This window comes from Mya arenaria, chromosome 16 (genome assembly GCF_026914265.1).
Source record: "Mya arenaria isolate MELC-2E11 chromosome 16, ASM2691426v1".
In the NCBI taxonomy this organism is placed as follows: Eukaryota; Metazoa; Mollusca; class Bivalvia; order Myida; family Myidae; genus Mya; species Mya arenaria.
This window is the reverse complement of record NC_069137.1, coordinates 6,792,989-6,937,167: the sequence shown is the minus strand read 5'-3', so window position 1 is coordinate 6,937,167 and position 144,179 is coordinate 6,792,989. Positions and strand designations below refer to the sequence as shown.

The 144,179-nt window shown below is 35.3% G+C and overlaps 1 protein-coding gene across 2 annotated transcripts; it reads right to left on the bottom strand.

The window, feature by feature from the left end:
- Positions 1-55,574: 55,574 nt before the first annotated feature.
- LOC128221831 (uncharacterized) lies at positions 55,575-122,763 on the bottom strand. 2 transcript variants are annotated; one of them, XM_052930433.1, is made up of 16 exons: positions 122,525-122,763; positions 88,498-88,627; positions 87,375-87,528; positions 87,051-87,142; positions 86,478-86,545; positions 85,803-86,063; positions 85,238-85,398; positions 84,170-84,237; positions 83,444-83,479; positions 82,554-82,713; positions 81,283-81,420; positions 76,760-76,886; positions 75,575-76,146; positions 72,593-74,682; positions 63,038-63,588; positions 55,575-61,335 (listed from the first exon to the last, which is right to left on the bottom strand). In XM_052930433.1, exons 3-16 carry the CDS (start codon positions 87,517-87,519, stop codon positions 61,320-61,322), a joined length of 4,485 nt encoding a protein of 1,494 aa, XP_052786393.1. In that variant the 5' UTR covers positions 87,520-87,528; positions 88,498-88,627; positions 122,525-122,763; the 3' UTR covers positions 55,575-61,319. The 2 variants fall into 2 exon arrangements, with proteins under 2 accessions (XP_052786393.1, XP_052786394.1); XM_052930434.1 differs by lacking the exon at positions 55,575-61,335 and having other exon boundaries at positions 63,329-63,485.
- Between the last annotated feature and the right edge of the window lie 21,416 nt (positions 122,764-144,179).

The following is a 144,179-nucleotide window of genomic DNA, read 5'->3' as shown; positions in this document are numbered from 1 at the left end:
TATCCAGGGTCTCACAACGAACTTAACTATGGTAGTTTTGTAATAGTACGACCTTATACATCTGTTAGGCATTCACTCATTAAATATCTTATGTCTCATCGCAAACTAGGCTATGGTAATTTTGTAATGGTATGACATTTTATCTCAGTGTATGTGATTCACTCATTAGCTACCCAGTGTATCACCACGAATTAGCCTAAGGTAGTTTTGTAATGGCATGGCCATATATCCCACTGTTAGTCATTCACTCACTTGCTATCCAGTGTTCCAACAAAAACTTGCCTAAGTTAGTTTGTTATGGTACGACCTTTTAACTCACTGTTAGTCATTCACTCATTAACAAGCCATTTTTCCAAAACATACTTGCCTAAGTTAGTTTTTAATGGTACGACCTTTTATCTCACTGTCAATCTTTCACTAATAAGCTATCCAGTGTCACAACACAAACTAGCCTAAGTTAGTTTGTTATGGTACGACCTTTTATCTCATTGTCAATCATTCACTAATAAGCTATCCAGTGTCCCAACACAAACTAGCCTAAGTTAGTTTGTTATGGTACGACCTTTTATCTCACTGTCAATCTTTCACTAATAAGCTATCCAGTATCCCAACACAAACTAGCCTAAGTTAGTTTGTTATGGTACGACCTTTTATCTCACTGTCAATCTTTCACTAATAAGCTATCCAGTATCCCAACACAAACTAGCCTAAGTTAGTTTGTTATGGTACGACCTTTTATCTCACTGTCAATCTTTCACTAATAAGCTATCCAGTGTCCCAACACAAACTAGCCTAAGTTAGTTTGTTATGGTACGACCATATATCTCACTGTCAATCTTTCACTAATAAGCTATCCAGTGTCCCAACACAAACTAGCCTAAGTTAGTTTGTTATGGTACGACCTTATATCTCATTGTCAATCTTTCACTAATAAGCTATCCAGTGTCCCAACACAAACTAGCCTAAGTTAGTTTTTAATGGTACGACCTTTTATCTCATTGTCAATCTTTCACTAATAAACTATCCAGTATCCCAACACAAACTAGCCTAAGTTAGTTTGTTATGGTACGACCTTTTATCTCATTGTCAATCATTCACTAATAAACTATCCAGTATCCCAACACATACTTGCCTAAGTTAGTTTGTTATGGTACGACCTTTTATCTCACTGTCAATCATTCACTAATAAGCTATCCAGTGTCCCAACACAAACTAGCCTAAGTTAGTTTGTTATGGTACGACCATATATCTCACTGTCAATCATTCACTAATAACCTATCCAGTGTCTCACTATAAGTAGCTCATGTAATGATATGGCGTTTTTATGCCATTGTTAATCACTTATTCATAAGTTATACAGTTGCTTACCACGAACAAGCCTAAGGAGGTTTAGTAGTGATATGGCCATATATGGCACTATATCGTAATTTTGTAATAGTATGTTGTTTGTTCGTACTGTATCTTTATATTTCCGTATCACCTAAATGCAAAGATTCGTGCCTACATAATTCTAGCAAAAAAAAAAAAAAACACACACACAGAAATAAACGTCCTATTGATTATTGTCATATTTTGTGCAATGTTTTTTGTTTATTAACTGAATCAATAAATACACCATTTACCAAATACAGTAAGATATTAAGAGAAAGATAACTAGCGCCGCTTTTAAACAAGATCCCTTCATTTCATATTTGTCACTTAATCCAATATTGATTATTGCAATTTATGAAGCCGCACATACAGTGTGAATGGTCTTCTTTGGTTGTCCTTATATAATTACTAAACTTCAAAATCATAGGCAAAACTAAATATTTTATTTCATTATTTACATAAGCTTCGCGATGCGCCTCTTAAATATACCATTTAACAAAATTTAATAGATTTCTGAATAATTTGTAAACTATTGGTCCCCTTTTCAAATCAATCTTTTGCTTTGTTTCTATTTGCATTTGAACAGTATTCGATCATATAACTATAAATATACTGAAATTAATGTATTCAGGCTGATTGATCATTCTTATTTGAAATCTTAGCGTTTATCAAAATGGCTTTGAGACTGTTGATCAATAACAGACGTTTTACAAATCGAATTTGTTTGATATTATGAAGAAACGTAATAATGACACTCATTGGTCGGCGTTATTTATATTAAAGTAAATACAAGATCTCCCCTTGCTAAAACCTTGCCTCAGATTGTCATTATTGCAAACGACACTCGGCACAAACTTGCATTTGAACTGTTAGAAACTTTAGCGAAATGGCCGGACACGGATAAGTCAATAACACCATTGAAGTCTTACAGTATCTTTCACACACATTTAACACGTAAGTGTTATTACTACCGAAGAGCTGCTTTAATAATTCCGAATGACGCCGCATGTCTTTGAACAAGTTGAAACGACGAATGGACGGACAAAGCAACTAGACAGAGTGATTATTATGGGAGAGCCCCTTAATCAATTTCGAATGACGCTACATGTCTTTGAACATGTTCAAACGACGAATGGACAGACGGAACAACTAGACAGCGTGATTACTATGGGAGAGCCCCTTAACAAGTCCGAACGACGCCGAATGTCTTTAGACATGTGCAAACGAAGAATTGACGGACGGGACGTTTAAAACGGGTAATTACTAACGGAAAGCCACTTTCAAAATACGGGCGGTACAAACTGACCAGGTAATTACTACTGTCGTTTTCAAGTGTCGTTATATCAACGCATGTGTTAAGCAAACGACGGAGAGTCGGAATAAATAAATAAACAGTGTATTAGTATCTTTAATAAGTCCTATAGATGCCGCATTTCTTAAATATATATTCAATGAACAGATATTCGGAAGGGACACAAAACCGGGTAAATTACTATAAGGAAGCCGCTTTCACCAGTGACTATGACGTCGCATGTCATTTTACATGTGCAAATGGCGGATAAACGCTTGTAGCAAATAGGCATGGAAATAGCTACAGGATAGCCGTTTTTTAAAGTCATAATGGAAATGCGTAAGGCGAAGACTCGTATTTATTTGTATATGAATGCAGCCTCATATATTTAGTAGCTATTCACAAAGATTGTTTTATTCTGACCCTGTAGGTTCTTGTATTTTATGCTGGTGTAGTACTCTTAGTATTTGAAAATCTTCTTGACTAAAATCATGAGGCATCTACCATTGATGTTTGATATGTAGTCCCATGTGTAAGGTGTTAGTTACATAAATTATAATGCTCATTGTTTGGAAATATAGTACTATGTGTAGTTTGGTTATCATACGCCAGACATGTAAATTCATTTGCATAAATTTGATTTTACAGCATTGAGAAATTCAAAAGAACTATGATTATTTTATCCTGCAACTTTAACGAGGCTTTAACCATTTTCCGTGCAGCTCGCAAGCTTTTTTTAGTCTCATCCTTAAACAAGCGCATTCGACAGTGCCCCCTTGTGGTATGAGCTTTTAACAATGCTTATAACACAGTTATCAGCATTCCCCTGAGTAAAATCCCAAGCATTACTCAGCTGTTCGATCTTTTATATAATTATTCTTAAAATAAATTGACGCGCACGTTATCGAATATGAGTAATTGTTCATGTATACCAGTGTAGATAAACCAATGACATATCGAAATCACATGTCCCGCTCTTCCGCCATCCTGTCCTGGGCTCCTTCTATTTTTTTCACATTCATGTTATAGAGAAGTGTTGTGCAGATGAACCATTATTTTGTAAATGATAAAAATTGTTCTCATATTTAGAAATATGAACTATAACATACTTGAAATAAGGCATGAACTTTTCTTTGTGAGTTAAGAACATAGTCATTTTTTGATCGAATTACTGTTATGTTAACCGTTGTGGTTTAATAGATCATGTATTGAATATCATGTATAACCATCAGTAGTATTTGTTTAATTAGTGTAAGGAGAGTGAAGGAAAATTTATATAATAATGTTTCTTTTGTACGTTTGAACTGAATACCTCAAGAACATATAGATATTGAAAGAGCACCATTCAAGAAACATACCAGTGAAGTATCATCTAAATTGGACAGGTGTTTCAGGCGGGTATGCCGAAAGTTGTTGACGGAGGACCGACGGACGGGCGACGAACCCCAGACATTGGGCGATAGAAAAAGCTAAGCCTTTTTGTCTTTTTTATGCTTTTATAGACAACATTAAACATTACAAAATCCACAATAAGAAGTTTTTTCTGACATAAATCCATAAATATAAACTCTATGCGTTTTATTTCCCCAAATTCATTTCTTTCTACTTACAGCTAAAACTAATACATGCAAACAAACAATAAATAGATACAATCTAAATCACATACATACCTTAATAAAAAACGATAGCTTAACTCACATATTTGAGATATATATTTCCATAAATGTGAACTTAAACTTCACACAACTTACGTCTTACTTTTCTTATAACAAACACTGTATATTTAGCGTGGCACAGCAGTGTTTACCTGGTATCCAAAGTGTGAATAATAGAATTGCGAACAGAGCGTATTAAGGAAGTGTCAAGTTTCCCTCATATTCAAGATTGTGGTGAAAAGGAAAGAGTGCCTCTTTGATATAAAATGTAAAAAGTCCGAAGATAGATTTTTTGTATAGTACGGAACATACACCGAACATCACCCCGTACGTAACATACACCGAACATCACCTCGTACGTAACATACACCGAACATCACCTCGTACGTAACATACTCCGAACATCACCTCGTACGTAACATACACCGAACATCACCCCGTAAGTAACATACACCGAACACCACCCCGTACGTAACATACACCGAACATCACCTCGTACGTAACATACACTGAACATCACCCCGTACGTAACATACACCGAACATCACCTCGTGCGTAACATACACCGAACATCACCCCGTACGGAACATACACCGAACATCACCCCGTACGTAACATACACCGAACATCACCCCGTACGGAACATACACCGAACATCACCCCGTACGGAACATACACCGAACATCACCCCTTACGTAACATACACCGAACATCACCTCGTACGTAACATACTCCGAACATCACCTCGTACGGAACATACACCGAACATCACCTCGTACGTGACATACACCGAACATCACCTCGTACGTAACATACACCGAACATCAACCCGTACGTAACATACACCGAATATGACCCCGTACGTAACATACACCGAACGTCACCCCGTACGTAACATACTCCGAACATGACCCCGTACGTAACATACTCCGAACATGACCCCGTACGAAACATACTCCAAACATGACTCCGTACGTACTATACACCGAACATCACCCTGTACGTAACAAACACCAAACATCATCCCGTACGTAACATACATAAAACATCATCCTGTACATTACATTTACCGAACCTCAGCGTAATATTACATTTCTCAAACAAATATTGAACACCGTAACATACAGCAACCATCACCACTCGGTAGCATACCCTGGATTTCATTATGTTCGCAACAAACAACATCAACACTTCGTAAAATGTATCGAACATCATCGGTGCCTAACATACCTCGAACATTAACCTAAACGTTGCATACTCCAAATCGCTTTTACGTAACATACATCTAACATCACCGCTACGTACCATTCAGTTAACATCACCGGTACGTAACATACAGCTAACATCATCCTATACGTAAAATGCTCCAAGCATCACCTGTGAGTAGCATTCACCACACAAATAACCTGTACGTAACATACAGCGAACATAACCATAACATATCAATCAGCGAACATGACCGATATGTAGCATTCAGCTAACAATAACGGTTCCTTAAATACAACAAACATCACCATGTACGTAACATGCTTCAAACATCACTTGTTCGTAACATATACCGAAAATCACATGTAAGTATCATACAGCGAGCATAACCGGTGTGTTAAATTTAGCTAACATCACCGGTACTTTACATTTAGAGGATATCACCCTGTACGTAATATACTAATACCATCACCTGTACATAACTAAAAGCAAATATGACATATACATAATATACCGCCAACATCACCATGTACGTAACATACAGCTAACATCACCTGTATGTAACATACAGTTAACATCCCCTTGTATGTAACTATGTTATTAAGGACCACAATGGAAATAAGGGATTATCAATCCCTTTTTGTGTTATCCCTAGATATATAATGTAGTTAACATGGATATATTTTATTCCTGATATTATTTATCATGTGTTTAATTCCATGCTATGTACATTTTATGCTGAAATAAATCTATCTATCTATCTAACATACAGATAACATCACCCTGTATGTAACAAACAGCCAACATTACCCTGTACATGACATACAGCTAACATCACCCTGTACGTAAAATACAGCTAGCATCACCCTGTACGTAACATACAGCTTTCATCACCCTGTACGTAACATACCGTTATCATCACCCTGTACGTTACATACAGTAAACATCACTCTGTAAGTGACATAAAACTTACATCAGCCTGTACGTAACATACAGCTAAAATCTCCCTGTACGTAACGTACAGCTATCATGTTTAACAAGAATTATTGAGTTATTTAGGGTGTTAAGTAAGATAAAGAATCCTCACATGAACAGGTCAGTGGCATATACGTATATCTTTATTATAACAGATGTTCAAGCCAATAATAATACTTTTAAACACTATTGAGGCTAAAGAAATTAAGATATCCTTATGTCATATCTTCAAACACTTATTGTAAACAACTCGTATATGACGATGTATAGACGACATTCCATCGTTACCAGGAGTGTATTGACATTTTGTCAAAAATGTATTTTTCAATCTAACCCTAGAGCCATAGTAGCAAATCTTTATCTTGTGTGAACTGCGCTTAAATAAATCTTCGCTTTATGACAGTCTCGATAAGGTGTTCTTATGCCGTTTCTTCAATATTATTTCTATAGCATGTGCATGTTCATGCTAATTAAAAAATAGTATGGAAATATTTATTAAAATGTGTCAATATTCTTATATTTTGCATATATAATATATAAAATTAGATGTATTTATGAAGTTTTTTTAAGACTTTCCGTTAATGTGTAGAAATTGTAACGTTCCAGTTTCCATGATAAAAAATAATATGTAGCGAATGTTATCAGTTAACACATGGTTCGTTATCTGTAAGTAAAGAAGCGTTTTGTCCCGAGACTATCCGTATTAATCCTGACAAGGGAATTGCGATTTATAAAATATCACAATATTGATAAATTGGCAAAACCTTCTATATTTATCAGTGAATGCACTAAGACAAATCACTTCTGATAGTGAACAAACTTGGTAAAAAGTATACGTGGACGTTTTATATAATCTTTAAATGCATGCCACCGTTTTAAGTCTGATGACTTAAAAGAGATGAACGAGCATTGGTTATTTTTTCACAAGACCATTTTTGGCCCATCAAAACAAGATCCCACCGAGCATGCCAATTTCTTTATTTTATTCTGACTTTTCTATGGTAATTCCATGTTGTATTGCAGTCAATATCATTCAAAAGTTGTTTGATAACACTTGTTACTAAGGTTTTATTATTTGTATAAATTATTATGATTTACGAATTTTATTTCCATCTTCTATTATAGAAGCTGTTTAATTTGGTTCAAACATAAATATATTATTTGATGCGGTGCGTGTCGGATTGTTTTCTATGTTTCTCTTTGTTGAATATATCATATGACGCACGCGTGAAAGTTGAACACACAAATGGGACTAACGTCAAATCGTGTTTCTCCAGTTGTGTTGTTTACTTCAACATATTCGAATTATTTAGCGATGCAATTTTTTTTTAAAAATGTACTAACCATAGTGTACTTAAATCATTAAATCGTTGTTATTGTAAGCGTTTTCTTCAATCAACTGTTTCGGGTATCGGGTTAGACTTTTCCCTATTCTTCAATGAACGTCATGCAGCGATTTTGTTTAGTAATTAGATCATTGCATTTCCACATTACCATAGTAACAGTCGATTTTGTATAAGTGAACGTACATAAAACGGGTATTTCCGACTGGCTTACTTAATAGCGAAGGGTCTCATAACACACTGTGCTCATGTAGTTTATAGCGTGAGGACAAACTCTCTTGTCGCTTGAGTGTTCTACTTTCGAAGATAACACTGCTTTGAGTCTTTAGTTGAATTTCAATAGTTTCATCTACCTACACCAGGATATATGTGCTTATGTTCTACCTTCACCAGACTATAAGTACCTATGTTCTACCAACACCAGACTATATGTGCCTGTGTTCTACCTACTCCAGGCTAAATCTACCTATGTTCTACCTACATCAGAATATATGTACCTATGTTCTACCTACACTGGGATGTAAGTACCTATGTTATACCTACACCAGGCTATATGTACCTATGTTTTACCTACACCAGGCAATATGTTCCTATGTTTACCTACACCAGGCTATATGTACCTATGTTACCTACACAAGGCTATATGTACCTATGTTTACCTACACCAGGCTATATGTTCCTATGTTCTACCTACACAAGGCTATATGAACCTATGTTCTACCTACACAAGGCTATATGTTCCTATGTTTACCTACACAAGGCTATATGAACCTATGTTCTACCTACACAAGGCTATATGAACCTATGTTCTACCTACACAAGGCTATATGAACCTATGTTCTACCTACACAAGGCTATATGTACCTATGTTTACCTACACCAGGCTATATGTTCCTATGTTCTACCTACACAAGGCTATATGAACCTATGTTCTACCTACACAAGGCTATATGTTCCTATGTTTACCTACACAAGGCTATATGAACCTATGTTCTACCTACACAAGGCTATATGAACCTATGTTCTACCTACACAAGGCTATATGAACCTATGTTCTACCTACACCAGGCAATATGTTCCTATGTTTACCTACACCAGGCTATATGTACCTATGTTCTACCTACACCAGGCTATATGTTCCTATGTTTACCTACACCAGGCTATATGTACCTATGTCTACCTACACCAGGCTATATGTTCCTATGTTTACCTACACCAGGCTATATGTACCTATGTCTACCTACACAAGGATATATTTGCCTATGTTCTATCTACACCAGGCTATATTTGCCTATGTTCTATCTACACCAGGCTATATTTGCCTGTGTTCTACCTACACTAGGATATATGTACCTATATTCTACCTACACCAGGCTATATGTTCCTATGTTTACCTACACCAGGCTATATGTACCTATGTCTACCTACACCAGGCTATATGTTCCTATGTTTACCTACACCAGGCTATATGTACCTATGTCTACCTACACAAGGATATATTTGCCTATGTTCTATCTACACCAGGCTATATTTGCCTATGTTCTATCTACACCAGGCTATATTTGCCTGTGTTCTACCTACACTAGGCTATTAGTGCCTATGTTCTACCAACACCCGGCTAAATGTACTTATGTTCTTCCTACACCAAGCTTTATTTACCTATGTTTTACCTACACCAGGCTAAATGTACTTATGTTCTTTCTACACCAGGCTTTATTTACCTATGTTCTACCTACACCCGGCTAAATGTACTTATGTTCTTCCTACACCAGGCTTTATTTACCTATGTTCTTCCTACACCCGGCTAAATGTACTTATGTTCTTCCTACACCAGGCTAAATGTACTTAGGTTCTTCCTACACCAGGCTAATTGTACTTATGTTCTTCCTACACCAGGCTAAATGTACTTATGTTCTTCCTACACCAGGCTTTATTTACCTATGTTTAACCTACACCAGGCTAAGTCTACTTATGTTCTTCCTACACCCGGCTAAATGTACGTATGTTCTTCCTACACCAGGCTATATTTATCAATGTTTTAAATAACGGACTGATGTTTACGATGTTTTTTTGTGAATTTAGTTTTGTACTCAAATACTTTTATAATTACCGGAAAAATACACGCTAGTAAAAATGGCACATAGGAACGCGTCGTAATCAGCCATTTAAAACAAAATATCTGAAAAATATTTAATAAATATTTGACCTTTTTGCAATCTTTCGTGCGAATAATACATGCAATCATTTAAGTTTAACTTTGCAGCTTAAACTTTAAAGATTTGGTTCTGGGCTTAAATTGTATGCGTTTTAATTCAACAGTGATACAATGCTATAGTTGTTTATCTATCAGTGTTGGGTTTTAAAAACGTTTACTCGCAAGGAATATATTAATGTCACTTTATCTACTTCATATGATAAGGGGATTTAAGGATTTGTTTTACCATGTTGACGTACATGGCACGACTTATTGAGGAATTACATGGCACAATAATGCTTGTAAAATATTCTTATAACATACCTGTCAGGTTGGACATATCAACCCTTTTGTAATTAATTTCTCAACGATCTTAACATTAAGCTGCTAGAATAAAACAATATTACTAATGTTTAAATACATAGGCAGATCATTTAAATTAAACTCTTCATCTAACCCAAACTAGAAGAGCCCTGAGTCGTATTTTATTTTTCGACTACAGTAAAACTGCGATCGCTCGAGGTCGCCGGGGACCGAGCCAAAACCTTGAGGGACCCGATGTTTCGAACGACCCGATTTTCAATTCTCCAGTCTGTTATGAAATATATTTCAGTGTATTGAAAATATAAAGTAGTTTGTTTACTAAGACACCGATTATGTGCTGCGTTGTCGCTTATATATTCAAAGGCTGACTTTTACTATATGTTTTCTAAATATTAAATGTAAAAGAATATAAATTCACCAATAAATCGATTTTTTTTTTTACAAAATGGCCATATTGCAGTGCAAAGTGATAAAAAAGAATTATTTTCAGAAATTCTGATCGAAATGGTAGTGTTTATTCATATTTTTATTACTCATGTACATTTCTCAAAATTAACTTCTCATAAGTATCTTCTAAAATGTCTATATTAACTAATATCGGTCATGCGTTAACAGTGTTAAACAGGTTTTCACACCTTATCAAATTGCCTTTCAACTGTCATTGCAATTTTTAAAACTTGCAAAAATTTCAATACCTAGCAATTGTTTATTTATTTTGGAACACGCTTTCGGAAAAAGTGTGAAATTATGACCTTGAGGGAGCCATAAGGTTTTGTGCATGATATGTGTACTTGTGACCGAGAATATTGCTCGACTCCTCGACATAATTAGGTTTCGATGCAGCGTAGGTATATTTTATATGCAAATAGAAGGAAAAAAGTTCGGGACCAAGCTCCGACCTCGAGGGAATTCCGGTTCTCGATCGACCGCAGTTTGACTGTATCTCAATACGTAATATGCGAAATGTCCAGTACATTTCGATAATTCATTTGCATTGTGTTAAATTGCTATTGGTTTGTTTGTTAAAGAAGAGATGAATTGCAAAGATAGGTGCAGGGACATAAAGTCATAAATAGGTTATTCTAAGATCATTTAAAAAGAAAATTATAGTGTATTTAGGAATGTTATAACAAAACATGAAATTTGAAGTTTAACTTTACATAAAATGCACTTGAAAGTTTGACCTACGAATTCGACTGTACTTTTGATTCAACAAGTATCACCAATCAATATGATTGAAGTGGTATGTATGTTTGTTTCCATTGAGTTAGTTTTAAGAACTGTGCTGCATAAATTGTTTTCAAAACGTTAATTTACCAGAATATATTATGACGAAAAGCCAACTTTAAGGTTCGTTTTTGACGTGCGCTGCTCCTGTCAAGTATATTTCAAGTGAGGGAGAAACACTCATTTTAAAGCCAAAATTATTTTATTTGAATTAGTGTTGATTCAAATCGAATTTTCAATTTTGAAATTATATCAAGTGGCTTGAAAGTTTGACGCGCAAATGACAAACATATCCAACAGCATTTTAATAATTGTTCTTACTTCTTCATTTATTTACAGATATTATAAAAAAAACAGGTCGTAAACATATTCTTACAATGATTTTGCATATATCGTTGTTTTAAACAATCAATACACCAAAAGTTCTGTCCGTACATTTCGTAGTATAACTATACTGAAATGAAGCGAGTTTGGTGCGAAATCGGATAAAAATATGTATATAAACGAACACGTCTATGAATTAACATAAATGGTGTTCAATAACGAAAGTTCATTAATCAACCTTTGTATGTCAATGCACCCAAAATAGATACTTAAATCCTATTTTTAAACTTGGAAATTGACAACCTCGATTTACGATCGCAATTTATAATAAGGTTCAACCCAATCCCCTTTTTGTAGATAATTATTTTTGTGTGCACTACCCAAATACTTTATTAAACCCTACTGTGTTTAAAAAAATATTAAATCACTTATGAGTCTGCGTATGAAATAGTTACAACACTGACACGCTTTCAATTAACTTCGCATCAGCCTCTTTAGCCATGAAAAATTCGGCTATTTAAAAAGGTAGTGTTATACCTATTGAATGGCTTATGGAGGGTTAAATCCTTATGAACGTGTACGTGTATCTTTCTTACCATCAAAACAACACTTCAAGTCAAGCACTTATCATGTTAAGACCATAACATATGACTTTTAAAACTATGAGGTTTCTGTCACATATTCAAACCCTGCAAATAACGCTTATTAAATATGCTATTGACGACATCAAATCGTTACCAGTTGTGTTTTGACAATTCACATGAAATAATAGTTCGAAATATTACCTTCCCTGACGAGATATCGAATCTTTATCTTGTTAAAATTGAGTTAGAATAGACCTGCGCTTTATTGCGGTCTTAAAAAAGCGTTAACATATCGGTGAATCAATTAATGTCGTAAAGCAGTCACAAGTTGTTTTGGATTGAAACTAGTGACTTGTTGTTCATGAATCATCAAGTTTTGATATAATTCTTTAAATATAAGTATTTCCCCAAGTTAAAGAGTGAAGAATACATACTTAGTTGTGTTTGCGTTGAACAAATCTTTTATTATTTCACAATAAATACTCCTTCATTTCTGAATTAACTGTATTCTGCGATTGCTCCTAATGTAAGGAATTTTTTTTCGATGCTAGTTATTTTATGTGTAAGTTTACTTCCTGGGTTTGTCATCTAGTGTATTACCAATGTGTAGACAGTGGTTTGATGTCGGATTGAGTTACACTTTATAACTGTCAGATACATTTAATAAGTCAACATTGCTTTATTAGTTGTACAGGTTACTTCCTGAAAAATATATTTATGCTATGCTTACATTATCAGCACAAAACAATTATTTTTCGAGTAACTATTGCTCGTCTTAATTTAGTTCCATTGTGGGATTTTTTTTCAATATTACATGTGCCATCAGTACGTTACATACTTTGAATATCACCGGTTCGTATCAAAAGGCGAACATCAACGGTTCGAAAATACCCCAAACATCACCTGTACAGACATACTACAAAATTATCGTAAAGGGATACACCAAAACATAACTGGTATTTAGCATACAGCGAATCACTGTTTCTCTAATACCACCTTGAACGTAACGTATTCCAAAAGTTATCGAGACATATCAGAAAACTAACATCACAGTTACGTAACATACAACATAAAACACCCTGTACAAAACAAATCCAAACATCACCCTGTAATGATAAAAAACGCCATTACCAACAGTACGTAACACACTCCGAACAATTGTACGTTACATATCCCGTACAACAACTGTACGTAACATACACACAAACATCAACTGAAGCTAACATACTCCGTACATCAACTGAAATCAAAATACCCCGAACATCAACTGTACGTGAAATATCCCGAACATCAACTGTACATAACATACCTGAACATTAACTATACGTAAAATACCCCATTCATCGACTGTATGTATCTTACACGAACATCAACTGTGAGTTACTTAGCCCGAACATTAACTGTTTGTAACATACTCCAAACATCAACTTTACGTAACATACCCCGAACATCAGCTATACGTTATTTACCCCGAACAACAGCTGTACGTAACATACATCGAGCATCAACTGTAAGAAAAATACCCCGAACATCAGCTGTACGTAACATACCACGAACATCAGCTGTACGTAACATACCACGAACATCAGCTGTACGTAAAACACACCGAATATCAACTGTATGTAATACACCCCGAACATAAATTTTACGTTACATACCGCGAACGTCCCAGTCATCAACTGTACGTAACATTCCCCGGACATGAACTCTACGTAATTTTCCCAGAACATTAGCTGTACGCAATATCAATTCTACGTATCAATTTCCGAACATGGCCCTGCACGTAACATTTCGGAAACATCAACTGCACGTAACAAACTCGAACATCAACTGTACGTAATATACCCCGAACATCAAGTGAACGTATCATTCCCCGAACATTAAATGTACGTAACATACCCGGAACATCAACAGTACGTAACATACCCCGAACATCAAGTGGACGTATCATTCCCCGAACATTAACAGTACGTAACATACCCCAAATATTACCCTGAACATACCATACCCTGAACATCAACTGTTCTTTACATACCCGAAAAATAACTGTACGTAATATTGCCCGAACATCAACTGCTCGTAACAAATCCGGACATCAACTTTACGTAATATACGCTGAACATCACTTGAAAGTAAAATTCCCAAAACATCAACTATGCGTAACGTACCCCGAACACCAACTTAACGTATCATACCCCAAACATAAACTTTACGTAAGATACCCCGAACATAAACTGATCGTTATATTCCCCAAACATCAACTGTACGTAAAATCCCCGAACATGACCCTGAACGTAACATAACCCGAACATCAACCATATGTAACATATACTGGATGTCAACTGTACGTTACTTACCCCGACCAAAAACTATACGCAATATACCCCGAACATCAAGTTTACGCAACATACCCCTAACATCAATTGTACTTAACATACACCGAATATCACCCTATACGTAACATACTACGAATCACGTATACGAAACATACAGCTTACAACTACGGTGCGTACTATTCAGCAAGCATCACCCTATACATGACATGCACCGAACACCACCTGTACGTAACATAGACCGAACATCACTTGTACAAATAAACAGGTAACATTACCAGTAAGTTACATTCAGAATATAGCACCATGTACGTAACATGCATCGAAAAACACCTTTACGTAACATACGGCTAACATCATCTGTACTTTGCATTTAGATAATATAACCCTGTAAGTAATATACTACGAACATCACCAGTACATAACATACAGCCAATATCACCATATTCTTACCATACAGCGAATATCACCTTGTACGTAACATACAACGAGCATCACCGTTACATAACATACAAATTACACAACCCTGTACTTATTATACAGCTTACATCACCCTGTACATAACATTTGCCGAAAATTAACGGTACGTACGTAACAAACCCCGAACAATACCCTAAAAATAAAATACAGCTAACATTACCCTACATGTAACATACAGCCTACATTACCCTACATGTAGCATACAGCCAACATCCCCTGTAAATAACATACAGCTAATATCAACCAATATGTAATATACCAAGAACATAACCAGTACGTAACATACAGTGACCATTCCCTGTCAATAACATACAGCTAACATTACATATATGTAACATACGAAGAACATCAACAGTACGTGACATACAGTGACCATCCCTTGTCAATAACATACAACTAACATTATTCTATATGTAACATTCCAAGAACATCACCAGTACGTAACATACAGTGACCATCCCCTGTCAATAACATACAGCTAACATTACCCTATATGTAACACACCAAAAACATCACCGGTAAGTAACATACAGCCAACTTTTTTCCTATTTATAACATCCAGCTAACATTACCCTCTTTGTAACATACCAATAACACCACCAGTACGTAACATACATCCACCATCCTCTGTCAATAACATACTGCTACGATTTCTAACTATTATTTTCCTATATCGTCACCCTTTGGAGTTCTTAATGACCAGTTCAAACAGGAATCATTGAGTTTTTTAGGGTGTTTAGTGAGATAAACAATACTTACATGAACAGGCCCTGTACTGATAGCGGCTTATACGTACATCTTTCTTATATTTATGTGAAAAGCTACAGAAACAAGCTCAGTAGCAAAAAGGTTAAACATGAACCCGGTTTTATGGCACTAATCTCCAAAGACATATAACATAAAAGCCAAAAATAATAATTTTAAAAACACAATTGAGGTTTTAAAAAAATAAGATATTTTCAGTCATGTCTTCAAACATTTATAGTAAACAACTCGTATATGACAAAGTTTTCACGACGTTCCATCGTTACCAGGAGTGTTTTGAAATTCAACATGAAAAAGTATTCATTAATCTGACCTTATAACCCATGATAACGAATTCTTATCTTGGGTGAACTGCGTTTTAATAAATCTTGGCTTTATGGCAGTATCGATAAGGCGTTCTTATACCCTTTCTTTAATATTAGTATTATAGCATGCACATGTTCATGCTAATAATTTATTTTTATTGAAATAATTATTCGGATGTGTCAATATTCTGATAACCTTTGAAATCAAAGAAGACGGTAAAGTGCTGTCATCTTCGGTTTTATTGTAAAGTAAAACATTCAATTAAACATAGTTCAATATTTACAGTCACAGAATCTACGAAACTACAGAAACAAGCTCAGTAGCCAAAAGTTTTTAACATAAACCCCGTTGAATGGCACAGTGCAGACGCCAAAGAGATATTATAGAAAAACAAAACTCACAAACAAGAAACATTGAACAACAGCACTAAACTCCTCAAACAACACAGTGCTTATATACTATATACAACTAGATGTGTTTATCAAGGTCTTTTCAATACTTTTTGTTAAAGTAAATCAATTGAAACGTACCTGTTTTCATGATAAAGAATATTTTTGTAGCAAATGTTTTAACTCAGTTTGCACCTATTTCTTTATTAGCCAGTAAAGAAGCGTCGTGTCCCGTGAGTATCCGTGTTTATTCTGATGAGAGTGATTTATAAGATATACGTAACAATATTGTTTAATAGGCCAAATCTGTTATATCTATCGGTGAATGCACCATGGCAAATCACTTCTGATAGTGAAAATACGTGATAAAAAGTATACGTGCACGTATTATATAATCTAATATAAGTCCCAGTTTTAAGGCTGTTGACTACAAAGTGATGAACTAGCGATGATTATCTTTTCACAATATTTATGCAAAAAGCTACAGAAACAAGCTCAGTTGCAAAACATTTAAACAATACTATTTTTGTCACATCAAAACAGGATCCAACCGAGCATGCCAATTATTTTATTTTATTAAGACTTTTATGTAATAATTCAATGTTGTATTGCAGTCAATATAATAAGAAATTTGTTTGAAAACACCTGTCGCAAAGGTTTTATTTATTTTTAAAATTTATTAGGAATTTTCGAATTACATGTCCATCTCTTATGCGCATTATGGATTACACACATTTTGCCTGCTTTGAAAAGAGCGAAAATACTTTACGAAGGGTTGTTAAGAAGAACAAAAAAACGCTAAATGATTTGGCCGGCGTTTGAGGACTTAGTTCAATTGGCAGATTATTCGCCAATAGAAACCCATTGACGAATTGGAATGTGTTATAGTACTGCTAAACTTATGCGATAGGAGCAGTTTAAATATGGCTCAATAATATAAATAAATATAGTATTTGATACGGTGCGTGCCGGGTTATTTTCTATGTTTCTCTTGTACAAGGTATCATATAACGAACGCGTTAATGTTGGACACACAAATGGTACTAACGTAAAATCGTTAATTGTTCTATTTTACTTCAGCATTTTATATTATCAAGCGATATCGTTGTAAATGTAAGCATTTTCTTCAATCAACTGTTGTTTCAGTGTCAGTTTGACCAAACCTGTTTCTTCCATGAGCGTCAGGCAGCGATCTTGTTTAGTATTTAGTTCATTGCCTATCCCACGTTGCCATTGTAAAAGTGGATTTTGTATTAGTAAACGTACTTAAACTTGGGAATTTCCGACTGGCTTATATAGTAGCATAGGATCCCATAACACATTATGCTCTGGTAGTTTGAAGCATGAGGATAAAATCTCATGTCGCTTGAGTGTTCCATTTTCAAAGATTTGGGTCTTTAGTTTAGAGTTATTAATAATTCGATCAGTTCAGAAGAATGTTTTTTGATAAAAAGATGTGCTGTGGTTTTCTTATCTGTTGTGGGCATACATCAAACTCACAAGTGTCATCTATAAATGCCATTGATATCGCTTTATCACGTTTTTGAAAGTTGTAAATGCTAATCAAGTTTTATCAAAATATCAACCGGAATTTCGACAAATAAACGAACGCCTATCAATGAAAAAAGCAAATAACTAAATGCAAGAAAGTTAGTAATCGTAAATTTGAATCAATTAATTTATGCTATTTGGAGAAAAGACTCTATATTTTGTTATTGAAACACTTTCTCATATGTATTTTGATTGTATTGACATTTTTTTTCTTTACGCTATATCATGCTATACATACTTTTGTTTTACTTGTACGAAACCATATGTTTATTTTTTTATCAGAAGCATGCGATATGCATTTATGTTTTACACACATCAGGCTATTATATATATATATATGATTAACCTTATGATGGCTTTATATATACCATGTTATATGTACTTACTAATATTAGGCTATATATACCTATGTTTTACGTGTATCAGGCTTTCAGTACCTCTTTCTACCTAGATCAGGTTATAAATGAACATAATGTTTGTTAGTGTCTCATTTCAGGGCATGCCCGTTTGGCTTTAAACTTTTTAACTTCCATTTCCTGTGTACCTTGCATCTGACTGGAAAGTGATTGGTACCACATCAATTTAACGCATCTATGTTTTACCTACACAAGGCTATATGTACCTATGTTCTACCTACACCAGGCTATTTGTACCTACGTTCTACCTACACAAGGCTATATGTACCTATGTTCAACCTATACCAGGCTATTTGTACCTATGTTTACCAACACCAGGCTGTATGTACCTATGATTACCTACACCAGGCTATATGGATCTATGTTCTACCTACACCAGGCTATATGTACCTGTGTTCTACCTACACCAGGCTATATGCATCTATGTTCTACCTACACCAGGCTATATGTACCTGTGTTCTACCTACACCAGGCTATATATGACTATGTTCTACCTACAACAGGCTATATGTACCTATGTTCTACATACACCAGGCTTTATGTACCTATGTTCTACCTACACCAGGCTAAATGTACCTATGTTCTACCTACACCAGGTTTTATGTACCTATGTTCTACCTACATCAGGCTATATATACCTATATTCTACCTACACCAGGCTATATGTACATATGCTCTACCTACACCAGGATATATGTGCCTATGTTCTACCTACACCAGGGTTTATGTACCTATGTTCTACCTACAACAGGCTATATGCATCTATGTTCTACCTACACCAGGCTATATGTACCTGTGTTCTATCTACACAAGGCTATATGTACTTATGTTCTTATGTACTTATATTCTACCTACACCAGGCTATATGCACCTATGTTCTACCTACACCAGGCTATATGTACCTATGTTCTACCTACACCAGGCTATATATGACTATGTTCTACCTACAACAGGCTATATGTACCTATGTTTTACCTACTCTAGGCTTTATGTACCTATGTTCTACCTACACCAGGCTATATGTACCTATGTTCTACCTACACCAGGCTATATGTACCTATGTTCTACCTACACCAGGCTATATGTACCTATATTCTACCTACACCAGGCTATATGTACCTATGTTCTACCTACATCAGGCTATATGTACCTATATTCCACCTATACCAGGCTATATGTACCTATGTTCTACCTACAACAGGCTATATGTACCTATATTCTACCTACACCAGGCTATATGTACCTATATTCTACCTACACCAGGCTATATGTACCTGTGTTCTACCTACATCAGGCTATATGTACCTATGTTCTACATACACCAGGCTATATGTACCTATGTTCTACCTACACCAGGCTATATGTACCTATGTTCTACCGACACCAGGCTATATGTACCTATGTTCTACCTACACCAGGCTACATGTACCTATGTTCTACCTACACCAGGCTATATGTACCTATATTCTACCTACACCAGGATATATGTACCTATGCTCTACCTACACCAGGCTATATGTACCTATATTCTACCTACACCAGGCTATATGTACCTATATTCTACCTACACCAGGCTATACGTACCTATATTCTACCTACACCAGGTTATATGTACCTATGTTCTACCTACACCAGGCTTTATGTATCTATGTTCTACCTACATCAGGCTATACGTACCTATATTCTACCTACACCAGGCTATACGTACCTATATTCTACCTACACCAGGCTATATGTACATATGTTCTACCTAAATCAGGCTATATGTACCTATATTCTACCTACACCAGGCTATATGTACCTATGTTCTACCTAAATCAGGCTATATGTACCTATATTCTACCTACACCAGGCTATGTGTACCTATATTCTACCTACACCAGGCTATATGTACCTATATTCTACCTACACCAATACATATGTACCTATATTCTACCTATACCAGGCTATATGTACCTATGTTCTACCTACACCAGGCTATATGTACCTATATTCTACCTACACCAGGCTATATGTACCTATATTCTACCTACACCAGGCTATATGTACATATGTTCTACCTAAATCAGGCTATATGTACCTATATTCTACCTACACCAGGCTATGTGTACCTATATTCTACCTACACCAATACATATGTATCTATGTTCTACCTACACCAGGCTATATGTACCTATATTATACCTACACCAGGCTATATGTACCTATATTCTACCTACACCAGGCTATATGTACCTATATTCCACCTATACCAGGCTATATGTACCTATATTCTACCTACACCAGGCTATATGTACCTATATTCTACCTACACCAGGATATATGTACCTATATTCTACCTACACCAGGATATATGTACCTATATTCTACCTACACCAGGATATATGTACCTATATTCTACCTACACCAATACATATGTACCTATATTCTACCTACACCAGGCTATATGTACCTATATTCTACCTACACCAATACATATGTACCTATATTCTACCTACACCAGGCTATATGTACCTATATTCTACCTACACCAGGCTATATGAACCTATATTCTACCTATACCAGGCTATATGTACCTATATTCTACCTACACCAGGCTATATGTACCTATATTCTACCTACACCAATACATATGTACCTATATTCTACCTACACCAGGATATATGTACCTATATTCTACCTACACCAGGATATATGTACCTATATTCTACCTACACCAGGCTATATGTACCTATATTCTACCTACACCAGGCTATATGTACCTATGTTCTACCTACACCAGGCTATATGTACCTATATTCTACCTATACCAGGCTATATGTACCTATGTTCTACCTACACCAGGCTATATGTACCTATATTCTACCTACACCAATACATATGTACCTATATTCTACCTACACCAGGCTATATGTACCTATTTTCTACCTATACCAGGCTATATGTACCTATATTCTACCTACATCAGGCTATATGTACCTATATTCCACCTATACCAGGCTATATGTACCTATATTCTACCTACACCAGGCTATATGTACCTATATTCTACCTACACCAGGATATATGTACCTATATTCTACCTACACCAATACATATGTACCTATATTCTACCTACACCAGGCTATATGTACCTATATTCCACCTATACCAGGCTATATGTACCTATATTCTACCTACACCAGGCTATATGTACCTATATTCTACCTACACCAGGATATATGTACCTATATTCTACCTACACCAGGCTATATGTACCTATATTCTACCTACACCAGGCTATATGTACCTATATTCTACCTACACCAGGCTATATGTACCTATATTCTACCTATACCAGGCTATATGTACCTATATTCTACCTATACCAGGCTATATGTACCTATATTCTACCTACACCAGGATATATGTACCTATATTCTACCTATACCAGGCTATATGTACCTATATTCTACCTAGACCAGGCTATATGTACCTATATTCTACCTATACCAGGCTATATGTACCTATATTCTACCTACACCAGGCTATATGTACCTATATTCTACCTATACCAGGCTATATGTACCTATGTTCTACCTACACCAGGCTATATGTACCTATATTCTACCTATACCAGGCTATATGTACCTATATTCTACCTACACCAGGCTATATGTACCTATATTCTACCTACACCAGGCTATATGTACCTATATTCTACCTAGACCAGGCTATATGTACCTATATTCTACCTATACCAGGCTATATGTACCTATATTCTACCTACACCAGGCTATATGTACCTATATTCTACCTACACCAGGCTATATGTACCTATATTCTACCTACACCAGGCTATATGTACCTATATTCTACCTACACCAGGCTATATGTACCTATATTCTACCTACACCAGGCTATATGTACCTATATTCTACCTACACCAGGCTATATGTACCTATATTCTACCTACACCAGGCTATATGTACCTATGTTCTACCTATACCAGGCTATATGTACCTATATTCTACCTACACCAATACATATGTACCTATATTCTACCTACACCAGGCTATATGTACCTATATTCTACCTATACCAGGCTATATGTACCTATATTCTACCTATACCAGGCTATATGTACCTATATTCTACCTTCACCAGGCTATATGTACCTATATTCTACCTACACCAGGCTATATGTACCTATATTCTACCTACACCAGGCTATATGTACCTATATTCTACCTACACCAGGCTATATGTACCTATATTCTACCTACACCAGGCTATATGTACCTATATTCTACCTACACCAGGCTATATGTACCTATGTTCTACCTATACCAGGCTATATGTACCTATATTCTACCTACACCAGGATATATGTACCTATATTCTACCTACACCAGGCTATATGTACCTATATTCTACCTACACCAGGCTATATGTACCTATGTTCTACCTATACCAGGCTATATGTACCTATATTCTACCTACACCAGGCTATATGTACCTATATTCTACCTACACCAGGCTATATGTACCTATGTTCTACCTATACCAGGCTATATGTACCTATATTCTACCTACACCAGGATATATGTACCTATATTCTACCTACACCAGGCTATATGTACCTATATTCTACCTACACCAGGCTATATGTACCTATGTTCTACCTACACCAGGCTATATGTACCTATATTCTACCTACACCAGGCTATATGTACCTATATTCTACCTACACCAGGCTATATGTACCTATATTCTACCTATACCAGGCTATATGTACCTATATTCTACCTAAACCAGGCTATATGTACCTATATTCTACCTACACCAGGATATATGTACCTATGTTCTACCTACACCAGGCTATATGTACCTATATTCTACCTATACCAGGCTATATGTACCTATATTCTACCTACACCAATACATATGTACCTATATTCTACCTACACCAATACATATGTACCTATATTCTACCTACACCAGGATATATGTACCTATATTCTACCTACACCAGGCTATATGTACCTATATTCTACCTACACCAGGCTATATGTACCTATATTCTACCTACACCAGGCTATATGTACCTATATTCTACCTACATCAGGCTATATGTACCTATATTCTACCTACACCAGGCTATATGTACCTATATTCTGCCTACACCAGGCTATATGTACCTATATTCTACCTACACCAATACATATGTACCTATATTCTACCTACACCAGGCTATATGTACCTATATTCTACCTACACCAGGCTATATGTACCTATATTCTACCTACACCAGGCTATATGTACCTATGTTCTACCTATACCAGGCTATATGAACCTATATTCTACCTATACCAATACATATGTACCTATATTCTACCTACACCAGGCTATATGTACCTATGTTCTACCTACACCAGGCTATATGTACCTATATTCTACCTACACCAGGCTATATGTACCTATATTCTACCTACACCAGGCTATATGTACCTATGTTCTACCTATACCAGGCTATATGAACCTATATTCTACCTATACCAATACATATGTACCTATATTCTACCTACACCAATACATATGTACCTATATTCTACCTACACCAGGATATATGTACCTATATTCTACCTACACCAGGCTATATGTACCTATATTCTACCTACACCAGGCTATATGTACCTATATTCTACCTACACCAGGCTATATGTACCTATATTCTACCTACACCAGGATATATGTACCTATATTCTACCTACACCAAGCTATATGCACCTATATTCTACCTATACCAGGCTATATGTACCTATATTCTACCTATACCAGGCTATATGTACCTATATTCTACCTACACCAGGCTATATGTACCTATATTCTACCTACACCAATACATATGTACCTATATTCTACCTACACCAGGATATATGTACCTATATTCTACCTATACCAGGCTATATGTACCTATATTCTACCTACACCAGGATATATGTACCTATATTCTACCTACACCAGGATATATGTACCTATATTCTACCTACACCAGGATATATGTACCTTTATTCTACCTACACCAGGATATATGTACCTATATTCTACCTACACCAGGATATATGTACCTATATTCTACCTACACCAGGATATATGTACCTATATTCTACCTACACCAGGATATATGTACCTATATTCTACCTACACCAGGATATATGTACCTATATTCTACCTACACCAGGATATATGTACCTATATTCTACCTACACCAGGATATATGTACCTATATTCTACCTACACCAGGATATATGTACCTATATTCTACCTACACCAGGATATATGTACCTATATTCTACCTACACCAGGATATATGTACCTATATTCTACCTACACCAGGATATATGTACCTATGTTCTACCTACACCAATACATATGTACCTATATTCTACCTACACCAGGATATATGTACCTATATTCTACCTATACCAGGATATATGTACCTATATTCTACCTACACCAGGATATATGTACCTATATTCTACCTATACCAGGCTATATGTACCTATATTCTACCTACACCAGGCTATATGTACCTATATTCTACCTACACCAATACATATGTACCTATATTCTACCTACACCAGGATATATGTACCTATATTCTACCTATACCAGGATATATGTACCTATATTCTACCTACACCAGGATATATGTACCTATATTCTACCTATACCAGGCTATATGTACCTATATTCTACCTACACCAATACATATGTACCTATATTCTACCTACACCAGGATATATGTACCTATATTCTACCTACACCAGGATATATGTACCTATATTCTACCTATACCAGGCTATATGTACCTATATTCTACCTACACCAGGATATATGTACCTATATTCTACCTATACCAGGCTATATGTACCTATATTCTACCTACACCAATACATATGTACCTATATTCTACCTACACCAGGATATATGTACCTATATTCTACCTATACCAGGCTATATGTACCTATATTCTACCTACACCAGGATATATGTACCTATATTCTACCTATACCAGGCTATATGTACCTATATTCTACCTACACCAATACATATGTACCTATATTCTACCTACACCAGGATATATGTACCTATATTCTACCTATACCAGGCTATATGTACCTATATTCTACCTATACCAGGCTATATGTACCTATATTCTACCTACACCAGGATATATGTACCTATATTCTACCTACACCAATACATATGTACCTATATTCTACCTACACCAGGCTATATGTACCTATATTCTACCTATACCAGGCTATATGTACCTATATTCTACCTACACCAGGATATATGTACCTATATTCTACCTACACCAGGCTATATGTACCTATATTCTACCTACACCAGGATATATGTACCTATATTCTACCTACACCAGGCTATACGTACCTATGTTCTACCTACACCAGGCTATATGTACCTATATTCTACCTACACCAGGATATATGTACCTATATTCTACCTACACCAGGCTATATGTACCTATATTCTACCTACACCAGGCTATATGTACCTATATTCTACCTACACCAGGCTATATGTACCTATATTCTACCTACACCAGGATATATGTACCTATATTCTACCTACACCAGGCTATATGTACCTATATTCTACCTACACCAGGATATATGTACCTATATTCTACCTACACCAGGATATATGTACCTATGTTCTACCTACACCAGGATATATGTACCTATATTTTACCTACACCAGGCTATATGTACCTATATTCTACCTACACCAGGCTATATGTACCTATATTCTACCTACACCAGGCTATATGTACCTATATTCTACCTACACCAGGATATATGTACCTATATTCTACCTACACCAGGCTATATGTACCTATATTCTACCTACACCAGGATATATGTACCTATATTCTACCTTCACCAGGATATATGTACCTATATTCTACCTACACCAATACATATGTACCTATATTCTACCTACACCAGGCTATATGTACCTATATTCTACCTACACCAGGCTATATGTACCTATATTCTACCTACACCAGGCTATATGTACCTATATTCTACCTACACCAGGATATATGTACCTATATTCTACCTACACCAGGCTATACGTACCTATGTTCTACCTACACCAGGCTATATGTACCTATATTCTACCTACACCAGGATATATGTACCTATATTCTACCTACACCAGGCTATATGTACCTATATTCTACCTACACCAGGCTATATGTACCTATATTCTACCTACACCAGGCTATATGTACCTATATTCTACCTACACCAGGCTATATGTACCTATATTCTACCTACACCAGGATATATGTACCTATATTCTACCTACACCAGGCTATATGTACCTATATTCTACCTACACCAGGCTATATGTACCTATGTTCTACCTACACCAGGATATATGTACCTATATTCTACCTACACCACGCTATATGTACCTATATTCTACCTACACCAGGATATATGTACCTATATTCTACCTACACCAGGCTATATGTACCTATATTCTACCTACACCAGGCTATATGTACCTATATTCTACCTACACCAGGATATATGAACCTATATTCTACCTACAACAGGCTATATGTACCTATATTCTACCTACACCAGGCTATATGTACCTATATTCTACCTACACCAGGCCATATGTACCTATATTTTACCTACACCAGGCTATATGTACCTATATTCTACCTACACCAGGCTATATGTACCTATATTCTACCTACACCAGGCTATATGTACCTATGTTCTACCTACACCAGGCTATATGTACCTATGTTTTACCTACACCAGGCTATATATACCTATGTTCTACCTACACCAGGCTATATGAACCTATGTTCTACCTACACAAGGCTATATGAACCTATGTTCTACCTATACCAGGCTATATGTACCTATATTCTACCTACACCAGGCTATATGAACCTATGTTCTACCTACACAAGGCTATATGTACCTATGTTTACCTACTCCAGGTTATATGTACCTATGTTTACCTACACCAGGCTATATGTACCTATGTTTACCTACACCAGGCTATATGTACCTATGTTCTACCTACACCAGGCTATATGTACCTATGTTCTACCTACACCAGGCTATATGTACCTATGTTCTACCTACACCAGGCTATATGTACCTATGTTCTACCTACACAAGGCTATATGTACCTATGTTCTACCTACACCAGGCTATATGTACCTATGTTCTACCTACACCAGGCTATATGTACCTATGTTCTACCTACACCAGGCTATATGTACCTATGTTCTACCTACACCAGGCTATATGTACCTATATTCTACCTACACCAGGCTATATGTACCTATGTTCTACCTACACAAGGCTATATGTACCTATGTTCTACCTACACCAGGCTATATGTACCTATGTTCTACCTACACCAGGCTATATGTACCTATGTTTACCTACACCAGGCTATATGTACCTATATTCTACCTACACCAGGCTATATGTACCTATATTCTACCTACACCAGGCTATATGTACCTATGTTCTACCTACACAAGGCTATATGTACCTATGTTCTACCTACACCAGGCTATATGTACCTATGTTCTACCTACACCAGGCTATATGAACCTATGTTCTACCTACACCAGGCTATATGTACCTATGTTCTACCTACACCAGGCTATATGTACCTATATTCTACCTACACCAGGCTATATGTACCTATGTTCTACCTACACCAGGCTATATGTACCTATGTTCTACCTACACCAGGCTATATGTACCTATGTTCTACCTACACCAGGCTATATGTACCTATGTTTACCTACACCAGGCTATATGTACCTATATTCTACCTACACCAGGCTATATGTACCTATATTCTACCTACACCAGGCTATATGTACCTATGATCTACCTACACCAGGATATATGTACCTATATTCTACCTACACCAGGCTATACGTACCTATATTCTACCTACACCATGCTATATGTACCTATATTCTACCTACACCAGGCTATATGTACCTATGTTTCCCTACACCAGGCTATACGTACCTATATTCTACCTACACCAGGATATATGTACCTATATTCTACCTACACCAGGCTATATGTACCTATATTCTACCTACACCAGGATATATGTACCTATATTCTACCTACACCAGGCTATATGTACCTATATTCTACCTACACCAGGCTATATGTACCTATATTCTACCTACACCAGGCTATATGTACCTATATTCTACCTACACCAGGATATATGTACCTATATTCTACCTACACCAGGCTATATGTACCTATATTCTACCTATACCAGGCTATATGTACCTATATTCTACCTATACCAAGCTATATGTACCTATATTCTACCTACACCAGGCTATATGTACCTATATTCTACCTACACCAATACATATGTACCTATATTCTACCTACACCAGGATATATGTACCTATATTCTACCTATACCAGGCTATATGTACCTATATTCTACCTACACCAGGATATATGTACCTATATTCTACCTACACCAGGATATATGTACCTATATTCTACCTACACCAGGATATATGTACCTATATTCTACCTACACCAGGATATATGTACCTATATTCTACCTACACCAGGATATATGTACCTATATTCTACCTACACCAGGATATATGTACCTATATTCTACCTACACCAGGATATATGTACCTATATTCTACCTACACCAGGATATATGTACCTATATTCTACCTACACCAGGATATATGTACCTATATTCTACCTACACCAGGATATATGTACCTATATTCTACCTACACCAGGATATATGTACCTATATTCTACCTACACCAGGATATATGTACCTATATTCTACCTACACCAGGCTATATGTACCTATATTCTACCTACACCAGGCTATATGTACCTATATTCTACCTACACCAATACATATGTACCTATATTCTACCTACACCAGGCTATATGTACCTATATTCTACCTACACCAGGCTATATGTACCTATATTCTACCTACACCAGGATATATGTACCTATATTCTACCTACACCAGGCTATACGTACCTATGTTCTACCTACACCAGGCTATATGTACCTATATTCTACCTACACCAGGATATATGTACCTATATTCTACCTACACCAGGCTATATGTACCTATATTCTACCTACACCAGGCTATATGTACCTATATTCTACCTACACCAGGCTATATGTACCTATATTCTACCTAAACCAGGCTATATGTACCTATATTCTACCTACACCAGGATATATGTACCTATATTCTACCTACACCAGGCTATATGTACCTATATTCTACCTACACCAGGCTATATGTACCTATGTTCTACCTACACCAGGATATATGTACCTATATTCTACCTACACCACGCTATATGTACCTATATTCTACCTACACCAGGATATATGTACCTATATTCTACCTACACCAGGCTATATGTACCTATATTCTACCTACACCAGGCTATATGTACCTATATTCTACCTACACCAGGATATATGTACCTATATTCTACCTACACCAGGCTATATGTACCTATATTCTACCTACACCAGGCTATATGTACCTATATTCTACCTACACCAGGCTATATGTACCTATGTTCTACCTACACAAGGCTATATGTACCTATGTTTTACCTACACCAGGCTATATATACCTATGTTCTACCTACACCAGGCTATATGAACCTATGTTCTACCTACACAAGGCTATATGAACCTATGTTCTACCTATACCAGGCTATATGTACCTATATTCTACCTACACCAGGCCATATGTACCTATGTTTACCTACACAAGGCTATATGAACCTATGTTCTACCTACACAAGGCTATATGAACCTATGTTCTACCTACACAAGGCTATATGTACCTATGTTTACCTACTCCAGGTTATATGTACCTATGTTTACCTACACCAGGCTATATGTACCTATGTTTACCTACACCAGGCTATATGTACCTATGTTTACCTACACCAGGCTATATGTACCTATATTCTACCTACACCAGGCTATATGTACCTATATTCTACCTACACCAGGCTATATGTACCTATGTTCTACCTACACAAGGCTATATGTACCTATGTTCTACCTACACCAGGCTATATGTACCTATGTTCTACCTACACCAGGCTATATGAACCTATGTTCTACCTACACCAGGCTATATGTACCTATGTTCTACCTACACCAGGCTATATGTACCTATGTTCTACCTACACCAGGCTATATGTACCTATGTTTACCTACACCAGGCTATATGTACCTATATTCTACCTACACCAGGCTATATGTACCTATATTCTACCTACACCAGGCTATATGTACCTATGATCTACCTACACCAGGATATATGTACCTATATTCTACCTACACCAGGCTATACGTACCTATATTCTACCTACACCAGGCTATATGTACCTATATTCTACCTACACCAGGCTATATGTACCTATGTTTCCCTACACCAGGCTATACGTACCTATATTCTACCTACACCAGGATATATGTACCTATATTCTACCTACACCAGGCTATATGTACCTATATTCTACCTACACCAGGATATATGTACCTATATTCTACCTACACCAGGATATATGTACCTATATTCTACCTACACCAGGATATATGTACCTATATTCTACCTACACCAGGCTATATGTACCTATATTCTATCTACACCAGGCTATATGTACCTATATTCTACCTACACCAGGATATATGTACCTATATTCTACCTACACCAGGATATATGTACCTATATTCTACCTACACCAGGCTATATGTACCTATGATCTACCTACACCAGGCTATATGTACCTATATTCTACCTACACCAGGCTATATGTACCTATGTTTACCTACACCAGTCTATATGTACCTATGTTTACCTACACCAGGCTATATGTACCTATGTTTACCTATATCAGGCTATATGTACCTATGTTTACCTACACCAGTCTATATGTACCTATGTTTACCTACACCAGGCTATATGTACCTATGTTTACCTACATCAGGCTATATGTACCTATGTTCTACCTACACAAGTCTATATGTACCTATATTCTACCTACACCAATACATATGTACCTATATTCTACCTACACCAGGCTATATGTACCTATGTTCTACATACACCAGGCTATATGTACCTATGTTTACCTACACCAGGCTATATGTACCTATGTTTACCTATATCAGGCTATATGTACCTTTGTTTACCTACATCAGGCTATATGTACCTATGTTCTACCTACACCAATACATATGTACCTATATTCTACCTACACCAGGCTATATGTACCTATATTCTACCTACACAAGGCTATATGTACCTATATTCTACCTATACCAGGCTATATGTACCTATATTCTACCTACACCAGGATATATGTACCTATGTTCTACCTACACCAGGCTATATGTACCTATATTCTACCTACACCAGGCTATATGTACCTATATTCTACCTACACCAGGCTATATGTACCTATATTCTACCTACAACAGGCTATATGTACCTATATTCTACCTATACCAGGCTATATGTACCTATATTCTACCTACACCAGGATATATGTACCTATATTCTACCTACACCAGGCTATATGTACCTATATTCTACCTACAACAGGATATATGTACCTATATTCTACCTACAACAGGATATATGTACCTATATTCTACCTATACCAGGCTATATGTACCTATATTCTACCTACACCAGGCTATATGTACCTATATTCTACCTACACCAGGATATATGTACCTATATTCTACCTACACCAGGCTATATGTACCTATATTCTACCTACAACAGGATATATGTACCTATATTCTACCTACATCAGGCTATATGTACCTATATTCTACCTACACCAGGCTATATGTACCTATATTCTACCTACACCAATACATATGTACCTATATTCTACCTACACCAGGCTATATGTACCTATATTCTACCTACACCAATACATATGTACCTATATTCTACCTACACCAGGCTATATGTACCTATATTCTACCTACACCAGGATATATGTACCTATATTCTACCTACACCAATACATATGTACCTATATTCTACCTACATCAGGCTATATGTACCTATATTCTACCTACACCAGGATATATGTACCTATGTTCTACCTACACCAGGCTATATGTACCTATATTCTACCTACACCAGGCTATATGTACCTATATTCTACCTACACCAATACATATGTACCTATATTCTACCTACACCAGGCTATATGTACCTATATTCTACCTACACCAATACATATGTACCTATATTCTACCTACACCAGGCTATATGTACCTATATTCCACCTATACCAGGCTATATGTACCTATATTCTACCTACACCAGGCTATATGTACCTATATTCTACCTACACCAATACATATGTACCTATATTCTACCTACATCAGGATATATGTACCTTTGTTTACCTACATCAGGCTATATGTACCTATATTCTACCTACACCAGGCTATATGTACCTATATTCTACCTACACCAATACATATGTACCTATATTCTACCTACACCAGGCTATATGTACCTATATTCTACCTACACCAGGCTATATGTACCTATATTCTACCTACACCAGGCAATATGTACCTATATTCTACCTACACCAGTCTATATGTACCTATATTCTACCTACACCAGGCTATATGTACCTATATTCTACCTACACCAGGCTATATGTGCCTATATTCTACCTACACCAGGATATATGTGCCTATATTCTACCTATACCAGGCTATATGTACCTATATTCTACCTATACCAGGCTATATGTACCTATATTCTACCTATACCAGGCTATATGTACCTATATTCTACCTACACCAGGCTATATGTACCTATATTCTACCTATACCAGGCTATATGTACCTATATTCTACCTATACCAGGCTATATGTACCTATATTCTACCTACACCAGGCTATATGTACCTATATTTTACCTACACCAGGCTATATGTACCTATATTTTACCTACACCAGGCTATATGTACCTATATTTTACCTACACCAGGCTATATGTACCTATATTCTACCTACACCAGGCTATATGTACCTATATTCTACCTATACCAGGCTATATGTACCTATATTCTACCTACATCAGGCTATATGTACCTATATTCTACCTATACCAGGCTATATGTACCTATATTCTAATTATACCAGGCTATATGTACCTATATTCTACCTACACCAGGCTATATGTACCTATATTCTACCTATACCAGGCTATATGTACCTATATTCTACCTATACCAGGCTATATGTACCTATATTCTACCTACACCAGGCTATATGTACCTATATTCTACCTACACCAGGCCATATGTACCTATATTCTACCTACATCAGGCTATATGTACCTATATTCTACCTACATCAGGCTATATGTACCTATATTCTACCTACACCAGGCTATATGTACCTATATTCTACCTATACCAGGCTATATGTACCTATATTCTACCTATACCAGGCTATATGTACCTATATTCTACCTACATCAGGCTATATGTACCTATATTCTACCTATACCAGGCTATATGTACCTATATTCTACCTACATCAGGCTATATGTACCTATATTCTACCTATACCAGGCTATATGTACCTATATTCTACCTACATCTGGCTATATGTACCTATATTCTACCTACACCAGGCTATATGTACCTATATTCTACCTACACCAGTCTATATGTACCTATATTCTACTTACACCAGGCTATATGTACCTATGTTCTACCTATACCAGGCTATATGTACCTATATTCTACCTATACCAGGCTATATGTACCTATATTCTACCTATACCAGGCTATATGTACCTATATTCTACCTACACCAGTCTATATGTACCTATATTCTACCTACATCAGGCTATATGTACCTATATTCTACCTATACCAGGCTATATGTACCTATATTCTACCTATACCAGGCTATATGTACCTATATTCTACCTATACCAGGCTATATGTACCTATATTCTACCTACATCAGGCTATATGTACCTATATTCTACCTATACCAGGCTATATGTACCTATATTCTACCTACACCAGGCCATATGTACCTATATTCTACCTACACCAGGCTATATGTACCTATATTCTACCTACATCAGGCTATATGTACCTATATTCTACCTACACCAGGCTATATGTACCTATATTCTACCTACACCAGGCTATATGTACCTATATTCCACCTATACCAGGACATATGTACCTATATTCTACCTATACCAGGCTATATGTACCTATGTTCTACCTACACCAGGCTATATGTACCTATATTCTACCTATACCAGGACATATGTACCTATATTCTACCTACACCAGGACATATGCACCTATGTTCTACCTACACCAGGCTATATGTACCTATATTCTACCTACACCAGGCTATATGTACCTATGTTCTACCTATACCAGGCTATATGTACCTATATTCTACCTACATCAGGCTATATGTACCTATATTCTACCTACACCAGGCTATATGTACCTATATTCTACCTACACCAGGCTATATGTACCTATATTCTACCTACATCAGGCTATATGTACCTATATTCTACCTACACCAGGCTATATGTACCTATATTCTACCTACACCAGGCTATATGTACCTATATTCCACCTATACCAGGACATATGTACCTATATTCTACCTATACCAGGCTATATGTACCTATGTTCTACCTACACCAGGCTATATGTACCTATATTCTACCTATACCAGGACATATGTACCTATATTCTACCTACACCAGGACATATGCACCTATGTTCTACCTACACCAGGCTATATGTACCTATATTCTACCTACACCAGGCTATATGTACCTATGTTCTACCTATACCAGGCTATATGTACCTATATTCTACCTACATCAGGCTATATGTACCTATATTCTACCTACACCAGGCTATATGTACCTATATTCTACCTACACCAGGCTATATGTACCTATGTTCTACCTATACCAGGCTATATGTACCTATATTCTACCTACACCAGGCTATATGTACCTATATTCTACCTACACCAGGCTATATGTACCTATATTCTACCTACACCAGGCTATATGTACCTATGTTTACCTACACCAGGCTATATGTACCTATGTTTACCTACACCAGGCTATATGTACCTATGTTCTACCTACACCAGGCTATATGTACCTATGTTCTACCTACACCAGGCTATATGTACCTATATTCTACCTACACCAGGCTATATGTACCTATATTCTACCTACACCAGGCTATATGTACCTATATTCTACCTACACCAGGCTATATGTACCTATATTTTACCTACACCAGGCTATATGTACCTATATTCTACCTACACCAGGCTATATGTACCTATATCTACCTACACCAGGCCATATGTACCTATATTTTACCTACACCAGGCTATATGTACCTATATTCTACCTACACCAGGCTATATGTACCTATATTCTACCTACACCAGGCTATATGTACCTATATTCTACCTACACCAGGCTATATGTACCTATATCTACCTACACCAGGCCATATGTACCTATATTTTACCTACACCAGGCTATATGTACCTATATTCTACCTACACCAATCTATATGTACCTATGTTTACCTACACCAGGCTATATGTACCTATGTTTACCTACACCAGGCTATATGTACCTATGTTTACCTACACAAGGCTATATGTACCTATGTTTACCTACACAAGGCTATATGTACCTATGTTTACCTACACCAGGCTATATGTACCTATGTTTACCTACACCAGGCTATATGTACCTATGTTTACCTACACAAGGCTATATGTACCTATGTTTACCTACACAAGGCTATATGTACCTATGTTTACCTACACCAATCTATATGTACCTATGTTTACCTACACCAGGCTATATGTACCTATGTTTACCTACACAAGGCTATATGTACCTATGTTTACCTACACAAGGCTATATGTACCTATGTTTACCTACACAAGGCTATATGTACCTATGTTTACCTACACCAATCTATATGTACCTATGTTTACCTACACCAGGCTATATGTACCTATGTTTACCTACACAAGGCTATATGTACCTATGTTTACCTACACCAGGCTATATGTACCTATGTTTACCTACATCAGGCTATATGTACCTATATTCTACCTACACCAGGCTATATGTACCTATATTCTACCTACACCAGGCTATATGTACCTATATTCTACCTACACCAGGCTATATGTACCTATATTCTACCTACACCAGGCTATATATACCTATATTCTACCTACACCAGTCTATATGTACGTATGTTCTACCTACACCAGGCTATATGTACCTATATTTTACCTACACCAGGCTATATGTACGTATGTTCTACCTACACCAGGCTATATGTACCTATATTCTAACTACACCAGGCTATATGTACCTATACTCTACATACACCAGGCTATATATACCTATATTCTACCTACACCAGTCTATATGTACGTATGTTCTACCTACACCAGGCTATATGTACCTATATTTTACCTACACCAGGCTATATGTACGTATGTTCTACCTACACCAGGCTATATGTACCTATATTATACCTACACCAGGCTATATGTACCTATATTCTACCTATACCAGGCTATATGTACCTATATTCTACCTACACCAGGCTATATGTACCTATATTCTACCTACACCAGGCTATATGTACCTATGTTCTACCTAAATCAGGCTATATGTACCTATATTCTACCTACACCAGGCTATATGTACCTATATTCTACCTACACCAGGCTATATGTACCTATATTCTACCTACACCAGGCTATATTTACCTATGTTCTACCTAAATCAGGCTATATGTACATATGATCTACCTACACCAGGATATATGTACCTATATTCTACCTACACCAGGCTATATGTACCTATGTTCTACCTACACCAGGCTATATGTACCTATATTCTACCTACACCAGGATATATGTACCTATATTCTACCTACACCAGGCTATATGTACCTATATTCTACCTACACCAGGCTATATTTACCTATGTTCTACCTAAATCAGGATATATGTACATATGATCTACCTACACCAGGCTATATGTACCTATATTCTACCTACACCAGGCTATATGTACCTATGTTCTACCTACACCAGGCTATATGTACCTATGTTCTACCTACACCAGGCTATATGTACCTATATTATACCTAGACCAGGCTATATGTACCTATGTTCTACCTACACCAGGCTATATGTACCTATATTCTACCTACACCAGGCTATATGTACCTATATTCTACCTACACCAGGCTATATGTACCTATATTCTACCTACACCAGGCTATATGTACCTATATTCTACCTACACCAGGCTATATGTACCTATATTCTACCTACACCAGGCTATGTGTACCTATATTCTACCTATACCAGGCTATATGTACCTATATTATACCTACACCAGGCTATATGTACCTATATTCTACCTACACCACGCTCTATGTACCTATGTTCTACCTACACCAGGCTATATGTACTTATATTCTACCTATACCAGGCTATATGTACCTATGTTCAACCTAAATCAGGCTATATGTACCTATATTCTACCTACACCAGGCTATATATACCTATATTCTACCTACACCAGGCTATATGTACCTATGTTCTACCTAAATCAGGCTATATGTACCTATATTCTACCTACACCAGGCTATATGTACCTATGTTCTACCTACACTAGGCTATATGTACCTATGTTCTACCTAAATCAGGATATATGTACCTATATTCTACCTACACCAGGCTATATGTACCTATGTTCTACCTACACCAGGCTATATGTACCTATGTTCTACCTAAATCAGGCTATATGTACCTATATTCTACCTACACCAGGCTATATGTACCTATGTTCTACCTAAATCAGGATATATGTACCTATATTCTACCTATACCAGGCTATATGTACCTATATTCTACCTACACCAGGCTATATGTACCTATATTCTACCTACACCACGCTCTATGTACCTATGTTCTACCTACACCAGGCTATATGTACCTATGTTACATACACCAGGCTATATGTACCTATGTTCTACCTACACCAGGATATATGTACCTATGTTCTACCTACACCAGGCTATATGTACCTATATTCTACCTACACCAGGCTATGTGTACCTATTTTCCACCTACACCAGGCTATGTGTACCTATATTCTACCTATACCAGGCTATATGTACCTATGATCTACCTACACCAGGCTATATGTACCTATATTCTACCTACACCAGGCTATGTGTACCTATATTCCACCTACACCAGGCTATATGTACCTATGTTCTACCTACATCAGGCTAAATGTACCTATATTCCACCTATACCAGGCTATAAGTACCTATGTTCTACCTACACCAGGCTATATGTACCTAGATTCTACCTACACCAGGCTATATGTACCTATGTTCTACCTACACCAGGCTATATGTACCTGTGTTCTACCTACATCAGGCTATATGTACCTATGTTCTACATACACCAGGCTATATGCACCTATGTTCTACCTACACCAGGGTAGATGTACCTATGTTCTACCTACACCAGGATATATGTACCTATGTTTTACCTACACCAGGCTACATGTACCTATGTTCTACCTACACCAGGCTATATGTGCCTATGTTATACCTACACCAGGCTATATGTAGCTATGTTCCACCTATACCAGGCTATATGTACCTATATTCTACCTACACCAGGCTATATGTACCTATATTCTACCTACACCAGGCTATATGTAGCTATATTCTACCTATATCAGGCTATATGTACCTATATTCTACCTACATCAGGCTATATGTACCTATATTCTACCTATACCAGGCTATATGTACCTATATTCTACCTACACCAGGATATATGTACCTATATTCTACCTACACCAGGCTATATGTGCCTATGTTATACCTACACCAGGCTATATGTAGCTATGTTCCACCTATACCAGGCTATATGTACCTATATTCTACCTACACCAGGCTATATGTACCTATATTCTACCTACACCAGGCTATATGTAGCTATATTCTACCTATATCAGGCTATATGTACCTATATTCTACCTACATCAGGCTATATGTACCTATATTCTACCTACACCAGGGTATATGTAGCTATGTTCCACCTATACCAGGCTATATGTACCTATTTTCTACCTACACCAGGCTATATGTACCTATATTCTACCTACACCAGGCTATATGTACCTATATTCTACCTAGACCAGGCTATATGTACCTATATTATACCTACACCAGGCTATATGTACCTATATTCTACCTACACCAGGCTATATGTACCTATATTCTACCTACACCAGGCTATATGTACCTATATTCTACCTACACCAGGCTATATGTACCTATATTCTACCTATACCAGGCTATATGTACCTATATTATACCTACACCAGGCTATATGTACCTATATTCTACCTACACCACGCTCTATGTACCTATGTTCTACCTACACCAGGCTATATGTACTTATATTCTACCTATACCAGGCTATATGTACCTATGTTCAACCTAAATCAGGCTATATGTACCTATATTCTACCTACACCAGGCTATATATACCTATATTCTACCTACACCAGGCTATATGTACCTATGTTCTACCTAAATCAGGCTATATGTACCTATATTCTACCTACACCAGGCTATATGTACCTATGTTACCTACACCAGGCTATATGTACCTATGTTCTACCTACAACAGGCTATATGTACCTATATTCTACCTACACCAGGCTATATGTACCTATGTTACCTACACCAGGCTATATGTACCTATGTTCTACCTACATCAGGCTATATGTACCTATATTCTACCTACACCAGGCTATATGTACCTATGTTCTACCTACACCAGGATATATGTACCTATGTTCTACCTACACCAGGCTATATGTACCTATATTCTACCTACACCAGGCTATATGTACCTATATTCTACCTACACCAGGCTTTATGTATCTATGTTCTACCTACACCAGGCTGTATGTACCTATATTATACCTACACCAGGCTATATGTACCTATATTCTACCTACACCAGGCTATATGTACCTATATTATACCTACACCAGGCTATATGTACCTATATTCTACCTACACCAGGCTATATGTACCTATATTCTACCTACACCAGGATATATGTACCTATGTTCTACCTACACCAGGGTATATGTTCCTAGGTTCTACCTACAACAGGCTATATGTACCTATATTCTACCTACACCAGGCTATATGTACCTATATTATACCTATACCAGGCTATATGTACCTATGTTCTACCTACACCAGGCTATATGTACCTATATTTTACCTACACCAGGCTATATGTACGTATGTTCTACCTACACCAGGCTATATGTACCTATATTTTACCTACACCAGGATATATGTACCTATGTTCTGCCTACACCAGGCTATATGTACCTATATTATACCTACATCAGGCTATATGTACTTTTATTATACCAACACCAGGCTATATGTGCGTATGTTTTACCTACACCACACTATATGTGCCAATGTTTTACCTATATCAGGCTATATGTACCGATGTTCTACATACACCTGGATATATAAACCTATGTTATATCTACACCAGGCTATAGGTACCTATGATCTACATACACCAGGCTATATATAACTATGTTTTACCTACACCAGGCTATATGTGCCTATGTTCTACCTACACCATGATATATGTACCTATTACATTCATACTACCGTGTGTCCTTACAAGTGCAGCCTGTTGTAATTGCACAATATACCTCACAATTTGACTGAGTTGCTTTCATGAAGCATTCATACTACAAAGGTTCTCTACAAAAGCAGCCTGTTCTAATTGCACAGTATACCTCACAATTTGACTGAGTGGTTTCATGTAGCATTCATACTACCAAATGTCCAAATGCAGCCTGTTGTTATTGCACAATATACCTCACAATTTGACTGAGTGGCTTTCATGCAGCATTCATACTACCAAATGTCCAAATGCAGCCTGTTGTTATTGCACAATATACCTCACAATTTGACTGAGTGGTTTCATGTAGCATTCATACTACCAAATGTCCAAATGCAGCCTGTTGTTATTGCACAATATACCTCACAATTTGACTGAGTGGCTTTCATGTAGCATTCATACTACCAAATGTCCAAATGCAGCCTGTTGTTATTGCACAATATACCTCACAATTTGACTGAGTGGCTTTCATGTAGCATTCAAACTACCAAATGTCCAAATGCAGCCTGTTGTTATTGCACAATATACCTCACAATTTGACTGAGTGGCTTTCATGTAGCATTCATACTACCAAATGTCCAAATGCAGCCTGTTGTTATTGCACAATATACCCCACAATTTGACTGAGTGGCTTTCATGCAGCATTCATACTACCAAGTGTCTCACAGATTTTATCTTAATTCATGCAATATTGAAAAACAGCACAACTCGTTTCCGCGAAAACGTTTTAAGTGAATTTATATTAGAAAACAATTCCGGATAAAACGGCTTGTAAATTGCGTGTTTGTTAATGTGTAAGATAACACATGCACAAATAGAATCTAAAGGGCACTGTTTATATCATTATTCAAGCGTTATAGTTTTTACTTTGAACTGGATTGCATTAAATTCAAAACATATATTATGTTGTAAAAGTATGTCGGAGTAAAATGGACCGCGTAGTAAAAAGTGGCATTCCGATCCTACCATACTAGTATAACAGACTGCGTCTGCGGTTGATAAGACTTAGTGTTATATTATTTTATCTTCCAACCCCGATTTCCAGAGAGTGTGAACACATTGGTAGTCGTGCGGATGATGCACTTTTATATTTAGCATTCATATTAATTTCCAAGTATTTCTCGAGTTTATGGTTTCTTTTTAATTTGTTTAAAATATTCTAACTTGGGTTTCAAATTAAATGCTGACCAATGCTGTACAAACTGATCATAAATACGTTGCCTTTAAGATACAATCCAATGTTTATCAATATTGTTGCTATATAGCAAGCTTGGTTGCTTTAGCTATGATAAAACTTTGAGGGACAGAAAGCTGTGTTGGTCAGAGAATGGTTCTGTCTAGGATACAAGATCGAATCCAAGCAATAATTCCCAATGAATAAATATGAATAAATATGAATAAATATGGTGTCAAAGTCAAAAAGAAATCAATGGTGTCGTTTTTACTTATCCAAAAGGTAAACTTACGGAGTTCAACCTAAATTATTAAAAAGGTCTTGCAAAATGTCCAAAAGATACATTTTATGAATTGTATTTCAGCATCTTTTCATTTCTAAACTTTTCTGCTGTATGTATGAAACGTATGACTACATTAAGGGCTTGATATACTCTATTGACTTAAAAATTTAACAGTAAATTCATTCATTTGAGTCGCCAGGATCAAATCTCTTAAACACCCAAAACATTTTTTTTCAGTCAGAAATATAACTGCTAAAACGATTTTATGCCAGACCAATGCTGCAGTTTTTGCAAAATATATAATTAAGCAAAACGTATACTTGATATGAGTCCCTGTAACAATGTTTCGGACATCACAGACGTATAACATATCTGAATTATTTCAGTATCAGCAGTGGTTTTGTACGATTTCAAATGCAAATTTAATAGGCTTTAAACGTTACGTTTCATAGCAAACCAAATTATAAATGACTGATGCTTACAATGTTTTTCCTTGTGTATTTAGTTTTGTACTCATCTATTTTCATAACAACTGGAAAAGTCAACACGCTAGTAAAAATGGCGCATACTTAAAAGGAACGCTTTTTAATTAGCCATTCAAAACAAAATGTCTGAAAGATATTTAATAAATATTTGACCTTTTTGCAATCTTTAGTGTAAAGCATACATGCAGTTCCGTTAACTTTAACTTTAACGATTTGGTTCTTGGCTTTCATTGAATGCGCTTCAATTCAACTGTGATACAAAACAAAATAGTTAGCTGACTCGGGGAAGATACTTAGTTAATAAAGCCCTGATGTCTTCTCCCGGTGTATGCCTAAAGTAGGAAGGTTCTCAAATAAAATTATTTATTTCTTTATCAGTGTTTGGTTTTAAAAACGTACTTCATATGATGAAGGGGAATTTAAGGATTTGTTTTACCACTTTGACGTACATGGGAACAACTTGTTGAAGAATGACATGGCACAATAATACTTGTAGAATATCCTTATTACATACCTATCAGGCTGTACATGACAACCTTATTGTAATTAATACCTGAACGATGGCCATTAAGTTGCTAAAATCAAAAAGTATTACTTATACTTAAATACAAATGCATATTAGACATTTAAATTAAACTCTTTTTCTAACTCAAACTAGAACAGCCCTGAGTCATTTTTTTCATTTTTCGACTATCTCAAGTAACATGCGAAAAGTGCAGTACATTTAGAGAATTAATTTGCATTGTGTTAAACTGCTATTGATTTGTTTGTTAAAAAAAGAGATGCATTGTGAAGATAAGTGCAGGGACATAAAGTCAAAATAAGGTTATTCTAAGATCATTTAAAAAGAAAACTAAAGTGTATTTAGGAACGATACACATTAGTCTTACATGAAATTTGAAATTTGACTTTACATAAAATGCGCTTAGAGGTTTAACCCACAAATCAAACTGTAATACAATTGACTTAAACAAGTATCAACAATCAATAGGGTTGGAGCGGTGTATATGTAGGATGCTTGTTCTATTGATTTAGTTTTAAGAACTGTGCTGCACACATTGTCTACAAAACGTTTATTAATCAAAATATATAATGACAAAAACCCAACAATATTAAGTTTCGTTTATTTCAAGTGAAGGAGAAGCACTCATTTAAAAGCCAAAATAATTTTATTTTAAGAAATGATGATTCGAATCGAATTTTCAATTTTGAAATTATATCAAGTGGTTTGAAAGTTTGACACGCACATGATACCAATATCAAACAGCATTATTACAATTTGTTTTACTTCTTCATATGTTTTCAGATATTATGGAATAAAAAGGTCGTGAACATATTTTTACATTGATTTTGTTTATATCATATTTTTAAACCATGCATACATCAAAAGTCCTGTCCGTTCAACTCGCAGTATAAACTATACGGAAATGAAGCGATTTTGGTGCGAAATCGGTTAAAATATGTATAAAAACGAACACGCCTATGAATTAACATATAGTGTATTCAATAACGAAAATTCATTAATCAACCATTGTAGGTCAATGCACCCAAAATAGATAGTTATAAACCTATTTTAAAACTTGAAAATTGACAACCCCGATTTAAGATCGCGATAAGGTTCAACCCAATCCCGCTTTGTGTAGATAGTTATCTTTGTGTGTTCTACCTAAATACTTTGCTTAACACTACTGTGTTTAAAAAAACTATTAAATCATTTATGAAATAATTCCAACACTGACACGCTTTCTATCAACTTCGCATCAGCCTCTGAAGCCTTGAAATAATAATAATATATAAAATGGTAGAGTTTAACCTATTTAATGGCTTTGAATTAGGTGTTTGATCCTAGTGAACGTGTACGTGTATTTTATTTACCATCAAAACCACACTTCAAACCTAACGTTTATCATTTCAATTACATTGCTCAATTCTTTAAAACTATGAGGTTTTTGTTACATGATCATACACAGCAAATACATATTATTAAATTTCTATTGACGATATCACATCGTTACGAAGAGTGTATTGCCATTCCAAAATGGAATTGTATTTCGAAATCTGGCCCCGTCTGACGTGATAACGAATCTGTATCTTGTGAAAATAGAGTAAGAGTAAACCTGAATTTATTGCAGTCTAAAAAGGCGTTCAAACATAATTAAATATGTATGCTTTATTCTGTACATTTCGATGAACTTCATGTTTTGTTATGGAAATACTTATTAAGGTTTGTCAATATTTAGAGGACAAGACAAATAATGGAGTGAGAACATGTACATAATTATTGTACAGATAAAATTTCACCTATCAGTAAAAAATTCTAAACAGAAATGTCGGTGAAGATACATAAATCGAGCGTATAGAAAATAAATATTACTAACCTATTTCCATTATGAAGTAGATTTCCATGCGAAATATTTAACTCATTTCTTTATCAGCAAATTCAGAAGTGCCTTGCCCTGGGGCTATCCGTTATCGTTCTGATTAAAGTGATCAACAGTATAACTTGATATCGATATTGGGGCCAAATCTTTAATATATTTTGGTGAATGCATGGATATAGTAAAATAGTGGTAGTCAAGTTCCCATGGAGCGCGGAAACTTACGCCATTGTATATGTTTGTTTAATTGATATACTTGTATCTGGTAGTTAATATTAGTGGAAAAGCAATGTAAAATCACCAGCTGTTAAAATTCATTTGTTGTATCATTCAATGTTAATTTTGATTTCCTTGTGTATCTGAATTGCGCAATAGGGTGACTCGATGACGGGCAATGTTTGGGACGTCAGTTTAAGCGGCATGTTTTGCAAATGTTGGACCTTCTCAAAAGGATGAAACTTTATACAGTACTGTAGAACTTATGCAATAGTGCCAACTAAAAAGATTTACAATGAATGCATGATTCGATACGAAGCATGCCGAGTTTCTCTTTTTGTTTAATACATCATATAAAGGACGCGGAAACTTTGAACACACAAAAAGTACCAACTTCACATGGATTTTGATTTTATTACTTGCGATGACACATTTATAGGAAAAAGTCTTATCTTTATGTATTTTTATTGTTTCGTGTGTAAGTTTTTCCTTTAAATGAACTGTTAGAGATGTTTTGGGTGTCACCTTTCCCGATTTCTTGGTAAAACGGCATGTAGCTGCCTTATAAAATAAATATTTGATTGCAAATCTCACGTTGTACCAGTGAGCGTCACTTTCTAGTATGAAAGTACTTAAATCGAGTTTCCGACTGGCTTACTTAATAACATAGGTTTTCATAACACAAGAAGTTTTATTTCCTTTATGTATTTTTATCGTTTCGTGTGTAAGCCTTTCCATAAAAAAACGGTTAGGGCAGTATCGAGCTTCACATTTCCCGTCTGTTTCTTTCGAAAAGCGTCATAAGGCGACTCTTTATATATATAGTACATATTTAACTGCAAATTTCATGTTGCTGGAGTAAAAATCAAGTTGGAATATGTGAAATTAATAAAACGAGGTTTCGACTGGCTTACTTAATAGTGTAGGTTTTTATAACACACTGCCATCACGTAGTGTATAGTGTGAGGTTAAAATCTTGTCAGATGAGTGTTCCTTTTTAAAACCAAGCATATTATATAGCATTCCTTTGATTTTTTGGTTGTTATTTAAATAATTCAATCATCTCGTACGAATTTACCTCCAAATTTTGATGAACGATTTTATTCCTCTTATCTTTTGTGGGTTTACTTCAAATCTCATAAGTGTAATTTATTTAGGACATTGAAATCAATAAAAATAATCACGTTCAAGAACAGTGTATTTACTTAAGTTAAATCAAGTTAAATCCATTAACAATAATAAAAGGAGTTTCGACAGATAAACGATTACATATCATTGACTACAATTAATTAAAAAATCAACATGCAATCAGGTAAGAAAACGTTGATTATTATTGTTTTCTTTATTCTTTGACATACATGTAATATGTTTTACCTGAATCCGACTATGTGCCAAATTGAATTCACAGGCCACGCGTACACTCCACTTCATCAAGTGACCAATACAGTACAAAAAACATGAATGTTTTCATGATCCCAGTGTCTGTTTGACTCTGGTGTTGTTTCCATTCTATAATATAAACGTTTGTTTACATGATATTTGAGAGTACCTTATTGTTAGATGTGGCGACAAACTGGCGACAACAATTATTATTCTGAAACTGAAAATAACGTTTTAAAAAAATTGGTTATCAAAAATAAATATATTGGATTCTAAATAACTGTTGCGTACTGTATTAAATTCAGAGGCGTAGCTTGACCAACATTAATGTATAGGCCCGATTCGCTAGTGGGATTCGGGGCATGTCCCCCCCCCCCCGCAAAAAAAACGTTTTGGCTTACGTTCGTTTTCCACTGTATATGGATATCAAAAACCTACCAACATATCACCATTTAAAGAACGTTTAAAAGAAGGACTACCTATTATAATAAGATTAATAGAAGTGGAGTTAAAGGCGAAGCCAAATATAAGACAAGACACGACCGACCAAGTAGATCAGCTGACGTGATAGGCGTTTATAAGAACCAAAACATAAATTTCAAAACACAGCAGGAACAAGTAGTTCGTTTAGACAAAACAGTCATGTTAGGGTCATACAGATGCAAGTAAGCCGTAGACGTTTGGAGCGGAGAAATAAGATTTAGGAAAAGAATCACACGATGTGATAAGGAAATTTTCATGACAGAGAAAAACTACCATCAAAATACGAAGATTTTGTGATGAATGCATTAGTAAAACGCTCTACAGAAAAAAGAAAAGAATACGTGAATTCTAGAGTAATTAGGATTATAAAAAATCAGATTTTTTATTATCTAATTTCGACTTAACTTCTTATGTTACCATACAATTGTATTGTTATTTACCAGGTTTTATATTAAAGTTTTGTTATTACCACAAGGGAATGAAAGCGGATGGGGGCACCAGGCGGTCCTCCTTTTTTCATCATAGGAGAAGAAAGTGCTAAAAACGCCCTAAATATACCATTTCGGATTGGGAATTGTTACATTTGTCCAAACCCAACTGCTCACATTTTAAACAAAATCAATTTCGGTTCTGAAGAAGAGGCCCACGCTAAAAGGCTACCTTCCCTCGAGTTAACCATTGAATTGGCGAAAACAATAATTTAAAATGTTCAAACAAAACCAAAACATATTTAAATGCATGTTGTTACATTATCGTGAGCATGAAATACGCAATGGCAATTAAAACGTTATTGGGATATTGTGTCGTTAATGAAAAAATAATATTCATATAGACATGATACTAGATACTTTGATTGTGGTAGACATTTTGCCATAAATTGAAGATAAAGTAGCGAGAAGCGAATACGTTACAAACGTTCAACTAAGTCATTACAACGATGGCGATATTACGATTTACATTAAGTCCACTATTGCAAGATGCGTATGCATTTCAAAACTTCAAAAAGTATGGTTTTACGTATTTCGCTATTTATTGTCTTAGCAAATAATGGTTTTATTTTAATCATTAAATTTATAAAGATATAGGCAAAGGTCTGAATCCCTATGGAACAGGTGTGCATTTTAACGAATATTGCCTCATTATTGATTTTTGGCACTCATACTTATTATTAAAGAAATTGGTTCACCTGATGCCACGGCAAAGAAATCAAATATGAAATGACACCTACTGGTATGCACGTGTCCGAGAACTTCTTCACTACTGGCTGACATGTGTCAGAGAACAATAAGCCTTCTGGCGGTCACTTGCCCCAGAACATCTCACCAACTGGTTAACCCGCGTCCGAGAACTATTCGCTTACTGGTAGACAGGTTTCCGAAAGCTACTTGCCTACTGAAATCCACGTGTCCGAGAAATATTCATAAGCTGATAATTATGTGTCCGAGAATTACTCACCTATTGGTAGGCCCGTGTTAAAACAATATCGCCTTCTGAAAGTCACTTGTCGGAGAACTACTAACCTACTAGAAGGCATGTGTCCGAGAACTATTCCCCTACTGGTAGGAACTACTAGCCTACTGGTAGGCACTTATCCAAGAACCACTCACCTACTGGAAGTTACGTGTACGAGAACTATCCGATTACTGGAAACCACGTGTCCAAGAACCACTCACCTACTGGTAGTCACGTGTTCGAGAACTACTAAACTACTGGTAGGCATGTGTCCGAGAACAACTCGCCTATTGAAAGTCACTTGTCTTCAAACTACTTGTCTACTTGTAGTCACGTGTCGGAGAACTACTCATTTATTGATAGGCACGTGTCGGAGAACTGCTTGCCAGATGGTAGTCACGTGTTCGTTAACTACTTGAAACCATTTTATACTTAGAAATAACCAACCTTTTCTTTGAGGAGGACGGTTGGTTTTTGTGAAAGGACAAACGCTTAAATATTTCGCATTGCATATTTTTGAGTCCCATAGAACGCCATATGCATTATATGACCGTATTTAAATTACGTTTCCAAATGTGCACATGTTGATAGAGAGTTTCCTTCTGAATGTATGTTTTAAGTAATATTAAAACATACAATTTGAAGTCAATAAACGTCTTTATATAATCTATAGTTTCTCATCATGCTCAGTTTGTCTTGTCCCTGTCAGAATTCTTCTTAGTTATACCGATGTTAACTACGAATAACATCCTAGTATTACAAAGTAAGTGCCATTGCACTGTTCTCAAAAATGCTTAAAAAATCTTAATGACAATTATAACACAAATGTCGGTCGATTATCTCTTAGAACGAAAAAAAAAAATCAAAACCGTCAGTTCAAAGTTTAAGCTGCATGGAATTTGTAAATAATTGAAATAAATTGAATAATGTATTGTAGCATTTTTCACATATTGCTGGTATTTTATATCACCTATATTTACTAGGAATCATGACACTTCATTAGAAGAGTTTCTGGGTGCAAGTTAATGATTGATGGGCCAGCGAAAGCTTGATCCAATGTAAAAGACAATGGCGCACTTGGTATACTGACTCTATACATGGTAATATACCAAGACAATGGCGCACTTGCTATACTGAATCTATACATGGTAAAATACCAAGACAATGGCGCACTTGGTATACTGAATCTATACATGGTAATATACCAAGACAATGGCGCACTTGCTATACTGACTCTATACATGGTAATATACCAAGACAATGGCGCACTTGGTATACTGACTCTATACATGGTAATATACCAAGACAATGGCGCACTTGGTATACTGAATCTATACATGGTAATATACCAAGACAATGGCGCACTTGGTATACTGAATCTATACATGGTAATATACCAAGACAATGGCGCACTTGGTATACTGAATCTATACATGGTAATATACCAAGACAATGGCGCACTTGGTATACTGACTCTATACATGGTAATATACCAAGACAATGGCGCACTTGCTATACTGAATCTATACATGGTAATATACCAAGACAATGGCGCACTTGGTATACTGACTCTATACATGGTAATATACCAAGACAATGGCGCACTTGGTAGACTGACTCTATGCATGGTAACATACCAAGACAATGGCGCACTTGGTATACTGACTCTATACATGGTAATATACCAAGACAATTGTGCACTTGGTATACTGACTCTATACATGGTAATATACCAAGACAATTGTGCACTTGCTATACTGACTCTATACATGGTAATATACCAAGACAATGGCGCACTTGCTATACTGACTCTATACATGGTAATATACCAAGACAATGGCGCACTTGGTGTACTGACTCTATACATGGTAATATACCAATACAATGGCGCACTTGCTATACTGAATCTATACATGGTAATATACCAAGACAATGGCGCACTTGGTATACTGACTCTATACATGGTAATATACCAAGACAATTGTGCACTTGGTATACTGACTCTATACATGGTAATATACCAATACAATGGCGCACTTGCTATACTGACTCTATACATGGTAATATACCAAGACAATGGCGCACTTGCTATACTGACTCTATACATGGTAATATACCAAGACAATGGCGCACTTGGTATACTGACTCTATACATGGTAATATACCAAGACAATGACGCACTTGGTATACTGACTCTATACATGGTAATATACCAAGACAATGGCGCACTTGGTATACTGACTCTATACATGGTAATATACCAAGACAATGGCGCACTTGCTATACTGACTCTATACATGGTAATATACCAAGACAATGGCGCACTTGGTAGACTGACTCTATACATGGTAATATACCAAGACAATGGCGCACTTGGTATACTGACTCTATACATGGTAATATACCAAGACAATGGCGCACTTGGTATACTGACTCTATACATGGTAATATACCAAGACAATGGCGCACTTGGTATACTGACTCTATACATGGTAATATACCAAGACAATGGCGCACTTGGTATACTGACTCTATACATGGTTATATACCAAGACAATGGCGCACTTGCTATTCTGACTCTATACATGGTAACATACCAAGACAATGGCGCACTTGGTATACTGACTCTATACATGGTAATATACCAAGACAATTGTGAACTTGCTATACTGACTCTATACATGGTAATATACCAATACAATGGCGCACTTGGTATACTGACTCTATACATGGTAAAATACCAAGACAATGGCGCACTTGGTATACTGACTCTATACATGGTAATATACCAAGACAATGGCGCACTTGGTATACTGATTATATACATGGTTATATACCAAGACAATGGCGCACTTGCTATACTGACTCTATACATGGTAATATACCAAGACAATGGCGCACTTGCTATTCTGACTCTATACATGGTAATATACCAAGACAATGGCGCACTTGGTATACTGACTCTATATATGGTAATATACCAAGACAATGGCGCACTTGGTATACTGACTCTATATATGGTAATATACCAAGACAATGGCGCACTTGGTAGACTGACTCTATACATGGTAATATACCAAGACAATGGCGCACTTGGTATACTGACTCTATATATGGTAATATACCAAGACAATGGCGCACTTGCTATACTGACTCTATACATGGTAATATACCAAGACAATGGCGCACTTGGTATACTGACTCTATACATGGTTATATACCAAGACAATGGCGCACTTGCTATACTGACTCTATACATGGTAACATACCAAGACAATGGCGCACTTGCTATACTGAATCTATACATGGTAATATACCAAGACAATGGCGCACTTGGTATACTGACTCTATACATGGTAATATACCAAGACAATGGCGCACTTGCTATACTGACTCTATACATGGTAATATACCAAGACAATGGCGCACTTGCTATACTGACTCTATACATGGTAATATACCAAGACAATGGCGCACTTGCTATACTGACTCTATACATGGTAATATACCAAGACATTGGCGCACTTGCTATACTGACTCTATACATGGTAATATACCAAGACAATGGCGCACTTGGTATACTGACTCTATACATGGTAATATACCAATACAATGGCGCACTTGCTATACTGAATCTATACATGGTAATATACCAAGACAATGGCGCACTTGGTATACTGACTCTATACATGGTAATATACCAAGACAATGGCGCACTTGGTATACTGACTCTATACATGGTAATATACCAATACAATGGCGCACTTGCTATACTGAATCTATACATGGTAATATACCAAGACAATGGCGCACTTGGTATACTGACTCTATACATGGTAATATACCAAGACAATGGCGCACTTGCTATACTGACTCTATACATGGTAATATACCAAGACAATGGCGCACTTGCTATACTGACTCTATACATGGTAATATACCAAGACAATGGCGCACTTGCTATACTGACTCTATACATGGTAATATACCAAGACAATGGCGCACTTGCTATACTGACTCTATACATGGTAATATACCAAGACAATGGCGCACTTGCTATACTGACTCTATACATGGTAATATACCAAGACAATGGCGCACTTGCTATACTGACTCTATACATGGTAATATACCAAGACAATGGCGCACTTGCTATACTGAATCTATACATGGTAATATACCAAGACAATGGCGCACTTGCTATACTGACTCTATACATGGTAATATACCAATACAATGGCGCACTTGCTATACTGACTCTATACATGGTAATATACCAATACAATGGCGCACTTGCTATACTGACTCTATACATGGTAATATACCAAGACAATGGCGCACTTGCTATACTGAATCTATACATGGTAATATACCAAGACAATGGCGCACTTGGTAGACTGAATCTATACATGGTAATATACCAAGACAATGGCGCACTTGGTAGACTGACTCTATACATGGTAATATACCAAGACAATGGCGCACTTGGTGTACTGACTCTATACATGGTAATATACCAATACAATGGCGCACTTGCTATACTGAATCTATACATGGTAATATACCAAGACAATGGCGCACTTGGTATACTGACTCTATACATGGTAATATACCAAGACAATGGCGCACTTGCTATACTGACTCTATACATGGTAATATACCAAGACAATGGCGCACTTGGTATACTGACTCTATACATGGTAATATACCAAGACAATGGCGCACTTGGTATACTGACTCTATACATGGTAATATACCAATACAATGGCGCACTTGCTATACTGACTCTATACATGGTAATATACCAAGACAATGGCGCACTTGCTATACTGACTCTATACATGGTAATATACCAAGACAATGGCGCACTTGGTATACTGACTCTATACATGGTAATATACCAAGACAATGGCGCACTTGCTATACTGACTCTATACATGGTAATATACCAAGACAATGGCGCACTTGCTATACTGAATCTATACATGGTAATATACCAAGCCGTCTTTGATCGGACCTTTTGTTTTATAAACTTAAACAAAAAAGATAGCTTACGTCGTAAGATAAGCAAGTTGTCTAACCATTATAAGCGCATATTTCGTTCATTTTATGAAGTATTGTGTCATTGATGGATACAGTTTTATGTTTTTCATACAACACATTACATCCATAGCGCTAGCTTGGTTCATTTTAACAGAGAATTGTTGCCTCGTAAGATACAGCTTTATGCTTATTTTACAACTATCAACACCATGAAGATGGAGCTGCGCACGCTTGGGTCATTTTAACAGAGAGTTGTTGCCTCGTAAGATACAGCTTTATGCTTATATTACACCTATCAACACAATAAAGATGGAGCTGCGCACGCTTGATTCATTTAAATAGAAATTTGTGGCCTTATTAGGTACAGCTTTATGCTTATATTACAGCTACCAACACCATGAAATTGGAGCTGCGCACACTTGGTTCATTTAGTGTTGTGGCCTTGTAAGAGACAGCTTTATGCTTATATTACAACTTTCAACACCATAAAGATAGATCTGCGCACGCTTGGTTAATTGTAATAGTGTTGTGGCCTTGTAAGATACAGCTTTATACCTTTCAAACACCTTTCAACCCCCTACGGATAGGAGAGCGTTAATTTGGTTCAGTTTAATAAAGAGCTGTGAAATTGCTATAGAGAGCTTTATGCTTATTCTACATTGCATTTACTCCATGCATGATAACATACCAAACCGCCTTTTGCCACTATAACCTGTCCAAATAAAACGTAGTTTGTGTCATAAGATAAGCCGGTTGACCGGCAACCTGACTGCCATATTTTGGAAACCAGCACAACCATGAAGATTTTGCAATTATTTTCTTAAATTCTGTATTGGAGAAAACCAAATGAGTGCCATCTAGAAAGTACTACATAAGGTCAAATGCCCATTAAGTCGCGCTTTATAAGAAATGAGAATTTACAAAACAGATTATTCACAGACATTTATTAAATCTATCATAGCTATGTTTATCAAACACATACATTTACTCAATCTCTAGTAGCAATACACACCACATAAACACATTTGTTCAATCTCTGAAAACAATATATATATATCATACAGACATCTATTCAATAATTGGCTGAAATTTAAATTAAAAAAATAGTTATTTATGAACAAAGCTAGATATGTTCATTTTTACAGTAAAAATACGACTCCACTCTATTGACAAATTAGTACTCCATTAAAAGTTACTACACATGGTCCGTACATATACTTATAACACACAATCCATAGATAGTTACAACACATCGTATGTTATATGCTTATTTCACACACTCCATACATATAGTTCGAATGCATCATCCATACACATAATTCTACACACAATTTATACATATAGTTAATGTTACCTATCTTTACATAGATTTATTACACATAATCCATACATACAGTTATTACACATAATCCATACATACAGTTAATGCACATAATCCATACATAGATTTATTACACATACTCCATACATACAGTTATTACACATAATCCATACATACAGTTATTACACATAATCCATACATACAGTTATTACACATAACCCATACATACAGTTATTACACATAATCCATAAATATGGTGAGAATGCATCATCCATACACACATTTCTTACACACAACCTATACGTAGAGTTATTACACACTATCCAAACATACAGCTGTAACCCAGCACCCACACATACAATTACTACACATCATCCATTTAAAAAGAGTTATTTCACACCATAAAAATATATTTATTAAAAACATTCCATGCAAAGAGTTATAACAAACGGTCCATACGTAGAGTGGTAAAACATAATCCCTTATAAAGAGTTAGGACACACCATCCAAATATATAGTTGTACACACCATGCAAACATAGAGTAATTAATCACCATCTTAAAAAAGAGTTATTATAAACCATCCATACATACAGTTATTACATACCATCCAAAAGATATTATAACACACCGTCTATACACTGGGTAATTAAACACCATCCATACATATAGTTATTACACACCATTCATACATAGAGTTATTACACACCATTCATACATAAAGTCATTACACACCATCCATACATACAGTTATTACACACCATCCATACATAGAGTAATTACACACCGTCTATACATACATTTATTACACACCATTCATATATACAGTTATTACACACCATTCACACATAGAGTTATTACACACCATTCATACATATAGTTATTACACATCATTCATACATAGAGTTATTACACACCATTCATACAAAGAGTTATTACACACCATTCATACATAAAGTTATTACACACCATCCATACATACAGTTATTACACACCATCCATACATAGAGTAATTACACACCGTCTATACATACAGTTATTACACACCATTCATATATACAGTTATTACACACCATTCACACATAGAGTAATTACACACCATTCACACATAGAGTTATAACACACCATTCATACATAGAGTTATTGCACACCATCCATACATACAGTTATTACACACCATCCATATATAAAGTAATTACACACCTTCTATACATACAGTTATTACACACCATTCATACATAGAGTTATTACACACCATCCATTCATAGAGTTATTACACACCATGTATACATATAGTTATAACACACAATCCATACATATAGTAATTAAAATCAATCCATATATAGAGTTATTACACACAATGCATACATAGAGTCACTTCACACCATACACACATAAAGATATTACACGCCATTTAAACACAGAGTTAATACACATCATCACACTAATAGTAAATACACACCATCAATATACAGAATTAAAACTCACTATTCCACTCAATACAAAACGGAATAATTGCACATCGTCCATACATAGACATTAACACAGCATGCTTGCAGCACTTATATTTTACAACATTTCCATCAACAATGAGGGTAATTAAAAGCTGCAAAAGCATGGATATTTAATTCACGCTTGGGAATATTTGACTTTATCCAATAAAATTATATCTTTCTTTATAAACTGTATAAGACTGAATAAAAAAGCACTTACATCATTTTGAAACTTTGAAACGATTTCGGCCTAGACAGTTAAGATTTGGCCATATTTCGAAAAAAAAAACCTTTGCCTTTTTTAAAACACCCTCATGTCGAAACGCAATAATTATGAGAATTAAATAAATACCAGATACAATAAGCTTACGTTAATGTTACGTCTTCGTAGTTAAATAAGTAAACAATATCGTAATGAACTTATAAAAAGTTAAATATTGCATTAAAACACCCTCATGTCGAAACGCAATTATTATAAAAAGTAAATAAATTGCATATACCATAAGCCTACGTTAATATTACGTCTACTTAGTTCAATAGGTGAACAATATCGTAATAAACTGAAAAGTAAATAAATTGCAGACACCATTAACTTACGTTAATGTTCCATCTGCTACGTTCAGTAATTGAACAATAGCGTGATTAACTTATGAACAGTTAATAAGTTGCAGACAACATAAGCCTACCTTAATATAACGTCTTTTTATTTCAATAAGTTAACAATATCGTAATTAATATGCGAATATTTAATAAATTGCAGACACCATTAACTTACGTTATTGTTCCATCTGCTAAGCTTATAAACTTAACAATATAGTAATTAACCATTGAATAGTAAATTAATTGCAGACACCATAAATGGACGTTAATGATATATCTACTAAGTTCAACAAGTTGAACAAAATAGAAATGAACATGGGAAAGTAATTGAATTGCATACATCATTACCTTACGTTTATGTTCCGTCTATTAAGCTCAGTAATTGAAACATACAATAATGACAATTTGGGAAAGCAAATACATATCAGTCACCATATTGTGTCAATCAATATACATTGATGCAACGTCGACTGCGTTCAGTAATTGAACAATATAGTAATTAACTTACGAAATGTAAATGAATTACAGGCATCATTAACCTTCTTTCATTTAACGTTTACTATTTTCAATACATCAACACTATACTCATTACAATGGAAAAGCAAAAAGATTTAACGCACGTTCTTGTACCGTCAACTTCATTTGTTAAGGTGACTTTCCCTTAAACAAAACAATAACTCATCCAATTACTATGTTCAAAACTTGTACAAAGCGAAATATCATACAATGAAAAAAAAAGATTTAACGTACGTTCTTGTACCGTCAACTTCATTTGTTCAGGCGTCTTTCCCTTTAACAAAACAATAACTCATCCAATAACTATGTTCAAAACTTGTACAAAGCAAAAAACAAAACATCATACGTACATGTACCGTCTAATAAGTTGAATATATTAACAATGTACTTATTTACATGGGCATACTACAACTGATATAAATAACCAAGGTTAATGTATATACATAGATATTCTTAATTATTTTAATTTCAATGAAACGTGTTCATATTGATTTCTTTGTGTTTTTCATGAAGTTGTTTTGTTATAAATTCAATTTTTTATCCATAAAACAATGCGTCTTTCCCTTTTAACAAAATAAAAACTCATCCAATAACTATGATCATAAGCTATACAAAGCAAAATACAAAATATCATACAGTGATCATTACGTACATGTACCGTCTAATAAGTTGAAAACATGAACAATGTATTTATTTATATGGGAATACTACAACTGATATGAATAACCAAGGTTAAAAATTATATGCATAAATTTCCATAAATTTCAGGAAACGTTCACATATTGATTTCTTTGTGTTTTTCATGAAGTTTTTTGTTACCTTTCAGAAAACAATAACTCATCCAATAACTGTATATACAAGTTATACAAAGCAAAATACAAAACATCATACAATGTTTAGTACGTATATGTACCGTCTAATCAGTTGAATAAATGAACAATGTACTTATTTAACTACAACTGATATGAATAACGAAGGTTAAGGTATAAACAGAGATATTCTTAGTAAGTAAATTTCAATGAAACGTGTACATTTTGATTTCGTTCAGTTTTTCATAAAGTTTTTCGTCATGAATGAAATTTTGTACCAAAACAAGATTTTCACAGGTTATTCAACGCTAAAATAATAATCATACAATGATATTTCATTTCACTTACCGCTTTCTTATTACTATTATTAACTTACAAGGGAATACTACAATTGATAGAAATTAAACACAAAATGCATCAAAATCTGCACAAAAGTACGAACTAGTTTTCATTCCTTCGTGTTTTTAGTTCAAAATAACTTATTTTCATTCAAAAAACATATTTACAAATTGTACAAAGCAAACATTCAACTACCATTTATCATGATCAGAACTTATGAATAGGAACATAACGACACAATTATTTCTGTCTCAATAGATACTGATTGATAAAGGATATTGAAATAATGTTCATGAATGTATAAATACAAGAAAACAAAAATGAATCATGGAAAAATGTATATAACAAACAGTATGTTATACACTCTTTCGCTTGTTTCTTTTCTTCCAATGATACATACTGTATATGTCATCTAAAAACACACTAACTTTATTCTATGATATCTGAACAAATAGGGGACAAAATAGGAAAAACAACTATTGATAAAGGGGAAAATAATAAATGATAACTCTTGATGTAGGGGACCAAATAGAAAAAACAAGTATTGATAAAGGGGGAGGGGGGTGAAAAAAAATATAAGTCTTGAAAAAGGAAGCCAAATGGACAAGATCATTCCTGATAAAGGATACCAAATAAATTTATTGATTAATTGGTCAAAATAGAAAATATATCTCTTTGCCCAAATTGAAAAGATAATTCTTTATAAAAACGGTTTTATTTAAAAGATAACTCTTGAAAAAGGGGGTTAAATTTAGAGATAACTCTTGATAAAGGGTCCAAATTGAAAAGATAACTCTTTATAAAAAAGGGCTAAATATAAAATATATCTCTTGATAAAGGGGGGCGAATAAAAAAGACAACCTTTGATAAAGGGGCCAAATGGTAAAGATAACAGTTTATAAAGGGGCCAATTGGAAAGGATAACTGTTGATCAAGGGGAACAAAATACACAATATGACTCGAGATAAAGGGGGCTAAATGCAGAAGGTGACTCTTAATAAGGGGGAGGGCAAATGGAAAAAAATAACTATGGTTGTTTTCACCGTATGTACATATGTTGTTATAATATACAACACATAATTGCATCATTCTATCAACAAGAAACTAAGCAATTATCTTTCAAACTTTGTTTTAAAAAACGATACATATTATTCAAGAAAAGGGACATTTCTATACCTTGTGAAAAAAACTATCAAATAACGAGAGTATTTACAGAAATGTATACTAAAATGAATTTGTAATTTAAGTATCTACGAAAGCATTTCCAAATACGTTTAGTCTCACAAATTGTGTACATTGTTTTTCTTACACTTTGCATACGTATCCCAATTGCGGGCACCAATTGTTTCTTTTTTTACACTGCCAAATTAAACTCTAAATATCCAAAATGGCAATTGTGCTCGTTACACTTTGCCTTATTGAACTCTAAGTCTCCAAAATGGCAATTGTGCTCGTTACACTTCGCCTTATTGGACTCTAAGTGTCCATGCAGGCACAAATTGTATAAAACGGTCTAATAACACTTAGCATGTATGAACTGTCCGTGGTGATCTCACGTTGTCAAACATTACGACGTTCGTTCTACATGCGTGTACATTCCGTAACTTCGGGCTTCTCTGCAGTGGACTAAGTGAGTGTAGACCTTAATTTACAGAAACATTTGGGTAAGAATTTGATAAACTGTTTTATTTTTAAAGAATAGTTAATTTGTATTCAAATGAACAAGTTATATCATTATAAGCTTTTTAAGTCATTAAAGATCAGTGTTTGATAAACTATGAAACATCTGGGCTGGTATTCATTATTGTTCTAATTGGATATACGAACGGTGTAGCTAATCGGATTACTTTTTATAAGTTAGTGCCCAAGAGAGTGAATGGATTCAATAATGTATGACCCTTAGATAAACTTATGTTGAATACCACCACAGATGTTAAACTGAGATTCATTCTTAAAATAAAAATTAGTTTTCAACGGCATCATTGTATTGGACTGTTGTTTTAATTTGATTTATTGTTAAATCCGTCTGACGCATTTGTATATTTATAACCAGGGAAATCAGCATAACAGTCAACGATTGCGTAACTATCACAATCATCACTAATGATATCCACTATTTGTTTCCGCACCGGTATGAAATATACGACCTGAGTGCACGCGCTTAAATCGATAATGATGCTTGTCGAAATAAAAATATTATTTTGGTTGCATACCTAAAGTTAATAATTTCGATATTGTATGGCTCGATATACTCGGTGGCTCGATATTGCATGGCTCGATATATTCGTTGGCTCGAACTGGATTAAAAGGACCGTTTTTCTACTCTTTACCGAACGTATGGCTCGATATCGTGAGTGGCGATATGTTTCCTCACTCGATGTCATTTTCGCGGTCCCTGCGTACTCTGTGTTTTGTTTGCGTGGCTCGATGTCATTTTCGCGGTCCTACTGACTCGATGTCATTTTCGCGGTTCCTACGGACTCTGTGTTTTGTTCGCATGGCTCGATGTCATTTTCGCGGTCCCTACGGACTCTGTGTTTTGTTTGCTTGGCTCGATGTCATTTTCGCGGTCCCTACGGACTCTGTGTTTTGTTTGCTTGGCTCGATGTCATTTTCGCGGGCTCATGTAAGAATTTCACACAATTAGCACAATGGCATTATCGATTAGAATTGCTCGATCGAAATCATAATTAGTATCAAACTTAAGTAGGTTAACAGTTTGAGCAAACATGCTATTACTCTAATTTCTGATTTTAATTGGCTCGTGTACAAACCTCAAGTTTTGTCATAACATCTGTAAATCTCAATGCATTTTAATAAGCGTCATTCACATAAAACAATGCTCGAAATGTTTCTCCAAATATTAGAATTCATACCACTGTCAAATGCTGAGCAATCTAGAAAAGGACTCGGTACAACCTATGCTATAAATATTGCGTGTTTATTGTTTAAGCATAGATGTGTTTAAAGTTTAATTTAAAATTAATAAATACAATTGATATTTTCATAGTATCAAACGCGTCACATTGCAAACTATACGATCACTATTTCCAATAAATGCTCTTCTCTTGTGGACATAACGTATCAAATAACAACAAAGGTAAAATACGTTCTTTAACGAACTAAAGAAAAATACACATTCAGTAAGAAATCCCGCATGGCTCGATACACTCGAGGCCCGAAGTATTTTGGCCGATCCCGCGAATATCGAGCCACTGAGTTTCGACAGTATAGACTTTGAGTGGTTATTGCAATCACAAGCGTTACCGTCTTACGTGCTTAAATAAAGAATATAATCGCTATTTCATACATAATTAAAACATATATAACGTAAACTCACTTACTTCTTTGCGTTTACTTTGAAACGAATGTTCCATGTTTGGTCACCCTTATACTTTGTGGGCCACAGCCAATGAGGCGTGTCGTTGTTTGGTTCGAACTCGAATGTCTCAATCTGAATGGCAGGGATAGTCTCCATATTCTCCTTCAATGACCTGATATCCGGAGGAGGCCCTATACTACACTGGTCTAGCACACACTCAACCCAATGTCCAGATACTAACGCTTGACTGACGAGACGCTCAATTACGTCCGTTGATAATGATACGAATCTAAATCTGAGTTGTGCTGTTTGAGCAGGTGAGTGGATAGCAGGCCACTTGGGTAAGTGAAGATCAATGCTTGTTGTACAATCAGATGGTACTACCTGCTGCTCGTACTCATCCTGAAGCTGCGGTACATCATCTTCCGGTTCTATGGAACACCACGACAACACCAATGACGTATCTCCCGCTGTAATGAAAGACAGCGATAGTCGTCTGAACTTCTCCTCTGACATGCGGACATTTTCCAAGGATAAGTCTTTCAGGTGAGAGAAAAGTCCTTCCCGTTCATTCTGTTGAATAATGATTTGTTATCATTATGACATGTATCTTAAAGTAGCATTAACATTAGTATGAGTAGTAGTCATAGTAGGTTGTAATAATAATAATAATAATAATAATAATAATAATAATAATAATAATAATAATAAAAGAAATAATAATAATAATAATAATAATAATAATAATAATAATAATAATAATAATAATAATATTTATAATAATAATAATAATAATGATAATAATAGTAGTAATAAAAATAAACTAGATTAGTCCGTGGTGTTCTGATGTCTGTTTGAGCACTCATTTAAATCTTGTCATTCGAGTTTCAGGAAAAATCAATTTTAATAATACTGAGCTTATGTATGTACCACACATTTCCGCTGTGATACAGCAAGATAATTGTCGTGTTATTTTGGCTATTTGCTGTCATTCAGACCGCTTATTTTAATGTTTCGGCATCCTTTAAATCGGCACAAATCTGTAAGTTATAGCAAAAGCTTAAATTAGTTACCGGGTTGGAACGGTCTACATCAAGCCCTGTTTTCGCTTTAATAAACAACGCAAAGCATTATACTAACTTTTGCCTAAATTCATTATAGTCCAATTATTAAGCGCACACTTATAAGTGCTAATTTTAGAAATGACACATATCGGATAAGAAACAGATGCAACACTCTCCATTCCGATTTTGAGTAACTTTCTAGGTCTATATTCGGTAATAACTATGAAATATGAAAATCTGGATCTTCAAGTGTCATTTATATCGTAATATAATGTTGACACTTTCACAACAAATATATTCTGTGTACGTGCGTATGCGTATGCAAGTATGCGCATTCGAGTCTGTGTGTGTGCGCGCGCACGTGCATCCGTGCGATTATGCGTGTTTGCGTTTGTGTATGCAAGTATGCACGCGTGCGCGAGTTTGTGTATGTGTGCAAGTATCAAGCGCAAGTGTGCGTGTGTGTGTGTGTGTATGTATGTGTGTGTGAAATGCGTACGCGAGTGTGTATACGAGTATGTGTGAGTGTGTGTGTAAGAGACGTATACGAAAAGGCGTGTGTGAAGAAAGCGTTTGTTATTGTAAATGCATGTATTCGTCTGCGCGTCTTTGTAGTGAATGTATGTGCGTGCGTTTGCGAATATGTGTATTCTTGTGTTTGCATAATGCGTATGCGCGTGTATACATTATGTAGTGTGCGTATGTGTTTGTAAATGCGAGTATGCGTGTTTGCATAGGGTGGGTGTGTGCTTGCGATTACGGGTATGGATGTGGGAGTTTGTTCGCACGTTTTAGATTTGTAAACATGTTTTTGTTTTACAGTCAAAAGGTATTTCAATCATGTGTATACGTACTTTAACCTTTTTTGTAATATTGGCCTCGTTTAGAGATCCTTTGTTTTTTAAACGGATATTTATGAGTGTTTTACAATAACCTTTTTTAGACAAGTGCATATTTTCATTAGTGTATAATTGCCAAACTTGTATTCCCATATCTATAAACATTTATTTTGATTCACACAATACCATAACCAGAAGGCCGTATCTAATAATATTATTTAAGTGTGGTATAATTAACTCGTCTATTATTTAATTCCGAAAGTCGACCATAACCTGTACACATGATTATGGTTATTGGTCTGTATACCTGATCGACAGTTATATGCAATAACAATAGTATGACACTGCCTACCTATACACTTAATAAGGGCTGAGTATTGCAAAACAGTTAAGATAATCATTATATACTACTGTCACACAGCGGAATCAACTATCACATAATGCAGTCACTAACGCACACACGCACATACGCCCAGACGCACGCACACATGTACGCACTCACGCAGGCACGTACGCACGCAGGCAAGCACGCAGGTACACAGGCACGCACGCACTCACTCGCGCACGCACTCACGTACGCACGTACACACGCGGACAGCACACACACACACACACACACACGCACACACGCGGACAGCACACACATACGCACGCACGCACGCACGCACACACACACACACACACACACACACACACACACACACACACACACACACTTCATATATCAATCAAGGGCTTTATCCTTTAACGAATTATATTATTGTGTCCCACCCTTGGCATTATTAAATATTATTTAAATCCGAAAGTCGATCAGAATCTGTACATTTGATTGCTCTTATTGATCTGTATACATGATCAACAGTTATATGCAATACAAATATCTACAATTAACACGGGCCGATATTTCAACACAGTTAAGATAAACATGATAAATTACTCTGTCACACAGCAGAATCAACTGTCACATAATGCAGTCACTCACGCACATACGCACGCACGCAGGCACGCCCACATGCACAAAGCTTAGTGTACTTCGTTATGGATAATCTACTTAAGTTCAAATGGTGCTTAAATTATAATCTTCAAGAGTTCAATAAAGAATATTGCTAACATTGGTTTCTTGTCTGTTTTGTTGTATTTTGATCACTGTCATTCCTTTCAAAACTAACAGCTTACAATAAATATATCACAGCTATTCACACCATTTGTTTTGATGCTGTATTTTAATTTCAAAAAACGGATCTGTGACTCCATAAGTAAACAATCAAAGCAAATTCATTTACAGATATAAACAAAATTTAATTTGGCTTATTATCCGCGAAGGTGAAACAGGTAGGTACTTTTTGTTACATTTTACCATCAAAATGCACATGCTTTACCACTCGTCATCAATTTATACAACTTTTCAAAATTCGAAGGAATGCTTGTTTAGGAAATACCGGAGCTCGTTAACATTATTTATAATATAACGACTTAAGAGAGTTTCAGTGTATCATCCTTTATGTTTGTAGTACTTGTATGAAGCTAGGTCTTGTAACCAGTCAGTAGAATCACGCCTTTGAACAACAGTGAAGTTGCATTGCATGTTCAATACACTTTTAACCATCAAATAGTCTATTTACTATTTTGTTATGATATTTTTCCTGTTTTACCTCATCTACAACCGATTTGCATAAATGTATACTCAACCTTTGTGAAAATTGATATAAAAGTATTGTTGTCCGGTGTAATTTAAAAAAAGGAATATTTGAATGTGGTCCGGTTTAATTTAACGAAACATATACAGACCCTGAGGGGGTTTCTGTGTACATGAAAGGTCCCCTCAATGTTATTGCTGATTTTGTTAGAGGATGGGCTCAGGTGGTAGAAAATGAGGGTGATCGTGACGCATCATGGTCATAGCCGATAAATCCAAGATGACGGCCAAGATGGCCGCCGAATTTTGAAGACTCAGCATTAGCGACAATTCAATAATTTACAAACGGTTTTTCTGTACAGGTTAGGTATATTTATCATTTTTCTTCAAGATAGTACATGGGGATAACTATTGAACCACACTTAAAGTGGAAAAAATACATTATTTCCTATTTTTTCCCTTTTTTATCTAAAAATCTGCCTCTAAAATGTAACAATAGCGCCAAAAGTTATAACTTGCTTGCAAGCTATATTCTTAACTAATAGTTATTTTTGTTAATGTGATAAATTTTAATTATGAGGTGAAATTAGGTTAAATTTGATTCAAATATCATGATCAAATGTGTTATTTAAAGCCCAAAAAGTGGGCGAAGAAATTTAACATGAAAATAAGACCAAATTTTAATTGCGTGTAATTAGTGTCATGTCACTATTTTAGGATATGCATTTCTTTAGAAGTGTTTGTTTTGTTATTTTTAACATGATTTGACATCAAATTAATTAATATTCATTCAATTTTAATTAGGAATACATGATCAATTTTACTATTTTATTACACTCCTTGAAGAAAAAAATTGCCCCTAAAATGCTAAACCGTGTTAGGATTACAAATCAACTATATGCATTTTGCAAAATGCATGCAAACACACTCATGCTTTCTTTGTTTATACTTAAAAAACTGAAGCTAATTCGAAATTTCTAAATCGTAAAGAGTGGGTGGGGTGATTAAATTTAAAAATGGCCTTAACAAAATGGCCTAAATTCAACTAACCAGGAATATGTTCCGTTTCGGCATCTAATGAATTCTTATTTCATATAGATTGTGCGTAAAATAGTATATGTATAAAAAGTTTCCAGTACAACTTTCTTGTCATAATTTTACAAATACATTATTTATTAAAATTATTTATAAATCAAATATAACCAAAATCATAGTTAATAAGTTCTTTTTAGATATTATTGTATCAGTTATATTGCCGTGTTTTTTGTGGCCATTTGTAATTTAATAAAAAGTCATGTATAGTCATGTATAGTGGTTCGGAGTTATTTAAGAAATCAATATTATATTGTTGCCAGGTTTAATTTAACAAAACAGTCGTGTATTGTTGCCCGGTGTAGTTTTACAAAACAGTATGTATTTCAGCCCGGAGCAAATTAATTAAACTATCATATAAAGTAGCCCTGTTTATTAGTTTAATCGTTTCATTGAGGTTTCTAGATATTAACGTTACAAAACAACATAGAAAAACTTAAATATGTGATAACATTTGCGCTTTAATTTCTAGAGAAATAATAATAATAATAATAATAATAATAATAATAATAATAATAATAATAATACTAATAATAATACTAATAATAATAATAATAATAATAATAATAATAATAATAAAAATAATAATAATAATAATAATAATAATAATAACTAGAGCTTCCACTGAAGGTTATTAATACCCCAGAACGCCGCCTCTCATTATGATTTATCAATGAATGAAGTTTTATGCTATTCAATCTAGTAGTTTTCAAGTTACTGGCCGGACAAAAGTTTGACAAAAAAAACAGTAAAAAGGCAATAACTCTGTAATTTGCTAAAATAGTGTAGTGATTCATGTACACTGAACTCCTTCTCATTGTGCTGAACCACTATATAAAGTGTTATTACATTCCATCCGGTAGTTTTCAAGTTATACTCCGGACAAGAAAAAAGTAACAAAGGGCAATAACTCTGTAATTGGCTGAAATAGAATTGCGGTTCCTGTACATTACACTTCCTCTCATTATGATCTATCACTGTATGAAGATTTATTAAATTCCATCTAATAATTTTCAAGTTATGCTCCGTAAAAGAACAAAAGTAACAAAGGGCAGTATCTCTGTAATAAGCTGAAATAGATTCATCGTTATTGTGCACTGCACTTCCTCTCATTGTGCTTACCATTGTATAAAGTTTTAATAAATTCCATCTAGTAGTTTTCAAGTTAATATCTGGAAAAAAAATTACAGCAAAAAAAAACAAATAAAGGGCAATAACTCAGTAATAAGCTGAAGTAAAGTAATGATTCTTGAACACTGCACCTCCTTTCATTGTACTTTACTATTGTATGATGTTTCAATGAATTCCATCCAGTACTTTGCAAGTTATACTCCGGACAAAAAAATAACAACAGGCAATAACTCAGTAATAATCAAGAATAGAGTAATGGTTATTGTACACTGCACTTCCCCCATTATGCTCTATCATTGTATGAAGTTTAATCCAATTCCATCAAGTAGTTTTTAAGTTATGCTCCGGACAAGGTAAATTGCAACGGACGGACCGACAAACCGACGAACCGACGGACCGACCGACAGACCGACCACAGGGTGACTCCAATACACCCCCTTCAAACTTCGTTCGTCGAGGGTATAATAATAGAGGTGTTTTACATCATGATGTAAAAGACATCGACAATAGAATAAAGTTGGTTTTACTTTTATCGAAAACAACATAACAAATCTGATTCGCTGGTTATAAGATAATCATACACAACTACTGGGCTTGTCAAAAAACTAAATCTCTAAGGTACAATGGTGATATTACTGCCGTAGAATGATCAATAGAACATGATTACTAGGATTAAAAACTTAGTTGGCCCATCACAGCCATTATTAACTTGTTATTAACAAGAATATAAGTATTACATTATTATGCACTGACAATTATAAGAATCTTAACGATCGGATACATACATTACCTGCAAGCGTATTATCAACTATTAAATTCATGTTTTCTATTAATGCAGAATGCTTCAGCAGAAATTATATGAGAAACGGTTACAAAAATAACCACGCTTATTTCATGCTTTTTGATGAAATATTGAGTTTTATCAGTGAAACAATTACAGTGAAAATATCAAATTCATATTTTTCTGCAAAATAAAGAGTGTACATATCAATATTTTAGAACTTTTAAAATTGATTGCAGTTACTTCAAAACAGAACATATCACTTTGAACAAGAACATGTTGGAAAAAATATATACATTTCAAAAAAACTTACAGTTTATTTGAAAAATGTTTATCCTGATTTTAAAACCTTTACTTTATACCGAATATTCGAACATTTACTTTCGTCCCAAACAAATAACAGGCAAAAAAAATTGTTCAAACATAAATGGAATGTTATATACTTTTTCAAATGTGTTTTGAACTTTTTGTCGTTATAATACGTAATACGAACTTTCCGGAAAATACACACAACACTATACAAATTAACTGATATTTAAAACCTCCCACGCCTCAAAATTTGTCAACAACCATGGTCTGCAATTTTACATGGAAAACGACCTGTCTTCAAGCGAAACAGACTCTTACAGTAAGTTGACTGAATATCCATGTATCATGAAAAACTAAGAAAAATGTTTTATATCCAATGATTATCCACAATTGGTTTGCTAACACATTCGACCTTTTAAATTATCCATCAAGAAATGGCTGCGAAGGAATTTGGTTATGTAATCCTGCCCAGCTTATAATTAAAGTGTTTCCGTTATTCTTTTGAACAAAGGCGCACTTATAAAACTTCACTGATAACTGTTCATAAAATATATGCACTAACAACGAGCGAATAATAAACTTTAGATAATCAGAAAACTTTTTATCAACAAACCGGAAATAGAAAAATATGCAGCTACGTCGCCAGCTATAATTTTGCGTGAGGGGCGTCACACGGGTTGAGATTTAAATAACACCCTTTAAAAATATGGAGTTATTACTAAAATAAATTAAAATACTATGAAACTCGGAAAATTGGCATAAAAGAAACAGAAAATTTGTATTTTTAGTAAAGATCGCATTTAATTACACTCTTGATTATAGAAAAAGTATATTTAACTTAAAAAAATATGATTTCTATGACAATCGTGAAATAAAAATACAATTCCACCTCTATATCTCCCATTTATCTGTTGAATCTTTGTTTTATTAAACATGTTTGGCGAGGTCTGGACCGCAAAAATGTATGACATGGACCACGGACGTCATAGAAATGGATTTCTATCAAAATACAGTGATATACAGACCGATCGACTTTATATATACTAAGAAGGGACTATTTTTTGTAAGGTATGATATAAGTATATAAATCATCCATAAAGGACACACTAAATCAGGACTCAACTTACTTGACATATAATATTCAAACTTGCCTCTGTATTTTCATTGTAAAGTAATACTATGCATTTATGTTTTTATCACCTTAATTCAAATTATACTCTAAAATTAGTTTTGCCATTTAAGTGTTAATTGCCATCTGTAAATGGTTTCTATTTAGCTTTTGTTTGGATAAGTTTGCAACATATATCTGTTTCAACAAACCGTTACTCTAGTAATTATGCTAATAACATGTTATATCCAAAAGTCTGTTAAAACACTGGCAATCTGTAGTATGCTCTTTAAAAATAGATCCGTATTATAAGTATTAACAATTGTGACAATTCAGCCCTTGGATTAAAACAATCTAAAATCCCTTTCCAACATCGAAACGATTATTGGGCGTGTTATTTCAAAGCGTGCTTTTGTTGTGTATCTTTATTTTAATAAAATAATAAAAATGACAACATTTCGTCCTAAAATGTGACTGAAATAGAATATCAAATAAAAAATGCACAAAATCAAAAGCGGTGTAGGGATGGAGTACTTATTAACACAACGTGTCTTTGTGGCATGAATTGAGGGTAGTGTGTTTTTGTAACAGGTGACATTTTTGTGATGTGAGATGGAGAGCGGAGAGGTCTCAAGATTCCATGCCGTAATTTGACAACAGACCGAAGAAGAAAAGATTATGATTATGTTACATCCGTGACGCAATGTAATAGGACAATAGAAGGAAACTGACTTATGGATTCTGGTATGACTTTAAAACATTTTTAGTTTACAAAGGTGAGCGATGGAACAAACACCAGTCTGGCAATGATGTAGCAAATTATTGTGACATTTCATCTTTGTAAAAATAAGTTGAAAACAATATGCAATGAACATACCATCATTAAATTGTCAAAGTGTGTTAGGGAAAGAGCATATTGAAAATGTTCTTTCTACCATATATTTGTAAACAAAGCTTTAAAGCGCCATGTTCGCGCATTTTTGACTAAGAAAATTTTATAAAAAAAGAGGTAGGTCATAACATCTGTGCACATTTTCATTCCATCTAATATAAATGAACAAAAATATCTTTTAAAATATAGTACGCATTCATTTCTGTGCATTGCAATCAAAGACATCTAATTTACACCATGCATTGAAAAAAAAACATATTGTGCAATTATCTAAACTGTCAGTGAAAAACAATCGTTACTACTCGGCAACCTCCGGCAAGGTTTGGAAGACCGACCGACCAACGTATTCACCTTTACATGGTATAATATATTTGCCGAAAAGGTAAACAATTGGTTAGAAAGCATCGTTTGAAAACAGGTCACTATAAAGTATGAACATAAAATTAAACGATTTAGTTATTTGTAGAAATACATACAAATAGCATATATCTCATAAATGTTTTGTGTCATTGGGTATCAATTAAGACTTGATATAAATAAAGTGTATGTTCAAGGCAGACGCATTTGATACCCCTCAGCTAATCATTTAAACAAATAGGCATCTGAATCATTGTTTGTCACTAAAATGTTGTTTAAAACCATTTCGGGTACATACAAACCATCTGATTAATAGATAATATTTGTCAAAATTTATATTATGGGACTATGCTGAACAAAACAGTTACCTTGCATGTTTGATGTGTTATTAACATTGACATAAACTGTGGTGCTTGCTGTAGTTCATTAAATCCTACTTCTAGTCTGTGTAGTCTAAACACTGGTAGATTCACCACATCTGAGTAAGGCAGTCCGTTCAATCCAAGATGTTCAAGGTTTCCAAGGCGTCGTAAATCAAGAACTCCGCTTCGTTCTGAATCTTTATGCAACCAGTGGAAGTCCTTCAGACCTGACAAATCAAGTTTTTTCATTGCTTGCAAGCACTCAATATCATAGTTGTAGAATGTAGATGTAAGATTCGGAGCTTGCTGAGGATGTTCGAAATGTATACTGCATTCTACAAGATTACTCAAATTCAAACCAATGACATCTTTGAAGCTTATCGAGAGTAGTCGTAAATACTTTAAACCCTTGCAATTCTTTAAATCAAGAACTTCGTTGTTGCTACTGTTCGCAAAGTGGAATGGAATGTTTGGCTTGAGTCCGATAAACAATGACACTATGTGTGATTGGTTTGTCTTCACATATTGTTCTAAATCTTTCTCAACTCGTGATGCACCGATGTGATCCTTAAGAAAGATGTGCTTCAGGCACAATTTCCTCCCTGATTTGTCCCTCCTGTCTAGCTCTTTTTGGGCTCGTAGGATTGTATTCTGCAGCATCTCCGATTCCCGATGAGAATAACCAACTCTATCGCAAAAGTCCGTGAACAACTCGTTCATTTCTTTGGAAAGGTCTTCAGCAGCTTTTGTATTCATATTGCAAAGGAAAATTAAAATCTGAGACAAGCTAACTCCGCTTTCTCTTCTGTTCTTTTTGTATGTGTGTTTGATATGTGAACAACCCTCTGCAACGTCTTTTGATATCCACAGCGCCGCTAAGTACTCTTGAACAGTTTTGTGCAAGAAGTAATAACGCGGAGGACCGCGTCTAACTTGGGTACTGGATATGATGCCAGATTCAAGAGATGCTTTTTTATGTTTCTTGAAGGTCACATTTTTCTCCTCATCTATTTCAAATACAATTGTATGATTTTCATCTTCAGCAAATAACTTTTTAAATGCTATTTCGCTCAGGGTGGATATAATTTCCTCGTCTTTTGGTCCAGAAGGTTGGATTTTCTTGTCGCACGATTCAAAACATCGTTCTTTTAGCAACGTATCATATAAATCAGAAAGATTCATACTTGTCGAAAGCTCATCCTTGTACCAAAGCCAAACGACGTGAGCTAACATGATTGGACATTTACTGAAATGCCACAAATCTTTTCCTTTTACTTCCTGAATGCAAAGCTTGTGGTTCAGTGGTGTTCTTGCGCCTTCTGTGTTCTGGGACGGCCCTTTGCCTGGTAAATCATTTAAACTAGATACTATTTTCTCAACGAGATTTTCCGGTCTCGAAACTCCTTTCAACATCACATGTTTGTCAATCTGTGAGGGTTTTTTAATCAGCTCAGCCAGATTGTATGGCCTTGTGGTTATGAGAATGGTACAGTTTTCCCAACTTGTACAATCATGGGGAATTCTTTCGTCCAAAAAGCATCCATTAGGGTGCTGCCATTCGTCTAGACCATCAAGGAGAAGCAGACAAGTGTTGGATTTCAAGATTTCTCCAAGCAATTCTTCTCCCCTTGTTTTGTCTATGCCGATCTCCTTTTTGATGCTAGTTTCGTTTTTGCCAATCTTCTCTACGATATTTGATACTATCATTTTTTTTATGGAACATTCTTCCATTGCCTCGCGGAGAATTATGTAAAACACAAATTCAAATTGACAAGATATTTCGTTCCATTTAGTTTTTGTTCGGGAATGAATTGTCCTCCCTTTAGTTTTACACCATTCATGAACTATCTTCTTACATAGGGATGATTTTCCCGACCCTGGCTCGCCTTCAACAAGTACTGTTTTAGCCAATGTGCCTTTTTCGTTTTGAAAAATGTCAATCAACTCAGTTATGTCGTTCCCTTCGTCTTTGGCATTGTTTTTTAGAGTAAGTTGAGGACTTTCATATATTTTCTCAAGCACCACATCTATGTCAAGCGGAATAGACATTTTGCTTGCAGTTTTGTCGTATAGTTTAAATAGCTCCATTGTAAAGTCTGGAAATAATATTGTTAACTTTACCGCAGTCATCATGTCTAATATGTGTCAATGAGTTATAGATACCAAGAAATAACTGCCATTTACGAAAACATTTTTTTTTGTTTCAAAAATTGATATATGTTATTTAAACGTTGCTATATAAGCATACTCTGTGTAATATAGTATTCATACTTTTGTTCTTAATAGTTTGCACCTATGGCTCAGCCCGGATATTTGCGGAAATTGAACATTGCCAAATGTCTGATTAGAAGTCAGTTAAAATTTGTTTTGTAAACGTTTGGAACAAATACTTATATGGGCTGCGACAAACAGGAATGAATCTTATAGTTTTGTTTGAATTATTAGTTTATTTTGGTATCATATCAAATGTCACATCACAAACTTGGGACCAAAGTTGAATTGTCAGTAGCAAGACACTATAGTGAAAAAAGGTTTTAAAAAATATGTACAGAAAGTCCTACGCATCACAAACTGTGAAACACAGTTATGTTGTCAGTAGCAAAACACTATGATGTCATAAAGCTTTCATAACCAATCTTTCCTACAGACCGTTGACTTGAAATACGCATCAAAAAAGGGAACAACAGATATATTGTCAGTAGCAATGCACTATAACGTCAGATAGTTTTCATAACCCATATTTCCTACAAAACCATGCAATTGTTTACGTTTCATAAACTGAGAACTTTATTCCTATTGTCAATAGCAAGACACTATGACGTTAAATAATTTTCTTAACTTATAGTTACTATATGACACATTTTGCTTGTCGCAGTTCAAGATAATAGTCGATTAATAGAAATGAGCAAAGTCAAGGCTAAGATTCTTTGTCCCTTTCCTAACCATGTCGCAATATCAATTTAGTATAAATACTCAAAATTAAGTTACCTTGCAATGGGCTGCTTTCTAATGATTCTTCCAACGCTTTCAGCCATCCAGGGTCAACCGGTCTAAATGTAAGAATGTGGTCAAGATCTCCATCAGTGTTTGAAAGTTGTGACGTTTCTATCGACGAATTGTAAGGGTGCTTGTTGAAATACTTGTGCATGTCATAATCTCTTATTAAAGGTGTATTTTCGAAACACTTATATTCCCATGGATTTGTCAATACGTTGACAATGTCATTTACAAACAGGCTACCTCTTGGTCTAGAGATAGCTGATTGTTTGCTTGTTACGGCATTAAACTGCAACACCGCTTTTTTGTCCAGAATAAGCTTCTTTGGGTGACAGCAATCTAGAAATGCAATAACTTTCGTCACATGTTTAAGACGATTGAATTCGTCTACAAGCTCACAGTCTTTCAGCGTGTGAGTGTCTAATTGAAATCCTTCATCCCCATGATGACCAGAATAAACTAATACTATGGTGTTGATCTTTGAAATACCAATCTTGCTGAACGCGTTCTTCAATTGTTCACGGTACGTTGTTGTAGATTTCTTCACTGTAACAACATTGTCCCTGGAAAAGATTCATATGTGCGTCAAAGGATTCCAAATTTGGATTATACAAGAAATTAATTTTGGATAATATACTGAATTATGCAAGTAGCTTTATTCCCTATTGCGGCCACTCTTAACATGTTTTACTAACTACAGTAATTCTTCCCTGCGCGTTAATTATCTAACATTCACGTCAAATTATACATTTATGTTTGACGTGATATTTTACATTGTCCCAGGAAAAGAATCTTATGTGTGTCATATGATTATATTTTTGGAGTAATCACCACATTATTTTAGATACAAAGCTAAATTATGCGAGTATGTACTCGTTCTGATCATTACTGTATACCTTGTTGAGATCATTATACACTTGTCTTTACTTATAACCGTTAGTTTCCCCTGCATGTAAGTAATCTAACATTGAGGTCCCATTCAGCTTGTTTTAAAAACGACATGACCATCAACGTTAAATGAAAGTAACAGTTCGAAGAACTTATCATGTAAAACAGTGACAGATGATTACACTCTTGAAACGAGAAAGCGACACCGTGTACACACCTTACATATACTCTTAACTTGAACACCGTTCGATAAAATATAAACCGTACATTGATATCAATGAAACATACCTAACACCCATCAAAGTAACGTTTGTAATAACTTCATTTTCCAGCTTTTTTATATCATCTTCAAAACATTTGGTAATGTCCTCATTCGTATCTGTGCCCGCTATGAGAATGGCACCCCAGCGATCACCTGAAATACCCATTAAATCGCAATGCAAGATTAAGACAATAACATTGACTTCAAAACACAACATATGCTAACAATTTGCGATAAAGGCAGCGAAAAAGTGACCATTATCCAACGGGTGTTCACCATATAAAGCATCTTATGCCAATTTCATCAACACGTTAGAGGAAGATACTTTCAGTCTTAAAGGTAAATTGAATATTATCAACACGTAAGGGGAGGCTACAATACAGTGATAAAGGCAGTGTCAATGAACACGTAAGGAGAGGCTACAATACAGTGATAAAGGCAGTGTCAATGTTATCAACACGTTAGGAGAGGCAACAATACAGTGATCAAGCCAATGTCAATGTTATCAACATCGTAAGGGGAGGCTACAGTACAGTGATAAAGGCGGTGTCAATGTTATCAACACGTAAGGAGAGGCTACAATACAGTGATCAAGGCGGTGTCGATGTTATCAACACGTAAGGGGAGGCTAAAATACAGTGATCAAGGCGGTGTCAATGTTATCAACAGGTAAGGGGCGGCTACTATATAGCGATCAAGGCGGTGTCAATGTTATCAACACGTACAGTAAGGCTATACTACCGTGATCAAGGCAGTGTCAATGTTATACACACGTAAGGAGAGGCTACAATAAAGTGATCAAGGCGGTGTCAATGTTATCAACAGGTAAGGGGCGGCTACTATATAGCGATCAAGGCGGTGTCAATGTTATCAACACGTACAGTAAGGCTATACTACTGTGATCAAGGCAGTGTCAATGTTATACACACGTAAGGAGAGGCTACAATAAAGTGATCAAGGCAGGGTCAATGTTATCAACACGTAAAGGGGAGGCTACATTACAGTGGTCAAGGCGGTGTCAATGTTATCAACACGTAAGGGGAGGCTTCAATACAGTGATCAAGGCGGTGTCAATGTTATCAACACGTAAGGTGAGGCTACAATGCAGTGATCAAGGCGGTGTCAATGTTATCAACAGGTAAGTAGAGGATACAATGCAGTGATTAAGGCGGTGTCAATGTTATCAACACGTAAGGGGAGGCTACTATACAGTGATCAAGACAGTGTCAATGTTATCAACACGTAAGGGGAGGCTACAATACAGTGATCAAGGCGGTGTCAATGTTATCAACACGTAAGGGGAGGCTACTAAACAGTGATCAAGGCAATGTCAATGTTATCAACACGTAAAGGGAGGCTACAATACAGTGATCAAGGCAGTGTCAATGTTATCAACACGTAAGGGGAGGATACTATACAGTGATCAAGGCAGTGTCAATGTTATCAACACGTAAGGGTAGGCAACAATGCAGTGATCAAGGCGGTGTCAATGTTATCAACACGTAAGGAGAGGCAACAATACAGTGATCAAGCCAATGTCAATGTTATTAACACGTAAGGATGGGCTACAATACAGTGATTAAAGCAGTGTCAATGTTATCAACACGTATTCGGAGGCTATAATACAGTGATCAAGGCATTGTCAATGTTATCAACACTTTAGGGGAGGCCAAGTTAGGGGAGTCTACAATACAGTGATCAAGGCAGTGTCAATGTTATCAACACGTAAGGGGAGGCTACAATACAGTGATCAATGCAGTGTCAATGTAATCAACACGTCATGGGGAGCTATTTTTCAGTGATCAAGCCGAAGTAAATATTATCAACACAAAAAGGAAGGTCACTAAACAGTGATCACTGTTAACCCTATGCTATTAACACGTACGGAAAGTATTCAATACAGTGTACAAACCGAAGCAATATTATTAACCCGAACGGGAGGGTCACTATACAGTGATCATTGCTAACCCTATGCTATCAACTCGTATGGAAATGCCAGAATACAGTGATCAAGCCAAAGCCAATGTTATTAACACGTAAGAGAAGGCAAGCAAATACCAATTACATCAACATGTCAGGGTTAGTTATAATACAGTGAGTAAGCCAAAACAAATGTCATCAACACGTAAGGGAAGTTTGCTATAGAGTGGTAAAACAAAAGCCAATATCATAAACATTTAAGGAGTGGCTACTGAACAATTATCATGAACATACCATCGAAACAAACACGTAATTGGAAACTGCTAAATAGTTATTATATTAATGTTATAATAGAGGTTACTATTAGGTGATCAAAGCAATGCCGATGATACCAAGATGTAAAGAGAGGCTACCATACAGTGATCAAGGCAATGCTAATGATACCAAGACGTAAAGGGTGGCTACAATACAGTGATCAAGGCAATGACAATGATACCAAGAAGTAATGCCAATGATACCAAGATGTAAAGAGAGGCTACCATACAGTGATCAAGGCAAAGCCAATGATACCAAGATGTAAAGAGAGGCTACAATACAGTGATCAAGGCAATGCCAATGATACCAAGACGTAAAGGGAGGCTACAATACAGTGGTTAAGGCAATGCCAATCATACCAAGACGTAAAGAGAGGCTACAATACAGTGGTCAAGGCAATGCCAATCATACCAAGACGTAAGGAGAGGCTACAATACAGTGGTCAAGGCAATGCCAATGCTACCAAGACGTAAAGAGGTGCTCCAATACAGTGGTCAAGGCAATGCCAATGCTACCAAGACGTAAAGAGAGGCTACAATACAGTGGTCAAGGCAATGCCAATGATACCAAGACGTAAAGGGAGGCTACAATACAGTGGTCAAGGCAATGTTAATGATACCAAGACGTAAATGGATGCTACAATACAGTGGTCAAGGCAATGCCAATGATACCAAGATGTAAAGGGAGGCTACAATACAGTGGTCAAGGCAATGCCAATGATACCAAGATGGAAAGGGAGGCTACAATACAGTGGTCAAGGCAATGCCAATGATACCAAGATGTAAAGGGAGGCTACAATACAGTGGTCAAGGCAATGCCAATGCTACTAGGACGTAAAGATAGGCTACAATACAGTGGTCAAGGCAATGCCAATGATACAAAGACGTAAAGGGAGGCTACAAAACAGTGGTCAAGGCAATGCCAATGATACCAAGACGTAAATGGATGCTACAATACAGTGGTCAAGGCAATGCCAATGCTACAAGGAAGTAAAGGGAGGCTTCAATACAGTTATCAAGGCAATGTCAATGCTACCAGGACGTAATGGGAGGCTAAAATACAGTGATCAAGGCAATGTCAATGATACCAAGATGTAAAGAGAGGCTACAATACAGTGATCAAGGCAATGCCAATGATACCAAGACGTAAAGGGAGGCTACAATACAGTGATCAAGGCAATGCCAATGATACCAAGACGTAAAGGGAGGCTACAATACAGTGATCAAGGCAATGACAATGATACCAAGACGTAAAGGGAGGCTACAATACAGTTATCAAGGCAATGCCAATGATACCAAGATGTAAAGAGAGGCTACAATACAGTGATCAAGGCAATGACAATGATACCAAGACGTAAAGGGAGGCTACAATACAGTGATCAAGGCAATGCCAATGATACCAAGACGTAAAGGGAGGCTACAATACAGTGATCAAGGCAATGCCAATGATACCAAGATGTAAAGAGAGGCTACAATACAGTGATCAAGGCAATGCCTATGATACCAAGACGTAAAGGGAGGCTACAATACAGTGATCAAGGCAATGCCAATGATACCAAGACGTAAAGGGAGGCTACAATACAGAGATCAGGGCATTGCCAATGCTACCAGGACGTAAAAGGAGGCTTCAATACAGTAATCAAGGCAATGCCAATGATACCATGACGTAAAGGGAGGCAACAATACATTGATCAAGGCAATGCCTATGATACCAAGATGTAAATAGAGGCTACAATACAGTGAACAAGGCAATGCCAATGATACCAAGATGTAAAGGGAGGCTACAATACAGATGTTACGAACACGTAAGCGGGGATTACTATAGACAATCATGACCAAGTGTATGTAATGCACACGTAAGGTATTGTTACAGTGATGATTGCAAATCAAATGTTCCCAAGGTGTAAGTGGTGGCTACTCTACATTGATCAAAATAATATCATTGTTATCAACACGTAAGGGGAGGCCCCTTAAGGGTGATCGTTGCAAAGTGAATTATATCAGGCTTATTATTCAGTTCGCATCTCTATAAAAATATACGTTCAGAATTATGTTTACATCTAAATAGCATAAACACGTATATCTTTAAAACATACTTTATAATATGAAGTCAATCTTACTTTAAGAACCAGGTACAACTTTAACAAAATGCATAACCAGTTTTAACGATTACTGAATGTACTTTTGGTTGATTTCAGCTGTGCCACATTATGTGGTTATATCGTCAGATCGACTGTCAGCAATTGATCAGGTTTTTAAAGTTTACAGTTTGATAAACATGATATAAATGAATATAATCTCCGAATATTGCTCACCGACTGGGGACTGTATTTTCTCTTGATCACACGAGTGGCACTTGACGGGATTGTATTGCCAGTTCCACAGACAACCAACGCATATCTTTATTTTGGAGGGACAACTTTTAGCATGTTGAAGTTTGACGAATGTCATCTCTGAAATCAATATTCTTTATAAATGTAGAACATTTTAAAGTTCCATTTTCCCCGCTTACATGCCATATACGACTGCAGCATTCAATGAAGAAAAAAATGTTTTCATAAAATGTGTACGTAACTATTTGTCCTTTGTATAATTGTACCATAGCAATCCGTACAATACATCTACCGATTGCTTGTTATAATTAAGCAATGTAAAATATGGAACTGTTTTCCTTTGTTTGGTATCAACTGACGATAAATAAAACGTTACTTTCTATCTGTTTGCTTGTTATAAACCACCATAGTGGATTTAACGATACCTTCTTTTTGTTTGCTTGTTAATAACATAACATGCATAATACGTTACTGTTTTGGTTGCTTGTTATTTACCGCCTATGTACATACGTTTATTTTTGGTTTGCTACTGACGATGTATTAAACGTTACTTTCTATCTGTTTGCTTGTTATAAACCACCATTGTTAAAAAGATTCAACGGTGCTTTCTTTTTGCATGCTATTAAAATAACATCGTTTGCGTGTTACTAACCAGCATTGTATCAATTTCAACAATCCGCGCAATAAACGTTATATTTTGTTTAGTAATTATTAATCATTCATATCAAATACGTTACTATTCTTCCCTGGTTTGCCAATACGATACATGTCAATACATTAGAAGAACCCCGCCTTTTAGATACGCGGTAACTAGGAGTTTTGTTAATGTGGTACACCAGATTAAAGTAGATGGTATGCAGTACGCAGAACCTCACAAACTGGCATTTGTGATACGCAGACTTTCAATACAATTTGTATAACTTGACACGAAGTATCTTGAAAAATAAAAAAAGTGTAATTGAGACGCATTGGGAATTGGGCTAGACTCTCTATGTTCCATTCAAAGTTATCATTTAACATTTTAAACTATTTTCCGAGTTGTTTTTGTATAAGCTAATGCATATTTAGCAAAACTCTCTTCAAAGTTTGTTAAGAATGTTTATTTTATCGAAGTATTGCCGCCTGTTTTACTTTTTATTTAATAATGTTTTTGAAAATCTTAAAAGTAGGTCACAAGTCGCAAATGCATGGAAAATGAGGCGTTATTAAAAATAACACTTTTTTCATGAATAAAAAAGATAGCTAAACCATACCAGGCTTATTTACGCAGCAAATCTCACATCTGTCTTTCTTAGTTACACCTGCGTCTTTCTTTTTTCCATCGCCGTCTTTCTTTTTTCCATCGTCGTCTTTCTTTTTTCCATCGTCTTGCGTTGAAGTCCAGTACTTGATATCTTCTTTTCTGAGACCCGACTGGAAATGAAATTATTATTATTATTATTATTATTAATATTATTACTATTATTATTATTATTATTATTATTATTATTATTATTATTATTATTATTATTATTATTATTATTATTATTATTATTATTATTATTATTTTTATTATTATTAGTAGTAGTAGTAGTAGTAGTAGTAGTAGTAGTAGTAGTAGTAGTAGTAGTAGTAGTAGTAGTAGTAGTAGTAGTAGTAGTAGTAGTAGTAGTAGTAGTAGTAGTAGTAGTAGTAGTAGTAGTAGTAGTTTTAATAGTAGTAGTAGTAGTAGTAGTAGTAGTAGTAGTAGTAGTATATAAACCTATCGCAGATTCATCTGTAAATGACATTTAATTTTTGCTGAGAGATAACATTGCTGCAGAAAAGGAATGCTCACAGTTTTTTACAATCACGAAAAGTCGTGGTAATTTGAAATTCACTATTTTTTGCAAACCAGATGCGACAAAGCGTGTTAAAACAAATGACTAAACATTAATGTGTTTTTATCGTTACAACTAGTTATCAAATAGTGATATTTCTTAAATCATTACTACCTATTACAGAGTGTACATGAAGCATGCATGTGTTAAAAATAATCCGCGTGTTGATTAGCTACTGGATCCAACGTTTTCTTTAACCAAGCCCACGGTTCGAATTAATATGAATAAGATGGATATCGAAGCATCATTCAAATTTTTACATGGTTAAAGAACACTAGTCTTACCTCCAATTCTTTTTTTATATCTGTTATCGTAACAGCCTGAAATAAGTCAAAATATTTTTTTTAAATGTGTGGAACCTTGTTTATAATACACATAACCCTGTTTTTTCGTATTTTTCCATTAAAGAAAAGATTACTAGGATTGTCTACCTAGTAAAATTCATCCCTTTTGCGTGATGGCCGTTCAATGATATCACGTGATATTACCAAGTAAGGTGTATAGCTTAGATTTTCCAAGTGCTTAGGTTTAGCGTCGTAGCACAGTGGATACAACATTGGACTGCAATTTTGGCGATACCCCGTCTCCGACACTAGTTTGTGTTTTTTACATTTTGGAATTTGTTTACCATTATGATATCAAAGAGTAAAACTTTTTATTAAATAATCGTCATGAGATCCATTCCAGAAAAAACAAACATTTTTTGGTGCCAATCTGGTGTATAGTCCATTCAAACGTTTCGATTACCGCGCTTGGATGATCAGGTAGTTTGATGTAGTTTTAATCTATTTTCTGAATACTCAAGCTGACACTTGTCCGAACCCTATCAGCAACAACATGAACTATAAGCCTTATCTAAAACCGCCCTCTTGTTACAGCATTTTCTCTTCAATTTCTCGTTTCATGTCCGTTGAATGAATTGAATTAAAAAAATGGTTACGGGTAGAGCTATATTTGTATAATCAATTAATCAAAGAAAATAGGGATGAGTGAAAGGCGTTTATATTTACCTCTTGTATACGTGGAAGAAGGTATGATGCTGCTTTCTTCCCACTTTGTCCAAGGAGGTCATGTGCCACTACACATTAAGCAAAACATATTCAAGAAAGACGAATAAATCATTTCCATGCGATGTCGTAGTAGCAGTCGCGGTTGCAGTATAGTGGCTGCAGTAATGTTGATGTTGTATTTCAAGTAGTTGTCTTAGCTTTAGGAGAAACGTTGTAGAAGAAGCACTAGCAGTAGTAGTAAAAATAGCACACGCAGTAGTGGTAGTAGAAGTAGTAGTAGTAGAAGTAGTAGTAGTAGTAGTAGTAGTAGTAGTAGTAGTAGTAGTAGTAGTAGTAGTAGAAGTAGTAGTAGTAGTAGTAGTAGTAGTAGTAGTAGTAGTAGTACTAGTAGTAGTAGTAGTAGTAGTAGTAGTAGTAGTAGTTGTAGTAGTAGTAGTAGTAGTAGTAGTAGTAGTAGTAGTAGTAGTAGTAGTAGTAGTAGTAGTAGTAGTAGTAGTAGTAGTAGTAGTAGTAGTAGTAGTAGTAGTAGTAGTAGTAGTAGTAGTAGTAGTAGTAGTAGTAATAGTAGTAGTAGTAGTAGTAGTAGTAGTAGTAGTTGCATTAGTAGTAGTATAGTTGTAGTAGTAGTAGTAGTAGTAGTAGTAGTAGTAGTAGCTCATATTAATGATAATAACAAGCAAGGATAATGCAACAATTTATGAACTTGGAAATGGACAACAACTTCTTCACTGATAGATTGGTATTGTTCTCTGCTTTGTGCTTTTCATAAAAACATGAGAACCATGAAATAGTTCCTGAATATTTACATGCTTCTGGAGCGTGAGTAAAGTTAGATAATTTAATGTTTTTAAAAGTTTGCAGGTTTTACCAGTTTTTTGGTCACACTTTTTTAGCGAAAGTAGTTCGGAGATTACACACGGTACTCGCATAATACGAAATCAGAAACCGAGAGTATCATGATACGATTTTTTACATACGGCGTGCTGTATATTCACTGTTGGCATTGAAAAAAAATTTGATAGGCACGTAATAAATTATATCATAGAGATAAAGATAAGCGGACCATACTGTCTGTGAAGGCTTGTACATCTTTGTTTTTGTCCTCTTGAAACTGTTTATCCCCAACTTCTCCTTCGACCGATTTGGGCGATAGAAATAACAATCGGGCATTCTTCTGCTCATCCAATAGAACGTTTTGCATGCAAATGTCGCCATGGGATACAGGTTTTCTAAAACATTAAATATCTTTATGGATGTATTTTGGAGACATTCTCTCAATTCTAAATGAACATGTGATCATGGCAAGTCATTTTAGCGCGCTTACATTCGGCAGTCGGTAAATAATTGTCACAATCTGTTATGACGATTGTCTGCATCTAAACAACTATATGTCACATACAATTATTTAAAACAAAACATGTGGTATTGTTGAATAACCTAGCTTGCATTTTCTTTTCTTGATATAAATACACATCTAAGATAAACAAAGTAAATGAGACGGACTATTGCATGTATGATAAGACAACATTAAGGCAATATCAATCAGTGCATTTTAGTACAGTTCTACTAATGTAATGTATAAACACGGTATTAAAGTTTTAAATAGTGTTAAATGCAACCATGTGTCACTTACCTTTTGCATTCTGGTGGCTGATGAAGATATTCAATGGCCCGGCATATTTGGTAAAGTATTCGCAACTTATCTCTCCATTCTAACGTTTGCGAACTTTCCGCTGTTATTTCCTGTTTTCTCTCAGATGGTCTTTCCGCTTCTATTTCCGGTTTTCTCTTAGACGGTCTTTCCGTTGCAATCTTTGCTGTTTCTTCTCTTTCTCTCTGTATTACTTCATCTAAGGTCCCCCCTCCAAAAAATGGTGCGACGAAGCTAACAGTCCTAACAATAACAAATATATATGTTTAGGTTTAAGTGTCTACCAATCGTAATTTGACAACGCTTGTGTGCTCTGCATTGCTCTACACACACAAAGTTTTGAATAAAACTAAAATATAGGGTGTTATCAACTTATAAATAAGTTGTGTATGTTTTTCAATGTTCCTCTAACGACTTCGGGTTTGACCGTTTTTTAGACAGTTTTCATTCAGGGATCTTCAATATAGCAAATAATATTAATCATTTCTGTAGTAGGCCACTAGGGGAACTATTAAATAAACAAACAACATTACTGCACATTTTCGTAGTAAGCCACTTTGGTAACGATCAACAAGATACAGTCTAGCAAGTGTTACTGCTCCATTCTATAATACGTATCTTTGGGAACGATTACAGATAAAGTAAAGCAAATATTACTGTGCATTTCTGTAGTAGGCCACTTGGGGAACGATTGCATAATGTAGAATTGTCTGCTCCAGGTTTTTCTGAAACACATGTTAGTATTTATGTACATAACAAATGTTTAGTGACAAAACATTTCGATCATTCCAGTTGTAATAATTCGAAAATACATTGCTAGTGTTGGTTAATGTAAGATTTATCAAATTCTAGTTCGAATTTATCTTGAATATAAATACATACATTTGTATCACTAGACCAAGGATAGAGTGAGAAAAATGCAGAACACGATAAATTGCTATCTTTCAATGAGATTTAATTAGTTAATTCAAAATAATTTATGTGTTGTACCCTTTTGTAAATATTTTGACATCCAATATCGAAATCAAATGGTGAATCTCCTAAATACTGTGCGATATACAATGATTGACGAATACCAAACACGGAATCCACTTTAAGCTCGATCAGCGGCTTGCTTAAATCGGACAAACGGACAAATGGCAAACTATATCACTGCATTGTACAAAACCCTTGAAATTAAAATATTGTTAACATTACGCCATGCTTGATGTTAGGTTAAATAGCTGATACCTCTATATCTTCCTCAGAGAGATCACCCGCCCAATGTTTTTCCACCGTGCGTATAACAAGACGCGTGTTGTACAAAGGGACATCACCTTTTGCTGCACGTAAAAATATAGCTATATGCGTGGGTAACATTGTCTATTTAACGCGCGGGTAAATATGTTCATTTAATGCGTGGGTATATTCGTGTTTTTAACACGGAAAACGTTTTTTAGTAAAGAACTATTGCATCTATTTCATCAAATGCACAACAATTCACATGTCCATCTCCCTGATGCTTTACTAATACAAACAGGAACTTGTTCACTAAACTCTACAATGTCTACTTACACACACGCGTTGTGTTATTGCCTTGTGGTGCGTTTCCTTGTTTTGCTTGTTTTGCTTTCTCGGGCCGGCATATTAATTTCAACGTTGTAAAAACACCCTCGTTGAGCTTCCCAGCTTTTCCGTTGAATGCTAGAAGCTCCCTCATTATCACTCACTTCAAAGTGAAATATATTTATTTACTATTCAGTTTTTAATTAAAGCAATGAATGACATCATTACATTTGAATTAAAAGCTGAAATACAAAAATATATGCTGTTCATCAAATAAGAAGATCACTGTCATTTTGAATAAGCTTATCCATACGCGACCGCAAAATTATGCCAACATCTATCAATAAACACTAAATAAAAATATCAGCCTAAACAGAGCCAGCAATTTGAGAATGATAAAGAATAAAGTTAAACAAAGTATAATAAAAACATATTAACCCATTCATTTGTGCACGAAATGCACCGGAAACATTTTTCTTCACTAATATTTATATGCATGATAAAGAATAACATCATAGCATAACAAAAACAGTCGTATTGGTAGACATTAATTCTCAAAAAATAACATGTTTTGTTTCATGAGCATGACAAGTTTTTTTATATATTCTAGAGCACGCATCTTATATATTTTCTTCACGAGTATTTATATGATCAGAATAATATCATAACATAACAAAAACAGTCGTATTGGTAGACATCAATTGACAACAAATAACATGAGCGTGACAAGTTCTTTTTATATTCTAGAGCACGCATCTTATACATGGTTACTAAATATGTAACCTTGCTTTTGTCTTTCTCATTGAAAATTGTTTAGATACATAAATAAAGCAGAAATGAAATAGTACTCTCTCATATGGTTGAAAAAATATTACTTTTTATTTTGAACAGTAATCCGGAAATCCGCTGATGTTTGAACATAAATCCTATATTTCATTTTATATCAATTTGAAATAAAATGTCCCAATATAGCTTAACTTCCGTTTTCTGGTAGCATTAATACGAGTTGTAACCTATTCCTGATATTGCATGCCTACAATCCTGCATTGAAATAATCCAGTGCAATGAATAACTCATATTTATGATATAAATCACCTGTTCTGAAAACAAAGATGACATTGTTGAATCTAACCTTTCATTGATAGGACATCAGAGTGTTCAGCATGTTCTGTTTATCAGGCGGGAACATTTGATTTTCAATTCGGCAATAAGTGTTGGTAATCCGAACTCAACAGAAAACGCCACTAGGAGCTGCAATCCACCTGCAATAAGAGCCACATGTTTAACCCTTCATCAGGATGTGTGGTTTAATTCAAAATACTGAAACTAAATGCCACCGTCTGCTCATCACAAGTTTTAAGCATAGCCGTTTACTGCAATTTAAAGACATGTCCAACCAAATTTCATATAACATAAGCATGTTACGTCTGATATAGATGTAAAGAAAAAACAATGATTTTCTAGCTTAAAAAACGTTTTCAACACATTATAAACTTATACTGACTGTTGTTTGTTACCCTAAGAAGAGCCAACATCAAATAATAATAATAAGAGTTATAAACAGATGTTGGCACAGAAAGGTTTGTATGCAGCTTTTAAGAGCAAACTTTTTAAAACTGAAAACATTTGCGTAAGTGGGCGAAAAATAGTTAAACGTATGAGCAAGAATCGGTTCTTGCCAATTTGAAGGTAAAACAAGCTATAATTAAAGTAGTGCTCACACAATGCACGCAAGACAAACACAAACGGTTGCAAATATTTGTGATGAAGATGCTGGGAAAGTAAACGTAAAGTATGATTTAGACAAGGTAGAAAAGGCAATGGATGAATAAACAGTTGAACCCAGGGCAAACCATTTTTCTGCACAAGATTATATAGAACACAAAATACCTAAACTCGGCTATAACCGACCTTCTGAACGAACATAAAGAGAAGATGATTTATAAAGATAATCATCAAAGGTCCTCAAAGGGTGAACATCATTCTCGAAAACGGATTTACGTTTTTTAAACAGGAACATGTAAACAGCATAAACAGCGTTCATAGTTACTAGATTAATTTTGCAGCTTCAGAACAGATGTGTAATAAACCAATTATCTGCACAAACAAGTTTAACTAAAATCATAGAAAATTGGCATTGATATATTTATCAAAGATTGGTTTTGGAAGGGTTACAGGAACGAAACAAATGATGTTTTAAATAAATATACATTTGAAAGCATTGCATAGGAAGCAAGTATGAACTAGATAACTTTGGCAGAAACATAGGACAATATTATTTACAAATAAGAACAGCATAAGTATGGGTTTAACAGAAATATCATTTCATAACGAAAGCAATGCCATGAATAATGATCACTTGCTCAGAAACAGTATTAAACATTTTCCTGATTCTGATGTTGTTACTGTAAGGTTTCAACTCAAGAACAGTCCGGTACACTGTCTACATTAAACTAGGTAAATTTGATAATTTGTGTGTATGTAGTTAGGTACGACTATTCGTGTTGGCATGAATTCTGTAATGGTAAATATACGGCAATGATTTAGAGAAAATACACAATATGGTTAAAGAATAACATGATCAATTGATCTGATCTGTCTGAATCGGTACACAAGGTAATGGTTATATGTGCAAAGTGTACATTATAGTTAAAAAAATGGACAAACTTTACATTATTAAAGGTAAAATTGTGATTGTATTAGCATTTGAAATATGCTTTACTGTAATACATTCTAGTGTAATTATAGCATTTATTGCAATTAAAATATAATGACGTTATGTATCGTAGTTAAACAAGGGGAAAAGCATATCAATTTTGGAACCAAGACTATTCCGTGAAGTGTTTGTTAAATAACATATGCCTTTTAGCAGCAAAATTGAGTAGTTTTTGGAACTTTGACATTTTGGAAGGTATTTTTGTATAAATGCCCTTTTTTCGTAAACAAGATTTGTTATTCATAATATTAAGATATGTAGAATTCATGCAAAAGTAACACCTTGAAAATTTAAAACCTGTTATTATCTGAGATGAAATTACCTCATTTGCATTTAGCCCCTGTAAGGCGATATCATATTTGCGCACATGGTAACATTAGCCCGTGTACTAAACAGACTTTTACATGGTATTAACCTCACATGAAATTCGATACTTTGACCTAGGATGAAATTATCTCATTTGCATTTAATCACGACGATGTGCTTATCAATGTAATGGATATAATCTATGTTCACGTTCAAGTTCGTTTATTTTTCTAGAAATGTGCATAAATTTGTAAATTAAACATATACTAATTTGCAGGTGACAATCAAAGCTATACATTACATTGTTTTTCAAATATTGAAATTTATAAGAGTAATGGCAATATTTTCAAAAGGTACAGTATCAAAAATCAAAAGTAGCGTCCAATTTTGCCTTAATTAAGTGTGAATTTGATAAAATGTTACTTGTCAATTAACAATATATTTAAAGACATGACGTGTATGTATTTCATACTGTGCTTCATGTTAACATAAGTAACTGACCTGTTCAGTGTTCACGTCAAGGTCTTTTTATTTTAGCATAACATATTCATCTCTATGTTCAGTCACTTTTCAATGAGAGGTTTTAAAATTCTATGAAAACAACCAGCTGCTATCCAATTAACTTTTACCGATGCCAATCGCAACATAAGGCTCTTTCCAAATAGTTTCAATAGTACACATTATTCTCTCTAAAATATTAATTGTTATGAAAAATATGATAACTTCATTATAATGCACCTCATATAAACATGCACAACTAAGTATCACTAAACCAAGCTTTACATCATTTGAATGTAAAAATGCAAATATAACTAATATCGACAGCTTTATTTATCATTTAAAAAAAGGATTACAGTTTGAATAATATTTATCTTTTAATCGTATTAAACGTGATTAATCCAAACAATTCCCTGCTTTACCAATGCAGAGTTAAATAAGCTACGTTTTAATATTTTTTGTTAGTTTCATTTTAGCCCATCTAGCCAGAACTATCACTTTTAAAGTCCATCAAGAGATTTCTTCCCTAACTTTCAAGGAATAAACAACCCCAAAACGTTTTTTTTTTCATTTGACATTTACATCGTCTTTCAATAAACCCACTGAGTGCATGAAAACCCCTTAAGTGCGAACTTCCAAATTGTATTTAGACCCAACAAGTCCCCAGTAACACTTGTAGCCTTTTTATGGAAGCAGTCAAGCCCACGTATCATTGAAGTAAATATACGGGCTCTACACGAATCAAGCAAGATCTCATTCAAACACAGTTTTACCAGACTCTTGTTTGCCAGACAATAACAACTCCTCCCCACTCCATGTATACATTTGAGACCATTTAGATTAAGCCTGTGATGGTTCGTAGGATACCTTTAAGCTTGTGACAATACATCAGATACCTTTAAAGCTGCTATAGTGCATCGGATACCTTAAAGCCTGTGATATATCATCTGATACCTTAAAGCTTGCGATATATCATCGTATACCCTAAACCTTACGATATAACATCAGATTCCTTAAAGCTTGCGACAGTACATCAGATACCTTCAAGCTTGCGACAGTACATCAGATACCTTAAAGCTTGCGACAGTACATCAGATACCTTAAAGCTTGCGACAGTACATCAGATACCTTAAAGCTTGCAACAGTACATCAGATACCGTAAAGCTTGCGACAGTACATAAGATACCTTAAAGCTTGCGATAGTACATCAGATACCTTAAATCTTGCGACAGTACATCAGATACCTTAAAGCTTGCGATAGTACATCAGATACCTTAAAGCTTGCGACAGTACATCGGATACCTAAGCTTGCGACAGTACATCAGATACCTTTAAGCTTGCGACAGTACATCGGATACCTAACCTTGCGACAGTACATCAGATATATTAAAGCTTTCGATAGTACATTGGATACCTTAAAGCTTGCCATGATACATTGGATACCTTGCTTGCGATAGTACATCAGATAACTTAAAGCGTGCGATAGTACATTGGATACCTGAAAGCTTGAGACAGTACATCAGACCTTAAAGCCAGCGATAGTACACCATATACCTTAAACATAGCGATAGTACATCAGATACCTTAAAGCTTATGAGTACATAAGATACCTTAAAGCATGCGTCAGTACATCAGATACCTTCAAGCTTGTGATAGTACATCGAATACCTTAAAGCGTGCGATAGTACATTGGATACCTTAAAGTTTGCGACAGTACATCAGACCTTAAAGCCAGCGATAGTACATCATATACCTTAAAGCCTACGATAGTACATAAGATACCTTAAAGCTTATGAGTACATCAGATACCTTAAAGCTTGCGACAGTACATCAGACACATTCAAGCTTGTGATAGTACATCGGATACCTTAAAGTTTTCGACATTACATAAGATACCTTAAAGCTTGTGATAATACATCGGATACATTATAGCTTGTGATGGTACATCGGATACCTTAACGCTTGCGATAGTACATCAGATACCTTAAGGCGTGTGATAGTACATCAGATACCTTTAAGCTTGCGACAGTACATCAGATACCTTAAAGCTTGTGATATTACATCGGATACCTTCAAGCTTGCGATAGTACATTAGATACCTTAAAGCAAGCGATAGTACATTAGATTCCTTCAACCTTGCGATAGTACATCCGATACCTTTAAGCTTGTGATAGTATATAAGATACCTTAAAGCTTTCGACAGTACACCAGACACCTTAAAGCTTTCGGCAGTACATCAGATACCTTAAAGCGTGTGATAGTACATCAGATACCTTAAATCTTGTGATAGTACATCAGATACCTTAAAGCTTTCGACAGTACACCAGATACCTTAAAGCTTTCGATAGTACATCAGATACCTTAAAGCGTGTGATAATACATCATATACCTTAAAGCGTGTGATAGTACATCAGATACCCTAAAGCGTGTGATAGTACATCAGATACCTTAAAGCTTGTGATAGTACATTAGATACATTAAAGCTTGCGACAGTATATCAGATAACTCTAAGCATGCGACAGTATATCAGATACTTTAAAGCTTACGAAAGTACATTAGATACCTTAGAGCTTGCGACACTACATCAGATACATTAAAGCTAACGATAGTACATTGAAGACCTTAAAGCTTACGTTAGTACATCAGATACCTTAAAGGTTGCGATAGTACATCAGATACCTCAAACCTTGCGATAGTACATCAGATACCTTAAACCTTGTGTCAGTAAATCAGATACCCTAAAGCTTGCGATAAAACATCAGATACATTGAAGCTTACGACAGAACATCAGATACCCTAAAGCTTGCGATAGTACATCAGATACCTTAAACTTTGCTTCAGTAAATCAGATACCCTAAAGCTTGCGATAAAAACATCAGATACATTGAAGCTTACGACAGAACATCAGATATCTTAAAGCATGCGATAGAACATCAGATACATTAAAGCTTACGACAGATCATCAGATACCCTAAAACTTGCGACAGTACATCAGATACCTTAAAGCTTGCGATAGAACATCAGATACATTAAAGTTTACGACAGAACATTAGATACCATGACGCTTGCGATAGAACATCAAATACCTTAAACCGTGCAAGAGTAAATCAGATACTTTAAAGCTTGCGATAGTATATCAGATACCTTAAAGCTTGCGACAGTACATCAGATACCTTAAAGCTTGCAAGAGTACATCAGATAACTTAAAGCTTGCGATAGTACATCAGATACTTTAAAGCTTGCGACAGTACATTAGGTACCTTAAACCTTGCGACAGTACATCAGATACCTTAAAGCTTGCAACAGTACATCAGATAACTTAAAGCTTGCGATAGTACATCAGATACTTTAAAGCTTGCGACAGTACATTAGGTACCTTAAACCTTGCAAGAGTAAATCAGATACCTTAAACCTTGCAAGAGTAAATCAGATACTTTAAAGCTTGCGATAGTATATCAGATACTTTAAAGCTTGCGATAGTATATCAGATACCTTAAAGCTTGCGACAGTACATCAGATACCTTAAAGCTTGCAACAGTACATCAGATAACTTAAAGCTTGCGATAGTACATCAGATACTTTAAAGATTGCGACAGTACATTAGGTACCTTATACCTTGCAAGAGTAAATCAGATACTTTAAAGCTTCCGATAGTATATCAGATACCTTAAAGCTTGCGACAGTACATCAGATACCTTAAAGCTTGCAACAGTACATCAGATAACTTAAAGCTTGCGATAGTACATCAGATACTTTAAAGCTTGCGACAGTACATTAGGTACCTAAAACCTTGCGATAGTAGATCAGATACCTTAAAGCTTGCGACAGTACATCAGATACCTTAAAGCTTGCAACAGTACATCAGATACCTTAAAGCTTGCGACAGTACAGTAGATACCTTAAATCTTGTGACAGTACATCAGATAACTTAAAGCTTATGACAAAACATCAGATACCTTAAACATAGCGATAGTACATCAGATACCTTAAAGCTTGAGATAGTACATTAGATATCCAAAAGCTTGCAACAGTTCATCGGATACCTTAAAGTTTGCGATAGAATAACAGATACCTTAAAGCTTACGAGTATATCATATACCTTAAATCTTGCGACAGTACATCAGATACCTGAAAGCTTGTGATAGTATATCGGGTACCATTAAGTTTTCGACAATACATCATATACCTTAAAGCTTGTGATAGTACATCGGTTCCTTACAGCTTGTGATTGTACATCGGATACCTTAAAGCTTACGACAAAACATCAGATGCCCTAACGCTTGCGATAGAACATTATATACCTTAAACCTTGCAATAGTACATCAGATACCTTAAAGCTTGCGATAGTACATCAGATACCTTAAAGCTAGCGACAGTACATCAGATACCTTAAAGCTTGCAACAGTACATCAGATACTTTAAAGCTTGCGATAGTACAGCAGATACTTTAAAGCTTGCGAGAGTACATCATGTACCTTAAACCTTGCGATAGTAGATCAGATACCTTAAAGCTTGCGACATTACATCAGACACCATAAGCTGGCGATAGTACATCAGATACCTTAAATATTGCAACAGTACACCAGATACTATAAAACTTGCAACTGTACATCAGATACATTGAAGCTTGCAACAGTATATCAAATACCTTAAAGCTTGCGACAGTAAATCAGATACACTAAAGCTTGCTACAGTACATCAGATACCATAAACCTTGCGATAGTTCATCCGAAACCCTAAAATTTGTGACAATAAATCAGATACCCTAAAGCTTGTGACAATAAATCAGATACCCTAAAGCTTGCGACAGTACATCAGATACCTTAAAGCTTGCGACAGTAAATCAATTATCTTAAAGCTTGCGATAGAACATCAGATATCTTAAAACGTGCGATGGTACATCAGATACCTTAAAGCTTGCGATAGTACATCAGATACCTTCAAGCTTGCAATAGTACATCGGATACCTTAAAGCTCGTGAAAGTACATCGGATTCCCTAAAGCCTGCGATAGTACATTGGATACCTTAAAGTTTGCGACAGTACATCAGATACCTTAAAGCGTGTGACAGTTCATCAGATACCTTAAAGCTTTCGATAGTACATCAGATACCTTAAAGCTTTCAACGGTACATGAGATACCTTAAAACTTGTGATAGTATATAGAATACCTTAAAGCTTGTGATAGTACATCGGATACCTTAAAGCTTGTAATAGAACATCGGATACCATAAAGCTTGTGATAGTACACCGGATATCTTAAAGAGGGCGATAGTACATAAGATACCTTAAAGTTTGCGACAGTACATCAGATACCTTAAAGCTTGTGATTGTACATCGGATAGCCTAAATCTTACGATAGAACATCAGATACCTTAAAGCTTGCGACAGTACATCAGATACCTAAAAACCTGCGTAGTACATCAGATACATTGAAGCTTGCAACAGTTCATCAGATACATTGAAGCGTGCGATAGTACATCAGATACCTTAAAGCGTGCGACAGTATATTGGAATCCTTAAAGCTTGCGACAGTACATCAAATGCCTAAAAGCTTGTGATAGTATATCGGATACCATTAAGCTTTCGACAATACATCATATACCTTTAAGCTTGTGATAGTACATCGGTTCCTTACAGCTTGTGATTGTACATCGGATACCTTAAAGCTTGCGATAGTACATCAGATTCTTTAATGCTTGCGACAATACATCAGATACCTTAATGCTTGCAATAGTACATCATATACTTTATAGCTTACGATAATACATTAGACACCTTAAAGCTTACGTTAGTGCATCGGATACCTTAAAGCGAGCGATATTACATTGGATACCTGAAAGATTGCGACAGTACATCAAACCTTAAAGCCAGCGATAGTACATCAAATACCTTAAAGCTTACAATAGTAAATCAGATACCTTAAAGCTTGTGATAGTACATCGGATACCTTAAAGCTTTCGACAATACATCATATACCTTAAAGCTTGTGATAGTACGTTGGATACTTTATAACTTGTGATAGTACATCGGATACCTTAAAGCTTGTGACAGTACATCGGATACCTTCACGAATGTAATAGTACTATAGATACCTTAAAGCTTGCGACAGTACATCAGATACCTTAAAGCTTCGAGGGTATATCAGCTACCTTAAAGCGTACGAAAGCACATTAGATACATTAAAGCTTGCGACAGTACATCAGATACCTTAAAGCTTACGATAGTACATTAGATACCTTAAAGCTTACGTTAGTACATCAGATACCTTAAAGCTTGCGATAGAACATCAGATACCTTAAACCTTGTGTCAATAAATCAGATACCCCAAAGCTTCCAATAGAACATCAAATACATTAAAGCTTACGACAGAACATAAGATACCCTAAAGCTTGCGACAGTACATCAGATACCTAAAAGCTTGCATAGAACATCAGATACATTGAAGCTTACGACAGAACATCAGATGCCCTAACGCTTGCGATAGAACATTATATACCTTAAACCTTGCAATAGTACATCAGATACCTTAAAGCTTGCGATAGTACATCATATACCTTAAAGCTTGCGACAGTACATCAGATACCTTAAAGCTTGCAACAGTACATCAGATACTTTAAAGCTTGCGATAGTACAGCAGATACTTTAAAGCTTGCGAGAGTACATAATGTACCTTAAACCTTGCGATAGTAGATCAGATACCTTAAAGCTTGCGACATTACATCAGACACCATAAGCTGGCGATAGTACATCAGATACCTTAAATATTGCAACAGTACATCAGATACCATAAAACTTGCAACTGTACATCAGATACATTAAAGCTTGCAACAGTATATCAAATACCTTAAAGCTTGCGACAGTACATCAGATACCCTAAAGCTTGCGACAGTACATCAGATACCATAAACCTTGCGATAGTTCATCCGAAACCCTAAAATTTGTGACAATAAATCAGATACCCTAAAGCTTGTGACAATAAATCAGATACCTTAAAGCTTGCGACAGTACATCAGTTATCTTAAAGCTTGCGATAGAACATCAGATATCTTAAATTGTGCGATGGTACATCAGATACCTTAAAGCTTGCGATAGTACATCAGATACCTTCAAGCTTGCAATAGTACATCGGATACCTTAAAGCTCGTGAAAGTACATCGGATACCCTAAAGCCTACGATAGTACATTGGATACCTTAAAGTTTGCGACAGTACATCAGATACCTTAAAGCGTGTGACAGTACATCAGATACCTTAAAGCTTTTGATAGTACATCAGATACCTTAAAGCTTTCAACGGTACATGAGATACCTTAACACTTGCGATAGTATATAGAATACCTTAAAGCTTGTGATAGTACATCGGATACCTTAAAGCTTGTAATAGAACATCGGATACCATAAAGCTTGTGATAGTACACCCGATATTTTAAAGAGGGCGATAGTACATAAGATACCTTAAAGTTTGCGACAGTACATCAGATACCTTAAAGCTTGTGATTGTACATCGGATAGCCTAAATCTTACGATAGAACATCAGATACCTTAAAGCTTGCGACAGTACATCAGATACCTAAAAACCTGCGTAGTACATCAGATACATTGAAGCTTGCAACAGTTCATCAGATACATTGAAGCGTGTGATAGTACATCAGATACCTTAAAGCGTGCGACAGTATATTGGAATCCTTAAAGCTTGCGACAGTACATCAGATACCTTAAAGCTTGCAACAATATATTATATACCTTAAAGCGTGCGATAATACAGCAGATACCTTATAGCTTGCGATGGTACAGCAGATACCTTAAAGCTTGCGATGGTACATCAGATACCTTAAAGCTTGCGATGGTACATCGGACACCTTAAAGATTGGAAGGTACATCAGATACCTTAAAGCTTGCGATGGTACATCGGACACCTTAAAGATTGGATGGTACATCAGATACCTTAAAGCTTGCGATGGTACATAAAACACCTTTAAATGTGGGATGGTACATCAGATGCATTAAAACGTGCCATGGTACATCGGACACCTTAAAGCGTGCGATAGTACATCAGATACCTTAAAGCTTGCGATGGTACATCAGATACCTTAAAGCGTGCGATAGTACATCAGATACCTTAAAGCGTGCGATGGTACATCGGACACCTTAAAGCTTGCGATGGTACGTATAATTCCTGAAAGTCTGAAATAGAACATGTGATACCTTTAAGCTTGCGATATTACATTTGATACCTTAAAGCAAGCGATTTTGTATCGAATACCTTAAATCTTGCGATAGTTCATCTCATACCTTAAATATTGTAATAGTACATCTGATACCTTGATGACTGCGAGGGAACATCTGATATTTCTAAGCCTGCAATAGTGCATCTGACACTTTTAAGCCTGCGATAGTACATCTGACACTTTTAAGCCTGCGATAGTACATCTGACACATTTAAGCCTGCGATAGTTCATCCTATTACTTAAGTATTGCGATAAAACTTCTAATATCTCAAAGCGCAGTAGTTAGCGTACACGCTTCTCACTTAAGAGACTTGAATTCGATTCCTGGCCTGTGCGCATGTGAGTTTGGTTTTTGGTCAAAAAGCCGGACAAGTAGATTTCTCAGGGAACTCCGATTACCCCCACAAGACCATACTTTCGCCTAACATTATTATTAATATGTTGTTAGAACTTGTTTCAAAGTCGTTGTAAACTATAAAAGTTTAAACTAAAAAAAACCTTTACTTAAGCATACATTATTTCAAAAAAAATGCCCTGCAGACGTTGACGTGACTTCTTGCCAATGATTTATTATCTATTGATGGAGGCGTTACCCCGGAAACGCTTTGATACAGTCATTTTGTGAAACAGAACGAACGTGTTTGTGTGATTTGTATATAATAATAAAACGTATACACATTCTGATGTCATAAGTACTGAAAGTGATCACATATGAGTGTTTCTAACCGGTTTAAATAATTTCTTAATCAATTGGATTTTACATATAAAAAAGCATTTAGACAAGTGTGGCTGACGAACGATACGAAAGCAGAATACAACACAACTATTATGAACTATTTAAACAATATAACACGAGAAAGGGGTCGATTTGCTTGAATACACGCAGTTGTTATTGCTAAAATCGTATCGTAGATAACATCTCATATAACATTTGGATAATAATAACTTGAACATGAAGGTAAATATTCCATATTATATTTTGAACCTGGGACATGACAATATATAGCTTTGTATTTCAACCTTTTTTATGCAAATCAGGTGTGCAAAGTCGCTTCTGGTTTCAAACCTTACAAACCTTACAAGGCTAGATTAAATAATAGTTTCAAAAAACGGACAGGGAAATATAAGCAATATCATTTATCGGTCGCGTGTACTTACTTAGTGTTTTTTTTTCCTATTTGAGATATGTTTTCTATCTGTTAACTCCGCATCTTTAATAGTGGAATACGGCGCTAACCTCGGTATCCACAATACAGCCTAAACCATCTCAAAGTCCTGGGAATAATAACGGGAGTGGGGCTACTCACTTGAGGATACGTAATGCATGTATCAATAAATACATTGTCCATCATATTGCACTCGTTATATGTCGAAGATAAGTCAGAATATTAATCTCTTACAGGTTACGTTAATGCGACTTTTTATGCAAATGATTCACAATATTATTAATATTATTCAGTATTTAAACAAATTACACTAACCAATGCAGTGAGGCTGAGGCGTAAAAGAAGGGAAAAGGCAAAGAAGAGAATGGCCTTAACCTCAAAACCTTACAAATACACGAGGAGTTTGTTGAGCAAGGAGAGGTCTGGAAAGCTCGAAAGTACCCAGGATGAGGTTGAACAGCACCTAAGGGAAACCCATTCTGATCCACACCAAAACGAAACCCTGGGAGAATGTATTATAATTCAACCAGTGGAAGAGCCAGTCACCCCATTGAATATGAATGAACCAACATGGAAAGGGGTCAATGATGTGGTGAAAAGGGCACGTTCATGCTCAGATCCAGATCCAAGTGGTATCCCATACAAGGTTTACAAGAAATTCCCAAAGCTTTTGCGGACACTGTGGTCTCTCTCGTGTGTAGTGTGGAGGAAAGGAACAATTCCAGAGTGCTGGCAACTGGCCGAGGGCTGTATGGTCCAAAGGAGAAGAACTCCAAAACTGTCAAGCAATTCCGAACCATCTCATTGCTGAGTGTTAAAGGAAAGATATTTGTTGCCATACTTGCCAAGCGAATGACAACATACATGATAGGAAACGAATATGTAGATACCTCTGTCCAAAAGAGAGGACTTCCTGGATTTTCCGGATCCGTAGAACACACCAGCGCACTCACACAACTGCTACATGAGGCAAGGATAAACCAGAAGCATCTCACAGTGAGTAGTATAAATTGACCTAGCCAATGCCTACGGCTTCATACCCCACCAGATAATCAAGGTCGCACTACATCATTACTATATACCAGACAAGGCAAGTAACTTAATTATGAGCTACTTCAGCAACATCAACCTGAGGTTCTCATGTGGCAACTTTACAACAAACTGGTAACCACTCGAGAAAGGAATTGTAACATGATGCATCATCTCTGTCATTTTATTTGTCCTGGGCATGAACATGATTATCAAAGCAGCATAGAGGGAATCAAGAGGCCCACTTACAAACACTGGGATCCGGCTCCCATCAAACAGGGGATTCATGGATGACACGACAGTCACCACAGAAACACATATCCAGGCGAGATGGATCCTCAAAGCGCTTGATGAAGCTGTGTCTTGGGCACGAATGCTATTCAAACCAGTCAATTCAAGGTGTCTGGTAGTAAGGAAAGTAGGGTTGCAAACGAAAATTCGAATATTCGATCAAACGTTTGGTATTCGAATGTCAAACTCGGTATTCGAATATTTGAGAAAAAAGTTTAATAAAGAGAATAAAAAACCGTTTGCCTACAACACTGTTGCTGTTTATAAAGTTGGTTTGTCTTGTTTTTACAACGACTGGCCCCTAATGCCAGAGGTGTGAATGTAATGACAATACACTAAACACGTGTCATATGCCATTTAGTGACTTATTGTCAGGTACTATAAAAAGTCCCCCCTACTTTTACAATACCAGGCTAGGAATCGGCTTTAACACCAATGTGTTGTCTTGGCTGCAAATTAAGCTGTGCAACATAGCTCAAATCGCTGTGATGATATGAATGCCATATGCTACAATAATGTTGTTACATATATGTGCTATAAACTGTTTTCCGTGGTTCGATACAATGTTCGTGCTTTGAAATATAACTGTATATAATAGCGTTTAAGGATATATTTCCTCTATTGATATACAATAGATAAGTTAAATCCACATTTATTTTCCTTTTATTATTTTACTAGCTCCCGAGTTGGTTTGGGTGTTCCATAGTTATATTTAGAGGTCAGTCTCAGAACGAGGCTGCACGTCCTACGGAGAAACCCTCCATTGGCGCAAAACGCTATTTGACTAGGAATCCATCTTATTTTACCAAAAAAATGTTGTTTGTTTGTTTATCATGTATTGGTTATTTCTTCCTGAAAATGGAGAATTTAAAAAAAACTCATTTGGGGAGAATCAGGGTCCGCCGCGCGTACTGGCTACAACAAACTACGGGATTAAAATACCCGGCTATTATTTTAGCGAATAATAACAGAAGTATTCTACATCTTCTAAAATATGTATTCCGGTGATCGAATATTGGAATATTAGATCGAAAGAATTACCGAATATTCGAATATCAAGTTTGCCATTCGTTTGCATCCCTAAAGGAAAGGCATGGTGACTGACATGTTCAAGCTGCACATACATGATGAGAAAATCCGTTCACTTGTCAACAACCCGATCAAGTGTTTGGAGAAATGGTTTGATTCCACACTGAAGGACACCCGCAGCAAAGACAGGCTGAAATAGCAGATTGAAGAGGGGTTAAGGAGGATTGACAAGTCTGAACTCCCGGGAAAGATCAAGGCATGGATCTTCCAGCATCGTCTCTTGCCTAGACTCATCTGGCTATTATTGGTCACGAAATCCCCATCAGCACAGTTGAAAAATTGGAGCAGGCAATTAGCAAGCATCTGATAAGGTGGCTTGGACTTCAACCTTCCTTTACCAATATCAGACTCTATGGCAAGTCAACAAAGCTACAGATGCCCATAAGATCAGTGGAGCAGGAATAGAAGTTAGAACGGGAAGGAAATGGTCAGTGAGCCAGGCTGTAGAACAGGCTGAAAGCAGTCTCAAACACCAGGATATTGTTGGTACTACAAACAAGGGTAGAGAAGGTTTGGGAATCAGTAAGAAGCAGCGGTGTGAGAACCCTGATAACGTAGAGAAGAGAGCCATGGTTCAGGGAAAAGTCCGGAGAGCAGGAGAGGAGGCACGGTCGGCAAAGGCGGTACAACTTGGACCCCAGGGGAATTGGACGAAGTCGAACTTATCTGTGAGGAAAATCACATGGTAGGAGCTATGGAGGTATGAGCCACTTCAACTGAGTTTCCTTCTCCGATCTGTGTATGACATGTTACCCACTCCAACCAATTTTAAGCAGTGGAAGTTATTAGAAGACCCTTCCCGCTTTCTGTATGAGAATTACGGATCGCTGCGGCATATACTATCTTCATGCCCAACAGCTTTGGCGCAAGGGCGGTTTACCTGGAGGCATGACCAGGTTCTAAGAGAGATGGCAAATGTCTTAGAAAATGAGAGGAGGAAAGAGAGATCCTTGAAACAGACAGGCCCCCAGTTAATCAGCTTTGTAAGACAAGGGGATAAGAACCGACAACAACAATGTGTAGCGGCATCCTACAAGAATCGCAAAACTAGGATATGTTGGTTGACCTGGGGAAAAAGTTGAAGTTTCCAGAAGAAGTGGCCCATACCATCCTTCGGCCAGACATAGTTTTTTGGTCCAGGTCTCCAAAGCTGATTGTATTGGTGGAGCTAACAGTACCCTTGTAAGAAAGATGTGAGGAGGCATACAAACTGAAGAAGGGAAAATACCAAGACTTGGTAGACACATGTAGGGAGAGGGGTTGGAAGACGTGGCTCTTCCCAGTGGAAGTTGGATGCAGAGGCTTTCCATCACAGTCAGTGTGGAAAATGCTGGGAGCTGTGGGCATCAAGGGACGAATCAGAAAGACCACCGTCCACGCTCCTGGAAGAGCTGCAGAGAGGGCGTCCAGTTGGCTCTGGCTACGACGCAGTGAACCGACTTGGCAGCCAATATAGACGAGGTAGTGACTGATCACCACTACCTGCCCCGCCATCTAGAGGGTGTACCGAGATAAGGGGCGAAACACCCAGTGACAGATGAGCACTCGGCTGAAGACGTCTATGTTAAGCAGTACAGCTGTATCTTCACAACACCTTTGGCATATTGGCAACGGCAATCTAAGTTAAACTAAAGCCTGTATTAAATAGTTGGGATTGTAATAGAGATATAGTCCACTTCCTTCTCACTACCTACAGTTTTCTTTTCATCCTTGTTTGTGTATCGTGGTTTTGTATTACATTTCTTACTAATTAAAATGACAAATGTCACTGATTCATACAGTTCAACTTACTTTAGTGCGGAATATATCCATGTGTCTTCTTTACAACAGTATTGAATCAAGTTTTAAACGTTATTTATATTGCAATATGTTTGAGATAAGGATAATCCTCCATAGTTTAAATCAAAATTGTGTACTACACCCTATCAAAGAGTGGAGAAAATATCATTAGTTTAGTTTAAGTTTATGTGTTTAGTGGCAAAGTCCTTATAACAGAGCTTACTATCTGATAGGTTTTGTTTAAACTCTTTTCTTTTAGGTTGATTGTGATGAAAGCTGACAGCTTATAGAATCTCGCTCGAGTTCATGTCCTGGGTAGAAACCAGTTATGGTGCCCAGCCCGTAGAATCCTGAACAATGCAAATAGCCTAGGCCCTACCAGATCTCTAATGCACAACCAGCATAGTAGGGCTGATCTAGGAGTGGACGGTAGAGGGGGCACAATTTGGAAGTGCACGCCTCTCCAACGCACCAAATGATTATAAATATAATCCAAATACTATAAAAGGTAGGGACCATCTTCAAGAAAAGTTTTGGTATTTATCTTTACTTTGATGCATTTTGGTTAGTGTGTCCATATACTCATTTTCACTTGAATATTTTTAGATGGGTCAACTCCTGAAAACATAAGTAAGTGTAGCTTTATCATATTCGCTAAAACTAGTGTTCATTTTTATTTCACTATTTGGTCATTTACGGTTAAACTTAAAATCAGTATTTTATTAAGGCAAACTCTAGGAAAAATAGCAGGCAAGAAATTTAAAATTCCTTTGTTTTTATGTCTAAACAAAGTAATACGACTAAAGTGGGTTCTTAGATGTATTGTTCAGTGTATTTCTGACAACCCTATACTGGAACAAAAAAGAACTCCAACCATGGAATGTTTAGTCAAAAGTGCAAACAAGAGTAAAACCAAATACAATTGTTGTTTGACAGTCAATAGCGCAATTATAAACGTAAAGTTATGCAATGGAGGGTATGTGTTGTTATCAACCACTCATAGAATCTAGCCAAAATAAAAAAACTACTCTTCTGCTTATAATGTTTAAAATACTTTCGTTGTGTTCATGAAATATTAACGCTCCGGCCAGAGTTTACAATTTCATAAAGCTCGTAACCAAATTACCTTAAATATTTTACAAAACCCTGGTTTTGATTGCGAAACAATAATAAAGGGTTATTTAAAATATTTTATGCAACAGTACATTTCTGCAAACAATCAATTAACTTCATCAGTGCAGGTCTCTTAACATTTACAAGTATTCCAACTTGCTTTACACTTACTTACCGCTTGTATAACATACCGTACCAGCCAGCTATGATCGCTACGCATATCAGTGAAGAAAACACCCTGGTATGATTATATTTGAATATATTAGCAGTAGTTTGCATGGCTAGTTGAACAACCATCTCATTTCGTAAGACGATTCACAGGATGTTTACATCATCTTAATTACTTAACCTGTCTGATTTGTGAAAACATAATCGTTTTAATTTATTTTCATGAACGGGAAGTTTGCCAACAGCCGAAGTTTGTCCATGAAACAGATACATATCTCGCATTGGTATGATGAAAGCAACTTTGCAGGATCTTTAGGTAACATACACCTTATAAAACCTCCACTTGGAACTCTTCAATTGTAATGCTTTAGCCTAATAGTATGATGTAAATCACACGACTACCATTCGTTTGAGGGTTCTAATGACAAGTTTAAAAACATTCAGAAGGACAAATATTTATTTCATTCTTTTATTTTTGATTTCATTAGCTGACATAAACATTTTATTTTTTTCAACATAAAGTAATTAAATATATCTGTACATATACATACTAGCTTCATTGACGATTTCATTACATGCAGGCTATCTACAACAGCTGGTTGGGAATTTCAAATTCTTATCATTTCAATCAGAGACGGTCAAACATTGTGATTGTTTTGGTATATTTTGAAACGATTAAAGTAAATATTAATAAAAAGTCTTGAACATTTTCCAGAACGATTTGATTTGATTGAAAATGCTTAACACATTACAATAATTTTGTATTACCACGTGGCTATTTAAGGACAATTTGAGTATGTATGTTTATAATGGGATCAATAATGTATCATTATAGATTAATTTTGTCTTTTGAGTTATGACGTTTTTTTCAATAATTATGAAATGGGTGTAGTTTTATCATTTTTTGTTGACTGTAAATTAATCTAAAATGAAGCTGATTTTAGTTATCAAAATAATGTCATTAGCGTTTACTACCTTCAATGAACACTTGTTATGGTTGTTAAAAAAACATTTACATTAACGCATTACGGCTTCATGAGGTAAACGAGTGTCTGTGTCCGCTAACCTTTAATCAATAGGTTGTTTGTAAGAATAGCTGATTTATTTCGATGCTCAAATCGATGAACCTCAAATCGATGAACCTTCATTAACAGTAAGTTTAGATCTTAAATATGTTATTTTTATTCATTAAACTTTTAGCCGAACATTCCTTCGATGTGTTATCTCAATGTTATTGCGAAATATCGGATGCAGTAGTTTGAATGAGAGATTTAATTAAAAGTTCAAACATTAATTTTTAATTATGCGGTAATGTTGTATTTTGAAAACATCAGGACATACACATCACACAAAATTAACAAATCGGTTGATTTACTGGTTTAAATAACATTATTTATATCCTTTACATGTGTCATTATTGCAAAATTACTTTAAACGGTATATAATCGTATATCTTAGGTAGTATTAATTTAAAAAGAAGATGGGCATTGAAAAAAGAAAACCTGTTGCCACCAAAATAAAACATACATACATTGTTCTAATAACATTGACATATTTCGTTGTGTTTGATGGCGATAATTAAAAGAAACGCTTGTTTTTAATATACCTTTTAGACATGAGCATTATTTTAAATGTGAGTAAATTTAATTATTTGTGTAACAAACACGAAACACAATTACATCCTTAAAGGACAACAGGGGTTAGCATATATATCGCCGCCTGATACCATGACATTTGAGATATGAGTATATCAGTCCATCATAGTGAGCCCGTCAACAGTCGCAGTTTCCTAAACTTGGTATCATATTGCATACATACCACGAGATGTAATATACACGCCACGTTCACCTAATTTTAGAAAATGACTGACCTTGAACGCTTTGCAAATTCAGACTGAATTTTGATTTAAACCTTCTTCCTTTAATCCTACTTACTGATATTTATTATCATAATTTGGAATTTGGGCGACCATATTGGATGAACTCATAATTTGTTCGGAGCTTTCATAGATTATAATCACAACTTCTTGTACGAATTTTAAATTTATAAGCCAAAAATAAGTGTACACTTTCTTTCGCAATATGACCCTATGACTTTATGGAAATATTTATATGACATATACTATTCACATATTCTGCGGTCCCACAATGGCTATGGTACATGCAAATTTGCTATACCGTACGTCTATTCTGGGGTATTGTGATTTCTACAATTCAAGCACACTGGCAATACTACAGGTGTAATCTTCGGTCAGATAATAAATGCAGTACGTGCACACTTGGAATACTGTATGTCTATTATTCTGTCCGATAGTGACTGCGGTACACGCACACCCATTTGCTATTTTTTTACTTATAAATTAAGGTTAAATAATGGTTACGGTTCAAGTACATTTGTTATACTTTAATTTTAAACTAGGGGTCATATAATGACTACGGTACATGCACATTTGCTATACTTTACTTCTAAACTTTGGTCCTATAATGGCAACGGTATATGCACTCTTGCTATACTATACATCTATTCTGGGGTCCTATAATGGCTACGGTACATGCATATTTGCTATTATATCCGTCTATGCAGCGGTCCTATAATGGCAACGGAACATACACATTTGCTATACTATCTGTCTATTCAGTGGCCCCATAATGGCTACTGAATATGCACATATGCTATACTCTCTGTTTATTCAGTGTGACTATAATGGCAACAGTCCATGCACAATTTCTTTACCGTATGTATATTCTGGGGTCCTGTAATGTCTACATAACAAACACATTTACAATACTAAATGTCCTCTGAGGTCGGAAAATGACTACGGTACATTCACACTTGATATACTGTAGGTATATTTTGCGGAGCAATAAAGACTACGGTACACACACACTTGCTATACTGTACGTCTATTATTTTGTCCGATAATGGCTACGGTACATGCAAACTTGCTACACTGTGTGTATATTCTGCGGTCCTATAATTGCTACGGTACTTGCACACTTGTTATACTGTACGTATATTCTGCGGCCCGATCATAACTACGGTACACGCTTATTTGCTATACTTTACTTCTAAACTCAGGTCATATAATGACTACGGTACATGCACATTTGCTATACCGTACAGCTATTCTGCGGTTCGACAATGCCTACGGTACGTACACATTTGTTATACTGTACTTATATTCTGCAGACCGACAATGCCTACGGTACATGCACATTTGCTATACTGTACGTCTATTCTGCGGTCCGACAATGCCTACGGTACATGCACATTTGCTATACTGTACGTCAAATCTGCGGTCCTATTATGGCTACGGTAGATGCACATTTGCTATACTGTACGGACTATTCTGCGGACCTGCAATGGCTACGGTACATGCATGTTTGCTTTACTGTACATCAATTCAGCGGTCCTAAAATGGCTACAGTACATGCATATTTGCTATACTGTACATCAATGCAGCGGTCCTAAAATGGCTACAGTACATGCGCATTTGCTAAACTATACGTCAATTCTGCGGTCCTATAATGGCTGCGGTACATGCAAACTTGCTATACAGTACGTTTTTGATGGGGTGCTAAAATAGCTACGGTAGATGCACTTTTGCTTTACTCTACGTCAATTCTGCGGTACGATAATGGCTACGGTACACGCACATTTGCTTTACTATATGTTTTCTCTTCGGTCCTATAATGGCTACGGTACATGCATATTTACTGTTATTGCAACATATACAGCCAATGTACCGTATCCGAAACCTCGTGCAAGCATTCCAACTTGTAATATCCCTTTCACTCGATTTAATTTAGACTATCCCTTTTATTCAATCCAACAGGAAATTTCCGTTATTCAATAATTGTTGTCACCGAGGCAATAGCAATTCGAATATCATGAAGTATAGCGTTAGGAATTTTAATATGTACTGTTGAATATCGCTATGTGTGTAAACAATAATTTTATGAATACGCTTCAATAACACAATTATACAACTCACTTAAATTAATGTGTTTCATTTGAATGAACAATTTTAATATTTCTTAATTCAAATAAATAAATACATAGTTCATGCAGTTTAAATTATAGCCATTAATGCAAAAATTGTTTAATTGTCTTTCTAACATCTTTATACTACCTTATATTTATTTATTTTTTACTTAAATATATAAATAAAGCGCAAATTACTATCGATCCGAATTCATTAAATGTTAATCACTGCTTTGCTAATGTATAATGCATCTAAAGAACTAACATCCAAATAAGGTATACATGTACTACCAAAATACCATGATAGTGACACAATAATATAAAGTATCAATGGTGTCACAGCGGGAAAATATAGGTCAAGATCAATACTATGTTGAACTGGCAATGTTATACAACAGCTCGGTTTTCGCCATACTTTTAATATAGCAGGATTTTAAATAAAACAACAGCATATGTGGTGAACTGTTGAAACATTAAAATGCATTGATACGTTAACTCATGTTCACGGTTCAATTGTGTTTGGAAATCCATACATCCATACATGGAATGTAACTGAAAAGCGACAAACAGTCCGTAGTCCAAGCAAAAAACATTTATAATAACCTAATCATACCCATTATTCTGGTATCTTATCAAAACACTTAATTACGTTGGGCTCTTAAACTAATGGTTCAACCATGACCCAACACCTTAACGAATAGGTAAGACTAAACCTTTTCTATGTTCGTAGTTACCTTTATTATTATTATTATTGAAATCACAACAAAAACATCAACAGCAATGTTACCTATATGAAAATTACCTAAAATTATCTGTCATCTTAAAATACTGTCATCAAACAGACATTGCAAAACTTCAAATATAATAAAAAATACACAGCAAATATAACATATTTCTCTAGTAGGAATAACACCTTAGATATCATTTGATACATACCAAACATTGAAATACTTTCACTTTAACTCTACAATTGGTGTAGACTTCTACACAACAATATCATTCAGAAGAATGTCAAGGGTAGCAGCCTATACAAAGATCAGAAGCGGAGCAGACAACACCAAAGTAATGCAACAAATCAAAGGACTTCGTATATACTTGGCAAATTCAAATAACCAAACATTTCAATGTCAACGGATAGTTCAAACAGATATGGCATTGAGTTACTAGCAGCAAACACCTGGAAGAAAACCTTACAATGATTTTGTACAATTCAGAGCACAACAGTCTCATGAATTGAGCCTCATACAAAGTTGTTACCAGGCCAGTGCAATGACCTTAGCTTCATCAATATCATTTGTTGTATATAATGAATTAATGACAGGATCGTACCTTTCGTACGTTCATGTAGTTTAATCGCTCAGTAACAATTTTGCAATTTCTATAAAGCGAGATACCAAACAGTCAAGATACTTTAAATTACCTTCAAGCTTTCACAAACGCCTGGTTTAGTGTGCGGTCAAACTAAAGGGTTATTATAAATGGTCTGACATACGTTTATTTCTGCAAACAATCATAATTTAATATGATTGTCTTAACTTTTTAAAAATAAAAACACTATTAAAGTATTAACTTACTTCATCATAATATTTTTAGTTGACATCTAAACAGTATTCATATATGCACACACTTTTTCACCAATTTCAAACGTACCAGACAGATACGATCGCCTTCCGATTGTCAGTGACGAATACACCCGGGCGTTGAGCCAACATCTCAGGAAGTTTACATCATCTTAAGAAACTAGATAGTTTTCCCTGTCTGACTTGTTTTTACACTTGAACAGTAATGTTACAAAAAAGTTAGTATCAGGTTATCAAAACAGGTTTTATAAGGTAAACGATATTCTTTATCCGCTCACACTCAATCAAAAATAGAATTTGTTGGTAAGAATATCATATTGTTCGGATGACAATTTAGATTTATGAGTTTTATATAACCTAAGACATGTTATTGTTAATCATTTACCCATTACCACGCAATTGTTATCCAAAGATTTCCTCGATATATCAGATAATTATATATTATACCTTACATAAATGTGTCCCTTCTTTGTGTAAATAAAGTTGATCGGTCCATATATCAATGATTTTAATAAAAATCCAGTGTTCATGACGTCAGCGGACCATATCCTATTTTTAACCAGGCCGGACCTCACCAAAAATAATATGGACCGCTGACGTCATACAAAATGGACCGCTGACCTCATAAGAGTGCTGCTTGTTAATTTCATAGCGACATTTTTTTCGCAAGTAAACATTATTAGATTTGTTCAATAAAACACATCAAATGCACATTTAGAAAATAAGCGGTAAAAAAGTGTTCGGTATAATATAAGAAATATAACACACCACTTCGGACCACGTGGCATTATAAGGACCGGCCCGTCTAACGCCTCGGTCCATATACACCTTCGGGGGCTGACTGGCCGGTCCTTATAATTTCATATGACCCTCAGTGGTGTGTAATATTTCTTAAATAGAATATAACTAGTTTTAAACGTCATAGTATGTTTGAGTTCTTTTCTCTATACATTGATACATTCAGATAATTTATACACATACACATTGCTCTTGTTTCTACTGTATTCATTTGAAATACAAATTTTACTTTTTGTGAATGGTAAAACATAGATGGTTATACTATCCCACGGCAATTATGTTCGAAGTTAAACAAAAGCTTTGTTACTTCACATACATGACGGACCTCAGAAAAAAGCATATTGTTTTCATCATTTGTTTAATTCATATTCAAAATCAGATAGTTTGGATCTTCTTAACGGTTGAAATTACTCCTCAATGAAAACATGTGTTTATAACGATATATAAAACTTTTTAAAAAACTAGTGTCAAGTGTGCATTGAGTTAATTTGATCACATTATCAAATTATCATAAGTTTTAAAAATAATTTCTGTCAGACGCTATCCTTTACGGAGGCGAAAGCCTAGTCCGTTAATGAGTAAAGACATGCGCATGGTCTTTATATTGTATCGATATTATACATACACTATATAAAACTGTGCTTTTGAAATGGAAAATACTAGCTATAAACGTAGCGGCGTTATACGTTGTACTCTGCTCAAGAGTGTTGTACTTGGTACGCGGTACACTAAAATTCAATATTGGCATATTTTGGTACCTATACTTGCATTATATATATTAGCTGTTCGCGTAGAACATGAAGGAGTATCAGTTCTTAAGGGGAGTGTTTGACCTCATGTATAGGAAGTCATCGGTCTGTCAATTTGGAAATATATAACAATCAACCTTCTATAGTATTTACCCTCTGCGAAAACATTCCCCTACCACTACGGAATGAACACGTTCACCTCATCTTTTTGACGGATCATGTTATGTTTAAGGGTTACCCTTTCGCAATGATGCAAATAGCTACCAATCATTTTATCGTTTTAGGTGGTTTTGTCTATAGTAAATTTTGCGATACGGTTAATTGCTGTTTATCCTCAATCAAGACGTATGTTAAGGTCATGGAACACTACATTCAGTCACAGTTGTTTGTTACATTACTACCAAAATGAGGCAGGTTATGAAATTAACCCAAAGCATGTAGGAACGAAGATGTAGTTTCATTGAGAACGTTTGCATTGCACAGCTGGTTTTTATGCACTAGGATTTGAAAAAATATGTGTACAAGCTTATGAGGCGAATACTAAACAAGCACTACTAAACAAAGTGTGTGTATTTGATCAGTATCAAAACTGCAAGTTTAAAAAAGCTCTGTTTCATAAAGTTTTTCTCAGGCCAGTATGCAAAAAGTTTTTCCATAGCTAGATAGTTTTACTCTTGCTGTACTGAAATGATATAATTTTGATCCGTTCGCCGCAAACAAAATAAAAGGATAAGCTATCGTTTACAAGTATTTTCCGCAAATTCAACCATATTAATGATAAACATTTTGTAATCTGAAATAGTCGCTCTCTTTGCCATAAGCTCTTTTAACGAATCATATTACCCCTGCCAGTAGTATAATTTCCCTGTTTTTGCAATAAATACGATATTCGAAAAGTTTTTGTGACATTTATACGTGTTCCATTATTCATAAGACATGATAAATATAATAAGTATGCATTTGCAGTGTATGATGCCGACAGTTTCTCCCAGTTTACGCTTCAGGTAACACTTTGTATATGTGTTTGTCAAATGAAGATATTGTGAGAACTGTGCTATGAGCGTTGTCTTCTGGCATTGCGTTTCTTGTGTTGATGTGGTTAGTATATCCTACTTGGCATGTTCCTGTCCATTTATGTCCAATATCTAAATAAATCAAATCTGTACAGTTCTAAACTCTGCGCTATGAAATAAATGGACCCCCCCCCCCCACCAACACACACACGCACCCATCTACCACCACTAGACATGTTCACGTTATATTTCTTCAAGGACTATGCAATAACTCCTGGCTAACCGTTTTGAATTGGTTCACATAAGTACCAATCGAGAATAAAGTTTCATGTGGTCTTTAAGGTAGTGATGCGTATTCTTATCGAAAGATGAATTCAATTCCTATCGAGCACGTTTTTCAATCAAAGGAGTATGTAACATTACACGCACATGTGTGTAGCTTAAGGGGATAACGAGATGATTCAACCAGAAAAAACAACGAATCAGTTGCCCTGGCGAATACTTAACACAGGTTATGAGATAATTATCGGTCTTAGAGGCTGAAAAAATCACATTCAGGGAAACGCGCTGAAACGACAGATTGAGTATTTCTGTCATGCCCCAAAAATACATGCTTGTGTGTTTTCTTAATAAAAAGCGTATTGAATTACCACCAAGGGTTTCATTAGTTGCGTTTTTAGGAAAAAATGTGATAATGGCCGGACATTCCAACATCAGCCTTAAGCAACAAATGACAACAACAGCTTAGAATGATACTTGATTGGGACAAGATACTATCACCCAATTTCTTAGGAACGGTTTTCAGAGATGTCGCAAGGTGATGCTCAAGAAACTAAGAAACTAATAACACCCTCTTCTCAAATAATAATAACAATACATGGTTTAAATGAGTACATTGGAGCTTGACGTCGTTCATAATGAAAGATTTAGCCATTTTAGTCTAAAATAATACATTTTTATATTCTTTCTCGGATATTGACATAAAAAGTAAACATGAACACATATTATTAATGAAAATAGGATATATACTTTATTTATAGGATTAAGTGATATAATATGTTAACAGAAACGATTTTATCATTAAACCATGATATATTGTTTCAGCATACGCACACTCCATTTAGATATGAACTGAAATATCATGAAAGATTGGTTAAAATTTTATACTTATCTCAAGTCAAATTGAAAATGGTCACATGTTATCATTTAACTCCAGCCAGAGTAAAATGCTCAAGTTATCATTCACTTATAGTCTCCAATCATTTGCACGTTAAACTACAATAGATCCACAATTTCAAATAATCTAGGAGAATCTGGGACCTACATTCACTGTACTTTGTATCTTATTGTACCCTTTGAGTTAATGAAGGCCTGCCCGCACATCATGACTGCAAAATGGCTTGACTGCGGCATGACACCAGCACGACATAAATTGTATTAAAATTTCCCTAAAGGAGATGAGTCAGGAGTAACTGTAAGTTTCAGTGAAATCCAGGTATTAAAAGAATCGACGAAACAGAGATCCGGATGCAATTCCATAGCTTTTTGCAAAGACACCTCTTTAATCAGTATACCATGTTAGGCAAGTTGATAGCGTATCAGATCTTAATTATGCGTTTTGCAAAACTTTTACAACCTTTAGTAAGAACGCTTTAACAACAACATTTGATATTGACTATATTTGTTTCATAGTTGTGTTTCATATTATAAACAAACTAACCGAGTTTCAGATTTTCCACACAAAAAATAGAATTATTATTTCCATTTGACATAAAACATTAAACTTGAACAGTGCGCGCCAGGTGTGCCCCGTCTATATTCGCTTCTATTATATGCATATCAATTTCCTGTTCCATATTCAACAGTGAAAATACAGCACACCGTTTTGAGAAATCCGTATCACCATTCTGTCGTTTTCTGATTCCGTATCATACGAGTACCGTGTGTAGGCCATAACCTATAGGACCTACTTTCTTGTCTAATAGCGAACTCGAAAAGAACTTCCTAAATTTAGATACATAACATGAACTAGTTTTTTACTAACCTTCAAATGTTAAGTTATTTTTCATCACAGTCCAAATGAGAAAAAGAAAAAAATACCAAATTAATCTAATAACTGATAAAATATTTAATAAAATTATAATAGTTTACGTCATAGAGCTTCAATGTATATCATGTGACCTGTTTTCGTCTGAAACCTAAGTGTGTAAATTTCGGTTACGCTCTCTACAATGACTGTGCATTGAAATATTGATTAACTTTCAAGTTTTTTGGAAAATAAAGAAAATGGAAATATCGACAATGAAACAAAGTTAGTGGAAAATATTTGAAATGAAAATGGTCAAGCCAAGCTGAGCTAGCTGCTACAGAACCAAACAAAACAAGAACCCCAGTATTTTTGGACATTAACGATGAAGAGAAAAAACAACTTATGCAAAAAGGAACAACAAGAACACAGATAGGAAAACGGATTATTGAGGCAGACAATTACAACGCTGGTTATCACAGCCACCAGGATTTGACACCCGCGATATCTAGGTGATAACACCAAAAGAGTTGGACAACTATATTGGCAGCTTCCGCCTGTCAATGCGGAAAGGTGATGGGTCCGAATACGAACCTGATTCGCTTACAAGCTATCATCGTGAAATAGACAGGTAAAAATGTTGATAACTTATTTAATAAAACATTAATCAAAAAATAAATCAATAAAGATATTTGCTTCATATTTTTAAAATAAACTTGAATGATGTTGAATTCCATGAACACGGTAATGTACAATTGACATGTTTATTTAATAAAATTATTCCATAAAAAATGTTGAAACACAATTAAAATGTATATATTTGTTTCAACTAAAATGTAAAATTAACATTGCAATTTAAAATTAAGACATCCAGTTGTATTACAATGATCATAAATTAATAAAGCCATGTCGACCACATTATACGATAAGGGTATCACAAAAGAGTTGAAATAAAACTATAATCTTAATATTATTATACTAAAATGATAGCTCTTCTCAAACCAGAGTGTAAATGATAAAGTGTTCTTCCCAGCTTGTGGTAAATGATAACCTCGGTTTTCACTAATATTTTCCTCTTGTTCACCCGGTTAAAATTCCCTTTTCGGCCTGTAAGTGCTTCAATAGAGTCAGATATCAATTGGTCGTTGTAAAATGTCCCTGTTTTATGCTTACATCCGATATTAATTACATTTATGAATTTAAATTTATTTATAAGTCACGGTAAACATAATTCGTCTATATTTACAGTGGATAATATACATAGTTTGTCACAGTTTACGCTTCAACAGCAACTTTGTGTACTATGTTGATTACAGGGTTCTGTAGATTGATGCGCAAGGTGACCTCTCATGAATGAGTCCATCCAAAAAAGTGGTCACATGTCACGGGGGTGAATCGACGATTTGCGTCGAGCAGGGTGGAGAAAAACAGCTGAGATACTCGTCGACGGAGAAGGTAGAGGTGCAATTAAACGTCACCCTGGATGGAAATGTAAGGTCTTCTGTCTGAGATATTGTTAAGACCGTCGTTAGTGCCTTTCCGTTGCAGAAGCAAAAAACAAATCGATCCCTTATTTATTCTTATCTCTGAAAAATGCACATGATATTGGGCTAGTTAGAGGCGAAGTAACATCATCCTGTGAAAGAGTAACTTCAACTAGCAGAAAGGAACGGTTCAAAGTAAGGACAGTCCCCTTTCGGGTATCTAAATAAACTTGATAGCAGACAAGCACATCCAGGAATGGTAGGTCATAAATGACGATCGGGCTCCGTGCCTACTTAACAGCCAATCTGATTTAGGCCCTTAAGCCAACCTTCTTTATAAATATCTAGACGGTTATACTTGAACCGAGTGTATAAACGTCTTGTGTTTAGCGCAGCCCGCTCCCCTGCAGGAATTTCTCCCCGTCCTTGATAGGCACGTCGGATATTCAAAATGTAACTTACTTTTGTTCATTAAGGGCCACACTTGTAAAATCAGAGGGCGGCAATAATGTTAAATGACGTCATAACGCCGACCGGTCAATTTCAAATTATACGTCAGTTTCTCTTTGTAGAAAATATAGGGACAAAGTAAATTTTGCTTTTAAAATTATTACGATTTTAGTAAACATGAATTTTTGAATACCGCTTTTATATCAAATGTTGTCATTGCACCAGTCGCATAAGAATACGAGTTATTAGTTAAGGAAGTATATAAGAGGTAATTTAGAGGAAGACGACGAAAGGCAAATATCGTTCTTTATAAAAAATAAACTGATTTCCTATTTTTTAAATATTATTACGCCTGGTAAAACTGATGATTTGCATGTAAGCAGTACTGAATGATTAATTGATTTAATCTTGTTGACAAGTTAATAGCTACATGTGCTAGCTGTGAATTGTAGATTTAAAACTAAATGAATCCACTTTGAATTATAAACAGGTAACATTTCGCTTGTATGTGCAGAAAAAAATGTTATATTAAACAGTTGTTTCAGCTAAAAATATGATAGCTATAGGTTCGAAAACAATGCTATTCACATTTTTAAAATATTTAGATAGCATGTAAAAGTAGCATTTGATATTTCAACACTCGTTTGATCTGAGATTAAATTACCTCATTTGCATTGCCCCCGTGGGAAGACAGCATGTTCGCACGCATGGTAACTGTCATCCGTGTATTAGACATAATATTTATCTCATCTAGGTAGTCGCTGGTTTCACTGAAACAGTCCTATGACTAAGGATGCAATTACCTCATTTGCATTAAGCTACCAGATGTGCTCCCGTAAAACATATTGCCAATGATATAACACAACAGCTGTTTGCAAATATGAATTAAATATTTGAATACGGCAATTATCATTAAGGAAAAAGAATGAATAGTTGCGTGGATGTTGATTCACTCAAAATGCAATTGCAATTTACCTTCCACATGGACCACTTCGAGGTCACAGAAATAGTCATTTTAGGGTCAGAGTATGAAACTATACGACAGTTGAATTTCTCAATAGTTGCATCTTCCTGTAGGGAATATTTGTGAAAGTCATAGTTTCATTGCATTAAAGCATGTCAAAGATGGTTTACACCGCTTTTGCTGTAAGTGTTTCATAAAAATAATATCTTAATGCATGGCATGTATCTATTTCATACAGTGCATTATGATAGCACAAAAATTGCTTCTTAAATGTAAACGATGTAAAAGTTGAGAAAATGCAATGTCAAATAACATACCCCAAATCCTCAAACAACTGAATGTTCTGTCTGTTCTCGTCCAATCTATGTTAATTAGATTTGTTCAGGAAGAAACCCATTTGTGTGTATCTATGTTAAGGTTCTTTAAAATTAAATGTCTTCTTTAAGATGGTATCAATATTAGACTGTTTTACTCTTAAATGTTTATCTTAAATACAATGTAATTATTTTCTGATATACTTTATATTGACATAAACATTAAGCATTCCAAAATCAGAGTCAAAATTATTTAAATGTAAAAATACAAATATGACCAATATTGACAGCATGAATTTATTACTTATTTCCTCATTTTATTTGAAAAAAGTCATACAATTATTGAAATCACTAAGCAGTTGTGCTAGATTTAATCTGTTTAACTGTACTAAAAGCCAAGCTTTAACCATACAACGTCCCTTCTTAAGCTAATCGAGATTCATATAGACTCTACTTCATCAAAGTCAGTTCCAAATAAACATAAATGACGCTAGGATGAGGTATATTATGTGTGAGGCAAACATCAAAGCAGCTCTTTACAATCAGAAATCCTAACGCAAAGGCTCTTTGACAAACCCTTCCAATTGTGACTTAAAAGAGCACATGCAGAGTCAAACGACCTGATGCGTAATTCAGGTTAAACCTTATATGTGTCACAAAAGCTAGGTTGGCTATCAAAATCCCATTCAACGAAGAATGCGAAGTTCCTATAATAATAATCCTACTCGGTGCCAAAGGGAATCCATGAAATACAGTTAGTACAGTATCCCTTATTTTGCATTGTATTATTGATATACAATAGGGGTGGGTCACACGTTTTAAAACATTGGAAATAGGTCATTCCAAGATTATTTATTTATCTTTAAAAATCATGCGTTCCTACTATTCAAAGTATTTAAAAAAGAAACATTTATCAAACCGAAATGGATGCGGTTTCATGACATAAGTTATTGTCAAGTTATTTTATAGTTAAAGGTTTATCATACCGTTCAAACACGCACCAGACATCCCAAGTGCCAAGTGCAAACACTGCGCACGTTGCAAAGTCTTACAACACATGATGTAATTCAATTCCGCACAGCTGTGCGATTTTGCACGCTATGCTTGTTCAAATATTCAATATGCATGTAACACTTACTGCAACGATAGCGGTTATTTTTCGTTTTCATATCTGAAACGCTACTTTAACATAATCTATTTTAAAAGGACAAGTGTCATTAAGACGTGGACGTCACTTCCTTTTTTTGTATTTTATTTACCTAATGATGGAGGCGGAACATCAAACAATGTGTGATTGTTTTACAAACTAACATAGACATTAACCATTAAGCGATCAAACGTACTGATAATTATCCCACATTAACGAATTTTAAACGGTTAAAATAAATATCATAACAAAAATAAGAACAAAAAATGAATTGCACTTGCAATTCGACACAATAAAGGTGTCGATTAGTTTCAGTGAAAGCAATTGCAATTAAAAAAAATCTTATCGCGGGTAGCATTTGATATTATGTTAAGGTACTAAATAAAAAAATGAATTTAAATATTCAATCATATGTTTTGAACAAGTATGTTCATTGCCCGGAACATGATGCTTGCATGCCCTACATGGCTAAATAAAACAAAAGTTACACCGAACGGGCCAGGGAATGAAGCTTGCATACCCTTCATGACTAGATAAAAAAAGTAGTTACATCGAACGGGCCAGGGAATGAAGCTTACATACCATTCATTACTAGATAAACTGGGGAATGGAGCTTGCATACTCTACATGACTAGATAAAACTGTAATTACACCGAACGGTCTAGGGAATAAAGCTTGCATACCATACATGATTAGATAAAGATGTAGTTACACCGAACGGGCTAGGGAATAAAGCTTGCATGCCCTTCATGACTAGATAAAACTGTAGTTACACCGAACGGTCTAGGGAATGAAGCTTGCATACCTTACATGACTAGATAAAACTGTTGTTACACCAAACGGGCCAGGAAAAGTGTTTACAAACCTTTAATTCCTAGATAATTCAAAAGTAACCCCAAACGGTTCAGGAAAGGGAACTTACATACAATGCATGGTTAGATAAAGCAATATTTACACCAAACAGCCAAGGAAATGAATTGTACATACCCTACATGGCGCAATAAAACAATAGCTTAACCAAACGAGCCGGAAGATGAAGTCTACATACCCTACATGGCTAGATGAAATAAAAGCTCCACTAAACAGCCAATGAAATGAAGCTTACATATCCTACATGGCTAGATGAAATAAAAGCTCCATTAAACAGCCAATGAAATGATGCTTACATACTCGACATGGCTAGATGAAATAAAAGCTCCACTAAACAGCCAATAAAATGAAGCTTACATATCCTACATGGCTAGATGAAATAAAAGCTCCACTAAACAGCCAATGAAATGAAGCTTACATACCCTACATGGCTAGATGAAATAAAAGCTCCACTAAACAGCCAATGAAATGAAGCTTACATATCCTACATGGCTAGATGAAATAAAAGCTCCACTAAACAGCCAATGAAATGAAGCTTACATACCCTACATGGCTATATGAAATAAAAGCTCCACTAAACAGCCAATGAAATGAAGCTTACATATCCTACATGGCTAGATGAAATAAAAGCTCCACTAAACAGCCAATGAAATGAAGCTTACATATCCTACATGGCTAGATGAAATAAAAGCTCCACTAAACAGCCAATGAAATGAAGCTTACATACCCTACATGGCTAGATGAAATAAAAGCTCCACTAAACAGCCAATGAAATGAAGCTTACATACCCTACATGGCTAAATGAAATAAAAGCTCCACTAAACAGCCAATGAAATGAAGCTTACATACTCGACATGGCTAGATGAAATAAAAGCTCCACTAAACAGCCAATGAAATGAAGCTTACATATCCTACATGGCTAGATGAAACAATAGCAAACGGACCAAGAAATAAATCCTATAAACCCTACACGGCCAGATAAAACAAAACGTTGACCAAACGGCCAAGGAAATGAAGCTTACATACCCTATACGGCCAGAAAGAAATACTTTCACCAAACGGGCCAGGAAATGAAGCCTGCATACCCTACATGACTTGATAAAACAGTAATTACACCAAACGGGCAAGGAAATGAAGCCTATATACCCTACATGGCTAAATAAAACAAAAGTATGAATTATTATTGACATTTATGTTTACTTGTTTATTTAATGGGATCTGTTTTACATAAACAATTAAATAAGTTCTGTCCATGACACTTCTGAGGTTACCCGTATGTGTAAGCCGAGAAGAATATTAATATACTTTTCATATTCACGTCGCGTCATTTTGTAATTTATTTTCAATTGATTAAACGGACAAATATCAATGAGTTACATAAGTAATGGTCAACTTACTTTAGCGCGGAATATATCCATAGTGTCTTCCTCACAAAACACGTCAAACAAGTTTAAATAGAAGCTGTGTTTTACATGCTTGTGATACTGATAATCTGTCTTACTATAAATAAAAACACATACAAAACACTACAAGCCGCATTTGCGTATCTGTCCACTTGAATCCTTTAAAAGTGAATCAAAAGTTCCATTTCTATGTTCATAAACCAGCACAATGCGAATGAATACGGTTCCGCGTCAAGTATAAGAAGTTTTATTTGTCTGACTATTTAGGGTTTACTCTTTCCATACGTTTAAAGCAAACTTTGAAATTGCCTATCGGGTGACAAATTAGATGCAGTTTCATCCGCTGAATGCTTTTTCAAAAACTTCTTTGCAGCAGCTTTTACTGTTGTGGTATACTCTTGATGCTTGTTTATTCCAATGTATACATTACATTAAAACTGTTCATTTAGTGTCTGTGTCCTATTGTTTGAATAACTTATGGCCATACTATTTCAATGACTCACGCAACTTATGGCTAAGCGTAAATATGTACATATCTGCATTTAATGATATTTTATAAGAGGGTTAAAACGAAGATAATAAACCATACACAAACACAAAACACTATATGGCCAGTTGTTAATCATTTCTTAAAGAAGATAGATTTATAACAAAGATGTTTCGATGAACATTTATGAACATTTATAGTATATACAATTATATATATTTATAGCGATGACATGAGTATGTGGACTGTATAGGATTAAGGAGATCACTTGCATTTTATAACTAGCATTAACTGTTGAATAGAGGTATATTTACAGGCCGTCCTTTTACTGTATTGCATATACAATCTTAATTATACTACTTAATTGCATGCGATCTCTTTGAAAGCAATATATTGTGTATAAGAAATACCTTGTATACAAACTCCCTCATTACCAGAAAAAGATATGTCGTTGTTTGCTCCAAACAATTTCTGAAACAGAGCGATGAATGATCGTGATGTTAATACATTGCAAACAGAAATGGACTATAAAAGAACTATTATTAATTTTATAACGCCTTGGGGCGGACCACCGCGTATAGTATGTCCAAAGGCTTAATTTTGATTTCGAGTTTATTCATGTAGCCTGATGTGGTAAAAACTGAAAAATACAAAACAAATTGTAAGAATTCTTAAATTTCTAAAGTTACAGATTGAAACATTAACTATGAATATTTAGTGTCATTTGACGTCAGTTATAGATACAAATCAAAGAAAATATCCAGTGGTATACAAAATGTATGTAAATATCGCAATATGAAAACATCTAAAGGTACAAAACATCAGATACAAGAGGCAATATGTGGTACGATTAAAATGTGTACGAAAGATTTCACAACTTTTTCCATTGAATAGTACTTTTCGATAAACTTGTCTGACAGATGACTAATATGAAATAGGATAGAATATTGTTTAAACATCAAATTAAATACACTTAAAACGTGGTGCCTTTAGTACAGGAATCAAGATAAAGATTATTTGTTACGTGTAGAAAAACGTGCAAATCAAGTAAGTACAATGGGCGCAGACAACACACGGAGCAGGCAACATATGTAGCGGAGAACAGTTGACAACACAAATTTGGTCCAGTTACAGGTATTACATATAATCAAATGTATGGCAAGCCTGAATTGATAATATGTCGTTAATTTGCCAAAACATGATGCTGAACTACAAAAAAATAAAATTAAATCAAAATGGTGTACAAAACCCCACAATAAGACAAAGTATGTAGATTGCAACTTAATCTGTTTAGTGTTAAGGCCATTGTAAAACACGGCTTACATTATCGTACCTCTTAAGAGATTGCTCAGCGTGATTTATTCGTTTACAGGTGATGTTGGTATCCGGTCGTTCAGTACTTGTAATTTATTAATTAGTTTATATGTAATACTAGTTTAAGCCCCCAGTAGAGTCGGGTTACAGAAACGACAATCTCATCATATATTGGTAAAACAGTGTGTGGTCTGTTTTGGTGTTTGTTATAATGTGTATGTAGTTAATAAGTTTGTTTTCTCTAGTTCATTGCTCTATGGACCAATGTTTTGTGCACATAAAGTCTGATTGTTTTGCTTTTCGACTTTTCCCTGTAGTTTCAATATATAATATGAACTTAGGTTAGCATTTTGGTCTCTTTTTTATTGTCGTTTGTTTCCTGCATTGTGCCCCTTAACAGGGATTAACTTTGAATTTCGGCTTTTTGATTGTTCCTTCAGTTTACATTATATCATATGTATCTGGCTGATGATGACGAGGGTTTTTTAATTGCTCTGTTTATTATCGTTAATGCAAATGCCTTTAAGTGCCTTTGTTTGCCAACTGGACTAGAACTCAATCTATTACAACTAAAGCCGACAGCAGATACCTATGTTGACAAAAAAGCACTGCAAAAAGATTTGTCGCTTTAGTCTGGTTCCATGTAGTTTATAGTGTGGTATCTGTGTAACTATAAGTTGTCACTTGTCCTGGGCATAAGTGTCGAGGCCCTAACAGTTTTGTCGCTTCAGTATGGTTCCATGTAGTTTATAGTGTGGTATCTGTGTAAATATAAGTTGTCACTTGTCCTGGGCATAAATATTTAAGCCCTGGCAGACCTGTCGCTTCAGTATGGTTCCATGTAGTTTATAGTGTGGTATCTGTATAACTATAAGTTTTCACTTGTCCTGGGCATAAGTGTTTAAGCCCTGGTAGACCAGACTCTTTAGTCTGGTTACACACAGGATCAATTGTGTAAAGAAGGTAATCATATGCATGCAAACAATTCTGTGGTGATATACGAAAAATAATTTAAACATGTTTTAAAGCTATTTTTTCACTATGTCAGTGTTCTTTAATTAAGGTGCTTTCAAAGCAGCGTTAAAAGATCAAAACGTTAGGATTTAAGGTTGTGTCAAGAGTCTTGATAAAAGTACAGATTTTTATCGTCATGATAATAAAGGGGCTGTCTCAAGTATGATAAAATAGCGAAAAAGAAGAAGAAAATTGTCGAAACTGACATAATCTTTGCATCGAGGTGTACAATGCATTGAAACTTACTAACTGAAGTGACACATAGTTAACAATTTATTTAAGTTTTGCAGTTACTTCGTATTTTTCCATTAAAAAAAGACTACTGGGTATGTCTACCAGGTAGAGTTTATTCCATATGCGTGATTGGCTAGTCGGTGTTATCACGTAATATTACCGAGGTAGGTTTATAGCTTAATTATGTCACCCGATTAGTGTAAACCTTTGTAGCTTAGTAAGACGCTGGACTTCAATTTTGGCGACGCGGGTCTCCGACATATTTTTTTTCTTACATTTTGGTACCTTTTTTCCAATTATGATATCAAAGTGTAACACATTCTATTAGAAAATTGTCCTGGGATTCGTTACAAAAAAAACTTTTGTTTGGTGCCAATCTGTAACACAGTCGCTTTAACAAAAATAGTCACAAAGGAAGAGTACACAAACATAATAATGAACTATTAATGTCGTCCCTCCATTGCCCTAAGTAGACAGTAGAAATGATCAGGATCCAACTATTATATGGAGTCTGGTGAACTCCTTCAAACACATTTGAGCTAATTGAGGTCTAACCTGATGTCTGTGTTACCATATTGACATAAACTCATGTTTACTTGAATAATTTTAGATGGGTCATCCCCTACTGTTACCATCAGTAATTATAGCTGAATTATGTTCTCCGTAATAAGTGTATCAGTGCTTTTGCTCTATTTTGTTCATTCATCTTAGTATTTATAATTAATATCTTATGAAGGCCTATCCTAGAAAAACATAGCAGATATTTTGTATTTATTTCAAAAACATAGTCAGCCCAAAATGCTAAGTTTCCATTTGCTTTTTTCAAAACAATGTATATTGAAGGTAATATAGTAAAGTTTTGCAAAAATGTTTGTGTTGTTTTCAACCATTTGTGTTCTCATTTTAAGCTACATGTCATGGAATCCAGCACGAATTACAAGAGATTACTTTTCTACATATTATGTTCTTTATACTTTTACAAGCGTTATATTGGGAGTTTGTGGCTAGAGCCCCCTGAACTTGTCCATATTGTTATGTTTATATAAAAAAAAACAAAAAAAAACAAAAAAAAAACGACACTATTGGGCACATTTTAAACTAAACAACATTGATCATTTTGAGATGCATTTAATGAACTAAACTGTTCGAGCGTTCATGTAATATAAACGCCAGGGCGCGATTTTGAAATTCCATTTAACGCATTACCTTACAGTCAGAATAGTTTATATTATATTGAAGCTTTACAAACTCTAACCAAGTTTGGGAATATGATAAATCGCATGAAGTTCTTAAGTAACTAGATTGGTTTCTTTGTCTGGATTTAAGAAAAAGGTTTTAGGCTTGAGGATGCAGGCATATCTGGTATCGAAGTATCTACTTTCTGATATGACATGATATAAAATAATGCATCGGGGTAAGAAAATAGAATGTTGTATATTATGCAGTTTATAATAGTGTGAGATGAAAGACCACTTCATATTTATATACGTCTATAAGATAGAAACGTTAATGTGAATTATATAAACCTTTGTGAGTAACCGAAGGGAATAGAGACATATAGCTTCTTACGCAGAAAACTGACATGTGTTATCTTAATGGCTCAAGACCACAGTTATCTGCCCCCGTTGACCAAGATCCGGATGTGAATACACAAAAAAAGAGTGCTTGTGTTCAAGTATCAATATTTTATTAAAATTGAATGATAAAGAAGGAAAAAAATGTTCTTTTTGCAGAGAACTTGACTGAATTTGACACTCTATTGCAGGAATTGATAGTTTTCAGTGTAAATATTGGAAAAATCATAGCTTGTGGAAGTCTGAAAATTAGTTGTTTGTAACCGATTGACTCCTTGGCGGATGGGTTATGTATTTGAACTCAAGTTTGACAGTCGGGTCAACATGGTGTTTTCTTGTGTTTATATTTTGTGTCTTGAATTGTTCTAGAGATGTCATGTCCTTGTTTTTCAATTGGGATGTGTATAAAGTCAAAAGCCATGTTAGTGTCTATATGAAACATATAGTAAAAATAACTGTGGTCTCATGCCTGATATAGAGGAAGCTTTTGGAGGGGTGGCCTATTTTAAATTGTTATAAATTCCTAAGTTATACAGCTATCTGGTTGATATTTGGCCAGTTGACAGTGCTTAGCCATTGAATATTGGTGTTTGAGTATGAAAATTAAAAATCTTATATTACATAATATAAATTAATAGTATGTAATTTTCTTATATATTTTTGACATTTTAAAAAAACAAACTACTTTCACTTTCAATTTAATGTTTGGAAATAGTCCCAAATGATGGTAACTAATGAATGAAAGCCTCACTTTTAATTCCAAAGTATAAATGGAGGGATTTTTAAACATAGGAAGCAGACCCAGGAGGAACTGATGAAGAACCAGCCAGACAGCCCCTCCCCCCCCCCCTCCTCCATCAAGCTGCCCACCAGGCCGAGCTGTACTTGGTGTTTGCCAACATGCCGACATGCTGTAATTTGTAAGTACTTCAAGATTATATAATATAAAATTGTATCCAAACTGAATCACAAAGTGAATAAGTTTGGTCATATAAGGCCATTGGGACTGTTTGTTCCATTCCTAAATGAAATTATTTCATGTTGCCAATCATTTCTGATGTGGCTTTGATAATAATATTATTTTCTAATGAAACTGCTGACTTGTATCAGTCTTTGGTCTGTATTGTGTATCTATTCACACATTTGTTTGCTTTTTTAAGCAAACATTACATTAATTGCAAATTATATAAGCAATTAAACAACTTACTGCACATAGGATGCAGAATGATGTTTTATTTAGTGGGCATATGATTTTCAGCTTATGGACAAGAAAACATCTACTTCAACAATCACAGCAACATAATGAGATCCCAATTTTAAAGAAATAATGCCACCATTCATTAATTCATGCTATCAATCATTCATATATATTCATTAATTCATTCATTTATTCAGTTTATTCATTGAAAAACTTGACATTTCTCAAGGCAACAGAAATAAAACGTGGGCCGCTTTCATAAAGAATAAAGCCTTTTCCTTTATGCATTAAAAAAACACAACCTTAATACATTTTATATGTTTTAAAAACCCGATTTTTTTGCTTATTTTAATAGCCAGCCTGGTTGCTGTAGCCACAGAGGAATTTTCAAGGACAAGAACCAGTGCTGGTAAAACTGTGGTCTCGTGTGGTTTTCCATACCGGCTCTCGGCAAGGATTTTCGAGAAAGGAATACCATCTCCAATTAAGAAGAAATTCTAAGCATGTCTGGTTTGAATGCTTTTAAAATGCATCTGGGTACTCAATAAGATGAGATTTACCTTTGAGTTGTTAAAAACTGATTGCAAAATGTCCAAAAGACTATATATTTTATTAAATTTGTCCTGAAAATCTTTGAACTCATGAGTTTTTCTGCATATTTATCACATTTATGACTATATTAAAGGTTGTGTATGCCTCAAATGAGTATTTACAGTTTTTTTTTAAACTTTAACAGTAGTGGCAGATAGTTTTATTTTCTGTAAAACATTGCTTTTGTGCCTTGCTTGCTGATCATGATGTGCCAATAAGCTCCAGTTAGCTGCGGCCTTTTCCCAGGCGGTAGTCCTGCAATCTGAATCCAAGAGATGCAGCTCTGAATCCAATATTTCAGAAGAATGAAAATGTTAGTCAACTCTGTAGTACTTGTTTGTGTATAAATGATTCCAATGAGTGAGATTTATAGCAAATCAGCTGTAAATAAGCATCTTATAGACAATGGTGAAGTGCTGTACTCTCAATTTAATGCCAAATCTAGCCTTCAAAACAGATTCTTAAAGTGTTTTTTTAATGGGCATAATAATGCTATATCTGCATTTTCTACATCATGTAGCCACCTCATACATGAAAACACTAGCAGTTGTCATGAATCTTTAAGTTTTGGTGTTTTTTTTGCCATCTCCTTTGTTGCGCCATTTGTCCCGGAAGCCAACAATTTGGCATATAGTGTTGTTTAGACTGTCTATTAACACATGATCATTAAATTTCTTGTGTTAAACTGAACAGTTCTGTTACCTTTGTATATAAGTGGACCAGAAAAGCAAAACTTTGACAAGTTGAGGCATTTCAGTTTGACTTTATGTCATTTTTTATATAAGACACTAAGCCGATGAAGTGGAAAAACCTTATTTTGCTTAGAAAAAAATCATAAGACCACAGTTATCTGCCCCCGTTGACTAAGATCCAGATGTTAATACACAAAAAAGAGTGCTTGTGTTCAAGTATCAATATTTTATTAAAATTGAATGAAAAAGAAGCAAAAATTTTTATTTTTGCAGAGAACTTGACTGAATTTGACACTCTATTTTGCAGAAATTGATAGTTTTCAGTGTAAATATTGGAAAAATCATAGCTTGTGGAAGTCTGAAAATTAGTTGTTTTTAGCCGATTAACTCCTTGGCGGAAGGGTTATGTATTTGAACTCAATTTTGACAGTCGGGTCAATGGCCAACATGGTGTTTTCTTGTGTTTATATTTTGTGTCTTGAATTGTTCTAGAGATGTCATGTCCTTGTTTTTCAATTGGGATGTGTATAAAGTCAAAAGTCAGGTTAGTGTCTATATGAAACATATGGTAAAAATAACTGTGGTCTCACGCTAAATGACCCTGTCTTACTTTATCTACAACAAATAGTCACAACGTCCACAGCCAACAATGTGTTCATTAAATTCACTTGACATTTACACTAATAGCGCGGAAGGAAAGCACTGTTCACATAAATATGATTAGGTACATATAGGTTTATCAGTTAATGTTATGAAACTAGCTATTTATATTAAAATTTATATTACAAAAACACTTAACATTACCTTTTCTTAGTTAATTACAGAAACTTATCGGATACAGTTGAGAGGCAACTCAATATATAAAAAGTAACATTACGCTTGTCTACTTTTCAGTATTTACACGCGTTCGTTCAGCGCTTTCATTATTTCCTGTCTACGACCGGGAAGAGTGCAAACAGCCGACGTTTCTCTAAGCACAGATACAGACCATGTAATGATGAAAATAACGTTGCACACTCCACATCTTATATCATTTCAATTTACACATCACAATACTTTCACAAAAAACCCATATATATTTAAATATATATACACTAATTACTGCAGGTTTTAAAAGGTAAACGCCATTTTTTTAACCTACTTTGCAATAGCAAATACAGGTTTTGTTTAAGAACAAAGGAGCTTCAACGTGAAAACAATAAGACAAGCATAGTATTTCGATATTAAACTGTTAATCTCCGTGCATAATGATCGATATTACGACTTATTTGTTCCATCATGACATCGGTTGGTTTGTAAGAAGTATGTCCCGTTTATAAACAAATTGAATTAGAAAGTGAATTCAGCCCAGCACGTTGCCCTGAGCTTTTATCCTGTTTAAACAAATAATAAAATTATTCATCGATCACGAAGCATGTACATTGACACGAATGTTAATATGGTATTATAGTCAAAATCATCCTTAAAATACAATCGGGATTAGCATATATATCGCCAATGAATTCCATGACATATTAAAGGGACTAGACTCTAGATGATACAATTGCAAATTTTCTTTTTCAAAAACGTACATAATATTGTGCTTATCACATTGAATCTGATTTTAGGATGAATCATATCGCTTGCAAAACAGTTTTTGCGTTGTTTTGTTCGTATTAGAAACTGATCAGGTTTGACTATCACCATACAATAAATTTTAATTTAAAAATAAACGTCGGTATATGTATCTGGTCTAATCACGTGATTTTCACATGCTAAATAATCACATTATCAAGTGGAAACCATTACGCGCTATTTTTAAACGGACAAACACAGCTGTGGCAGCGACCACATATAATTTGAATCATGTAAAGTGATGTATTATGGACCTCATACCAGTTCATATTGACAATACTAGGCTTGATTTGGGGAATTACTGAAATTTGCGATTTAGGACAATCTGGTGTCTATTCCATTTCAGATGTTATTAGTACATCATAATGAGCCCGTCAACAGTAGCAGTTTCACATTCTAGGTATCATATTGTAAGATATGCAAAATACACGTCCTATAAACCGAATTTTAGAAAATTACTGATCTTTAATGCTTTGCAAAGTAATTTACATAACTATTAGATTATGAAAACAGTAATACTGGCCATGTTTTTGAACAAAATTGTATTTTAATGGGAGCTGAGTTTAACTTAGTTCATAAATCATAATGTTTATATCTGGGTAATCTGATTTTGAAATAAAGTGTGTATTATGGCGTTGAAATCTGCTAGTTATTTTAGAGTTTTCATTTACTTTCATATCAAATATACTAAATATAACTGTGTCACTTTTTAAGTTTACTTTTTGTTAAAATACATCACTTAAAACATTCGTTTTGCTAAACAATTTGTTTCAAATTAATATTATTAGAATTAATATAATTTTCAATACAATCACAAACAGGTCTAATTGCAGTATCATACAATATAAGTGGCTTTAGTTACAAATTTAAACTCAGTCACACGATAGAAAGTTAAAGGAAGTGCCTCAGGGTATGTTCGAAGCGGTATTTACAAAATTAAGCAAACGGATTATAGTTTATTTAAGAAAACATTATTTAATTCTGGTTAAAAATAATGTCGATAATAACACTTTTATTAAGAAATGATATTATGCGTAACAAATCTGTCTATTGATTCTGAAAATGTAAACGCATTAAGAATAGTTTGCGCATTGTATTGGTTTATCTAACAATCTTATATTGAAGGTCCTTCCTAGTGTAGATAGGATCATGGTAAACTCCCAATAAAAGGTGGGCCTGCTATTTTGTTTGTTTAAATAATGTTAGATTACGCAATACACTGTGTGACGCCACAATCGAGCTCGTATTTCTACGCGTCATGACGTCAGTAGAGAACACTGCCAGTGAAATGTACAACGTGTGATTTCTACGTCATATTTTACAACAAAATCGAATATGCAAATTTGTGAAAGTAAAAATCATCAATGTAATGCTTCCTATCCGGCTGGGATAATACGAGCTTTAGGCACGCTGTGTGGCTGATAACCTGGCAAACCTTGTCAGCGTTCGGAGTTTTTACTCCGGATTAAGAAAACATGATATATACATACACATTCTGTGACTTTTAAAGACAAATAAGTGTAACAATCAAGATTAGCTATTAATCATGTTTAAGAAATTTTGCTGATTGCGACATTGGCGAAAATACATTAATCTAATAAATATAGATTCGTCATATAGCCTTTCAACGAAAGAGAGTATGGCTCGTACTTAAAACAATGACCTTTTAGGTAGTAATTTGACAGCAGTAGCATTTAAATATACCAGACTATATATTTTCTTTTATCAGCAACTATTATCATCTATAAAATTGGCATGTATCCAAGTTTACTCAATTGAATAGTATGCAACGAGATATTGGATTGCATTTAAACATTCCTTTTCGCCATATGATCACACAATGACAAAGTAACAGCATTATCTAAAAATAGCATTCCATGAATTTTATGTCGTTACAAAGAAGTTTCGTGATTCTGTTTTTTGCTCATATTAAAGTTTCCATGAAGTCACATCTGAATTTCAAAGACACGGATACATAAGGGAAAAAACTATACATATCTAAATTTAATGGCTATTAAATGCCTACTAGCGGGTGCGCATGTGCGAGCTTCTATTTATCTCATTTATTACAACTGTAAATTACTAATATATATATATATATATATATATATATATATATATATATATATATATATATATATATATATATATATATATATATATATATATATATATATATATATATATATATATATATATATATATATATATATATATATACTGATATTTTGCAGTCATTTGCTTTGCTAAATGAAATATTGACAGCTGCGCTCTGCTTAATGGATTTTCGGTTGTAAGAGCTTTTGGTGGCGGGCGGATTGAGGGTAAATGGCACCTAACCCGTTTGAATTGAATATGAATATCACCGTATATTTGGTAATAGAGATAAGTAGATTTCGGTGTAAGGCTGGATATTAATGTGTTAAGTGATATGCGGGTCGCTGACGACGAAAGAAGCAGACTTTTATTGTAAGACGATACACGGGTTTACTTACCTTGTCTGAAAACATATAATGAATATGAATTAGTTCAGGTTGTTAAAGGGCGTTTAAACCAATTTATATATATATATATATATTTGTTTATAGAATGAAAGCATTCCTTTGGTCTTAAAATAATATAGATCAATCTTTAAAAATTGTTTCTATTGCAATATGAAACCAACAGAAACGTATAACGCGCCCCACCCCCCCACCCCCCCCCCAAAAAAAAAAATAAAAATAAAAATAAAATAAAATGATAAAGTGTTCATGTAATCTATTTTTTCTCGGATCATGTTATACTTTCGCGAGAACCATTTCAATTTCTTTCACATATGTACTAATCATTTTAGCATTTAATGTTATATTTACTATAGTGCTTTTGGTGATACGGAAAGCTTATGTATTTTTATCCGTGCGCAGTGGCATCAATATATAAGCTAATTAATTCACTAATTTGCTCTGTAATTGATCAAAATACTTTACACTCACACGTAGGGAGCATAAGAGGATAATAAAGTCCTCGACCTTTGCAGAACGTAGCTACGAAACAGATATCCTTGCGAATAATAAACACGGTGTGTGCATTCACAACTTCACAACTATCTTAATAAATCGGTACAAGCCCATAAGCCATAATCTTAAACATAAAGATTTAACATTTAAACAAACATCAATATCAAACACCTTTAAAGATTTAACATTTAAACAAACATCAATATCAAACACCTTTCACAAAATTCAAAACATTCAAACGTAATGTGAACCAAACCTTAAGAAGGCCATGATGTAGTAATAGCGTATTGATTTGCCACCCTTGATTGTATTAATGCCTTCTCTAGGAAAATAGTATGACTCAAGGCCAATTATTCTAACATTAGCCAAAAGTTGATAGCGTTAAACATTCTGCTTAAATCTATAGCGTGCCCGTATGTGTGCGGTCAGATTGAGAATGTGATATACAATGCTGTACGGCCATATCCCAACATTGCAATGAACCGACGTACGAGAGTTTCGACAAGTGAACGCGTATGTTTAATTAATTAGTTAATGAAGTTTGTAGAAACTACATTCACAAGATACAGTTGATTCCGGTGATATCAATTTTAGTGAAGCTTATCAAGTGAGATTGTTTTGCTTTTCTTTTTTGCCTGATATATATTCACAGAATCCTGCAATCAAACGAAAGTACACCGTCTCTCCTAAGAATATGAACAAAACACGGCTTCGATGAATATATTGGGGTTGTAGGTCGTTCCAGAGGAAAGCAGTAGTCATTTTTGCCTGATATAATGCATTAAAGTGTATTCAAAAACATTAAAATGCATTATTTTTTTATTTTTTCTCAAATATTGACATTGTCTTTGTCGTTGACCATTGTCGATGTGCCATTAAACGGTTTCATGTTAAAACTTTTGAATGCTTTACTTGTTTCTGTAGATTTAAATATAATTTTACACATTTATAGAGAGGTTGCGACCCGGTCTTAATCGTAGGTACAAATCCGCAGAAAAGCGGAATTCATGGAGAAAATGGAAACTAGGATTCACTGATAAAGAAAGATATCTATAAGAATGCTTGCAATCGAAAAAGCATTTTGTATTTAAACATACTTACTTTTTTTCTGCAAACATAAACTGATCTAGATATGTGTTTTAACAGCAAGTTAAACAGTGATATGTAAATAGATATATATAATTTTCAACATAAATTGTACACTTAACATTGCAATATCGATAAAGACATTCATTTTGAAATGTATAAAGATAAATTAATAAAGCCAACTCAACCACATTAATTGATAATGATATCACGGAAGATCATAAAGCTCTAACCATTATAAAATACTTTGTATAACAGTCGTTCATCTCAACCCAGAGTGAAAACGCAGCTAGAGTAAGATGATCAAGCATTTATTCACTAACATTTGTCACTCGTTCACCCAAAAACATATCCCGTATTAACACCGTAGTTCTTACCTTCACCCGATATAAACATTTAACAGATATAAAGTGCGTCAAAAGAATCAGATTTCACTCGCTAGCTGTATATTGCCTTATTGTTAGGCCAAGCATAATATATTAGATGAGGTATGCTTACATTCGTACGTTTTAAATTATACACAAGACAGGGGCTGCATATTTACTCTACAAGTACAATAAATTTTCTAAGCCCTGAAAGCAATGGTGATGAAAAAGCTGCATGGTATCTGAATATAGGGACATGATTATGACATTACACATTTGAGCCACTGCAAAATCAAAGTCGCAGAACACCTGAACCAAATCATGTTAATATCATATGCCCGTATTATTCTCATGCGACTGTATAGAAAACCTGCGAGGTAGATAGCATGGTTTGTCGGTCAATCGTCTTGTTTTGTAAGATGATTCAAAAGATGTTTTCATCATTTCAAGGAACTCGATAGCTTTCCTTGTGATTTTAAAAAATATGAATATTTTTCTTTCTGTGAACGACAAGACTGTAAAGTATTATGTTTTCGAAAACATTTGTACCAGACACAGATTCGGATCACGCTTTAATTGGTGAAAGTATATCTAGACTGGCATAAATACAGCTATAGTACAAATACATTAAACCCAGAATACTACAGCAGGTATAAAAAAAGTATGAAATATAAGTTTAAATGGCTTGTTTAAAGCCCCATTGCCACGTAGGATTCAGTAATTATAGAAAAACAATTAAAGTGGGTTTATAACTTTGATAGAGTCTTATATATTGCCTTAATTATGGAGGTCCACATGATGCCTTATAATTAATATATGGGAAAACCAACGACCTTAGTATAGGCAGATTAGTGAGCGGAGCATAGCATCAACGTTGTTAAGTGGAAATATGCAGATAGGTACTGCATCATGTGTTTGTAAAATACACGTTTTGTGTACTCTATATTTAAGTTTGGCAAATTATTAGGAGTGTTTATACTAAGGTAATAAAGGCAGGAACCCTTCAGCAAAGTTAGATCGATGTATGCTCAAATATCGTATTTGAAGACGTGTTTGGTTGATTTACATAATCACATGAGGTTAATGATGTATGAAAAAGATGTCAAATCCTTTTGACAATGCATCTTAGTCCTCAGGTCTAGTGGTTCAGGTGATTTTTTTCTGTTTTTTTTTTTTTTGTAACGGCGTGCTTTCCGATTAATTCCAAAATAAGTTTTTTACAATGACTTTATTTTTTCTGCAATTTTGATAATATAAAGTAAAATAAAGATAAAGTTAGTGTTTTCAAACGACTTCCGGTAAACAAAAAATTTCTAATTTCAAAAATGCAAATCATTATTATATAAGGCAAGTAAGAATTTAAGTTATTCAGAAAGTGATATGCAAATTTCGTAATGGCGCAGTGCGCGCTATAATAATAATATACTTAGATTATACAATGGCTTTGCTATATTTTGTAACTGCATGTTTATCTTTCTACGGGGTTAAAGGTCAAAATTGTTAGAAGAAGCCATTTGGATACATGCACATTCAACAAATAAAGTTTGCGTCACTAAATCATACTGGGACTTTAACAGTCGCCTCGTTTTGTAAGATGATATACAGGAGGTTTACGCCATTTCAAAAAACTTGATAGTTTTTCTTGTGCGATTGTAAGATATTTAAATCATTTTCTGAACGATAAGAGTGCAAATTATAATTGTAATAGGCTAAGATTTGGCCTTCACACAGATGCAGATCACGTTTGCAACTTACTTTCTGAACTCAAGAATTTATGAAAACACAGCAATAATACAGCTTCGATATTAAATTTTACAACAGGTCTCACAAGGTAAACGGTATTGTATATCCAACAAAAGGAAATATTTGATTCACACTATGTTCACATGGATTAAACGGAGTATTGAGTTAAATAAACTTTAAAGCATGTTTATTGATTGAGTACGCTTTAACTGAACAACATATGTTTTTGCTGGTAGTCGAATACATTGAATTTATATTATTTAGTTAGTTTTAAATATTAATTAGTTTAAATTAGGAAAATATTATTAACAAGAAAATGAAAAATGTAGGTACGTAAAAGCAGCAGAGGTCGAGTTAAACGAAACGAAACCTCATATTCTTTTTAGGACGATGTTCGAAACAATTATAGCCTAATACATGTTCGAATGGGTGCGTGTTATATGATATTTTAATACTAATTTTCGTAATACAATGTATGCAGAAAACCGTTTCAATATGGCTAACCAAAGCCAATACTAGCTAGCGAAGGAAATGTCCGGAAAACCAGATTGACACGTTATATACGTTAAAGATGGAGTATTAAATGACGGGACATTCCGTTGTACAAGTTGTCTTATCGCAATTTAAATTGGTGTGAAAAAGGACCGTACAGTCGGTTATAAATTTTCCCATAGGGAATACTAATTTACGATGTCATCTGCTGGGCAAGCCGTTTGACCCGTTTTCCATTGGCATTAATAGTGTGAGTGTGAAAGGGCGAGACAGGCAGTTCAACACGTGTTCTGGGCATTTGATGGATCTTACGAATACTAAATGACAATTACCTCCGACATTAATTCAAACTCACTTACGAATAACTATAAACTTAATTGAAATCTTCATCAAACAACGTGAACTTGCATGTAGATTGTATTCTAGTCAAATAACGTTTTACGCCAATGGGTCTTTTCGTAGGACGAGCAGCCTCGTTCTGGGATTTACTTCTACTAATTAAGACTATGGAAACACACAAACAAACTCGGGAACTAATTTATTCTTTATTTGGCAATGCATTTACCAAAATAATTGATTTTTGTGTCACTTGTCTTATAGCCAGTTATTGTAAATTTACGGGAACTTTTTATAGTACCCGACGATATGTCCCTAAATGACATATGACGCGTGTTTAGTGTTTTTTCATCACATTCACACCTCTGGCAGTATAGGCCAATCAATCGTTGTCAAAACAACAACACAAACGAACTTTAAACACAGCAACCGGATTGCAGGCAAAAGGTTTATTGTTATATTTATCCAACAACAAAACATCGAATATTCGAACACCGATTTTGACATTCGAATACCAAACATTTGATCGAGTATTCGAATATTGGCTTGCATCCATAATTTAAAGCGTTATATGGAAAATGTTCAATATCGGCTTCTTAAAGAAAACAAAGTCCAGGACTCAATGTCCTATTATGCAGAAACAATTGAGTATCAGTATATACATGAATATGCACCAGGTAAATGTAAAGGTGGATACACCTAGCGTTTGTTCTTACCTTGAAGGCACTACAACTGCGATAAAGGCGTCAGAAAAATGAAACTAACATTGTTCTTACATTAAATGAAAACATAGAGCAATGTATTTTGACCGAAGTCTGTATTTGAAGTCTCACATTCTCGCTTTTCTCATGTGTTAACATTGAACTCGTTGAAGTGTTTCCTTAGTCGCTTTTTGTCCTTCATTCTTCGAATTGTAAAATTAAATCAAAGAAGAGAAAACGTTAAATATAGTACAGTTTTTAAAGGAATATAAATATACATTTAAATATAAAAGCCTACAAAACAAGAAATGAACATTTCTCATTGCATTCATTCAAGCATTATGAACTGTTTTTATCTGGACGAAAAAATCTTCCATATTCAATCAAGTATAAAGTATGGAAATATTATGATGAGTTCCCCGAGCATTCATTATTAGATAGGCATTGATTAAACCGGTAAACCTAAGAGTAATAAGCCACAAGACGGAGGCTACTATATGTTCAACTCAGATTTAAGGCTTCCATGTACGCTCCCCTTAAGGCCGTCATTAAGAAGGCTCAGACCTATTGTGTCTTATGAGTGTCTCCTAAGCCAACATACAGTAGGCGGTGATCACGAATTACGATCTAGAATTCTCCTTGATGGGTGTCGCAATGCAACAACCTGGTAGTAAATGCTAAAATATGTTCAGCTTAGTTCTCCACCTTGTGGTATCTCCAAAGGCGACAACCAGGAAGCGTTGGCCACTTTCAATTCATCTCATGCTTAGCTTTACCCTATTAGTGTCTCCTAGGCCGCCAAGTAGTAGGCTGAGTTAATATAAAAATCTTCTCGAGCTTAGTTTGTCTTTGATAGTGCCTCCTTTGGAGACAACCATCAGGCTGAGGTCTGCCTATTGTGTTCCTATGAGTTGCTTCTAAACCAACAGACGGTAGGCGGTGATAACATTATATTCAGCTCAGACCAATTATGTCACTATAAGTCACCCTTCAAGCCGACAATCAATCAGTACGCGAAGCTCAGAACTAATATGCTCCGTGATGAGCGCAGTAATGCAACAACCTGTTTCTCAATTTGATTATTTCGCGGAGTCGGGGGGGGGGGGGGGCATTTAAAGTTCATCTCAGGCTTAGATTTACCCTATGAGTGTCTCCTAGGCCGATAACCAGTAGGTTGAGTTTACTTTATAATCGCCTTGAGCTTAATTTGTCTTTGGTATTGCCTACTTGGGAGACAATCATCAGGCTGAGGTCTGTATATATTCAACTCAGGCTAGGTATGTAAGGTAAAAAACAGTAAACGGGAATGCTAAAAGTTTAGCTCAGACCTATTGTGTTCTTATGAGTTGCTTCTTAGCCGACCGCCAGTAGGCGATAATCACATTTTATTCAGCTCAGGCCTATGATGTCACTATTAGTCACCCAAAAATCCTACAATCAATCAGTACGCGAAGGTTGAAATGTGTGTTCCGCCCTGGATGAGGTTTGTATATAATCAACTCAGGCTAGGCATGCAAGGTAAAAAGACAGTAGACGGAGTTCACTATATGTTCGTTTCCGGACTGTTTGTCCCTATCGGTGTTTTCTAATGCGACAACCAGTTGACGGGAATCACTGTATAGTCAGTAAAGGCCGTGTTTATTTCTCTTAGAGTCCCCTAAGGCGACAATCAGACCGAGTCTCATTTTAAGTCGATATGGAATATATATGAAGTCGACAAAGAGTGAGCGAAGGTCTTTATATGTTTATCACATGCCTCGAATAGCCCTATAAATACATCTATATACGCCTAAAAATAGTATGCGGAGACTACTATATGTTCACTTCAGGTCTATTTTTGTCCATATGAGTATTTTCGAAGTCGATAAACAGTAGGCGAAGACCAATAATTGTTCAGCTTAGGCCTAGTTTGTTCTTGAAAGTGTCTCCTAAGCTGATCACAAGTAGGCGGAAATCACTATCTATTCAGCTCAAAGTTAGGACTTTCTCATTAGACTCCCAATACGCCGACCCCCAGTACCCGAACGTTGCTATATGTTTAGCGCATACCTGGTAAGTCCCTTTTAAGATATCCAAAGGCGACAGCTAGTTAACGGAGGTAAACAAATGTTCAGCCTAGTTTGTCTCTATCAGAATATCCTATGGCGACAACCAGTAGGCGGAAATGACAATATATTCAGCCTAGTTTTTCTCTATTAGTACTTCTTCAGGCGACAACCAGTAATAGGAGGTCTCTATATGTTCAGCTTAATTTATCTCTATTAGTGTATCCCAAGGGGACAACGAGTAGGCAGATGTCTCCATATATTCAGCTTAGTTTGTCCGTATAAGCAAATCCTTAAGCGACAGCCGGTAGGCGGAAGTCTCAATATGTTCAGCTTAGGTCTTCTTCTGGTCTTGTCCCTATAGTTTTTATTACACCCAATGTGTTACATATCAGCAGCCAATAAAATCGTAGTGTGGTCTTCACACGGAAATGAACCTACAGTTTGGTTTCAAAATTTAAAATCAGAAACACAATGCGATATACGTAGCCTTAACATAAATATCAATGAAATGAGGTTTGTATTATACATAGCCTTTTCTTATTGATATATTTATGTAACAATTGTTATTAATTATAGGGGGGAAATAAGATTTAGAAAACTATCATCCAAATACGAAGGTTTTGTGATGAATGCATTAGTACAACGCTCTACAGAAACAAGAAGAGAATAAGTGAATTCTAGAGTATTTAGCATTATTGAAAGTGTGGATTTGTTTCTATTATCTATTTTCAATCCGACTTCTTATGTAACATTAATACTGTATTGTGATTTACCAGGTTTTATATTAAAATTGTGTTATTACCACTAGCGAACCAAAAGGGGGGGGGGAGGCTCTCCATATTTCGTCCGAAGATGTATTTAAATTTTACATAGGAGAAAAAAAAGTAGTATACTCGCCCTATATATACCATTTCGGATTAGAAATTGTTAATTTTCCAAACCAAACTGCCTACATTTTAAATAAAATCAATTTTAGCTCTGATGAAGAGGCGCAAGTTTAAAGGCTACCTCCCCTCGAGTTAACCCTTGATTTGGTGAAAACAATAATTTACAAAGTTTAAACTAAGACATATTTAAATATATGTTGTCACATTCTCATGAGCATAAAATACGCACAGCCAATGAAAACGTACATGGGAGTTTGTGCCGTTAATGGAAATATCATATTCATACAGACATGATATTAGATACTATAAGTGTGCTATACATTGTACAGTGAATGGAAGATAATGTAGCGAGGTGCGAATACGTTTCAAACGATACATTAGTCATTACTACGAAGGCGTACACACGATTTACATTAAGTCAACTATTACAAGATGCGTTTGAATATTTGTAAGTGTGGTTGTGCGTATTTTTCTATTTAATGTCTTAGCAAAAAAGGTGTCCGATTATGATATTTGTAAATGATTTAAGCATAGGTCTGAATCCCTATGGAGAACAGTTGTGCATTTTAACGAAAATTGCCTCATCTTGTATTGTTGGCACTCCAAGTACTAAATACATCTGATGCCACAGGAAATAAATCAAATTTGTAATGACACCTACTGGTATGCACGTGTCCGAGAACTTCTTCCCTACTGGTTAACATGTGTTCGAGAACTACTCGCTCACTGGTAGACACGTTTCCGAGAGCTACTTACATACTGGAATCCACTTGTCCAATAACTATTCATCAACTGATATTCACTTGTCTGAGAATTACTAGCCGACTCGTAGGAACTTGTCGGAGGAACCACTCGCCTACTGAAGGTCACGTGTCCGAGAACTTATCAAGTACTCTTTAAGGCACGTGTTCGAGAACTACTAACCTACCGGTAGGCGGGTGTTCGATAACATCTAACCTACTGGCAGTCATGTGTCCGAGAACTACTTACTACTGGAAGTAACGTGTCTGAGAACAACACGCCTACTGTAGGCGCGTGTCCGAGAACTACTCGCCTTCTGGTAGGCACTTGTTCGGAAACTTTTCGCCTTCTGGTAAGCGCATGTCCGAGAACTCCTCGTCTACTGCTTAGGTCGTCCCCGAGAACAACTCACATTCTGGTGAGCAAGTGTCTAAGACTACTCGCATCTGTCAGAGAACTACAGGCCTTCTGGTAGTCACATGTCCGGGAAGTACACGCCTACTGGAAGTCACGTTGCCAATGAGTTCTTGCCTACTGGAAGGCACTTGTCCGAGAAGCACTCGCCTACTGGAAGTTACTTGTTCAAGAACTACTAAACCACTGGTAGGCACATGTCCGAGAAATAATCGCCTACTGGAAGTCACGTGGCCGAGTACTACTTACAAATTGGAAGGCTGTGTCCGAGAACTATTCGCCTACTGGTAGGCGCGTGTCCGAGAACTTCTTGTCTCCTTGAAGTCACGTGTCCGAGAACTAATAGTCTACTTGTAGTATCGTTTTCGGAATCTACTCGCCTACGTTTTGACAGGTGTTCGAGTACTACTCGCCCACTGATAGGTATGTATTCACGGAGTACACGGCTGTTTGTAGCATGTGTCCTCAAACTACTTGCTTTCTGGTAGATACTTGCCTACTTTTAGACACGTGTCGGAGAACTACTCACTTATTGGTAGGCACGTGTCGGAAAACTGCTTGCCAAATGGTAGTCACGTGTCCGAGAACTACTTGAAACCATTTTAAACTTAGAAACAGCCAACCTTTTCTTTGAGGAGGACGTTAGGTTTTCGGGAAAGGACAAACGATTAAATATTTCGCATTGCATCTTTTTTGAGTCCCATAGAACGCCATGTGCATTGTATGACCGTATTTAAAACACGTTTCTAAATGTTCACATGTTCATAGAGAGTTTCCGTCTGAATTCATGTTTTAAGTAATATTAAAACATACAATTTGAAGTCAACAAACGTCTTTATCCAATCTATTGTTTCTCATCATGCACAGTTTTTCTTGTCCCTGTTAGAATTATTCTTAGTTATACCGATGTAAAGTCCGAATAACATCCTAGTATTTCAAGGTAAGTGCCATTGCACTGTTTTCAAGTATGCTTATAAATTCTCAATAAAACTTATGACACAAATATCGGTCGATTATCGCTTAAAACGTAAAGAAAACAAAACCGTCAGATCGAAGTTCAAGCTGCATGAACTTTGTCAATAATTGAAATAAATTGAATTATTTATTGTAGCAATTTGTCTG

Bases quoted from the DNA above. Each gene is read 5' to 3' on its own strand.
- LOC128221831 (XM_052930433.1), bottom strand. From the start codon at position 87,519: ATGAGGGAGCTTCTAGCATTCAACGGAAAAGCTGGGAAGCTCAACGAG. The intron at 82,714-83,443 runs GTAAGACTAGTG...TTTCATTTCCAG, and splicing joins ATATAAAAAAAGAATTGGAG to TCGGGTCTCAGAAAAGAAGA. The intron at 76,887-81,282 runs GTGAGCAATATT...TGGGTATTTCAG, and splicing joins GAAAATACAGTCCCCAGTCG to GTGATCGCTGGGGTGCCATT.